This window comes from Uloborus diversus, chromosome 9 (genome assembly GCF_026930045.1).
Source record: "Uloborus diversus isolate 005 chromosome 9, Udiv.v.3.1, whole genome shotgun sequence".
Lineage (NCBI taxonomy): Eukaryota > Metazoa > Arthropoda > Arachnida > Araneae > Uloboridae > Uloborus > Uloborus diversus.
In genome coordinates this window covers 3,667,349-3,811,527 of record NC_072739.1, presented here as the reverse complement: position 1 = coordinate 3,811,527, position 144,179 = coordinate 3,667,349, and the positions used below count along the sequence as shown (strand labels likewise).

The 144,179-nt window shown below is 33.6% G+C and overlaps 3 protein-coding genes across 3 annotated transcripts; 2 read left to right on the top strand and 1 right to left on the bottom strand.

Annotated features, from left to right (window-relative positions):
- Positions 1–34,858: 34,858 nt before the first annotated feature.
- Positions 34,859–77,258, top strand: LOC129229240 (sulfate transporter-like). The gene is made up of 15 exons (XM_054863505.1): positions 34,859–34,973; positions 37,034–37,198; positions 39,948–40,103; positions 42,386–42,468; positions 43,834–43,981; positions 44,825–44,938; positions 50,808–50,885; positions 51,001–51,096; positions 53,934–54,040; positions 63,713–63,782; positions 65,017–65,126; positions 66,899–66,938; positions 70,641–70,781; positions 73,348–73,402; positions 76,215–77,258. The coding sequence occupies exons 2-15, from the start codon at positions 37,040–37,042 to the stop codon at positions 76,331–76,333; spliced, it is 1,476 nt and encodes a 491-aa protein (XP_054719480.1). The 5' UTR covers positions 34,859–34,973; positions 37,034–37,039; the 3' UTR covers positions 76,334–77,258.
- Positions 77,259–79,377: 2,119 nt separating this feature from the next.
- On the bottom strand, positions 79,378–122,736 carry LOC129229515 (protein arginine N-methyltransferase 6-like). Its single transcript, XM_054863832.1, has 15 exons — positions 122,710–122,736; positions 122,469–122,607; positions 121,898–122,100; positions 117,327–117,386; positions 113,808–113,941; positions 108,150–108,191; positions 105,312–105,412; positions 99,143–99,190; positions 94,731–94,799; positions 90,651–90,724; positions 88,555–88,637; positions 87,877–87,986; positions 85,252–85,361; positions 82,802–82,909; positions 79,378–79,502 (listed from the first exon to the last, which is right to left on the bottom strand). Exons 3-15 carry the CDS (start codon positions 122,086–122,088, stop codon positions 79,424–79,426), a joined length of 1,209 nt encoding a protein of 402 aa, XP_054719807.1. The 5' UTR covers positions 122,089–122,100; positions 122,469–122,607; positions 122,710–122,736; the 3' UTR covers positions 79,378–79,423.
- Positions 122,737–123,011: 275 nt separating this feature from the next.
- On the top strand, positions 123,012–136,271 carry LOC129229516 (glycolipid transfer protein-like). The gene is made up of 5 exons (XM_054863833.1): positions 123,012–123,203; positions 124,171–124,226; positions 126,694–126,815; positions 131,424–131,574; positions 135,722–136,271. Exons 1-5 carry the CDS (start codon positions 123,104–123,106, stop codon positions 135,905–135,907), a joined length of 615 nt encoding a protein of 204 aa, XP_054719808.1. The 5' UTR covers positions 123,012–123,103; the 3' UTR covers positions 135,908–136,271.
- Positions 136,272–144,179: the final 7,908 nt, after the last annotated feature.

Genomic DNA, 144,179 nt, shown 5'->3' with positions numbered 1-144,179 from the left:
AGGGAAATCCCTGAACCAATTTTTTCCCCTTACCTGAGCTGTCTAAACGCCTCCTCCTAAAACATCGCAAAAGATTCTATAACTGCCTTTTTGAAACTTCAATTCCGAAAAGTTTTCTGGGGGAGAGATTTGAATTCCATTCCTTTCCTTAATGTCATCAAAAATGGTCTACACTTGAGTTTTAGTACCGGTGCATGGTATATCAAGAGAGGGGCGATCGCCTCTCCCTTGTATTCGTCCTTGGCGTTAAAGGATGCTTAATAGCTTAATAATGTCTTTTGAACGTTCTTGTGATGCTTGTAAAATATTCGTGTTTAAAGAAGTTTCTACGTGAGATTTTAATTTTCTGAGATTACAAAATACTCCAAATGACTCTAAAACTAGTTTGCTAGGCCACTACCAAGGTTTCTTTCCGGCCTTGGTTTTGAAGCGTTTGACACTGCTTACAAGATTTGGAGAAAAAAAGAAAATCAGGCAGTGAACTGCCTGCCTTCCGAATAGAGATCTGGGTAAGATAGTAAAAAAAAAAATCATAGCTCAAAGAACGAGTTATTTTTGAAACAGTAGTGCATAAGTTCACAAACATTTGTTTTTATATAGCTTGCAACTCTTTTGGGGCGCCGAAGAGTATTTTTTCACACTTGAATATGAAGGTGTTATTTCAAAATCGCAGTTTTCATGCTACTATTATTGTAACCATGAAAATAAGTTTTGCAACAGAAAAGCTGATATATATCGTCGCCTCAAAGCAAGAATAGGATATCTTACTATTATTCCTCGGATTAAATGTCCTACTGTTAGTCTGAGGCGACGATAAGTAGTTTTTGGAAGTTTTGTTTTCAAAACAGTTTATGAATAATTAAACTTAAAAAAATAATAATAATAAGTTCTGCATCTTAAGCATAACTGCTTATTTCAGTGGTGGCCGCAAAGCTAATCCGTGTGGCACGTTGTTTTGTTCAAAGTTAAAAATCGAAACGCACGATTAATGACACTGTTACAAATTTAGAGCGAAATATTCTGAAATTGGCTTCTAAAAACATATGCATAAAAATGATAACAATATTGGCTTTTCGTTTTATTTCCTTTTTCATATTTTCCCATGCAATTAAGAAAAGTTTTGAAATTTGATATAGGAAGAATAATTTATCAAAAGAGAAACCTATCCACTTTTTATAAAAACTTATTTTATAACATTTTCTAATACTTTCAGACGACATTTATCAAATCACTTACTCTCCAGAAGTAAAAACGTGGAAAATCCTATTTTATTTCAGGGTAAAGTGTGGCTTTTTGATCAAAAGGTAACAAATCCCGTCGTCGACACAATTTTTATTTTGAACAAAAAGGGGCAGATCCTGAAAGAATCTGTAGAACGAAGACTTTTCGATTCAAAGGAACACATGTCCAAAGTCCTCAAATTTTAATCCACTACTTTTTTGTACTTCGATAAGAGTATGAGAAGGTGAAATATTAGGGTTTTGGTAAAATTGGAATTCTCAACATTTAGGTTTTCGTTCAAAAGGGCACATATCCAAAATTAGATGGCGATATCTCCTTGTTTTTTTTTTACACAAACATTTCTTACTCTAGGCCATGGTTTGATGCTGTGCTATCGGGCTCTATTCTGTACCCAGAGAAGTTGATAAAACTATTTTTCTCTTATCCTAATTCGTTTTTCTCACTTCCTGAACATTTTTTAAAAATGCATATGTTACCTTTTGATAAATTAGTCCTCATATGCGTTCTAGCCAGCGAGAATCAGTTTAATACGTGGTGCGGCCCTCGGGCAGCTACCACCAGGGTTTGAAAATATCGTGATATTTTCGAAAATATCAAAAGTATAAGATATTTTGATATATATCCGATATTTTCAATCAGCCAAACTCAAGTCTTCAAAATAGTAAATGCATCTTCAAAACACTCTTTATTTTCTTATACTGTTATTACAATATGTATAATTACAATTAATGTTTCTTTTATTATTTATATACAGGGTGTCTATAAATGATGGACCCGATTTTAAAAAATCATATTTTCAAAAGTTCTCGACGGAATAAAATAATTAATGCGTAAAATTAAGGAGAAAGGTACAAAGTTTCTTTAAGTACCAAATGTGAGAGTGTGGGGAAGTCAAAATCCTCATGAATTTCAACAGTTTATGAGAGATCCACCAAAAGTGAACGTTTTCTGTGCAATGTCACGTGAAAAAATTTATGAGCCGTTTTTCTTCGCAGAACAAACTGTAAAAGGTGACAATTATCTCGACATGCTGGAAATTTGGTTATTTCCTCAAATGCTTGAGGACAGTCCCGATCTTATCTTCCAACAAGATGGAGCATCTCCTCATTGGTCTTTGTCGGTTCGTAGTTACTTAAACAGTGTGCTTCCACTCAGATGGAGGATAGGCCGTGCGGGAGACGATGATTTAACGTTATTAACATGGCCAACAAGACCTCTAGACTTAACCCCATGCGATTTCTTTCTATGGAGTTACGTGAAAGACCGTGTTTTTGTACAATCAATGCCGAAAACGCTCCCAGAATTGAAACAACGCATTTCAGCAGCATTACAAACCATTAACAGAGACATGTTAGAAAATGTGTGTAATGAACTAGATTATCGAATGGACGTATGCCGGCCGTGTAACAAGAGGGTCCCATATCGAACATTTATAAGGTAAAAAAAAAAAAAAAACTTGGCACTTTTCTCCTTAATTTTACGCATTAATTATTTTATTCCGTCGAGAACTTTTGAAAATACGATTTTTTGAAATCCGGTCCATCATTTATAGACACCCTGTATAACATTTCACATTTTAATCAATTTCAACGGAATTAGTTTAGCATTAGCTGTTTTACTCATTTTTTTTTTCTGTCAGCTAGTTTTACACAGTTATATGAGTCAGAAATAAAATATACGTGTTAGTTGGTGCACAGTCAATAAGACATTTTTTTTTCTAACCAACGTTTAACATTAAATTAGGCACTTTTAATCTGAATTAAAACTGTCACATTACTAATAATTTCACGAATCTATACATATAATAAAATCAGATGTTTGTTTGTGTGTGTGTGTGTGTGGCGCGCATCCCGGGAAAACGGTAAGGCCTAGAAAGATGAAATTTGGTATGCAGGTACAGTTTTTGCTGAAGATGTGCACCTCGGGCTTAGATTTTTTATATTTTAATTAGAAAAAAAATATTTAATGTTTTATGTTATTTTTAGCACTTTTTAGTACTTTTAACCTCACAGACCCCGAACCAATCGCGCCAGACGGATATTTTTTGCACTATAGTGTAGGAAATTTAATTTTAAACATGATGAATGAAATAAAAAAAATTCAACGGGGTGTCAATGCCCCCCCCCCCAAACACACACACACCATGACTTTGAAAAAACAATGCTTTCACATAAAAGTGGAAGTGCTTTTTGTTATTTTTCGAAAACATTTGCATGAAGAGTACGCCGTTTGAATTTCCCCTCCCCTCCTTTAAAGTATTCCAAACGACGGAACTGGAGATAGGTCTAGAAAATATTTTATTCAAACTACTAATGATATAGATATATGTAGATTGATTGGTACCGATACGAAAGTATTTAAGCAGCCGCCGGAGGCGTCAGCATTGGCGTAAAAAGGCGAATGATAATATTGATACATAAAGAAAAACATTGATTAATACCGTCGCTAAATTGTCTAAGCAGCCGCCGAAGGCGGCAACTCTGGCACAAAAAGACGAATGGCGTAAAAAGGCGGAGCAGCTGGTCGCCGAAGGCGGCTAGTAAAAAATATAAAAGGAATGCTATATTACTTCGTTATATTAATACATCACAAATATACTACATCATTGTTTGGTTACTTTCAAAATAAATGAACACTATTACTATGATTAATATATTTTTTATATTGAAAATACCGTGGTTGAAAAAATAAGTTTTGAAAATATCAAAATATCATGATATTTTCAAAATAAATATCTGAAATATATCGTGACATACATCATGATATCTATCGACCGATATATATCGGCAAACCCTGATCACCACTGACCTTAAAATAGTATTGATATGTTTTTACTTTCTTCTATATCTAATATATAGAAGAAAGTATTGGATTCGTGCAAATTTTCGAATTTCGAATTTTGACGGATTCGAACGTTTTGAGGTGTGCTGAGTCCATTTCGACTATTTTTGGAAAATGTCTGTCTGTGTGTGTGTATGTATGTGTGTGTGTGTATGTGTGTGTGTCACGTCTGTGTGTGACCAGTTTTTTGTGGCCGCTCTACAGCAAAAACTACCGCATGAAATCGAACGAAATTTGGTACACATATGTGCCCCTATGTGAACTTGTGCCCATTGGTTTTTGGCGCGAATCCCTCCAAGGGGGGTGGAGCAATGGGACGTTTTTCGAGTTACGCGTGCTTGCTATTCCTCAGGAAGTAATTGGCGGAATCAAACAAAATTTGGTCCATATGTTGCCATTAACAGGAACAGGTGCTGATTCAATTTTGGTGTCAATAACTCAATCGGGGGTTGAGCTATAGAACGTTTTTTGTCGTCAATTGTGACTGCTGTATCTCAAGAAATAATGAACGGAATGAAAGAAAAATTTATCGGCAAGTAGTCCTTAGTGGGTATAAGAGCTGATTTTATTTTGGTGTCAACAGCTAAAAAGGGGGTAGCGCAATCGCCCGTTCTTTTTTTCCATTGTGAGTGCCCTATCTCAAGAAGTAATGCTACGTTCTGGTTGAAATTTGGAATATATGTGAATCTATATGTAAACAGGCTTTGGTTCAATTTTGACGCCGATCGCTCCAAGAGGTGTTGATTTTTTTTTTTTTTTTGCGAATAAAAATATTTTTATTAATGCAACAATAAGAAAGATAAATCGTAATAGATTGTCGTCTGCGTATTTCTCGTGATTTTAATTGTATGGAAATGATCGGAAATATTATCTCAATGATTTAAAATTTTTAACTGTTGCCATCTTATGTTTGTTAACAAATAAAATATTTGTAATTAATTCAAGCAAGGCTTTTAAAATAACTTTCAATTTTCGCTCTCTGCTTTGTTTTTTTTTTCCGTAAGATTCTTTACGTATTTAAGCAGCTACTTTGGCTACTGCTATAATCCCGGTTTTATGTTTTAGACACAATTTCTTACTGGTACTAATGTTTTTAGCGACAAATTTAGAAAAAATTTTACTTTCCCACAGAATAATAATTACTCAATTAAAGAATTAAGAAATTACTTCAGTCGTGACTGCAATATTTTATCACCAGATAAGTAAATGATAGCACCAGGATAAGATTTGGATTGCAAGCACATGTTAGGTCAGATATAGTCAACGATGAATGTATTTGGTATAATCAATTCTGAAAAATAGACCGATAAGAGTTTTAAGATCTGCTGCAAAGGGATGGGAGCGGTGGTAAACAGAGGAACGTGTGCTGCTAATCCGGAATTTTCTTGTTCTATCAGCTGATAGATTATCTTGCTGGATAACGCGTTATACTTAGAAAGATGGTAATTTGGTAACTGGCTTAAGATTATCTTTTTTTTCCACGTGGGTCTGTTACCTCCAAGTGCAACCTTTAGCCGACAGATTTCAATGAGCATGATGAAATGCACAAACACATTGGTTTAATTTAGTAAATTAATTAAATTTGTTAAACCTTGTATACTTCAGGGAATTTATTAATTTCGCCAGAGTTTAGCCTCAAAATTTATTTATTATCGCCTGCTCAACATTATCATTTATCGTCTGCAACGAGTGACAAATGACACCCCCAGAGATCCCTGCACCTAGAGTCGCTATATATACAGACCGGCGCATCAGCTTAAGTTTAACCATTTTGGATTGGAATTTTCATTGTTGAGGAACTAGGGTTACCAGAGCAAAGTTTCGGGCTTTGCCAAATTCGGAACTCGAATAAACTGGGAGCGCTGCAGCCACTGTCTAATGGCGGATGAAAAAGGTAAAACAAACAAATGGCGTAACTAATAACTTGCTTTGACGCTTAGTGAATGACAGTCATTTTTCATCGTATTTGTGGGAAGCTCTCTTTTCTATTCTTCTGAAATTACATTACACCATGAACTGTCAGACTCCTGTAATTTACACCAAAGAAAACACGTGGAATGGAATGTTTTACCCTTTTCTTTAGTATTATTAATCACTGCAAGGTAGTGTATTCGAGCTCTGGAGTTGCGAATTGGTCAAAAATAATATTTTATTCAATAAACAATTCACGCGCGCCATTAACAATTGCTCGCAGTGAAAAATCACCAAACGCGATTACTCGCCAGACAAGACAACCATTCAAACTCGCGCTCCGATCAAAAATGGCTAATCTTAAGCTGATGCGTCGGCTCGTATACATGGATGCTTCACTTGCCAAATTGATCAACTCCATAAAGCAAAAAGTCGAGAAAAGTGATGAAGCAGATAGCGTTATCCATAGGAGTGAATTAGAGCCGCTGTATAGACAGGCCGACGCATCTGCTTTAAGTTGAGCCATTTTGGATCGGATTTTTCATTGTTGCACTGCTAGGGTTACCACAGCAAAGTTTCGGATTTCGCCAAATTTGCCGAAAATAGTATTTTATTTAATAAACAATTCACGTGCCGCTAATAATCGCTCGCAGTGAACAGTCACCAAACGCGATTACTCGCCAGACAAGACAACCATTCAAACTCGCGCTCTGATCCAAAATGGCTAATCTTAAGCTGATGCGTCGGCTCGTATATATGGATGCTTCACTTGCCAAATCGACTAACTCCATAAAGCAAAAAGTCGAGAAAAGTGATGAAGCAGATAGCGTTATCCATAGGAGTGAATTAGAGCCGCTATATAGACAGGCCGACGCATCAGCTTAAGTTTAGCCATTTTGGATCGGATTTTTCATTGTTGCACTGCTAGGGTTACCACAGCAAAGTTTCGGGTTTCGCCAAATTTGCCGAAAATAGTATTTTATTTAATAAACAATTCACGTGCCGCTAATAATCGCTCGCAGTGAACAATCACCAAACGCGATTACTCGCCAGACAAGACAACCATTCAAACTCGCGCTCCGATCAAAAATGGCTAATCTTAAGCTGATGCGTCGGCTCGTATACATGGATGCTTCACTTGCCAAATTGATCAACTCCATAAAGCAAAAAGTCGAGAAAAGTGATGAAGCAGATAGCGTTATCCATAGGAGTGAATTAGAGCCGCTGTATAGACAGGCCGACGCATCAGCTTAAGTTTAGCCATTTTGGATCGGATTTTTCATTGTTGCACTGCTAGGGTTACCACAGCAAAGTTTCGGATTTCGCCAAATTTGCCGAAAATAGTATTTTATTTAATAAACAATTCACGTGCCGCTAATAATCGCTCGCAGTGAACAGTCACCAAACGCGATTACTCGCCAGACAAGACAACCATTCAAACTCGCGCTCTGATCCAAAATGGCTAATCTTAAGCTGATGCGTCGGCTCGTATATATGGATGCTTCACTTGCCAAATCGACTAACTCCATAAAGCAAAAAGTCGAGAAAAGTGATGAAGCAGATAGCGTTATCCATAGGAGTGAATTAGAGCCGCTATATAGACAGGCCGACGCATCAGCTTAAGTTTAGCCATTTTGGATCGGATTTTTCATTGTTGCACTGCTAGGGTTACCACAGCAAAGTTTCGGGTTTCGCCAAATTTGCCGAAAATAGTATTTTATTTAATAAACAATTCACGTGCCGCTAATAATCGCTCGCAGTGAACAATCACCAAACGCGATTACTCGCCAGACAAGACAACCATTCAAACTCGCGCTCCGATCAAAAATGGCTAATCTTAGGCTGATGCGTCGGCTCGTATACATGGATGCTTCACTTGCCAAATTGATCAACTCCATAAAGCAAAAAGTCGAGAAAAGTGATGAAGCAGATAGCGTTATCCATAGGAGTGAATTAGAGCCGCTATATAGACAGGCCGACGCATCAGCTTAAGTTTAGCCATTTTGGATCGGATTTTTCATTGTTGCACTGCTAAGGTTACCACAGCAAAGTTTCGGGTTTCGCCAAATTTGCCGAAAATAGTATTTTATTTAATAAACAATTCACGTGCCGCTAATAATCGCTCGCAGTGAACAATCACCAAACGCGATTACTCGCCAGACAAGACAACCATTCAAACTCGCGCTCCGATCCAAAAAGGCTGATCTTAAGCTGATGCGTCGGCTCGTATATATAGGGGCCTTAGAGTGAATGGGCTCTCGTGTTACATTTTCTGCCATCGCAGGATCAGAAGTGAACTGAACCAAAAATTCAATATAAATTCACATTCTAAGCGTTGATTAAGCACTATCAAAGCAGAAATAAGATTTTTTTTTAAAGTGGAGTTAATCGATTTGGCAACTGAGGCATCTATATAGGGGCCTCACCTGCACCTACAATATGCTTAGTTCATCGGTTTTAAGTGCGCAGAAAAATTTGAGGAAAAGACCCCGAGGAATTCTTTTTTATTTTATTCAAAAAAAAAAAAAAAATTACACGGTAAACAGAGAAAGCAACAAGAAATTATAAATTTTTGGTTTTCAACAACGGAAAATATAAACATTTTGGTAACCTCAATTATTTGTTTCAAGGCAAGGTTTAATTTGCATAGGAGCTCACAGGAGCTGAGCTCCTGTACTTCTTTCAATTTTACGCTAATTTTAACATTCAAGAGGAGAGTTTAGTTACTTAAAGTAGAGTATTACATAAGTTGTATGAATTATAGGGCTCCTGCGTTTCTTTTGGTAGAAATTAAGCTCTGTATCAAGGCATTCAATGAATTTTATTTTCAATCAAGATCCGTAGACATAACTAAATATGCAATCGTAAAAGTTGTTTTGGGAGAATTAAAAAATCAGAAACAAGTTAAAAGCAATATTTCGTTAAAGGCCAAAGTTAAAAATTATTTATCGTATATTATTGAAAAATAAGTGTACAGGTATTGAAATATAAATGCTTCAAATAAAATTTTCATTGGAATAATTTTTAACAATTGTCGCACAAACAGAACAATACCATTTTTTATTCAAAATTTTTCAATTACCTACAATTTAAATTCTACTTTAAAAAGATGGAAAAAGCAAGACTGAAACAAGAATATTAATGGGTAAGTTCTCAGACTTCGCGTTTTATGAATGGTTGCTAATGTTTTGGTGCTGCTGGAAGCTTTAGGAGAATTTAGCAGGATGTGCTAAATCTAGAATTACCGGTTTCAACTGACCAACTATCAAAAAGGGGGGGGGGGTGAAGGAGGGAGGTTAAAACGTTCTCTTTTTCTACGTGAGCTGCATTTTCGATAATTCGAACTAATTTCGGAACTATTCAAACTCACATAAATTAGTAATATCAAATAAATAAGAAAATTAAGTATATTTAACCTTTAAGTGTTCTTTTTCTCTATAGGAATCGTTGACGACTTATTATATTTGAGACCACTAAATCTATTTTTATAGTTGTTTTCACATTTTTTGTATTTTTGAAATGTAATTTTCAAAAATAGTTCAGTTACTTCGGTGGTTAAAGCTTCCGTACTGAACATATGTCTAAAAATCAAAAATTCGTATTTTGGTATTTTACTTCTAGTAATTGGTGGGTGAAATTTGAAATTTAATCTTTTCTACGTTTATTTTCTTTTAAATCTTTTTTTATTATTTTTCTACTTTTTTTAACTTTTTTTTCTTATTTAAATAAAATTAATTTAAAAGAGCTATAAAAATTTTAAATGTTACAGTAGAAGAAGATAAAATCTGGTGCTTTATTGCTAATTTATTTTTAAAAATGAAATTGATTAAAAAAAAGTTGAAATCATATTATTTTTAATAAATGGTAAGTGGTTTTCTATTTTTATTGGAACCCACTTCTCACTCTATCTCTCTATCTCAAAAAAAAAGAAAGAAAGAAAGAAAGAAATCTCACTATTTTTAAACTTTTACTTAGAGTTCAATGCGTGCACTGCATGTTGCTCGAACTACACGTAAATGGTATTCATCCCATGTGCACGGTCGGTACACACATTGAACTCTGGCAGGGCCTGATTACCGCACAGGCGTACTTGGCCTGGGCCTGGGGCCCCCTCTTCCTGAGGGGCCCCAAATTCCTTAAATAATTATACATAGCATTACAACTATGAAAAATACACACATTTTTAAAATAATAAAAAATTCTGCCAGTAGCGAATTTACCATGTCACAATTAAGAGAAGCCCTGAAGGAGATTCATAAATGCACATGATAAATGATTTACATAGTTCCAAAGGGGGGGGGGGGCTTCAAAAATGCATTCCAACGACCTCCAATCTGAAAATCAACCACTGCATTCCGTTATAGAGCCTCCAGGGGGGCTCTAAATTATTGTGGGCCTTAGGCATCACTTTCAGTTAGTCGGGCCCAGAACTCTGGTAATGAAAGATATTGCTTTATCTTTACTAATAATTAAGCTGAAAGTCTCGATCTCTGTCTCTCTGGATCTTTATCTGGATATCTGTTGCGCATAGCGACTAGACCGTTCCGCCCGATTTTCATGAAATTTGACACACAATTAGTTCGTTGCATAGGAGTGAGCACTTTAAAGCGATTTTTCGAAAATTCGATTTTGTTCTTTTTTTATTCCAATTTTAAGAACATTTTACCGAGAAAATTATCATGACGTGGACTAGCAAATCATCATAACGTAGGTGAGCAAACTACCATAACGTGGGCGAGCAAATGAACATAGCAAATTGGCGAGAAATTCCTCATCCATTATTTGTAAATATACAGGCGAACCAAATGACCTTTTAATTTTCTACTGCGGGCAAAGCCGTGCAGGTACCACTAGTGTTTAATAAAATGGTTAAATACTTTACATTACGTTTGTTTTTTTTTTACTGTGACGATACAGCCGTCAATGTAAATAACTTATAATTACTCTTTCTTTATTTATTTATTTTTTTTTTTTTTTTAGTTTTTTCCTTTTTCTTACGATACCATAAAAAACTCTTAAACCTGCGAAGTATTTCGGCACAAACTACATATTAATACAACAGTTGTTGCTTCCCGATGAATTTTTAAAATGTGTCAAGGACTTTTCGGAGACCCTGGACTTCTAAGCAAAGTAAAAAGAAAAATTGGTATAAAGTTATGAAATTTGATAAACGGTAGTTTCCTTTTTTATTCAAGGATTTCTGTAAACCAAGAAACATTTTTAATGGCTCTTTCATTTAAAACTTTTAAGCCTTAGTTTTATTCAATGATTTTAAAACAAACTCAACACCTTAAAAATATTTTAAGAATTTGCTATGAAGATCAAAACTATTATTTACGAAACGTTGCATTGGTCTTTGAAAAAGCTTTGTCTCACTCTTTTAACAACACAGGAAGTTTGCTTGCGAGCAATAAAAAGGCAGCTTAAATGATATAATTTGTTTGCTGAATCCTGTTTGTTTACTAAGTTCCGAGCAATATTTGCGATACTTATCGCTCGTTCCATTTAATGTTAAACTCACGGTGTGTACAGCTGCTTTTTTATGTACCGCGAAATTTATAAAATGTAAACAAAGCACAATTCTCGGTTTAATGTTTCTGTGTTATATAGTTAAAAGTTTTTTAGTTATATTATTTTTAAAATGTAACACAAAAAGTATTTTTAACGCTAACACGTCAAAGTATCCTAAACTCCAATGTATTAGTGCTTTTTATTAAAGTGAATACTTTTTAATGTCATGTTCTTTTTTTTAATGTTTTGGTTACTTTGTATTTGTTAGTTGTACTTTAAATTTCTTTTAAGTTAAAATAAGCTCAATCAATGATAATAATTTTCGAAATTTTCAGAGTAAAATCATCAGCTTTTTTTTATATCTAAGCTAGTCCTCAATATGTCAATGTGGCTCATAGCGCAGTCAGAAATTTCCTTCTGGGAGGGTTTTTTTTTTTTTTTCATGCGCAATCACGATTGTTTATTGCTTTCATTTGACCTTCCTTGATGTCTTGATGTCCGGTTCCTTTTTCAGAATGGACCAGGGGCCTCTGCAGCACCGCCGTCCACCGGAGGACGGAGCTGCTCCTCTAGTCCTAGCCTCCACTAGCAGCACTGTCCACCGGAATCCTCTCCTCCTAGGCGATGGCCTCCATATCCTGCATACACACACTCCTACTACACACACATCTACACACAAATAAGTCCTTACACACATACACACACGTAACAGCCCAGGAGTAGGGGCAGGCTTGGGAGGACATGAGCCGTTTCTAGAAACAATAGCCTCCAATGAGTAGGATCCTGTCCCAACTCGTGACTGTTTTAAAAGCAAATTCTTTATTGATTACATAACTATAGACACATTAACGAACAGTGAAATAATTATCTAATATTTAGTATGCATTCCCCTGTTCTTGATGAGCATTTTAAGTCTTTTGGCATACTTTTCACAAGGTTAATACCATTTCTTAACACTTTTTAAAAAAAGGAGGTAAAAAAATTGTTTATACTCACTATTATATATACTCACATACACATACTCACTAATTACCTAAAACAAACTTTAAATATAACAGAACACACTAATAAAAAGAACTAGTGAACTGTTTAAGCTGATTGAGGTTATGTTCCTGGTACGTAGATAAACAAAGAAACATAAACACAGCAGACAGGGTTGCCACCTGCAAACATTAAATTACGCTAATATAACGTAATAATCAGTGTACGGCATGTACTGTACTTTAACAGTAAAATAAATAGTATTTTAGAACAAATAGTGCACAAAAAACAAAAAAAAAAAAAAAACTCTTTAGTCTAATAATTTGGCCAGCACTGTATCTAAAATTCAAGAGACCGTAATTACACTTATCATGACAGCATATTTAGATATTCTAACACCTACAAAACTTTGTTATTTCTGTCATCTAAAGTTAACTAAAGTTCATCTTGAAATTTCAAACTCAATTGACTTTGTATTTTTGAATTTTCCGAGAATGTATGCCATGTTATCTCTGTAATCAGTAGATTGCAATAAATTATTTTCAACTGGAAGAAACTAGTGAAAATTGCCTCATTTATTTTCGAGCTAGTGTAGAGGGTTCAAAAGTTGAATTTAGGTTAAATTCAGATAATTGTGTTGATGGCAACATAATCTTGTTTAATGTTCTGATAATTACAGATAGGGCAAAAACTAAATAATCATTTCAACCACTACCTTTACCATATAAAGAAGAGAAATCTTACTATTCCAAAATACAAATACTGTTGCTATTATGATACGATAGCGGTGGTTGATAAAATACACAGAAAAACATATGTACAGTTTGTTACTGGGTATTTTAATAGGGTTATTTTAGACAGATTGAACACTACGAAATAGCATTTGTAGCAGATCAATAAAAACGAGCTGATTTGTGCATCACATGACTTCCATTTACTCCAATTTAATGTCATTTTCCAATTACTGGCAATTTTAATGTGATTCAATAGTTTACTCTCTAAATATAACCATCAGTGGCCAAATTAAAACCAGATTTAAAAAAAACCTAAGAAAAAAAATTAATTTGAATTTTGAAATTTTGAATTCAAATTATGTTTTTCGCAATCACGAGTGTGTGTGTTTGTGTGTGGAGGGTATGTGTGTGTGTAGGCATGTGTGTTTGTGTCTGTGTGCAGGCATGAGTGTGTGGGTAGTTGTGTGTATGTGTGTGTGGGGTATGTGTGTGTATAGGTATATGTGTTTGTGTCTGTGTGCAGGCATGAGTGTGTGGGTAGTTGTGTGTATGTGAATGTGTGTGTGTGTATGTGTTTGTGTATGTGTGTAGGTGTATATATGTATATGTGTGTAGGTGCGTGTATGGTATGCGTGTAAGTGTAGGATATTAACGAAACCTGGAGACGGTTTTCGCTAGAGGAGCAGCATCGTGAGGACCCGGTCGACGGTGATGCTGTGGAAGGTGGCGGTGGGAAAAATGATAGGACATCAAAAACAGTCAAATGAAAGCAATAAGCAATCGTGATTGCTCAAAAAAACGCCAAATTTGTCCCCCCCCCCCTAAAAAGGGGCAAAAGACCCTTTTAGAAGCAACTGAATGCAACAAAACAGGAGGTGCAAAACTAGACCCCATTAGGAGTCTACGTACCAAATTTCAACTTTCTAGGACATACCGTTCTTGAGTTATGTGACATACATACACACATACATACGTACATACAGACGTCACGAGAACTTGTAATTAACTCGGGAATCGTAAAAATTGATATTTCGCGTTTCTATACGCTCTTAGCCACCACACGTTTATCCACGTGTGGTCGAGTCGAAAAAAAAGAAAAAAAAACTCAACATTCATTCAGGGGTGAGTAAAATGGAAATGAAGGTCGATTTTTAAGTGAAAATTTGTTCGCGAATACAATACTTCCTTTTTACTTTCTTCTATATCTAATATATAGAAGAAAGTATTGGATTCGTGCAAATTTTCGAATTTCGAATTTTGACGGATTCGAACGTTTTGAGGTGTGCTGAGTTCATTTCGACTATTTTTGGAAAATGTCTGTCTGTCTGTGTGTGTGTGTGTATGTATGTATGTATGTGTGTGTGTATGTATGTGTGTCACGTCTGTGTGTGACCAGTTTTTTGTGACCGCTCTACAGCAAAAACTACCGCATGAAATCGAACGAAATTTGGTACACATATGTGCCCGTATGTGAACTTGTGCCCATTAGTTTTTGGCGCGAATTCCTCCAAGGGGGGTGGAGCAATGGGACGTTTTTTGAGTTACGCGTGCTTGCTATTCCTCAGGAAGTAACTGGCGGAATCAAACAAAATTTGGTCTATATGTTGCCATTAACAGGAGCAGGTGCTGATTCAATTTTGGTGTCAATAACTCAAAGGGGGGTTGAGCTATAGAACAATTTTTGTCGTCAATTGTGACTGCTGTATCTCAAGAAATAACGAACGGAATCAAACAAAAATTTTTTGACAAGTAGCCCTTAGTGGGTATAAGAGCTGATTTTATTTTGGTGTCAACAGCTAAAAAGGGGTTAGCGCAATCGCCCGTTCTTTTTTTCCATTGTGAGTGCCCTATCTCAAGAAGTAATGCTACGTTCTGGTTGAAATTTGGAATATATGTGAATCCATACGTAAACAGGCTTTGGTTCAATTTTGACTCCAATCGCTCCAAGAGGTGTTGATTTTTTTTTTTTTTTTTTTTTTTTTTTTTTTTTTTTTTTTTTGCGAATAAAAATAGTTTTATTAATGCAACAATAAGAAAGATAAATCGTAATAGATTGTCGTCTGCGTATTTCTCGTGATTTTAATTGAATGGAAATGATCGAAAATGTTATCTCAATGATTTAAAATTTTTAACTGTTGCCACTAATGTTTGTTAATAAATAAAATATTTGTAATTAATTCAAGTAAGGCTTTTAAAGTAACTTTCAATTTTCGCTCTTTGTTTTGTTTTTACAATAATTCAGACATTGGGATGGTCGTCAAGTTTTTGCATGTGTAATTTTGTTTCTGGTAGGAATATTGCTTCCTCGTCAAGCATGGGGAGGGATCAGAAAAAGGAAAAATATAGAAGAAAGTTTCGTGATGGCCACAACATACTAGTTTACTTTCTTCTATATCTAATATGTAGAAGAAAGTATTGGATTCGTGTAAATTTTCGAATTTCGAATTTTGACGGATTCGAACGTTTTGAGGTGTGCCGAGTCCATTCCGACTATTTTTGGAAAATGTCTGTCTGTCTGTCTGTGTGTGTGTATGTGTGTGTGTCACGTCTGTGTGTGACCAGTTTTTTGTGGCCGCTCTACAGCAAAAACTACCGCATGAAATCGAACAAAATTTGGTACACATATGTGCCCCTATGTGAACTTGTGCCCATTGGTTTTTGGCGCGAATTCCTGCAAGCGGGGTGGAGCAATGGGACGTTTTTTGAGTTACGCGTGCTTGCTATTCCTCAGGAAGTAACTGGCGGAATCAAACAAAATTTGGTCCATATGTTGCCATTAACAGGAACAGGTGCTGATTCAATTTTGGTGTCAATAACTCAAACGGGGGTTGAGCTATAGAACGTTTTTTGTCGTCAATTGTGACTGCTGTATTTCAAGAAATAATGAATGGAATGAAAGAAAAATTTATCGGTAAGTAGCCCTTAGTGGGTATAAGAGCTGATTTTATTTAGGCGTCAACAGCTAAAAAGGGGGTAGCGCAACCGCCCGTTCTTTTTTTCCATTGTGAGTGCCCTATCTCAAGAAGTAATGCTACGTTCTGGTTGAAATTTGGAATATATGTGAATCCATATGTAAACAGGTTTTGGTTCAATTTTGGCGCCAATCGCGCCAAGAGGTGCTGATTTATTTTTATTATCATTATTTTTTAGCGAATAAAAATAGCTTCATTAATGCAACAATAAGAAAGATAAATCGTAATAGATTGTCGTCTGCGTATTTCTCGTGATTTTAATTGTATGGAAATGATCGGAAATATTATCTCAATGATTTAAAATTTTTAACTGTTGCCATCTTATGTTTGTTAACAAATAAAATATTTGTAATTAATTCAAGCAAGGCTTTTAAAATAACTTTCAATTTTCACTCTTTGCTTTGCTTTTGCAATAGTTTTTGCATATGTAATTTTGTTTTTGTTGGGAATATTGCTTCCTCATCAAGCATGGGGAGGGATCAGAAAGAAAAAAAGAAAAATAATGAAGAAAGTTTCGTGATGGCCACAACATACTAGTTGTAAAAGGAAGTAAAAAGTAGTCAGCAAAAGTTAGCGCAATAAAGTCTTAAATTTCGATCGACGTATTTTTAATCAATTAAACTCAAGAAATAAAAATTTTTAATTTTTTAAAACGAAATATAAAATAACTGAGTGAAGTAATCTGGTAAAGGAGTTTTTCGCAATATATAAATAAATAAACTGCCTGATTTGAATGATCTCAAACAAACCTCATTTTAAAATAAATTATTTTTTATCTGATATCTTTACATACAAAAGCTCACTATTTCGCATTGAAAAAGGGGTTAACTGTAACCCCAAAACACTTGTCTGCAGTAATCTGCTAATTTTATACGTCAAAACGTTGTTGATTACCAATTAAACCTCATTTAATTCATTAGAAATGACTCTAATACGAATTTTTTGAATGGCGAAAGTTTGAAGTTTTTGAAATTCAATTGGTATTTAAAACACCGAAGCCATTTAATTATATTTTAGTTATTTTATGCGACTAAATTAGAATAAAGTTTCAAATTTGTGTCAAGTACTAGCCAGTTGCAAGAGCTCGTGAACGAAAATTGGTCAAGGTTGATACCGCGTAGTCTCAGTGAGAAATAGAACATTAGGCACAAAGTTCAACCGCTCCTCGTTACTGTTGCCTTAACGCTTTAAAAATGGATAAAGAAGATACGCAAATATTGTAACTTCCCAGAAATCTGCTTAATTTATGAAGTTATATTTTACACTAGCGGTACCCGCACGGCTTTGTCCGTAGTAGAAAATTAAAAGGTCATTTGGTTCGCTTGTATATTTACAAATAATGGATGACGAATTTCTCGCCAATTTGCTATGTACATCTGCTCGCCCACGTTTTGGTAATTTGCTCGTCCACGTTATAATAATTTGCTCGGTAAAATGTTCCTAAAATTGGAAGAAAAAAAAAGAAAAAAAATCGAATTTTCGAAAAATTGCTTCGAAGTGTTCACCTCTTTGCTACGAACTAATTCTGTGCCAAATTTCATGAAAATCGGACTAAAGGCCTAGGCGCTATATGCGTAATAGCTATCCAGAGACACAGTTTTCCAGCTCTATTATTACTAACTAGCAGTACCCGCACGGCTTTGCCCGTAGTAGAAAATTAAGAGGTCATTTGGTTTGCTCGTATGTTTACAAATAATGGATGATAAATTTCTCGCCAATTTGCTATGTTCATTTGCTCGCCCATGTCCCACGTTATGATAATTTTCTCGTCCATCACGTTATAGTAATTTGCTCTTCCACGTTATGGCAATTTGCTCAGTAAAATTTTCTTAAAATTCGAATAAAAAAAAGAAAAAAATGGATTTTTTAAAAAATCGCTTCGAGGTGCACACTCCCATGCTATGAACTAATTGTGTGCCAAATTTCATGAAAATCGGCCGAACGGTCTAGGCGCTATGCGCGTCAGAGACATCGAGACAGAGATCCAAACTTTCAGCTTTATTATTAGTAAAAAAAGAATTTTATTGTTGTATATTTGTTAACAAATAGAAGATGGCAACAGATAAAAATTTTGAATCATTGCGATTTTCCCGATAATATCCAACAATTAAATCGCTCTAAAGGCTTCCTCTAGCAGACGACATTTTAATATGATTTTTCTACATAGTTGTAATAATTAAGCTATTTTTATTCAGGCAACAAGCAATCTTATTTTTTGAATTGACTTTAATGAATAAAAAATTAGCTTATAAAAACAGAGGATTCTTTTTCTTTGATCATTTTTGCATAAACTTTTGTTTTAAAATCTTTCAATACCTGCTAAAGTTATTTAAAAGCTTTTACATAATTCATAATTTGTAAGTACCTCTCACATTAATGTTATCTTTACTAATAATAAAGCTAAAAGTTTCTCTGTCTGGATGTCTGTAGGATGTCTGGATCTCTGTAACGCGCATAGCACCTAGACCGTTCGGCCTATTTTCATTAAATTTGGCACAAAGTTAGTATGTAGCATGGGGGTGTGCACCTCGAAGCGATTTTTCGAAATTTCGATGTGGTTCTTTTTCTATTCCAATTTTAAGAACAAAATTATCATAAGCTGGACGAGTAAATTACGAAATAATCATAACGTGGAACCATAACAGGGGCACAAGCCAATGGGCGAGATACGAAATTATCATAACGTGGAACCGTAACATGGGTACAAGCCAATTGGCGAGAAAATTCAACATACATTATTTGTAAATATACAGGCTAACCAAAAGACCTTTTAATTTTTCGATTACGGGCAAAGCCGTGCGGGTACCACTAGTAAAAAATAAATACATGTGAAAGATATTTTCTCATCTACTATCTTCAAATATTTTTACAATTTAAAACTGCATTTAATTCCATTTGTTGTTTGTGAATTCCTTCTTATTCTGCTCTAACTATTTTTATCGTTTAAAGACCTATTTTCCGTTCCTAAAATACCTTCTAATATCTAGAAAAACAATCATTGAAAATTTTCAAAAACGAATATTTGCAACAACTAATAAAAAACGTGACCAAAGTTCAGGGTGAGATCGATAAAAGCTTTCGAGTACCGTTAGAGTGTCAAGTACGTTATGAAATTTCGATAACCACTTGTCAGAATGCCTGTACTTGTGCTTTTATTTACTTCTCTTTTAGAACTTATCGGGACGTCAAGTTTTGAAATGAATCTAAGATGAAAAAAAGGGGAAATAATGTGTTATTTTGTTTCTTGCGTAGTCTCGTGATGCTTCTAGTGTTTTCTTAACAAGTAGTTGTTTGAAGAATGATATTGGAAGTCAGTTGAAAGTTTATTGCTCTTCTATGGGCTAACATCTGTAGAAGACGCGCTTTTTACTTCCTTTTACAAAAAAGGAACTATTGTATTCGCAAAAAAAAATTTCACTCAAAAATCGACCTTAATTTCCATTTTTCTCGCCCCCGAATGAATGTTGAGTTTTTTTTCGACCCGACCACACGTGGATATTTGCCTAGGAACCTACAGATACCCGAAATATCCATTTTGACTACCCCCGAGTTAATTACAACGAATATTCTCGTGACGTCCGTATGTACGTATGTGTGTATGTATCTCGCATAACTCAAAAATGGTATGTCCTAGAAAGTTGAATTTAGTACGTAGATTCCTAGTGGGGCCTAGTTGTGCACCTTTCCTTTTGGTTGCATTCGGATGTTTCTAAGGGGGTCTTTTTCCCCTTTTTTGGGGGAAATCATTGTTAATTTCGATATAAACTCAAGTGGTGTTATAATTTGTCGAACACTTGGCGATATATCGCCAGTCTTTTGGTCGCCAAGTTTTGGCGATAAGTTTGTCGATTTTTAATTTTAAATTTGGTTTCAATTTGGCCACTGTTGGTGATATTTGGAGAGTAACCTATTGCATCACATTAAAATTGCCAGTAATAGGGAAATGACATTAAATTGGAGTAAAAGGAAGTCATGTGATGCACACATCAGCACGTTTCAGTAAAAATGAGATCATAAGCGACGTTTTCTTTACTTTTTTAAACATCTACGGTTGAGAAGAAATGACTCATAAACATTTCTTGGACAGCTAAGTTTTTTTTTTTTTATGCTGAAATAAATAAATGAAATAAAAAAAATAAAATTTTCTTGATGTTGAAGAAGTGTTATAAATATTTAAAAATTAAGAGGATTAATTATTGTAAAAAGTATATGGTTCATCCCCCATTTCGCCGACACTAAAATTTCCTTAACACTAAAAATACCTCAAAAGAGAAAATTGAAAGGGAAACACATTGGGAAAAAAATTTCGGGTCGGCAAAACGGCGGAGAGGCAAGTTTACATAATAAATAAACCTTTGAAAAAAAATATATCAAGTTATTTAACTGTGACAAAATTGACATAAAACTGTTGAATAAGATGTTTTTACTTCCTTTTACAAAAAAGGAAGTATTGTATTCGCGAAAAAAATTTCACTCAAAAATCGGCCTTAATTTCCATTTTGCTCACCCCCGAACGAATGTTAAGTTTATTTTTCAACCCGACCACACGTGGATATGTGCCTAGGAACGTACAGACACCCGAAATATCCATTTTGACGTTCCCGAAGTTAATTACAACGAGTTTTCTCATGACGTCTGTATGTACGTATGTATGTACGTATGTATGTCGCATAACTCAAGAACGGAATGTCCTAGAAAGTTGAAATTTGGTACTTAGACTCCTAGTGGGGTCTAGTTGTGCACCTTCCTTTTGGGTTGCATTCGGATGCTCCAAAGGGGGTCTTTTGCTCCTTTTTTGGGGGAAATCATCGTTAATTTCGATGTAAACTCGAGTGGTGTTATAATTTGGCGGACACTTGGCGATATATCGCCAGTCTTTTGGTCGCCAACTTGGCGACAAATTTTGCCATATATATTTTACTTATTTTATTTTTTTTAATCTGGTTTCAATTTGGGCACTGTTGGTGACATTTAGAGAGTAAACTATTGAATCACATTAAAACTGCCAGTAATGGGGAAATGACATTAAATTGGAGTAAAAGGAAGTCATGTGATGCACACATCAGCTCGTTTTTCTTCAGTATGGAAATGTTTTCCACGCGGAAGAATGTTTATGCATTCTTCTGCGTGGAAATGCCGGTCCGTCGGACCAACGGGTGAGAATATAGATGTAGTATTAACTAGACAAACAATGAGAAACAGGTTCCATGGGCAACCGAGCCCTTCTAGTAGATGGGCAAGCGTCCGAAAAGCGCATGCGCGCAAACAACTTTTTTTCCATATCCAGATGGGATGCAAACAACATTGCATTCTCGTATGCTTTGCTTTTGCCAGTTTGCTTTAGGTTTCATTCGTTCAACGGCGGCCAGTGGCTGTCGCTACGAGGTGTGCATCTAGTTACACTTCATCTATGGTTGAGAATCCCTGCCCATGGTCTTAAAAGTTTGCCAGCAACGAGTTGGGTTTCTAGAGTTTTAGACTTTTAGAAATGGAAAGAAGAAATTTAAAATACATTTAATATAATTTATCTCTCTGATTTTCACTGCAAAAGTAGAATGAATACCGAGTTAAATTTTATAACGTATGAGTTTTCTGTTTGACAAATTATTTTAACAAGTAAACTACTGTTCAGAGAGGTATTAAAACATCGTAAATATATTTAAAAAAAAAATTTTTAATGAAAAAAGAGCTTATAATGAAAGAAAATAAATAAATAAAGTAGTGGAACACATTCTATAAAACGTGAAAATAAAATGTAATAGCGATTTGAAAGGGTTAGTAAAAATTATTTTCAACAAAACGTCAGACTTTTCTGAATCAATATTCGACAGTATTTGATTCACAACAAACGAATACATTCTTCTTGAAGCCTTATGATACCACACACAACCTTTCATTTGTTTGCTGTTTTCTTTTGTTTGAATATTTCAGTTTTTTTTTTCTTCATTTAAATTAGACATCAAGCATTCATTTTTTCTAGGTTCAAAAGTTAAAACTTTTCTTCAAAATACAAATCGTTAATATTTGTTGTAAATCTTCAAGCTTCTGTCTTCCTTTTTTCTTTTTTGACGCTTTATACTTATTTTTTATCATCTGACTAGTCAACTTCTACTGTATCAGTAAAAAAACTGCTGTTTGAAGATATTTGTTGTTTTCAGTATTATTTCATGTCTTGTGTAATTATTTATAGCATTTTTTTATTTATTTATTTTAATATTTCAGTCGGGAACGGGTTCCCTGCCGCTTCGAAGTGGATCGAGATGCCATGACACAGGTCCTTTTGGACGAAGTATCGCCACCATTCAAAGATAATAATACATTAGAAAAGGTGAGCTTCTAATAAAACTCCTATTGTGCTTATTATCCGACTTCCAATTAATTGAACTTCCTGTTTATCCGAATTATTTTTATCTCTCGCTTTTTGTGATTTAACTTATGAAATTGATAACGTTGCTTCTAGCACTGTACGCTGAGAGAAGTAACAAAAAACTAGGGCTTGGATTGAAATTTGTACCTAGAAAAACCCTTAAAGGTTTGAAAGATTTCTTTTTTGAACTTTAAAATGCCCACAGTTACAGCTGCCAGTCTTAGCCACGAAAGAGTATCAGAGTATGAAGGAAAATTTTGCGCCAGCAATGGTTTAAAACCTTCCTACCTAATCTAAATTTGATTAAAACATCTATTTGTGGTCAAAATAATGTATTGCAACTGCGCCAGTGTATAGTCAGGAACACACCTTCACTCCCCTGTGACATTATCTGCTTGCTTATCCGGAATTCCGCTTCTGACAGATTTGGACAGCCGGCACTTTATTACAATATCTAGCGGTAGTAGTAGAAAATTAAAATATCATTTGGTTCGCCTGTATGTTTACAAATAATGGATGATGAATTTCTCGTCAATTTCCTATGTTAATTTGATCGCCCATATTGCGGTTCCTCGTTATAATAATTTGGTAATTTACTCGTCCATGTTATGATAATTTGCTCGGTAAAGTGTTTTTAAAATTGGAATAGAAAAAGAACAAAATCGAATTTTCGAAAAATCGCTTCGCTGTGCCCCCCCCCCCCCCTCCCATAACACGAACTAATTCTGTACCGAATTTCTTGAAAATTGGCCAAACGATCTAGGTGCTATGCGTGTAACAGACATACAGAGATCCAGACATACAGACTTTCAGCTTTATTATTAGTAAAGAAAAAAATATGCAATTACAAAGTGGAGTAAATGGTCTGTGGGACATGGGGACAACTACATCTTTTTCTGCAAACGAATCCTTCAGTTTCGCGATGGAAAGAAATGAATGGACTGTGCTGATGGATAAATAGCATTTTCGGAATCTCCGGATTATTAGATTTTAGGACAGCAAGGAACCCAAAATAAACCAAGAAAAGTAGCCAGGGACAGTTTTTAGCCTACTTTCCCAGTAAAAGTCAGAAAAAGAAGAAAAAAGCATGAAAGAAGACTTAATGCATCTTAAAAATATCGCAAAAAACAAAAAAAGTCAAAAATAAATAAAATATTTGAATAAATATCGAAAAATTAAAAATTGGAAAGTAGGGTATTGAGATGGGGGAAAATGTCTGTCGGTCCGTCTGTCTGTCGGTCTGTCTGTCGGTCTGTCCCCCCCCCCCCCCTAATAACTTTTGAATGAATAGCCCGATTCGAACAAACTTTTTTTTGTTCGAAAGATCTCGGCGAGGACATCTCATTCCTATATTTCACTTTTTGATTTGAACTATTTTTTGTTCAATTTTGAATAGATCAAAAAAACTTAACATTAGCGCCTACGGTTAAATTCAAGGCAATTCCGAATTGTGAGGCGAATTTGCTTCAAACAAACTTTGTAGGAAAAAGCTTTTGATGAAAAACTTGTATATAAAATATATTTTTTATTTGAACAATTTTCCGTTCAATTTTGAACAGTTCAAATCCCTTAACATTAGCGCCTATGGGGAAACTGAAAGTCAATGTAGATTCCGTACTTGAAGGCGGATTTACTTCAAACAAATTTTGTTGGAAATAGCTCTTGACGCCAAACTCCAGACATCGACTCCGAGAATTTAGGGGCACTTGACTCCGACTCCTGTGCCCGAAAATTAATCGGACTCCGACTCCCCGACTTCGACTCTGACTTCGTAGCTTTGGCAAAAATTTATACACGGAGGACAAATGACAGACTCCGATTCTTAGATATTCGACTCCGACTCCTTTACCCCAAAATGAGATTGACTCCGACTCCGCAGCTATGGTTTTGATTGTGAAATAATTATTATTGATTTGACTTGTTTTTATTTTTACGCTAAAATTTTAATATAGGTATTCAGTGTTCGGCGAATAAACTCGAAGTCATTTATGTTTCTACATAAAGATATGCGCAGACGGTTTTTTTTTTTTTTTTTTTTTTTTGACAATGAAAATTATTTCTTTAAGTTGACATTTTATTGTTTTAATTTATTTTGGTAAGTGCATTAATTCATTTAAAAAATTGTTTTTGGCAACAGGGGAAAAAAGAAACGATTTTTTTTTTTGATATGAATTTATTTTAATGAGCTTATTAATTTTAATTATTATTTTTTCGTTTTGAAAGCTGTTAAAGATTTTTTTAATGGCAAAAAGTGTATTAGCTGCTTTTTTTTTACGCATCTAATTTTTTTTAGATGAGTGAGGAATATTTTATTCCTAGAAATCAGCTTAAAGTATTTTAAAAATATGTTTGAAAAAATTTGCGATTTTAGCTATTTTTGAGAATATTGATCAGGTACTAGAAAGTAGTATGGGTATACGGGAAAGTAGGCTCGTCTAGTTCTAGACAGAACTTCTTGTTAATTTTAGCTGCAGTTAAGTTTGAAACGGTATTTTGTAAAATAAACCCGAGTATTGTTTTCTAAATGCAATAAAAAAGGCGACTATAATCATATTTTGCCAAAATTTTAAATGGACGAAAACGTAACCAGGTTACTAAAAAGAAATTTTAAGTCTCTAGTCAAGGCAAAAATGAGCCCAGTGGATTATGTTTCTGTTGTTTCTGCCGAATTTTACTTTTATCAATAATCTACGTGCTGGAGACTTGAGGACAAAAATGGTGGCCCTGATAGAACCTCTGACAAGTTTGGTGACTAAATCTTTACATTCGTTGAAAAGTTAGGAAAGCTTTGGAACTTAGTTAATCCAAGATAAGTAATGCTCTCTGGAATTTTCCAGGTTGCTTGGCGTTAATTTATAAAAACGAAATGCAAGAGTTCTGAAAAATCTGACGAGATTAAATAAGATTGAGATTTCAGTATCTTTCGTTTGACTAACTCATTGCGACAGTCTGGGCTAGCAGCCTGTGAAATGAAAGTACCAGAATAGCATTGTGCCTTTGTGTAAACTTAAACACTTTGTACACAGCTGAAGACAGAGCTGCTGAGTTTAAAAGAAAATGACCAATTCCAACTTCGGGGATTATAGAGCCATTGAATCAGATTCCACGTCATGTTAGATTGTAGACTCGAAGGGAAGACTTCAGACTCCGACTTTTAGAATTCTTAAGTCTTTGATTCAAGACTTCGACCCCGACTTTTTTTCCCTAAAATCTGTCCGATTCCGGCTCCGTAGCCCAGGTTAACGGACTTCATACCGTAAAATGGGGGAACATTGCTCCTCTAGAGATAACATTCCTCCAAAAAGTTTTTACTGATTTTCGAGGACTTCAGTGACCAAGTGGTTGTCAAAGCGGAATTTCTTTCAACTAGGTAGAAGATAACAGTAAACAGGTGGACAAGTTGCCAATTCGAGACCGAAAATCAGTAAAAAAAACTTTTACACTTTTTGAATCAATGTTATCTCTTGAGGAGCAATGTTCCCCGTTTTACGGTACTTTAAAATGCTTAGCATATTGTGACTGGCAATGAATCATCTAGCATCTTTAGTGAATCTAAACTGTCACTCAATCATGTAGTTTGAGGCAAACGTAACCTGACAGCGTTGTGGAGGCTACGCAGATCCTAATCACACCATTAAAACGCTGCCAGGTTAGGTGTTGCCCTAACTAAAGATTCACCGTCTTTCATCTTCAATTGGCTCAGAGAGAGAAAGAGAGAGAGAGAACTTCTAACAAAAGAATAAGCAATTTTTGCTTCTAATGTTGTAAGATTCCGGGCTGTTGCGCCGTGGTCTAAGTGTTGTTACTCCGAACGCATCTGCGGCGACCATCTTCAGCGTTAGCGTGGTCAAAGCTTCCAGGAAAGCGATTTCTTAGTAACTGATGAAGATATCAAAGTGTTGTCACTATTTAAGTGGGAAGAGCTATTTCTCCCTTCATTCTGGGTCAGGATTGGCTGATGAACGTTCGTCCTTGTTTCCGGTTGGCTGAAGCTTGAGCTCTCTTCATTCTGGTTGGGGATTGGTTTATTTGAATTTAATGTCATTAAATTCAAAGAACCCAAAATACTTCCAAGGACTTCCCACTACGCCAGATTAAACAGAGAAGCAATCGAAATTTTCAGACACCCCAACAATTTCAACAAAAAGGAAGAAGGAGTTAAGATCAACAAACTCTGGCATGCTACACTTAAACGGATTATCCCGAGAGATACTTCTAGCCAACCAGAAACAAGGACGAACATTCATCATCCAATCCTGGCCCAGAACGAAGGGAGAGCTAGCTCTTCCCACATAAATAGTGACAACACTTCGATATCTGCATCAGTTGCTAGGAAGTCGTTTCCTGGAAGCTTCGACTACGCTAACACTGAAAATCGCCGCCGCAGATGCAGCCGAAACGTTTGGAGTAACAGCACTCAGACCATGGCACAACAGCCCGGAATCATACAACATTATTGGCACCGACAGGGAAAGCCTTCATTCTTAAATTTTTGCTTTTCTTTCAGGTTACGAATGTTTTTAGGAATCATTTTTCCGTGTCTTGTTCCTGTGTGGGCAATTTCATGACACGAGCTTTTCCCGTCCTTGGATGGCTTCCCAAGTACAGCATCAAGAACAACCTGTTGCTCGATGTCCTGACCGGGTTCACACTCCTCATTTTACACGTGCCACAAGGTGAGTAGCGCTGCTTACGTAATACTATTGTACACGTCATATCTCTCGAAACAAAACAGCTCTTATGAATTTGAAATCGGCCGACAAGGAAACCAAACGTCAGCAGCCAACAAAAGCAAATCCACCGCCAAGAAAGACTGAAGAAAATGAACGCGACTAAGAACAGTTTATGTGCAGGGCCGGATATAGGGGAGGGCAGGTGGGGATACTGCCCCGGGGCCTCCACAACAAAGGGACCTCTACAAAAAAATTTTACAAAATATCCTAACTTTCACGGGTCAACAAATTTTACGTTTTTTTCTGCCATACTTTTTTTTTTGTATTTCTACAAAGAATGCTAGCACAAAAATAATATTCTTATCGATATATCAGAAAGCCTGATTGCAAGTATCCATTTCCTATCAATTTTTTATTTGATCGAGCATTTCAGTAGCAATATATCTATATTTTTTTATTCATTTAATTTGTACCTATGAGTTAAAGAGAAATAAAGTAAGTAAAAAAAATCCGAAAAATGGTTACCTTTGCAGGTCTGTCTTTAAAACTTCTTGCTTCTTCAGCTCAAAAATTTAAAAATTATTTGACGAAATGACTTGAATGGAAATTTTTTAACGAAAATATCTATTGAACACGTCGATTTTCTCCCACTTCCCCCTTTTTTATGACATTTTTTAATAATAACAAAGAATTCAGAATAAATTATTAAAAATCTGTTATAATTTTCTATTAGCAATAGATTGCATGGGGTTATTTAAGTGCTGATCATAAATATCGGATATATCTTATTACTATTATATATGCGAAAGTTTGTCTGGATGTATGGATGTTTGTTACTCTTTCACGCAAAAACTATTGAACGGATTTTGATGAAACTTGACAATAATATAGCTTATGCATCAGAATAACACATAGGGTAGTTTTCGTCACGTTATGAGGGGGGGGGGCAAACCCCCTTAGGGGTAATAAAATTCAATTTTCGTGTAAATTCTCTAGTATAGGGATGAAAAAATACTTGCACATATTTACATTATATGTTCATCGAAAACTCTGATTTTTCTGCTGAAGATGGCACCTGTTCGAAATTTCTAAGTAGAATAAAAAACGAGTTATGAACTTTTTAGTTCCATGTTCGAAAGCTTTCCTCAACTCAATACAGTATTTAGTGTATCATCTCAACTCCCTGTCGATAGCGACAGTTGTTGTATTGTTGACTTTCTTTGCTTTTCGTGATTGTTCAAGGCTTTTTCCAAGTCAAATCTTGAAGTAAGATTTTTGCACAAGATTGGCAAATAATACATGATTTAGCTGATGATTTTCCATTTAAACGGAACTTTAATGTAATTAATGGTTTTTATTATTATTTGTGCTGATTGAACACTTACTCATTATCCAATCAACCAGCAGATTGCCAAAATGTTTGCTGTTTTTGAAGCCGAAGACTACGTCATAATGTTTCTCAGTTTTCACCATGTAAACAAAATATCGCCAATCAAAGAATCTTTAAAAGACTTATTTTACTACTTATTTTGGAAAAATTTCGGAGGAAACTCTTTAGCGCCTTTTTATGGTGACCAAAAGTATCTCAGCATCTGGCGATAATATCTCTGTAACGAAAATTAATATCATATCGTTTTACAATGTAAGAAAAGAAGGGGGAAGCATCATCGAAGGTATCCCAAAACGATTCTTGCAAATTCGGTAAAATCGCACCAAGAACCCACAATGATTAAAAATTCCCAAAATAACTAAAGCAACAAAGTATAAGGGGATTACGAGCGCGGCTACATTTTTTTTTTAAACTTCGTACTTCAATAGCCATACAGAGAAGGTTTTAGACTCCATGTTAAAAAAAAAGTATCAAGAGATTAATCTTTTTAAACATAAGAAGATTAATTTCATGTTTTGGAAATTTATTTATGCTTAAATATAGTGCTTTCGTTTCTAAATGAATACTATTTTGCTCTTTATACTTATTGCTATTTTAGTTTTTTGGGAAAGGAAGAAACTCGATTTTTAATCACGTCAAAAAGATGTGATTTAAATTCTGTCACTTAAAACAGAAAACAAAAGCAAGTAATGATTTTTTCTCATAATTATTACTGACCCAGGCAACGCCGGGAATTTTTGCTAGTACATATATATATATCGAAATATTCGGACATGTATCGAAGTATCGGATATTTTCGAAAATATGATGATCTTTTCGAACCCTGATTAGGGACTACCACTCCTTCGTTGTCCCGGGGCCTCCACACTTCCAAATCCGGCCCTGTTTATGCGGCAGAACAACTTGAGGTTTTCTGGGTTTTACCCCCCTCTGTATCTCAGCTCCATGAAGACCCCCGTAGTTAATTTTTGGTATGCTGAATCTCTAGTGGCCCCTGACGACGTAAACCAAAATACACTATCCTGGACCATCAGGGGGAGGAGGAATTTTAAGTTAGAAAATCGCTGTTCGAAAAAGTTTTCGCTTTCTTTGACTGGGCTACAGCCCAGACGAAAAGAGAAATCAAGCTGAAATTTCGCACTCCCCCCCCCCCCCCAAAAAAAAAAAGATTTCTCTGAGAGTCCTGGATCAGGGGTTACTTGACTTTTGGTCAGTATCAAAAGACAGATAAGTCTTTATGACACTATTCAATTGATTAAACCAAGTATAGTGTTCGGTATTAGCGCCCTGTAGTAAACTGGTATTGGTGTAAGGACGATTTCTGAAATGGGGAGAAAAACACTAAGAATAATGCTAAAATTTATAATATACAAGCTGTGTATTGCTCGGTCTACGTTGAAAATAAAAATTGTGTCAAGTGACGGTATATTCAACAATCAGGCTTAAATAAAAGAAAAAAAATACACCATGCAAAATTACCCTTCCAAACAATGACGACAGATATTAAAATACTTTTAAGAAATTAAAATGAGAAATATGGATTTAAAAAAGGTAACCATGGAAACATAAAATAAGTTTAAGGAATTTAAATGCGAAAGATAGAAAGAAACAATGGATTCAAAAAGCGTAACCGTGGAAACGCGAAAAAAATTTTTTAACAACTTGAATGAAGGTGAGACTTTCCGAACTTGATTTAAAACGGCTTGTAACCTTTATTTCTCTTTTGAGATAAAAGCTTCGTTTTTCTACTGTAAGTCGAGCTAGATCTAGTGTAAAAAAGGCGCTCTTTCCAATGGTGTCAAAAAGAAAGCTGTGGGACAAATCCTTTACTTTTTATTCATAGATTTAATGAAGAAAGTAGTACCTAAATTTCAGCTAAGACTAAATAATATAGTTAAAAACACCGAATAACTCCCGCCGTAGTTGAAACAAATTGCATAGAACGCGGAAAATTCTACACTTTCCAACGGTACATAATATTAATATGTGCAAGTAATTTTTCACCCCAATATTAGGGGCAATATTATGTGAAAACTGGGCCTAAATTGGAATTAAAAAAAAGAAATATTCATCTATTTTATTCGAACTGGTCTGCAAACCTTTCCTCTGCTAAAAGAAAGATGCTGCGAAAATTTCAGCGAAATAGGCCAGGTAATTCTTGAGTTTTGCGCGTTCAAACAAGCAGACGCTTTTTATACTATGACATAATTTTATACTATGTAGAGATTTATGTTTCACTTTTTGATTATACAGTCGAACCCGCTTATTAGAATATCGGTTAAAAGAATATCCCGAACCAATGAAATGTGTTATTTTGATCCCGGTTAATAGAATATCCCGCTTATTAAAATATTTTTATTGGTAAAACGTCTATTATCCATTAAGCGCGTTCGACTGTGTGCTGAACTTTTGAAAATTGCATGATTTTGTCAACTTTTACGTCTGATGTATTTACAGGCATGGCTTACGCACAACTAGCATCTGTGGCGCCGGTGTATGGACTCTACACGTCATTTTATCCAGTATTAGTATATTTTCTACTTGGTACATCTCGGCATGTATCAATAGGTAAGTCATCATTTCTTTTGCAATGGGGTGGTTTCCTTCAGTCAAAAGTACTACTTTTAGTCATTGAAATGGATAAAATGAGCAAAAAAAAAAAAACATGGACCCAGAAAATACTTTCATTTTCCCAACAGTTTTTTTAAATTAATTTTTTAAATGTCCGATTTTGAAAACAAGGCGTGGTCTTGATGACATCACAAATGATGCACTTTGACGCATCTTTCTACTACGTTTCCACGTTATGATAATCAAGCAGCGAATTAAAATTGCTCTCTACGCTTGCTATCAACCATATCGTTGCCAATACACGTGAGTAAATATGCGAATTTAATATTTAGCTCTGTGAATGGCAACATTGAATGACATTTCATCATGTGTGATGTCACACGACAGAAGTGTAAACAATAAAAGCGCACCGATTTAAGTATTTTTTTTTTTTTAAATATTAAACTGAAATAAATTATTTAAAAAATGGTCAGATCCTGTGTTTTTTAGCTTGCTCTTTCAGAAAAAAAAAAGACTTTTAAAATTTTGGAAACGACCCCATTCAATTTATCAACTTAATAAAATTAGCTGCAATGATTAAAACTAACCCATAAATAGTAACACTACCCTCGACAGTGTCTTTCTTTTCTTTTTATGTTTCACAGTTTTGTAATGAATATAATAAGGGTTGCCCGAATGAAAAGTGGACAAGTTGAATAAAAATAATACTTTTAATGTAAATCAAAAGAAATCGATATGGGCATTAAAACACAGGTCCTAGCGTTGCGGCAGCAGGTCGATGTCTTTGCTGTAGAAAGAGCGGGGCTGGTTCCCCACGAAGTCTTGCACGGCTTCCTTCACTTTATCGTCGGAGTGGAAACGTTTCCCCTGTAATGTTCTCTTAAGTGGCTCAAAGATGTGGAAGTCACAGGGTGACAAGTCCGGACTACAGGAGGAGTTCTCCAAAACTTCCCAACGGAATCTGAGAAGCTTTTCATTCCCCAATTCCGTTCTCGGCAGATCCGATGTCGTTTGTCGCCCTTCTCGAAAACTTTTACACCACTTGTTAACAGCCGTACGACGTAAACAGTTGTTGCCATACACTACTACTATTCGCGCTAGATGTCCGCAATAAGGGCAGTTCACAGTACGACCGTCCGTTTTTTGACGTGACGGACTGCCAACGAAAGCAGGGTAGCATTCACATGCGATCACCTTACACCAATCACGTGGCTGAACTCACCTATCAGAGAGAAGAGCGCGCTGCTTGGCGGAAACCAATGAAATGTAGTTCTACTTTTGACGGCCGTAACATATCAAGGTTCTTTTGATCGAAACCGGTCATGGGCTTGGTGTCATGGCAACCAGCAACGAAAACCTGTTTCGGGTGGGAAAACTCGGTGCAGACGTGATGGACGACCGCTGTGTGAACATCCCCTAAGGGGCTGTTCACACTTCTGAAACCGTACTACCGCGCGTGGTTCCGATCTGGACGCATCCATGGATAGCACGTGTTTCCTTTTGTACAATTTCCTCTACTGCAAACAAGTTTCACCGCTGAACGGCATCTGAGATGCATGCCTCATACCACCCTTTATATACTTGTGCAGTGGCGCTGTAATCGAATCATTCATTCTGACGTTATCGCACCTGTCCACTTTTCATTTAGGCAAACCTTATACTTTCAGCCAGTGTTGCCAGATTGGGGGAAATTTCCCCATTTTGGGGAAATCTGATGCTCTCTATGGAAATTGTGGGGAAAAGGGTTTTGAGGGGAATTCTTTGGGGAAAAAATTTTTTCTTGGGGAAAACCAGGGGAAAACAAAACCTCAAGGAAAAAAGAATTTTTTTCGTATTTAGATTCGCGTCAAGAAGTGGTAGTTACATTGTTTGTTTCAATCAGCGTTGGTTTAGCTTTGCTCAACTTTATGGAATTCGCATTTCGCATTATGTGGAATATTATGCTACGGAATTCGCATTAATGTTCTGCGTGAGTAACTAGTTGATACGTGAAACAGGTAAAAATAAGTGTGATGAAGAATGTTCTTGGATAAATATATGCAAAAATCATAGTTTAAATGTACAGACAGAAGCAGAGTAGTAAATGAAAGTAGAAAAAAAAATATTTAGCTATTTCTTATCTCTCGGTCAGGCACTTGTATTTATGACTAGTGGCAGCCGCATGGCTTTGTCCGTAGTAGAAAATTAAAAGGTCTTTTGGTTCCCCTGTATATTTAAATAATGCATGATGAATTTCTCGCCAATTGGCTGGCCCACGTTACGGTTCCACGTTATGATAGCTTGGTAATTTATTCGTCCATCTTATGATAATTTTGCTCAGAAAGTGTTCTTAAAATTGGAATAGAAAAAGAACAAAATGGAATTTTCGAAAAATTGCTTAAAGGTGCACACCCTCATGCTACAAACAGCAGCAGCTACATGCAACAGAGAGATATTCAGACAGAGAGACTTTCAACTTTATTATTAGTACAGATAAAGAAAGAGAAAGAAGACAAAAAAAAAGCGAAAATGGAAAGAAAAAAAAGGTGGAATTTTATAAGAAAATTTGGCTTTTTGGGGGAAAATTTTTTTTTTCAAGAGATAAAAATATTAGAGGAAGTCGATTCATTTTAAGAAAATATTAGTGGAAAAATAATTTTTGAATTTGGGGAATTTCGGTAGAAAATATTGCTTTTTGGGGAAAAATTGGAAGGGAATTGGGGAAATCTGGATTTGACCATCTGGCAACACTGCTTTCAGCTTCATTTTTCAAACATTGCTTATTTGTTTTTCGCAGAAAATAAAGCTCTCTGATATAAAATCAAGTTTTAATGTTTTATTTATGTTTGACAGGAACCAAAACCACGTTTCTAGGGATATTACTAACCGGGATTCGCCGATATAACCAGTCGATATGTATCATGATATATATCACGATATCCGATATTTATTTTGAAAATGTCATAATATTTACGATAATAATTTTTTCAACTATGGTATTTTCAATATAAAAATTATATTAATCATAGTAATATTGTTCATTTATTATTGAAAATAACTAAAAAGGTATGTATTACATTTTTATGATGTATTAATATATCATTAATTTAATAAAGTTATGTAATATTCCTTTTTTATTTTACATTCACATAAAATTTTTAGTAATATTACAATTTAAATTCATATTAAAAGTGCTTAGTTAAATATTAAACGTTGGTCTGAAAAAAAACTTACTGACTAATGCATATTTTTATGTCTGAATAGCCAACAGAAGAGAAATGAGTATAAAACAGCTTATGCTAAATTAACTCCATTAAAATTTATAAAAAAGTTTTAAAAAAAATGAAAGTAACCTTAATTTTAAGTCTACATATTGTAATAACAATATAAGAAAATAAAGAGCAATTTGAGGATGCATTTACTATTTTGAAGACTTTAGTTTGTGCTGAGTGAAAATATCGGATATACATCAAAATATCTGATATATATCAAAATATCGGATATTTTGAAAAGATCATGATATTTTCGAGCCCTGTCACTAACTCATAACTATCTTTCTTCGTCCTTGCATCCAGGTACTTTTGCCATTTCTAGTCTTCTGGCTGGAACAGCAGTGGATGAAATTTACAGGATGGAGCATGTCAACTACAAGATCGCAATGGATCACATGCACGCCGCTGCGAACGCAACAGCCCATAATTCTACGACCCCGCTCTATCCCACGGACGCACCTCCCCTGATCCATGATAAGATCCATATTGCCATGGTTATCACATTTCTTGTCGGTATCCTGCAGGTCAGGTATTTATTCAGAGTCGCTTTTCTTTTGCCCTAGTTCAATTTCTCTTCATTTCCGTAATTTAATTTTCTTACGGCCGTGTACACATAGAGATGCAAACAGTAATAATAATAGCAATAATATTAATAATAATATTATTATTTAATAACAGATATAATATAAATAATAATAATTAATACTAATGATATTATAAATATTAATAATAATAATGTAAATAATGATTATGTAAATATTAATAAAAATAATGATAATATGAATAATAATAATCTGAATTATAATATAAATAATAATAATATAAAAATGAGTATTATTAGTTTGGTAAAATAAATTAAACAAGAATCAGGATTTTATTAGATTCAATAATAATAATAATATTAAAATTAATAAATAATGTAATAATAATATCAGGATTTATTACATTTAATATTAATAATAACATAAATAAATAAAATAATAATAATATCAAGATTTTATTGGTATTTTAACAATCTTAAGGATTACTGAATAAAACTTACTTAGCTGGTGTGTCCGTCCAGACATTTCGTTCGATCTATAGATCTTTTATACACAGAGATCTGACATAGGCGGTTATATTGTGCCCTAAGTGTTTACTCCCCGTGCATTTCTGTTCTAGCAATTTCTTCATCAAAGCTTCGAGGGCCTATATGTTCCACAGAAGAGCTTGAAAGTCATACAGCTCTACAATAAGAATTGGGCCTAGTAAAGGATCCGTGTTTCCGCCTGATTTCAATACACAATTATAATCAGTCTTTTGTTGTACTGTTTCTTAACAGGATCCAATATCAAACCGGAATTTTTATTTCCAGAAACTTCTCTTGTATATAACAATCGGTATATTGACGGAGATAAAGTAATCAAATCTTTAAGATTGCTCGGTACAATTAGCTTAGATGGTGTGTCCTGACGTATTACTAGATTCATCTAGTTTTAAAGAAAACTTTAACCCTTCTTTTAGACCTTTTGTTGTATTTTTACTTCCTTTTACAAAAAAGGAAGTATTGTATTCGCGAAAAAATTTTCACTCAAAAATCGCCCTTAATTTCCATTTTGCTCACCCCCAAATGAATGTTGAGTTTTTTTTTCGATTCGACCACATGCGGAAAAGTGCCTAAGAATGTATAGACACGCGAAATATCCATTTTGACCATCACCGAGGTAATTACAACGACTTTTCTCGTGACGTCTGTATGTATGTGCGTATGTGCGTATGTATCTCGCATAACTCAAAAATGGTATGTCCTAGAAAGTTGAAATTTGGTACATAGACTCGTAGTGGGGTCTAGTTGTGCACCTCCCCTTTTGGTTGCTTTCGGATGTTCCTAAGGGGGTCTTTTGCACCTTTTTGGGGGGAAATCATTGTTAATTTCGATGTAAACTCAAGTGGCGTTATAATTTGTCGGACACTTGGCGATATATCGCCAGTCTTTTGGTCGCCAAGTTTTGTCGCCAACTTGGCGACAAATTTGGCGGAGTTTTTTTTTTTTTTTTTGGTTTTAATTTGGCCATTGTTGGTGATATTTAGAGAATAAATATTGAATCACATTAAAATAGCGAATAATGGGGAAATGACATTAAATTGGAGTAAAAGGAAGTCATGTGATGCACACATCAGCTCGTTTATTTTTCTTTTGAAAAAATTATTTTAAAATAACTTTTTATTTTTTACTTTTCTCAAAAACATTAATTTCAAAATTTTTCCCTATTGATCCAGAACACCATTGACCACAACATTCTATGAAATAGAGAGCTTCCACTTTTTTGTTTAACAGGTTTTAGAGGTATTTGAAAAAGGGAGGATTTTTCAGGAACTCTATATATAACGGTAGATTTGAAAATTCAAAAATTTTATTCAGTAGCAAGTAGCCAGGAGACACTTTCAATTCAGTTATGTATCCACATTTTCATTTTTAGTAGCCAGGATTTTTTTTTTTTTGTGAAAACAATAAGGCGTTACCCAAACGAATCTTTTGTCACTTCATTCTTTTGTTGTGCCGTTCTCTAAAAGGATCGTTCTTTTTGTTTCCGAAATTATCTCTTGTAGACAGCGATGGGTCTCTGCCGAATGGGGTACTTGACATCCTTCATGTCAGACGAGATGATCAGCGCCTTCATCACCGGAACTGTGATTCACATCCTGACCAGTCAGCTCAAACCTCTCACCGGAGCCAACATCACCAAATACTCTGGACCATTCAATGTCATTCTCGTGAGTACCCGCTTTCTTTTATTTTTTGCACGATTGAAATACGGTGGGATCCGCTTAATTGGACCACCAGTTAATCGGATCAGCCGATTATTCGGAATCAACAAATCTTAATTCGGAAAGAACAAATCTTAAAGAGTCAAAACAAATCCCATTACACAAGTTAACATTACCCTTTACACACCCATGTACACCCAGTGCACATTAACCATTACTAATATTATTCGCTTATTGGGATCAAAAATCTGTTTAATTCAGCCATAGAACATGAGAAAAAATTTGAAAAAATTCAAAATCGCCCACTTGAAGCGAGTTTCAAGTGGGTCAGCGAACTTAATAGTTAGTGCAATAAAAATAATAATAATTATGGTTCCTTTTAACCTTTCAATTTAACAGAGGAATATTTACTGGAAAAAATAGTTGACAAAACTCCCATTGCATGGCGGTACTGTTCCAGCAAAGGTCAAAATTTCAGTGAAATTTCAAATTTCTTCAGTTCAGTTACCACGTTCAAGACTGTACATTTTTAGAAAAAAAAATAGCTGTAAAAAATACATTTTATGGGAATTTTAAATAACCGTTTAGCACTTTTTAGAACTTATTTTTCACTCTCACTTTTAGTTCCTTCTGGTTATTGAATTGAATCGAATCGCTACTGACTGGAAGGAATAACTAAAACCGTATCGATTTGAAACACGTTGTTGAACGAGTGTAGAAAGATAATTCGCTTTATTTTAACTTATTTTGTAATGGAAAAATTTTGTAAACAGCAATTTTTCTTCTTTGTATACTCACCACACATATGGGGCTCACAATAATAATAAGGGAATTTAAATGTGTTGTGTATTATAGCATGTTTGGTCAATTGCACAGGACTTGTTCGCTTAATCGGACCAGCCGGTTATTAGGATCAAAATGCTCCTGTCTCAATGTGGTTCTATTAACCGGAATCGAAAGTATTTCAGAAAAATCATTTTTTAATTGATGAAAACAAAATTTGGGCCGTTTGGATAGTATTTATAAAATTTGTGAGTACTTTCAAGATGGGTACTACAAACTATTACTATTTAATCTATCTTTAGCGATGTGAAAAGACGGTATTCCAGAAATTAGAAAGAGGAAAATAACTGGGACTATAAAAAATGTAGAGTTTGAAGTATTAAACAAATGTAATAATTTCAGAAAAGAGAAGGAGGGATGTGTGTCTTAAAGACACACCATAGAAGTAAAAGTTTTTTTTAGCATTCTGGATTGAGGCACTGAGAAGCAAGAGATGAATGTGCCAAAATTAAAAATTTGGAGATAATTAGTGCAAATGGTCAGAGAACCTCCCCTCTTTAGGCCGTTTGGATATTATTTGTATACATTTGTGAGACCTTTCAAGATGGGTACTACAAACTATTACTATTTAATCTATCTTTAGCAATGTGAAAAGGGGGTGTTCCAGAAATTAGAAAGAGTAAAATAACTAGGACTAAAAAATGTAGAGTTTGAAGCATTAAACAAATGAAATAATGGGAGAAAAAGAGGAGGGGGGGGGGTGTGTAGATGTGTGTGTACCATAGAAGTAAAAGTTTTTTTACATTCAGGATTGAGGCACTGAGAAGTAAGGGCTGAATGTGCCAAAATTAAAAATTTGGAGATAATTAGTGCAAATGGTCAGAGAACCTCCCCTCTTTAGGCCGTTTGGATATTATTTGTATACATTTGTGAGACCTTTCAAGATGGGTACTACAAACTATTACTATTTAATCAATCTTTAGCGATGTGAAAAGAGGGTGTTCCAGAAATTAGAAAGAGTAAAATAACTAGGACTGTAAAAAATGTAGAGTTTGAAGCATTAAACAAATGAAATAATGGGAGAAAAAGAGGAGGGGGGATGTCTGTAGATGTGTGTGTACCATAGAAGTAAAAGTTTTTTTACATTCTGGATTGAGGCACTGAGAAGCAAGGGCTGAATGTGTCAAAATTAAAAATTTGGAGATAATCAGTGCAAATGGTAGAAGAACCTCTCCTCTTTTTACGGCAAAAGATGGTACTAGTAACCCTGGTAGATGCTGTTATACAGCATGATTTCGAAAAGAAAAAAATACAAAATTTGTAACATTACAGTGCTGGTAAAAAAAAAAAAAAAAAAAATTGCATTACCCTCGCATTTTTGCAACAATGTGACGGTGTGAGAAGTTTTGGTCGATCGATTAACGATGAATGCATGTGAAATTCTGCAAAACTTAGAAATAAACATTTAACAGCAGGAATCCTATAATTGTTTACGTAGATCGGGGCTGTTTCGGGGCCAAGGCAAACTGCTGACCCCATGCTCATTATTCCATTTTTGAACCTGCGTGTGAGTTTAGAGAAAAAAATTACTTAACCCCATGTCAATTTAAGTCTAATGGCAGGATAAAGGTTTTTAAATTGTTACTTACCAGTTTTGCCCTACGGCATGGAGCAGAATCATCCTGGAAAATGATGTTTGGAACTGAAGTAAAGCAATTTCTCCTCCAAAATGCCGATATACACCTGAGCGTTTACTGTTCCTTGCACAAAGTGAAGCCCACCAACTCCTTGATCAGAAATACATCCCCAAATTATATGGGATACGGGATGCTTGACTGTGTGTTGAAGGCAGTCGAGATAATCTTCCTCCCCTTTGCGGCGCAGGTGATGAAATTTTTTTTACCACCACTGCATGGTGTGTCTTTATTTGCAAGCGACAAAAATTTAAGAAGTTTCTGTTCGTTTATTTCAGACGTGGGTATCATTTTTTGAAAGAATAGGGTCCGTAAACTACATTGTACTCATCATGTCTGTGTGTAGTCTACTTTTCCTCATCATAGTTAAAGAGCTTATCAATGGAATTGTGCTGAAAAAGTCCAAACTGCCAGTGCCAGCCGAGTTGATTCTGGTAAGATAACTTTACATTTTCAATATATTAATCAACTAGTGGTACCGCACGGCTTTGCCCGTAATAGAAAATTAAAAGGTCTTTTGGTTTGTCTGTATATTTACAAATAATGTATAGTGAATTTTCTCGCCAATTGGTTTGTACCCATGTTACGGTTCCTCGTTATGATTATTTCGTAATTTACTCGTCCATCTTTTGATAATTTTGCTCAAGAAAATGTTCCTAAAATTGGAATAGAAAAAGAACCACATCGAATTTTCGAAAATTGCTTCGAGGTGCAGACCCCCATGCTACAAACTAACTTTGTGCCAAATTTCATGAAAATAGGCTGAACGGTCTAGGCGCTATGTGCGTCACAGAGATCCCGACAGACAGAGATCCGGACATAGGGACATTCAGCTTTATTATTAGTAAAAATTACTTTAAAAAAATAATAAAAGACGTGGCTATAGAAGTTTTTAAATAAATTAGGAATTAAATTTTAAAATGTGATAAGTATCGATCGAAAAAAGTGAAATAATTAACCAAGTTTTAAAAGTGAAAACTTTACTGAACTGGGGGAAAATCCCTTTACAATAAATATTGATACTGCAAAGTTTATTTTCATGTATAAAACGATTTTTTTAACCAAAAATAAAACACATCATGAAGTTAAAATTCATGAAATTATTTGAATTTTTTGTGTACACATCCTCATATCCTCATATACATAGTAGCCGATGATCGAGTAACCCGGTGTTTCAACAATGAAACTCGCGCTACGGTATGATAATTTGATAATATATTTTGACAATGTTTAACATGCAGGGAAAGGCTTTATTGTGACAAGGCTGAACTCGATCCGGTCACTTAACTGTTTTAGTGGTAAAACTGTGTCATTTCAGGGGAATGAAGTAACGAAAAAGCGGTCAACAATGAACGCTATCTACTGGAGTTGAGGGATCATCCACTGGAGTGAGGGTTACAATTTCAACGATCAGAATATCACCAAACAGTCAATGGCTTCGTTCAAATCTAGAAGCAATTTTCACCCGTCATACCTTGACGGGCGACTTTCTAGTACATATATGGATGCCTCAGTTGCCAAATCGATTAACTCCTTGTTTTGAAAAAATCCTCATTTCTGCTTTAATAGTGCTTAATCAATGCTTAGAATGTGAATATATATTAAACATTTGGTTCAGTACATTTCTGATCCTGCGATGGCAGAAAATGTAACACGAGGGCCCATTCACTCTTATGGATAACACTATCTGCTTCATCTCTTTTCTCGACTTTTTGTTTCATGGAGTTAATCGATTTGGTAAGTGAAGCATGCATATAATAGCCAAAATCACTGATCGAGTGCCGCTGACGTCACCAACAATGAAACTCGCCCCATAGCATGTGTGACGGCATTACTTCATTGTTGAAGCACCTCAAACATTCTTATAATTTGATAATATTTTTTGGCAATTTTTGACATGTAATGCTTTATTTTGACAAGGCTGAACTGGATCCGGTAACTTAGCTGTTTTACTGGTGAGACAAACTTTAGGAAAATAAAGAAGCGAAAAAGTGGTCAACAATGAACGCTATCGACTGGAGTTTAGTGTTAATCCACTGGAGTTAGGGTTAAAAGTTCAAGTATCAGTATCAAAATAGCACCAAACAGGCAATTGCTTCGTTCAAGTGTAGAAGCAATTTTGACCCGTCATACTTTGATGGATAATTTTCTAGTACTTTCTAAAAAATTGTAATTTATTTTATTTTACATAGAAAGATTGAATTTTTGTCACTTTAATTGATTTCGGGTGGCATAGAAAACATAAAAAGTGATTCGTGTGATGTAATGGAATTTAGAATTTTTAAAAAAGACTGCTAATTATTTGCATTTACACTGAACGAAAGACTAGTTATTGGATCAACTAACGAGCCAAAAGTGATCTCTTCGTCAAAACTAACATGAAACAAATAAGGTATAGTGCCCTAAAGCTGACACCCTAAAGCAGTTCTTAAATCTGATATAGTTAAATATGCAAATATATAAAGCATTGTCGATGTTCTCAAATACTATTTTAGAATGAGTTTTTCTTTCTTCTTAAAAAAGAAAAACTCATTCTAAGTACATTGTTTTAAAAAATTCGTAATTCTTTAATGTTAGTTTATTTAAAGATATCAGCTGTAGGAATGGTTTTTTGGTTGTCAGCTTTATGGAACTTTACCCTTATATGCTCGTAAAACTTTACTTATAATGTTAAAAAAATAAATAAATAAATAAATGCTTTTTCTCCTTTTTTTAGGTAATTGGGGGTACGATGGTATCGAAGTACATCTGCCTGCACACGAAATATGACATAGATGTTGTCGGCTTGACGCCTACAGGGTAAGTGACAAAATATTAATCATTAAAAATGTTTAATGTAAAGGAATTTCTAAGTAGGGTAAAACCCCCAGTAATTGGCAGGCCACCAGTGATTGGCACTTCCAACAAAAATGTCCTAAAATAAGATTCGTATGAAATCTTTTAAAAGCAGATGGCTATATACCAACTGAATGTACATTTACTTTAAAGATTATAGCTTCAATTCATGTTGCTTAATGGTAGCAGTCCATAGGAAAGAGAAACAATTGTTGCTTGCGTCAAATCAGCCATTTTTATTGAAAAAGCTTCTTTTCTGGCATAACAGAAGCAAGCGCATCAATCCATTAAAATCTGATTTAAAATATATTTTAAATTTTCGTTATCAAAGTTTTGTTTAGTTGAAAGGTGTTACTTTGAGTGGGTAGAAATATATTTTTGCCCCTTTTATGATTTTTGAAATAATGATAGATGTGCCATGTAGTGGTGCTTCAGTTTTGCTCGTCTCCAGTAATTGGCACATGTGCCTATAATCACTAATGTGTCAGGCAATATGTCACTAAATTGATTTCTAATACTTTTGCAGCAACTATATTGTATGGGTTCTACTATTGATTTGAAACCTACAGAATATACTGTCAATTTTTTAAGAGAAAAAAAACATGCTTGGCCATCAGTCAGATATTATGACTGTAGAGAATCGGTTCATTTTTTATGGTCCCTTAGAATCACCGGGTCAATGTTCCTTTTTCTGTGAAAATAGCTATAATTCGTGAAATCGAAACTGCATACGAACTAATGAAACAGCAATAAACTCGATATTTTTCCCGTGCAACACTCCAAATTTATTTTTATTTCTCTAAAATACTGTTACAAATTCTGTAAGTAGTAATTATTTTTGTGATTAATTTGTCGTAATCTAGCTAAATTTGGCGTTTATTAAATTATCTTTCATCTAAAATTATTGTAATAACGTAGCCTGTAAATAATTTCTTGTAATGAATATACAGCCCCCGTACATTCGACTGAAGTATACGGCCCCCCTATTTTTCATTGATAAGGTTTGTGAATGAGTAAAAAGAAAATAGATGGAAACTTCGGAGTACTTCGGAGAACTGTAATGGAGATTATTTCCCTAAATATAATTAAGGGGTCCTGGGGCCCGTATAAAAAGTTATATTTTGCATTTTTTGATTCATTTTTATTTTTACTTCAAACTTTCAATATCTTAACTCTGCATCTGATTTTGAACATTTTTGCGATTGAATGTATGTATCTATAGGACTAACGGTTGCGAAAATAGAGGTCTTGCAGGTTAAAACAGAACACCCTGTATATTAACCAGCCGTCTTAGCCAACTCTTAGAATATTCTGATTCTCGCTTTTCAGTTTCCTGCCTCCTGAAGCCCCACCGTTCGAACTTCTTCCCAAGGTTCTGACTTCCAGTATGATTTTGTCGATCATTTGCGCTGCCACAACCCTCTCGATGGTGCTAATATATGCCAAAAAGCACGAATATGAAGTCGACACCAACCAGGTAAGCATTATGGAATCGCATAGAGATGTAAAGTAGGCAATAACAACGTCAAAAAGCACAAATTGCAGATTACTGCAGACGAGTGTTTCGGCGTTACGAGGTACGCCTTTTTCAATACAAAATAAATGAGCTTATAGCTGGAGAGACATCCGACAAAATCTTCTGTCGGAGCATCCATAAGCTCCTTTATTTTGCATCGAAAAAGGAGTACCTTGTAACGCGGAAACACGTGTCTGCAGTAATCTTCAAGTTGCGCTTTTTGACGTTGTTATTGCCTACTCTACTTTTCAGCACAAAGGTATTTATTCATCTTAGTATAGAGATGCTTTATGCATATTCTTTATGCGTGATTCATTTCAAATGAAGCAATTCACGGACGGCATTATGAAAGATAGGGGCAAAATATTAAACCAACGTTACTTAATCACTAGAACCTTTTTAATCCGAATAAATTGAGATCGTGTGGCATATAAACTACTTTTACTTTACTAGAAACCATGTAGAAATTTAGAGACTGCTAATTGGCTATCCTAGCTGAATAAAGGTTGTTTATATGCGACCGAGGAAGTTCGGATTATCAAATTGCTCGCATAACAGAACATATGCTTTTCACATGTCCTGTACATAACAACAGCTAGAACGTAGCTGAAAACTTTTTTTTTTAGTTTTTGGGACATGCGACTTTGTTGCCGATGAGCAATATATTTTCCTTCAAATTAATTTCCAATTATGATTAGATGTTCACATCAGCATTAATTTATTTATAACCTTGCTAATACTATTCACGTGTTATTACAAACGAAGGTTTGATTTTGAACCTAAAATGGAGGGGTTTCATTTTAGGAACTAGTGGCGTATGGTGTCGGTGGCATTGTGTCTTCTTTTTTCTTCTGTTTTCCGAGCTGTGGATCACTTTCGAGGAGCGCTATGCAAGAAAGCACTGGGGCAAAGACTCAGGTATGTTCATGAGGGTCTGGGTCGGTGATTTTGTTGCAACATAAAGGAAAGTGTGATGTATGAAATCATAACGTTATATTATTGTTAAATCTTAAATAATGGCGAGGTAAAATAGTAAAAGCGTCAAATCTATATTGATTCAATGATTTGATTTTCGATACGTGATCGATTATGTGTAACAGAATGAACATCTCCCAGTTTCCAGCTTTTCACGTTTGCACCCGTTTTTATTAGTCCCTCCCCCTTTCCCCCAAAAAATCGTAAAGAAAAAACAAAAGTTTTTGAATTTTTTTTTTTTTTAATCAATCACCAAAACGATTCACTTTCTGTTCAACAGTTGGCGCTCGTTTATTTAGGTCAACAGCGGGAATTCAAAAAGCCTTTTTTTTAATGGCAATTTTTTGAAAAATAACCAATACTGGAATTTTTTGCACCAATAGCAGTGAAAATATATTTTTTTTTTAAACTGACTAACTAATGAAGTTCGAAGAAATATTTAAAAAGTTATGGCGTATTGACAAAAAAAAACTTTGAGAAATATATGTATATTGTCGCCTTAGAGCAAAAGTAAGATATCTTAGTGTTATTTCTGAGATTAGATATCTTAATGTTGCTCTGAGGCGATGATTATGATAAATTAGATATGGTTCAAATAGCAAATATCCATCAGTTCAATATATTTAAAAAACTATAAATAGTAAGAAAAAATGTATGGGGGATCACGCGGCTGTAGCAAAAAGTTTGTTTATAGGAGGATATTTTTATTTATTTATTTTTATTTATTTATTTTTTGAAAATTCTTTTCACCCCACAATTTTTTTCCCTATTTAACCTTTTTTATTATGAAAGTTATTCATTTTAAGGATTTCGCAAGATTTCCACCTTTTTGGCGATATTCATAGTTATACCATTTTGAACTACATGAAATTTTACAACTGCGAGGCATATAAAAAAGGAAAGATGCAATATATTAATAAGCAAAGAGTTACCGTCCCATAGCCGGAGATTAGGCAGAACTAAAAGCTAATACACGAAACAGATTATTACGGTAGAGAATGCAATTTCACTCCTACTTGGAATCATCATTCTAAAATGGCCATAACAAACAGGATCTTAGAATAGCTGAGATTACCTGCACACTGAAAAGTTAGATTACCCTTCACACTGGTAAGTTAAATTGCCTTCACGCTGTTGGGTTATATTACTTTCACGCTGTCAAGTTAGATTACCTTCACACTGGTAAGTTAAATTGCCTTCACGCTGTTGGGTTATATTACTTTCACGTTGTCAAGTTAGATTACCTTCACACTGGTAAGTTAAATTGCCTTCACGCTGTTGGGTTATATTACTTTCACGTTGTCAAGTTAGATTACCTTCACACTGGTAAGTTAAATTGCCTTCACGCTGTTGGGTTATATTACTTTCACGCTGTCAAGTTAGATTACCTTCACACTGGTAAGTTAAATTGCCTTCACGCTGTTGGGTTATATTACTTTCACGTTGTCAAGTTAGATTACCTTCACACTGGTAAGTTAAATTACCTTCACAGTGGTTAGATATAGTTTTTTTTAAAGCTATGGTAATGTACTACCCTGCACTGTAAACAAATTCCGAAACGTTGAGTATTTCCGTGTAACGTTTCGGGATTTTAAGGCTTTTTATCTACTTCCTGGAAATATCAAGTATTATTGTCAAAAAATTTCCTGAATTGCTACAAGTTGCACGAATACAGACTTCTCTCTGTTGTGAAAAATATTTTTAGCTCCCAGTTTGAAGATTAACTGAGAGTATTTATACAGTGTATCGGCTTCAGTCTTAGGCATAGACTAATAATAAGAGTAGACCAAGCTTTCTCATTCTTACTGATAAAGAAAATTGGTTCATTGATGTATCATGTGACTAGTGGAAGGGCTTGGCGAAACTTTGGCAGCATGGTTGCTAGATGGCAGCATTATCTATAGTTTGGCACTCGACATGTATTTTAAGACAATGTATTTTCATTAAAAAAAACTTCCAGGTGCAGAGATTGAACTGTTTTTCTTTTAGTTATGCATTATTTTGACATTAGTAATAGTTTTTGATCAGTTTTCGGTAACTTTTATTTCATTTGGAGCTGTCAGCGTTGGCGTGAACGAAATGGCGTAAACGTTTTGCGTTAACGCAAAAATGTACTAATCGGTATCTTAAATTGAAACTGTAGGTAAAAATCTTACCGTTTGCTGATTCTTCTGGGTCGCTTGCATCTTTTATTGCTTTGAGAGTTATTGAAATTGACTAAAGAGAATGCACAATGCTATCTAAACGAAAAACTCACTATATTAACAAAATATTTACAACTTAGAATAACAAATTTACAAATCGGACTCCATAAAAGATCATTCTTCCGTGTTCCATCAATTCTATTTATTTTATTTCGCGCTGGCGTTGATCGTCTGCTACGATCAACGCTAGTCACATGGTTTGGTTTATGAGCAGCAAAAGGGTTGCCATAGCTCGGTCTACTCTTATTATTAGTCTATGGTCTTAGGACTACGTAGCTTTGCAAGAATTGTAGTCAAGTGAAACGCTTAATATACTTACTTGCAATTCTGGCTTAGCTTGGCTATGTTCGCAATACCGCTTTTGGAACTGTCTTTATAAATGAGGAAAGTACCAAGCTGTTATATTATCGAAACCTAAGCTTACTCTGAAGTTCCAAAGACACGACTGGCTTTGAAAGGGAAGATTTCTGGATTTTTCAGGATAATTTCATGAAGGTTACTGAATTTTAGCGGAAAACGGTTCCTGGTTTTTGCAAGATATGTTACTGGCAGAAATTGAGCAGATCGGCTGCCTATTATTTTCCAGGAACGTTTCTGAACGTTTTTACAGTGTGGCGTTTACCTTCACTTTATGAGGCGAAGTCGAACTACGTTTATGGACCCCTCACGGGTATGGTAAATTTTAATTTAGCTTACAAGTACTGTCTGACCACGGATTGTATGGAAATGTAAGCATCCGGTTTAAAGGCGGAAATGGACGTATCTATTAGTTTTTAGGGATGTCAGCTTTTTCAGATATATGTTAGCCTCTAAATTAAGCAGAGTGTCATTCAAATGAGCAGAACACGCGCATCAGATTTTTATTTTTCTCCCTCATTCAGATGGACTCTTCTTAACTGGACGTTTGCCAATTCCATACAATCCGTGGTTGGACAGTATGGAGGTAATCCTAGCTTCTGTGAGAGTTTTACTACCTCCAGCTCCTTATGCCTACTCCACACTGATGATTCCTAACAAATTTAAAACTGCTGCCTCATGATGCAATACACTGTAAAAAGAATTCAGAGATGTTCCTGGAAAACAATGGACAGCTAATGTGCCTAAATTCTGTCAGTAACATATCTGGTAAAAACAAGAAAGTTTCCCTCTGAAAATCAGTAATCTCATTAAAGAATTCCCACAGTAAAAAGTTCACATTTCTGGAATAAATTAGAAACCTCCCATGAAGCCTTATCTATGTTTATAGTAATTTCTTGGTACAATCCTGATTTACCAAGAAAGCTCCTGAAGCAAATACGGACAAAGCTTATGCAGAATCGTAAGCTCACCTTTATCATTATTTGCTGCAATTATTTGCAAAGTACAGTGTCCACGCGGACAGCATTTTGCCCACATTTGGGATACAGTCAGTCTGGACTGACTGTAATTGAACTGAGTGCAAAATGCTCGCTAAAAATGCTACGTATATTTTGACACTGGTAGCTTAACTCATTTTTTACAACAGTGAGAAGTCCGCATTCATGCAACTTGTAGCAATTCAGGAACTTTTTCACAAATATACTTGATTTTCACAGGAAATTGGTGAAAACCCTGGAAATCCTGGAACGGTTTCCTGGAAATTCTGATTTTTTTTTTTTTAGTGTAATGAGTTGTTTCGTATTTGTTTGTAATCTAATATTAATAAAATTTGCTTGTTTATATATCTATCCATCTATGTATCTATATATCTGACTATCTATGTCATTGCTGCTCCTGGTGAACGACAGAAAATTGAGCATCGAACCAGGTATCGATAGATTCGTAATTTTTTCGGCTACTTGTTAGACTTGGTTGCATAATTATACGACTTTAATTGGCGGATATATTAATTAAAAACGATTTCCGTTCTCCCTCGGAAATGCTTCTCCGTTTTTCCTTTCGACATCTTCGTTTCGCCCTTTCTTTCTTCCTTTTCAAGGTCATATTTCTGACACATTTCTAGTGGAAATGGAAAAATTAATAAGGCGCGTTTTTTGATTGATTTTGAATTAACTCATCCTTTCCGTTAGAGGAAAATAAAAGGCGCGCTGACCTTGGAATGGCTCCATTGAAAGTGGGTCAGGTTAGAGGCATGCCACACCGAAAATTGATCTTCTGTCGGTTAGTTATTCTACCGTCGCAGACGGCAAGGAGGGGGCGAAGCTCCCAAAGTACACCGCCTTCGGTGATGTAAACCAACATGCCGCAGGCGTGTTGCATGATCCGCTGTAGGCGGCTAATCTAGCCGTCCTTGTGGCTAGTATGAGCATAAATGTAGGTAGAGGAACATGGGGCGAAGTGAAATAGCGGGGCAAAGTGAAATGATGAAATATTTCCTCTGCTTTTCGCTCCACCTATCTGGTATTATTTTACCTATGTAGTGCCATATGTAGTCTATAACAGTCAGGGGAAAAAATACCGCCGAAGATTAAAGCATTTGTTATTACAGGAAATTTTTTTAAATTGATAACTTATATTGTAATATTTTGTTGTAAGTCAAAAATTATTTTTGTTACTATAAAATGACAAAATTTTTGTTATTAACATTTAAAATATTAATTGAGACTTCCTGATATTCAATGCATTAAAAATTTAGTTAATATTATATAACGGGGCAAAGTGAAATAGTTTGTTTCATTTACTCATTCAATTATTTAATATAAATCACTTACGTTTTCATTTATTAATTCATTTACATTCCTTCATTTATTAACTCACTTATTTATTCATTCATTCACTTATTTTCTTATTCATTCATTCTTTTACTCGCTCATTTATTTTTCTACATACATTAATTGATTTATTCATTTAATTATTCGTTTATTGTTTCATTATCTTATCATTTATTTATTCGACCTTTTATTTACTGATTCTTTTGATCAAAAATATGTTTTACAATCGATTAGGAAAATATTTCATTTTTCACTTTTCCCCACAAAAAGAAGTTAAATTTTTCCACCTTTGTTTTTTTAAGACTCAAATTTATTGCCAAAAACAACAAATACTGTTTCAACGCAATTTTTTTTATAAAATACGGTGATCTTTCTTTATGTACTGTAATTTTCAAAATAAATTTCCAATTTACGTGAAATACACCGCCAACTCAGTCATTTCCAGCCGAGGACTGCAGTTTCGTGCTTATTAGCACTCATCAGCCCGGCATAGGAAAGTGACTGAGCTGGAGATGGAAAACCTCTTAAGGAAGCCAAGAGTGCAGAAACAAACTGGTAGCTAATATAGAATTAGCAGACCAGACGAGTAACCGAAGCAATGGTTCGGTTCAACTCGAAGATTGAACGCGAGGCAAGGTATATTCAGTAAATTACCTGATGTACCCTGAGTACCCTAAGTACCCTGATGAGTGCTAATAAGCACGAAACTGCAGTCCTCGGCTGGAAATGACTGAGCTGGCGGTGTATTTCTGCTTTAGCCCTGGCTAATGGGCGGTAATTTACTGAATAAATTTCTAATTCGTTCATTTTGAAAAAATTTAGTCATCTTAACCATTTCACTTTGCCCCACATTCCCCTACATAAACTTTGATGGCTAAGATCGACGTGTTTCTTATTTGTGGGCAATTTCTATTTTAGATAGCGAGTCTGGTGTCCTGTGTTTTGATGTTAGTCGTCCTTTTTGTTTTGGGTCCACAGTTTGAACCTTTGCCAAATGTAAGTACCAATTAAATGGTAAGCAAACTTGACCCAATAAGTAAATAGTGACCATTAATTGCCAGTGGTATTAACATCTCCTTTTTGTTTTCGTTTTTCTTTTCATTTAACACAGTGTGTTCTGTCCGCTGTAATTGTGATGTCATTAAAATCGATGTTGATGTACTTCGGAGACTTGAGAAGAGCATGGAATGCATCCAAGCTGGACGCGGTAAGAATTTTAAATTATTTTTTTAATATTTGCCTGTTATTTTTGCTTAAGGATTAGCATATTTAACCAGCAACCTATATTTTCTTACTGCTTTTCGTTTAATTCAGAATAAGATAAATTTTGACATCAGCTTTTGTCATCATTTAATACATTGCTAGCTGCGTGCCCGGCGTTGCACGGGCTACCTAAAAAATGTAAGAGCAGTCCAGTTGATGCTTTTGTAGTACACTGACACTAGTTTCTAACGCGTTAAGGAATAAATAAATGCGCGTAAAGCAAGGTTTGCAAAACGCCAGTAAAACATATTTTTGCCAAAACACCTCATCAACGTTAATAATCGTTATCAATGATACAAGTTATGAGTACATTTTCAGTCAGCACAAAAGGGGAAAATATATGCATTATCAACTATAATCTTTACTCACGTTAAACTGAATTACATCTGATAGACTATATCGGAAATATTTATGCACAATAACAATCCGCTTTTTACATAAAATAGTCTACTACCCGGCGTTGCCCGGGTGTTTATTAATGCAACATACCACTCAGATAAATATTTGGATGGATTCTATCCACATGGTCGTACAAGAATTACATCAATCCGTTTTCCAGGTACAAACCCTCAAAGAACTCAAATAACTTGTAAATCACTCATTTACTTTACGACGTGCACGGTCCTCCTCGAAAATGAAAGTTATGTCATGTGACGCGTATTTAACAATCAGGCTTGAACAAAAAAAAAACAGCAAAATTTTGCTGCAGATTACGGCAAAATAATCGAAAAGTAAACAACTTAAACACCCTGATTACAGGAAAAGCCTTAAAACAAAAGCCTAATTTTATTTCTTTATATTCGGGAAAAAAAATTGCAACAGATGTTTCTTTTCAATGATTTTCTTCACGCTGTAAATTTTAATAAAAGCGTTCATCCGGAAAGTTGAGTTGAAGCACTGAATAATAATTTGAATGGAGGAAAGCCTTCGAAAAATATGGATTTTATTTTGAAATCTAAGAGTCATAATTAATAGTTTTTAATTGATATCTCCGCTAATTATTATCGGAGAATTATGTTAAATAGCCAAACATGAAGACGGGAGGATTACGAATCCATCGATACCTGGTTCGATGGTCAGTTCACTGTCGTTCGGGAGAAGAAGCTTGGACATAGATAGATAGATAGATACTCAGATTTTATATGTATAAGATGGATGAGCAATAACCAATATTCTTTTCCAATACATTGAGAAATTGTGTCTTTTTATTTATTAACACGCTTTTATTAGCTTCACCTGTATGTCTGTATGTATGTATCTTGAAACGGAATCTTGCAGCTCAAATTTCGCCCACTTCCTGCGATCGGATTCTTTTGAAATTTGGCACCCGACCTCAGACCCGATGACAATGCAATATTCTATAATCTAATTAATTAATTAACTCTTTTAATTGTTAGTTTCCTCCAATTTTAATCAATATTTTGGCATAAATCCAACAAATGTGAAAAAGGAAAAATTTAAAAAAAATACATTAAAAAATGCTCGCAAAAATTATTTAAAAATATCTACAAAAACCTTTAATTTTTCTGCATCAGACAAAATCTGTTCCAATGTTCCAAGGTAATTAGAACATGAAATATAATTGTTTTTAACTAATTGCATGCCAAAATTTAGGTGAGCCTTCAATTGGAAATTCATTGCTGATCAGACCATTGTTGAACAAAATTTTTATTCAAATGCATCTCAAATTTTCAAAGTAATATGAATATGATTTCCGCAATCATGCATCGATGACTCACAGTAGCTTCCCATCGGGGTGCCCTTGTCTTAACTTTAAGATATTACCTCGCACTCGTTTTATAAATAATTTCGTCGCCTGATAATTCTCCAACATAAGACTAAAAAACAGAAAAATAAAATAATAGTTTAAAAAACTAAAAAAAAACACGCTTTCGTAGCAAAATGAACTAAAAAGTGAAAAATAATCTTTGGATGATAGTAGTTGACCATTCACTTAATTTTAATGTAATACAAAAAAAGCGTGGGGGCTTCTTATCAGTTGTCTTGAATTTCTTCTATTTGTTGTCCAAGCAAAAATGAAAATAGACAGCATCCCACGTTTTTTTGTATTACATTAAAATTAAGTGATTGGTCAACTACTATCATCCAAAGATTATTTTTCACTTTTTAGTTCATTTTGCTACGAAAGCGTGTTTTTTGTAGTTTTTTAAACTATTATTTTATTTTAAATCAGTTTTAAAGTTATTGTAGACTTGTTCAAGTGTCAAATATTTTGCCTACCGTTTTTGAAGTTGATTTTCTGCCAGTAAAATTTCAAAACAAGATGACTATGTGCCGAACTGAAAAATTTTGCGCTCATTGCAGGGAAAAACTTTTCCAAGCAAAATTTTAGGATTTATGTAAACGTGATGACACAAAATGCAATTGTTAGTGAGTCATAAATCAAATAATTTTGTAAAAATGCAGCAATTTAAGAAAGTAATATTTTTTAAAAGTTAAGAAAATGCAGAAAATTATTTTTAAACTTTTAAGATTTATACAAACGTGATGACACAAAAGGAAATTGTTAGTGAGTCATAGATCATTTAATTGTAAACTGATAAAAATTTTGTCAAAATGCAGCAATACGAGTATAAGAAAACTAATAAATTTTTAAAAGGTAAGAAGAGACACAAAACTATTTAAAAACTGTCTTAAAATAACGACAAAAAGCGCTAAGACTGTTAAATTCGATTCTTTTTAAGCTTATTGTTTTAAGTTATGTTGAAAATAAAAAATGTTTCGTGAAAGAATTAATTTCATTCTTTTGTTGTTTTTCAGTCTGTATGGGTGGTTACCTTTCTATCTGTGATTATTCTGGACATGGACTACGGATTGATCATTGGAATTCTATTCTCATTAATAACGATTTTGTTCCGTTCACAGTAGTAAGTATTATTTAAATAATACTTTTCAAGAAAATCTTCATCGCAAAATGCTTTTGATACGTTTATTTATTTATTTATTTATTTTTTCAATTTCAAGATAAAAGTATTTTAAAAGATGTCAAAAATATATCCACCAATCCTTATATATATATATATATATATATATATATATATATATATATATATATATATATATATATATATATATATATATATATATATATATATATATATATATATATATATATACTACTACTACTACTACTACTACTAATACACACCTTGTAATCTAACTGTTTTCAGAAAAGAATCAATTATTTCTTATAAATAAATGTTTTTGGAAAATTTTCAAAAAGGAAAATGATAGTCGACAATCGCGGAATAGGTTGTAATCCACAATGGAAGATGAACAATTTTATCTCCTAGTAAATTGAAATGTCCACAGGTAAACAAATGTACGGGCTTTATTTTCTATGTAAAATATTTAATACTCTTCCTTTACACAATAGGACTTCTACTACCTAACTATAATGATTAATTTCTGAAAAAGAAAATTGCAGTATTCAACTACGAAAATTTTCAATAAAGAGGTCAGAAATTTTTGTTCGTCTTAGCCGAGACTTTCAATTTAATGTACGTATTATACGTGAAATTTTTTTATGTAATTAGACAGCAAACCAAAATTAACGAACAAAATGTTCCTTTTAGCCGTGATTTCATATTATACGTGATCGTATTATGAGAGTTCAATCGTATATAATAGCCAATGATTGAGTAACGCTGACGTCATCCCCAATGATGCTCGCTCCACGTGATAATAATTTGATAATATTTTTTGGTAATGTTTGACCTGCATGGAAAGGCTTTCTTGTGACAAGGCTGTACTCCATCCGGTCACTTAACTGTTTTACTGGTAATACTGTCATTTTAGGAGAATGAAGAAACGAAAAAATGGTCAACAATGAAAGCCCTTTACAATAAATATTGATATTGCAAAGTTCATTTTCATTTATAAAATAATTTTTTTATCAAAAATAAAACACATCATGAAGTTAAAATTCATGAAATTATTTGAATTTTTTGCATACATATCCTCATATAAATAATAGCCAATGATCGAGTAACCCGCCTGTTTCAACAATGAAACTCGCGCCACGGTATGATAACTTGATAATATATTTTGGTAATGTTTAACATGCAGGGAAAGGCTTTAATGTGACAAGGCTGAACTCGATCCGGTAACTTAACTGTTTTACTGGTGTCACTTCAGGGGAATGAAGAAATGAAAAAATGGTCAACAATGAACGCTACGTACTGGAGTTGAGGGATAATCCGCTGGAGTTAGGGTTACCATTTCAACTATCAAAATATCACCAAACAGGCAATGGGTTCGTTCAAACGTAAACGCGACGGGCGATTTTCTTGTTAATTTTCAAGGTTAGCCTTCCAAACATTGACTAATACAGATATTAACGAGCTGTCATGATAACTTATTGATTTCGTTTTTCCATGGCTTGGCGTTAGTTTTAATCGCATTGTTATTGGTAGACAGTAAGTCACGTGATGCTCTGTGATTAAGATGTGCCTAGTAGAATTTGTGTGCTCTAAAATGTCGCCTGTTTTCCTCGGATGTAAAAATAGTCAATATTTTTACTTATTTCTTTTTTGGCTCTTTCTTTTGGATTGAATAGCAATTGTATTTATATTTGTATTTGGTGTATTATTTAACTTTAATATATGGAAGCTAATTACCTTAGTTATTTATACCTTAGATACAGAAATTATGAACGATTTATATATATAGATTATCATGTAAATGATTTCTAATTTAATAATTTATTGCTAGAGGGCTCTGCCCCCCGCTCGCTTCGATCGCCAACCCTCGTTCGCCACCGGCCGGCGACAATCGATGGTTTTAACGCTTTACCCCTGGAGTACCTTAAGCTCTCCTCAGACGTACCTTTTATTACAGCAAAAACAATGTTTTGTAACAAAATTATATAGGATTGTTTCGTGCAATCCTATGTAATTTTTACTTTAGCATTTGTATTATTCAGTAAAACACTTTATCACTTACAGTTAAGCTGGCTTTGATGTCGGACTGACAAACCAAGTACGTTAGTACCAAGTTTGTTAGACTGAAAAAAATTTTGCACTATCTATCCAGAAGTTTCACATTTAACCAAAATGAAAAGAAAATACTTGGTGCTCTTAAAGTTAAGCTTTCACATTTTTTTTAAACTTTTTTTTATTTCTGTGAACATAAAACTTTTTTTAAACTCTACTAATTTTATCCGGAAAAATCGGAGATCCAAGTAAACGGAGATCGGATAGACGAGGTTCTACTGTGGTTAAAATCTCTTGTAAGCACTAAGTAAGGAAAAGCTGACATTTGCCCTCAACTTGAAGGTTTTTACAGAATTGGTTGTAACTTTACTGTTTTTTTTTTAACTGCTCAAAATTTCCATTGATTGAGTCAAAAATTTAAAACCATGATGAAGCCATGATTCAAGGACATTTATTTAGTTGTTGTTTGAAGCACTTTCATAAGAAAATGGACTCCACTTTATTTTGGAGAAGTTTCAAAACTGGCACGTGATCGTCGGGTAGAACGGGATATAACTTTATTTTGACCGACCACGTTTGCTGCATTGTAGATTCTGAACAAAAATCTTCAACGATTTATGTTAAGATGGTGAGTCGTAAGCAAACAGTTTCTAAAATAATGACAGAAAAATACAATAGAAATTGTGAAGCTGACTTTATTACCGTAAAACTGCTTTTTTTGTCGTATGATTAACACTGTAACGAAAACACATTTACAGCAGTTTTAAAATTTTTAAGTTGATTTCTTTGTAATATGCATAATACTGTAACAAAGTAACTTTCTATGTCTCATAAACGTAATACACTGGCCTCAAAAAGTTAAGGTACTACCAGTTTTTTTGCAACTAATTTGCAAATGAATGAATGTAGAAAGAAAAAAATTTGGAGGATATGTGCATTTGATGGTTTTTTGTTGAATGCATCATAGAAATTTGTATAAATGTATTGCAACAACGATTTATAACAAAAAATGCAATCTTCGCGGAAAAGTCCGTTCTTGAAGAAAACAGAACATCACAGTATAATGTTGTAAAATGTCAGAGAAACAATACAAAAATGGGTTCTAATAAGGAGTGTGTTCCCTCTAACTTTAATTCATTGGCGGCATCGATTTTCCATTCTGTGTATTAAGTTGTCGGACAACCGGATAGGAAGCGAAGACCAGACACAGAGTAAGCCCTGTTCATGTAACGACCTTGTAGGAAGATTTAAAGCATCAACCTGTCTGCCAAGATAGTCCCAAAGATGTTCTGTCGGATTCACGTCTGGAGATCGAGCTGGCCATTCCATTCGTCCCAAACCGTGATCTTCAAGATACTCCTCAACGATCCGAGCTCGGTGAGGTTGTGCATTACCATCCTTTAGAATGGAGTCATTACCAACAGCACCAGCATATGGGCGGACATATGGATCAGAGATCTCATCCCGATATCTCAGATCAGTCATAGTTCCTCCTTGGAACACATGGAGGTCAGTGTGACCACCGAGCGAGATCCCTGCCCAAACCATTATTCCACCACCTCTATATATAACTGTGGTCTTTCGACAGTTTTGGTTTGATGGTATCTAGTGCGCTGTTCCCTCCAGATTAGTAGACGCCTTGAATCACTCTCCAAAGTAAATCTGGACTCGTCTGTGAACAGCACAGAAGCCCATTGCTGCTGGGTCCAGGAAAAATGTTCTCACGTCCAGAATAAGCGGATCCTTCTCTGCGATCCGTTGAGGGGAACACCCACAACTGATCGTCTTGCATAGAGACCTGCATTGTGATGACGATTTTGCTCCGTAGTAGCTGAGATTCTTCTTCCTGATGCTACAAAACGGTCTGCAACGAGCTGCGGCACAGTAGTGATTCTTCTCCTTCGGGCCGAAAGAACTAGAAGACGGACACGAGCTACAGGTGTTGTAGCACGTGGTCGGGCTGGAACAGTTCTTCTACACACAGAATCTTCTAATTGCTATTGATCTCAAAGTCGCTGAACAACACTACGAGACACATTGAGATGTCTAGCATCATCAGCCTGCGACAACCCCATTTCCATTCATCCAACTGCCCGCCACCTTAACAAATTGGGCAAACGACGTCTCTGAGACATTTTCTAAACTCTTTTGACTATTGTCACCGAAACTGCCAACAACTATTAAAAATCAACACAACTTACACACAAAAGCTTGATATTTGCATCTTTTTTTTTCATTCATAAAGATATGTTCTTTTCTATGAAACAAAAGTGCCAGCTATCGGTTTTTCATAAATTGTTTTAAAGTTCGTTTCCATCATTCACGCACACTATGCATTTTATTGTTACTGCCATTTTTTTTAATGATGAGCTTCGAAAAACATGTTGTACCTTAACTTTTTGAGGCCAGTGTATTAAAACACACAGAGTCGATTTTAATCGTGTAACGTAACATCAAAAAAAGCTTCAAATTTAGAGCAATAGTTTGAAGATTGATTAGAAATCAGCTGTTTAGAAATTAGTGTGTAAAAAGAGGGGAAATTGCCCCCTTTTAAGTAGGTTTTTTTAATGACATTCGAAAAGATACGGTTTAAACCATTTCTTTTACAGACAGCGTTATATTATTACATTAGCGTCTAAAACTATACTACCACCTTTTTTTTTATTTTTTATTTTGTCAATAACAAAAGGAGAAAGAAACTGATATCAACCGAATGGGGTTGTTTCCTTCAGTCAAAGGTACTACTTTTAGTCCCTGAAATTGATAGAATAAGCAGAAAAATAACATGGAGCTGGAAAAAACTTTTATTTTCCTAACAGTAATTTTTTATTTAATTTTTTAAACGTCCGATTTTGGAAATAAGGCGTGGTCTTTATGACGTCACAAATGATGTACTTTGGCACGCTAACTCCATCGCCGGGTAAATGTTTACGCTTTGCCGTTAACTCTTGTTACAGGTTATGATAATTGTGAGCTAATGACATCAGTGAATGGCATTTCTTCACTTGTGGTTTCATGTGCAGAAGCGCAAAAAATGAATCTCAATCTGCGCATCAATTGAAATAATTGTTAAAAAATATTAAACTTTGTCAAATAATTTTTAAAAAATGTTTAAATTCTATATTTTTAAGCATGCTCTTTGAGAAAAAAATACTTTTAAGATTTCGGAAACGAGCCCATTCTAAAACTGATCCGGATCTTCCAGAGATCTGGTTAAACGAAGGCCGGATAAACGAGGTTCTACTGTAGTTAAAATCTCTTGTAAGCTGTAAGTAAACAAAAGCTGGCATTTGCCTTTAATTTGAAAGTGTTATAGGGTCGTAACTTTACAGTGGTTTTTGGAAACTGCTCATTTTCATTCAAAGTGAGTGGAAAATAAAATTTAAAGCTATGTTTTATGTATAGTCTTCAAGTTATGTTTATTTAGCTGTTGTTTAAAGCACTTTTGTAAAAATTAAAAAAAAAATGGATTCCACTCTATTTTGTGAAAGTGTCAGAACCAGCCACGTGATCGTCGGGTAGAACGGGCTATAATTCCATTCCGACCTACCATTTTTGTTGCATTATAGATTCTCAACAAATATCTTTAATGATTTCATATCGTGAGTAGTAAACAAATAATTTGTAAAATAGAGAGAGATATATACAATAGGAATTGTGAAGCGATTTTAACACCGTTAAACTGCTTTTTTTGTCCCATGATGAACGTTGTAACGAAAACACATTTACAGCAATTTCAAAAACTTTAAATCGGCTTTTCTTGTAATGTGCATAATACTGTAACAAAAACATATTTACAGTAACTTTCCAGGCGTTTCATAACAAATGGTGATATTAAAACAGAGTCGATTTTTTTCATCCAACATAGCTTCGAAAAAAGCTTCACATTTAGAGCAATAATTTGGAAATTAATTGAAAACCAGCTGTTAGGCAATTGGTGCGTAAAAATACTGGAAATTGCACCATTTTAGGTTGTTTTTCTACAATGACATTCGAGAAGACACGGTTCGAAATATTTCTTTCTGACAACGTTGTATAATTTCGTCAACATTGAGAACTGTATCCTCGCCATTTTTTTTCTTTCAATAACAATAGGGTCGTTTCCGAAATTTTAAAAGGTATTTTTTTTTCTGAAAGAGCATACTTAAAAACATAGGATTTAACCATTTTTAAAATAATTTGACAAAGTTTAATATTTTTAACTATTTTAAACGGTGCAATAGGGTCGTTTCCGAAATTTTAAAAGTATTTTTTTTTTTCTGAAAGAGCATGCTTAAAAACATGGGATCTGACCATTTTTTTTAAATAATTTGTTTAAGTTTAATATTTAAAAAAAAAATTACTTAAATCGGTGAGCTTTCGTTGTTTACGCTTCTGCCGATGACATCACAAATGATGAAATGCCATTCAGTGTTGCCATTCACAGAGCAAAATATTTAATTCGCATCTTTACTCATGTGTATTGGCAACGATGTGGTTGATAGCAAGCGTAGACCGCAGTATTTATTTCGCTTCTTGATTATCATAACGTGGAAAGGCGGTACAAAGATGCTGCAAATTGCATCATTTGTGATGTCATCAAGACCACGTCTTGTTTGAAAAATCGGAAATTTTAAAAATTAATTTAAAAATAACAGTTGGGAAAATTAAAGTATTTTCTATGTCCTTCTTTTTTTCTTTTTTATTTCTTGCTTATTCTATCAATTTCAGTGACAAAAAGTAGCACTTTTGACTGAAGGAAGCAACCCCATTTCATTGTATAAGCTTCTGCACATGACATTACAAATGATGAAATGCCGTTCACTGATGCCATTCACAGAGCATAATATTTAATTCGCTTCTTTACTCACATGTGTTGCTAACAATATGGTTGATATCAAGCGCAGAGCGCAATATTTATTTCGCTTCTTGATTATCATATCGTGGAATCGCGGTAGACAGATGCGCCAAAGTACATCATTTGTGACGTCATAAAGACCACGCCTTATTTTCAAAGTCAGACATTTTAAAAATTATGCGTTGGGAAAATGAAAGTTTTTAATCGCTCCATGATTTTTTTTTGCATAGTTTATCAATTTCAGTGACTGAAAGTAATACTTTTAACTGAAGGAAACAACCTCATTACACTGTTAAAAATTTTCCGGAAAATTTACGGTAATTGTTACTGGCATCCATGTTGCCAGTAACTATTACCGTAAAAATCAAATGTTACTGTAAAATTTTACGGTTTCCTCGGTAGGCCACAGCAACCAGTTGGCGCTGGGATCGCTTATTTCTCCGGTATAAATTACCGTAAAAATCAGCGATGCGTCGGCGATGCAATTTTACAGTAACAATTACCAGAAAATCTTCCTGAATTTTTAACAGTGTACAAGAGGAGATAAACGAATTTGATCCGGAGATATCCGATCTGCGGTACCAATCAAATCCACACATTCCAGTTTCAACAAAATTGAGTAAGGGCCATTCCACCGTCACGTGCGGGACAAAAATACGCTTAAATTTCATTAACATTTCGTCATATCTCTTAATATTTTAATGAAACAGGGGTAAACATTTTTTTTTTATCTCCACATTTGATGCAAAGATACTTCTGACACAATTATATTTTTATTAAACAATTCTGTTATTTAAAATGAAATTTATTTACATGCGTCACGTGCGGGACATCCAAAGTCAACCTCTGGTAACTTGCTTATGAATAAGCTAAACTTTTCGCTCTACTAATACAGCAATGACGAAACAAATTGTAAATTTTGAAAGCTATGGTTAAAACGTAAAGGAAACATATCTCATTAGTTTAGAAATAATTATTAAAACCACTGAAAAAAAAATGTATACGCCTATTCCACTGAAAATGGTCATTTTGTCCCGCACGTGACGGTTCCTATACTTCATAAAAAAGAAATAATTTTTGAAGAAAATTTTTTCTTAAGAAGTCACACATGCGTTTGTGATTTCTAAAGCAACAAAGTTTTGTTCATTATCCTTTTAAGTTATTATTTTTTACTAGTGGCACCCGCACGGCTTCGCCCGTAATAGAAAAATTAAAGGTCTTTTGGTTCGCTTGTATATTTACAAATGATGTATGGTGAATTTTCTCGCCAATTGGCTTGTACCGACGTTACAGTTCCACGTTATGATAATTTCGTATCTCGCCAATTCGCTTGTGCCCATGTTACGATTCCACGTTATGATAATTTCGTAATTTATGATAGTTTTTTTTTCTTAAAATTTGAATAAAAAAAGAACCACATCGAATTTTCGAAAAATCGCTTCGAGGTGCACACCCCCATGCTACATACTAACTTTGTGCCAAATTTCATGAAAATCGGCCGAACGGTTTAAGCGCTATGCGCGTCACAGACATCCTACGGACATCCTACAGACATCCTACAGACATCCTACAGACATCCTCCGGACAGAGAGACTTACTGCTTTATTATTAGTAAAGAAGATGAAATATATGAAGCACCACGTGCGGGACAAAATTACCGTTTTGAGTAGAATGGCACGTTAGCAGCTGATAAAAATATTACACTATGATTCTTCCAAACACTGTATTGTTAGTTTCAGTCAAGGGAAGTCTTGCCCCATTTAAATTCTGTTTTAAAACTTAGGAGTCCTAAATCAAACATGAACATGTCTATAGAATTGTTTCAATCAAAAAACCATCTCTATCGGGGTAACAGGAGCTCCCTATTTCGACCATGTGACCTGGAACTGTTCTACACTGTCAAGTTTTGTGCTTACTTGCTGTTGAGGTTATGGCAGACGTCTGGGAATGTTTTTAGATTCTTAATTCGCTTAAACAAACATATTCACTACGATTTAAATCAAAGAAATGCATGTCAGATTCAATCAAATGAAGACCTACCCTGATTAAAAAAATTGGTCTACAGATTTATTACTTTTCCTAGATTCGAAAGATTTTTCTTAAGAATATAAATGAGACTAAATCAAGCTATATAAATATATAAATACATTTCCTCATAAAAGTTTATTTAGAAACACGTTTTTCGTGAATTTAACAAAATCGTTTGAATGGACACGTGTAATTTTGATTGGTTCCTTCTCATATGGAAAGATTTAAAAAAGAATAAGTAATTATCATGTCAAATCATTTATCTTTACTAATAATAAAGCTGAAAGTCGCTCTGTCTGGATCTCTGTGGACGCGCATAGCGCCTAGACCGTTCAGCAGATTTTCATGAAATTTGGCACAAAGTTAGTTTGTATCACAGAGATGTATACCTCGAAGCGATTTTTCGAAAATTCGATTTTATTCTCTTTCTATTCCAATTTTAAGAACATTTCCGGAGAAATTATCATAAGATGGACGAGTAAATTACCAAGTTATTATAACGTGGAACCGTAACATGGGCAAGCCGATTGGCGAGAAATTCACCATACATTTTTTTATAAATATACAGGCGAACCAAAAGACCTTTTAATTTTCTACTACGGGCAAAGCCGTGCGGGTACCACTAGTGAAAAATAATTTAGTATGAGAATTATTTAGAAAAATTGTGTGACTTACTTACTGACTTTCCACCCGTGCTTTTAAATACTATTTCCAAATTTTGATCTCAATTTTTCTCTTAGCCCAGAGACGTGCTTACTGGGTAATCTCCCCGGCACAGAAATATACAGGAGCGTCGAGAAATATCCAAATGTAAGTAATTAGCTAAATATGTTTTTTAATTTTGCAATAAGTTACCGCCCTATGCCATGGCTAAGGCAGAAATGCATGAAATACACCGCCAGCTGAGTCATTCCTTCCGAGGACTGCAGTTTCGTGCTTTTTAGCACTCATGAGCCCGGAATATTAAGTAACTGAGCTGGCGGCGGAAAGCCTCTTAAAGGTGCCAAGAGAGCCAAACAAACTGGTAGCTAATGTAGAATTAGCACACCAAATGAGTGACCAACAGCAATTGTGCGATTCAACTCAAAAATTGATGGCGAAGCATGGTATTTGGAGTAAGTTACCGCCCTAAGCCAGGGCTAAGGCAGAAATACTTAAAATACACCACCAGCTCAGTTATTCCATCCGAGGACTGCAGTTTCGTGCTTTTTAGCACGCATCAGCCCGGAAGAGGAATCACAAGAGCACACCAGATGAGTGACCGCAGCAATGGTGCGGTTCAACTCAAAGATTGAAGGCAAAGCTAGGTATTTAACTTACGGTGGTCTCTTACTGCAAAATACCTAGCTTTGCCTTCAATCTTTGAGTTGAACTGCACCATTGCTGCGGTCACTCGTCTGGTGTGCTAATTCTACATTAGCTACCAGTTTATTCAGTAAATTACTGCCCATTAGACAGGGCTAAAGCAGAAATACACCACCAGCTCAGTCATTTCCAGCCGAGGACTGCAGTTTCGTGCATATTAGCACTCATCAGCCCGGCATAGGAAAGTGACCGAGCCGGAGATGGAAAACCTCTTAAGGAAGCCAAGAGTGCCAAACAAACTGGTAGCTAATATAGAATTAGCACAGACCAGATGATGGTTCAGTTCGAATTGCTTCGGTCATTCGTCTGGTCTGTGCTAATTCTATATTAGCTACCAGTTTGTTTGGCACTCTTGGCTTCCTTAAGAGGTTTTCCATCTCCGGCTCGGTCACTTTCCTATGCCGGGCTGATGAGTGCTAATAAGCACGAAACTGCAGTCCTCGGCTGAAAATGACTGAGCTTGGCTGTGTATTTTATGTAGCTACCAGTTTGCTTGGCTCTCTTGGCTTCTTTAAGAAGTTTTCCGCCTCCAGCTCAGTTGCTTCCTATTCCGGGTTGATGAGTGCTAAAAAGCACGAAACTGCAGTGCTCGGATGGAATGACTGAGCTGGCGGTGTATTTTATGCATGTTTTCTAATTACTAAAAGATTAGAAATCTGAGTAAATTGTGTTTTTCCAGGTGACAGAAATTCCTGGGGTAAAGATTTTCCATTTTGGAGCATCTATTTATTTTGGAAACAGGGACTACTTTAGATCCCAAATATTTCATCACATTAGTTTTCAACAAAGGTAAGCGAGATTTCTAAAACGTCTGATTTCTTTCTCAAACGAATGTTATGTGTAAAGTGAGAAATAACAACGTCAAAAAGCACAAATTGCAGATTAATACAGACACGTGTTTCGGCGTTTCAGGGAACGCCTTTTTCAATGCCAAAGAAATGAGCTTATGGATGAAAAGACATCCGACAAAAGTTTCATCCATAAAAGCTCATTTATTTGGCATTGAAAAAGGCGTTCCTTGAAACGCCGAAACACGTGTCTGTATTAATCTGCAATTTGTGCTTTTTGACGTTATTTCTTACTTTACTTTTCAGCACAAAGGTAAATATTTATCAAATCTTATGGGGTTATTATTGGATGAATTAAACATTTTCGTTTTTTTCCAATATGCATTTGAAAAAGTGAGAAGCAAAGGGATGTACGACATTTTCAAGTTTTTAGTAAAACGTGTTTAAAGATAACATCCTAGGTAGGCTTTCACTGAATTTTTTTCTAAATCATGCTGTATAGTAGCAACTACCAGGGCTATTAGTACCATCTCTTACACCAAGACAGACGAGGGGTTCACCTACTATTTGTACTGGTTATCTCCAACTTTTTAATTTTGCCACAACTTAGAATAATAAACATAGAACAAGCGACAGTATTTTTCGCTAATGCATAGAATATTCTTAAAAAAAAACCCTTGATGACTGTTTTATTTCATCTCTCATACTAACTTGTGTTAGTTGTTACTGATGAAATGAAAATGGGAAAAACTTTAACAAAACAACTAATATTTTTGATGACTAATGAAAGCCTCTTTATTACAATAATTTCTCTTTTAGTGTCGCTACAAACATCTTGGTCTTGCACTGACTTTAATGTTCGTTATTTTCTAAAATTTTATTTTGAGTTAATTTATTTTTAAGATAATTATTAGTCTCAAAAAACGTTTCTCGTGATCAAACTGCGCAATCAAATTTCTCATGCTATGTTCTAGTCTCTAGTGTGACTTTGGTGAAAAGACGTTGGACCTTAACTACTTCATTTCGACTTGGAAAGATAGAAGCGGCACAAAGCAAATAACTCTCGTAGTACGTTATTGCCGAGCTAAGCCAGCTTCCCTCACCTCTTTTTCAATAAATGGAAAAGTTTAATCCATTGTACATTGTAGTTCAAGTTATAGGAACCAAACTACACGTTGGTCTTTTAGTTTTTGTTTGGGGAGTATTTGGTATGAGGCACCAGAAGCAAAGCGATGTAAGTGGTCATTTTCAAGTTTTGAGTAAAACGCGTTTGAAGATCAGATCCTAGGAAGTTTTTTATTGATTTTTTTCTAAATCATGCTGTAGTGCAGCACCTACCAGGGCTACTAGTACTATCTCCTGCCCCAAAACCGAGGAGATGTTCACCTACCATGTGTACTGGTCATCTCCAAATTTTTAATTTTGTCACTGACATCCCTTTGCTTCTCACTGCCTCATATGATAAAGAAAAAGAAAGAAACTCATAAGGGATGCCACTAAATGTCCGGGAATTTCTTTCTTTCTTTTCCAATTGTAATCTTTACACAAAAATACCCCCGCCAAAGAGGTATCTTTCTGTTTTGCAATAAATACCCTCCCCCCTTCCCAAGATTACACATGCTCAGTTTTGGCACTGATTTTTGTATTTAAACGGACAACTTTTACGAGTATATTCCACTCATACCATATTATTGTGTAATACCTTTGTTTAACAGTAAATACTTTCATTTTTTCACGGTTTTCTAGTTAATAAATGCATTTTTTTTTTAATAGCTCGAGTCCAGAGGCAGAAGTAAAATATCAAAATGAACAAGTAAGTACATTTTAGTTTTATCAGAGTTGAATGAAATATCATATGTTATGTTAGCTGGAATTACAGTTTCAGTTGTTTTTTTGAAAAAAAATTCCGACTTTGGGAAAAGCTAAATTTTCGGAAATACTGTATACTTGTGTTAAAACAGCACATTCCGGGACTGTAAAATATATCATCGTACGGTATTCTCGATAGTAAAATTAAGTTTTATTTATTATTATAATTTTTATTTTTTTTAATGTCTGCACTTGATTTACGTGATGTCACTAAAATGCATTAAAAAATATGTAGTAGTCCACAAGTAGCGGCGGATTAAAAAAAAAAAAAAATCCACTTTCTCTACCACTCTTTCGTAACTCATAAACTCCTCTTTTTGTTCACAGGAGTCTTTTGAAAAAAAATGTTCTAATCTAAACAAAGGATGAAATGCTTATTTGCACGAAATTCTTCCTTTGTTTAACTGTATATTCCAGATTTCGGAATAGTGCTTCATCGGAAAATCTTATAAATCCTGTTTTCTCTTCATTTTTCCCTTTTCTCAGCTCTTCTTACGTAACTGTAAAGAAGGCAGAAAGCCTTCCCCTTTTCAAATGTATATATATTCCAGCGATTATTAAATAAAAAGCTTTTTTTACTTCCTTTTACAAAAAAAGGAAGTGTATTCGCGAAAAAATTTTCACTCAAAAATCGGCCTTAATTTCCATTTTTCTCACCCCCGAATGAATGTTGAGTTTTTTCTTCGACCCGCCCACGCGTGGATATATGTCTAGGAACCTACAGACACCCGAAGTATCCATTTTGACGAACCCCGAGTTAATTACAACGAATTTTCTCGTGACGTCCGTATGTATGTATGTGTGTATGTATCTCGCATAACTCAAAAACGGTATGTCCAAGAAAGTTGAAATTTGGTACGTAGACTCCTAGTGGGACCTAGTTGTGCATCTTCCCTTTTGGTTTCATTCGGATGTTCCCAAGGGGGGATCTTTTGCCCCTTTTTGGGGCGAAATTATTGTTATTTCGATATAAACTCAAGTGGTGTTATAATTTGGCGGACACTTGGCGATAGATCGCCAGTCTTTTGGTCGCCAAGTTTTGTCGCCAACTTGGCGGCAAATTTGGCGATTTTTTTTTTTTTTAATTTTAACTTTGGTTTCAATTTGGCCACTGTTGGTAATATTTAGAGAGTAAACAACTGAATCACATTAAAATTTCCAATAATGGGGAAATGACATTAAAATGGAGTAAAAGGAAGTCACGTGGTTCATTTTTAAATGCAATCAAACAATCAGTTAGCTCTCCCTGAGGAATTTAAATACCTGCAGTTGAAAAACCAAATGAACAGTTGACACACCATCGGTTAGGCAGATTTTCAATTCAAATAAACGATAGGAGGCGCTGTAGTCTCTGACTAATGACTACTGAAAGAGGTAAAACCGTGACCGAGCCCCTGAGCGAATTGTCCAATACCGATCTGCCTCGTCTGTGCAACCACTGAATATTTTACCTTTTTGACTAATTTCTTAAATCACCGAAAGGTGGCGTACTCAAACTCTGGAAAGACGACTTCCGGGCTTCCTTTTATTTTATTTATTTGTTTATTTTTTGCACATTTCACTGTCTGCTGAAACAAATCTCTGAGTTGTCACTCCAGTTTTCAATCTATACTAATCTTTACTAATAATAAAGCTGAAAGTCCCTCTGTCTGTCAGGATCTCTGTCTGTCAGGATCTCTGTGACGCGCATAGCGCCTAGACCGTTCCGCGGATTTTCATGAAATTTGGCACAAAGTTAGTTTGTAGCATGGGGGTGTGCACCTCGAAGCGATTTTTCGAAAATTCGATTTTGTTTTTTTTCTATTCCAATTTTAAGCTCATTTTTCACAGAAATTTAATAAAATGGGAAAGAATCTTTATCTTCTTTACTAATAAAGATGTTACTAATAAAGCTGAAAGTCTCTCTGTCCGGAGGATCTGGATGTCTGAATGTCTGTAGGATGTCTGTGACGCGCATAGCGCCAAGACCGTTCTGCGGATTTTCATGAAATTTGGCACAAAGTTAGTTTGTAGCATGGGGGTGTGCACCTCGAAGCGATTTTTCGAAAATTCGATGTGGTTCTTTTTCTATTCCAATTTTCAGAACAAAATTATCATAAGATGGACGAGTAAATTACGAAATTATCATAACGTGGAACCGTAACATGGGCACAAGCCAATTGGCGAGAAAATTCACCATACATTATTTGTAAATATGCAGGCGAACCAAAAGACCTTTTAATTTTCTATTACGGGCAAAGCCGTGCGGGTACCACTAGTACTAATATAAAGCTGAAGAGTTAGTTTGTTTGCAGGAACTACTGGTTCGAATTGAAAGATTCTTTTTGTGTTGAATAGTCCATTTATTGAGGAAGGTTATAGGCTATAATTGACATTTTAATTAGAAAAAAAGTTATTCAATGTTTTACGTGATTTTTAGCAGTTTTTAGTCTGTTTTACACTACATACAGATCCCGAACCAATTGCACCAGAAAAATATTTTTTGTACTAAAATGTAGAAAATTTAATTTTAAGCAAGACGAAAAAAAAGTTTTTGCAAATAGAGCAAATTTTCTATGTTTTATAATTAAAAAAAACCCCTTTATTTTGCATTTTTTCCTGAGTTTAATTTTTTTTCTTAACTCATCCCACAAAAAGTATAAAGGCCTCTTTTCTAAAATTAAACTATGTAATAGTAAAAACATTTCACCTTCTTTAGGAAAAAAGTTTTCAAAAATACGCAAAAAAAATTTTTTTTTTTTTTTACAATTTTTTTAATGCGGAGCACAGCACGACTTCTCCAAGCGTAGCAGAAGTTTTTAGCAATCTTCAATTTACGATGGTCATTACGTCATGACCACATGATCCAACTACAGCGCTTGCTTTTGCTTTTTTTTTATGTAGGAATTTTATTCATTCCCCCCCCCCTCTCATCTGTTATTGCTGTTATTTAACATTACATATTTGTGTGTATTTGATTCATTAAAAGCAGTAAGGTTTTCCTTTTATCTTTTGCACACAATGGTTTTTTTTTTTTTTTTGGTGCTATTTTAATTAAATAAATAAAGCGCGCGGTTTTTGCATGATCTTTGTTTTATATACATTGAAAAAGATTGTTAATTACCATCAGAGGTAGATATGCATAGATCGTATAGATAGGTCGATAGATAAATATAGAGGTCGAAATTTGTAGATGGTCAGTAAGAGATAGATAGGCTTATTTAAGGAACTTCAACGGGTGATCAATGCCCCCCCCCCCCCCCGCTCGACTTTGAAAAACAAAAATCACCTAAAAATGTACGTGCTTTTTGTTATTTTCCGATAAAGGGGGCAATGAGAGTACACCCCCCCCCCCTTTGAAGCTGCTTGCATAAAAGGCGAACCAGCTGGTTGCTGCAGGCGGCTATCTTTGTATGTGTTTTGGCGAATAGTTTTAAATTCCAAAGAGACTTGAATAAGTTTTTTGAAAAGGTCTGTATGCATTTCAGTTGAAGAAAAATGATTATTTCACATCAAAAGAGGGGGGGGGGGGGGCGTGGGTTTTTTTTTTATTCAACGTACTTCTATTAAATTTTTAGCACGGGCATCGCGGTGGGGGTACTGCTAGTAACAAAACAGATTTTTCTTGTACTTGTTTAAATTGCTCATCGAGTTTCTATTGTTTCAGAACGAGAAAAAAAAGATGTTGGAAGAAGAGGATCAACTGACCTTCCAGAACACTTATAAGTACGACTTTCTAAGAGTGATTATAGTAGAGCTGTCTGCGGTGGCATACATGGATTCGGGAGGCGTGGCAATGCTCCTACAAGTAAGTTCCATTAAAGGGAATTTATGGATTTTTACCATGCTTATTGTAAGTTATTAATAAGTTACTAACATTATAAAATAAAAAAAATACAATTAACTATAACAGTTGTTCCCAAACGGAGGGTGATCGCACCACAAAGGTGCGATTTTTCTCCTGTAAGGCCCTATAAATTTGTAAGGGGCGATGAGTATTTAAAAGATAAAATAATAATAATAGAAAACCAGCAAGTATTGAAATTGAAAACGTACAACGTAAAAAGTAACTAATTTTACTTCAGGAGCTTCCTCCCCACACCTCGGTTGAACCTTTAAGTATTTCAAAAATTTGTAAATTTTTGTTTTCATTTGGGGGGGGGGGTTAGTGTTTTGGATTTCCCCCGATTCTAGTTTGAAAAAGAAAATAATCTCCAAAAAAATTTACTGTTTTCAACAGTAACGATAAATTAAATTAATGATTAATGAATTAAATGTCAACAATGAATTAAATATAAAATGATAAATAGTAAAAAAAAGGCTTTAAAAGAAATACAAATACAAAAGTGATGACCAGCAACACGCTCTGGTCCCAGCTAGACTGGTCCTAGTCAATTTACAATCCCCAGTGAAGATCAATGGCCCTCTTAAAACTGTCTACTCCTTTGCTCATTACCACCTCTTCCGGTAAGCTGTTCCAAGGTTCCACTACCCTGCTAAAATAATAATTTTTCCTAATATCCATGTTAGCCTGAGATTTAAATAGCTTAAAACAATGACCCCTTGTCCTGTTTTCAGTGCTAAACTTTAGCCCCGTAACATCTTTCGTTTTAATAAATTTAAACAGCTGAATCATGTCCCCTCGGTCTCTTCTTTGCTCAAGACTGTACATTTTAAGCCTTCTGAGCCTGGAATCATAATCTGAGTGGGAAAGTCCACTTATTAGCCTTGTAGCCCGCCTTTGAACCCTTTCCAATACATTAATGTCTTTCTTACGATAAGGAGACCAAAACTGAACAGCATACTCCAAATGGGGTCTTACCAAACTTCTATATAAGGGCAGAAGAACTTCTTTAGATTTGTTTGAAATAGATATATTGATAAACCCAAGCATCTTATTGGCTTTGTTGCTAGCAATGCTGCACTGTTGGCTAAACTTTAAATCCTGACTTATTAGGACCCCCAGATCAGTAACTTTGTCTGCCTGACTAATGACTGAACCTTACAAATAATAACTTGTACACTTATTTCCATGTCCTAAATGTAGCACTTGACATTTCCCAACATTAACAGCCATACCCCATTTATCAGCCCACTCCGTAATATGATCTAGATATGGATAAATGGTATAGAGATTTAGGAAATAGGTAACAAGAGTAACATACTGCACATTTGGACAATTCATAATTTATACACTTGATAAGAAATAAATTTGGTGCCCACTTCGCTTAGGATTTTCAAAGACTTATCTAATTATTTTCAAGAACTCTAAAACAATTAAAATTATTTAAGGCACTTCATTTGTACTTTCCAGTCTCTGATATTTTAGTACTTGATCGTAAATTTTTACAGTTGTTCTAACTTTGTAAGAAATGGTTATTTTTAGTTTAAAAGAAAAAATAATCTTTTGATTTCTCATGACAACAACTTTTTTTCAATAGCAAGTGGAACAAAAAACAAAAAGGAATAGATGTAGTGTAATATTTTTTTTTCATGCTAAACAGATTGATAATATGCAATAGAAGTAAGATAAAAGCAAGCAACATTAAAAGAATTTCAAAAATACTGCATTTGGAATAAAATAAATTGCAAGATATGAAATATGTGAGTCGCAAAAAATTAATATGTTTCAGAAACATGGGAACTATGTTCAGTAAATTACCGCCCATTAGCCAGGGCTAAAGCAGAAATACGTGAAATACACCGCTAGCTCAGTCATTTCCAGCCGATGCCGGGCTGATGAGTGCTAATAAGCACGAAACTGTAGTCCTCGGCTGGAAATGACTGAGCTGGCGGTGTATTTCACGTATGGGAACTATGATTTTTTACATTTTTGATGCAGGATGTAGCAAGGAGCTGAATTTGACACATATTAACATTTCTTCCCTCTACCCCCCTCCCATTTGTAGTTTGTAGCCACACTTTTCCAAATTTTCAAGCACTAGAAAATGAAATTTATTTTTCAAGTATTTCTTTTTTTGGAAGGAATCATGCAGTTTTCCGGGAGTTGGGGGGGCCCTAAGCAATAGCTTGCTTAGCTTATACATAAATCCAGCACTGCACGAATCATCTTATATGTATGTAACAAAATAACCATTTTGTTACAGTTCAGTTCGTTTCATACATTAATTTTAAAATAAAATGCTTAATTTTAATAATAGAATTACGATATTTCAAAGATATTTCTAATAAAAAGTAGTTAGCGATGGTATCTAATATACAATACTTTTAAATTGAAGATACTGCTTTATCTTCATGGCAAATTTTTTGAAATTTCAAGATTAAGCATATTCTTAGCTTGGATAAGTAAGAATTTACTGTATGTCCGTTCATTCCTCTTCTTCTGGAACTAATAGAATAAATTTGTTTTCTAGGTCATGAGAGAATTTGCTGTAAATAATATTGTGATATATATTGCTTGTGTTCAAGGTAAGATTTATTAGTTAAAGTACTTAAGGCACTAAAATAGCTGCAGAATTCGATATTGTTCTTGTTATTGAGGTTGAGATTGTACGTTAAATGTTAAAAGATGTCACACCTAGTGCTATAGTTGGGAGGGGCACCATTTCCCTGAATTATTTTTCCTTCTATTCTAAAAAAAATGTAAGGGAAATAATAATGTAAATTGGTTTTAGACCACCTTTTCTTTTGATGAGTTCCCCCACTCATTTTCTTTCCCATCCACGGTACTGGTCTCTAGTGATACATCATTAATGTCTGAGAGCTGGTGATTTTTCTTTTGTTGATGCTTTGCGTTCCATGTTTTTTTTTAAATATCTATGTTTTATGCTTCAATCAAAAACATCCGTAAAAAATGTGAATATGTTTTGTATCACAAGTTACTAATAAAAAAATTTTGAAAAAAAAAAAAATAGAACCGACTTCAAAATTGCTCTAAAAAGTGAAAAATAATTTTATCCTTTAAACACCAACGATAATACTTTTAAACGTAATTTCTGAAGTTGGCGCAAAAACAAAAAACAAAATCCAGTGTAACCATGCTTCGTTTATATTTTCTTCGGAAAATCGTCCAAAGTTAGGAACGAAACATTTATATCGTTACTCAAATATGCTGTTATCAATGCATAATGTATGTGGTATTGAAGAAACTGGGCCTGGTTAAATTTATAATTGTAGTTAAGTTATGGCTGTGAATGATTTTATCTATCGTTTTTGCGCCAACTTCAAAAATTACGTTTAAAAGTATTATCGTTGGTGTTTAAAGGATAAAATTATTTTTCACTTTTTAGAGCAATTTTGAAGTCGGTTCTGTTTTTTTTTTTTTTCAAAATTTTTTTATTTCATTCTTTTTAATGTAAATGTATTTCAGAAATATTAAGAAGTTACTATAACGAAACTTCACCTTATTTTTTCATAAAAATGCTCCATACTAAAAAAAACTAAAAATACGCCTAAAACTTTAAGCGATTGACACTAAAAATTTATCTTTGTCCCTGGAATTCATTTGTGTGTTAATTTAATTATAACCATTTAATATTACGTTTTCCCTAACTAATTTACATTTCACAGCATACAAGTTGCTTTTTATGCAATCCTGTATCTCCTTACTTAGCCTCAATCATCTGTTATTGGCATAGATGATAACGATAAAAATACTACTATATATATATAGTTGAGGCGAAACTAACCTAGTAGCATTGTGAAGGCTAAGCAGATCCTAATCACTGCGTTACCTCGCTTCCAGGTTAGATTTACCCCCACGATAGAGCAATGACACTGAAAATACTTAATGCTTGCTTCAGAGAAGCCTTCATTCAAAATTATCACCACAATTACTATTAATGTTACTGTTGTATGGCACCAAACTTTGCTAACAATGGGTTTTATATTTAATCATTTAATAGGGAAATTGCATGAAATTTACTGTCTTTTGACCATAACTTTTTTTCTAAAGAACAAATATGGCCAAACAAAGTAATTGGACCTAAGTTGAGCCATCCCCTATCTATTAAAAAAAGAATCATCAAAATCGGTCCACTAGGTGAGACGCTGTGAGTGGACAAAAAAAAAAAAAAAAACATACATACGGTATGAACTGATAACCGCCTCCTTTTTGAAGTCGGTTAAAAAATCGTGACAAGATTGAAAACAAATTGAAGCTAAATAAAAATTTATACAACAAGGGAAACCGTGCTGGAAAAAAAGGGTGAAGTTGAATCTGCTTTGAAACTGTGATTTGCGGATGTCAGGGACGGGAGTAAACGGTCCGTTAATGCAGAGAAAAACAGAAGATCTTGCTTTTTAAATGGGCAACAAGCAACGATAAAATAAAAAAATATAAAAAAACCCTGACTGAGTAGAATCAAGAGGGAAAATTGAAAATTCTTTTAAAAGCCTTATATTATTAAAAATCAATGTCAAATAGAAACTGGCAACAGATAAAAATTTTACATCATTGCGTTTTATTTCCTTGTCGGTCAACAATGAATTCGGTAATCAATCGCGTGAATAAAGGCTTAGCTGTTATTAAAATCTGCTTTAAAAAAAATGTTATAATTCGAATTCTATGAAACATGGATGTTCCAAACACATTCTATCTGACACATTAAAAAAAATTCTCTTTATTTTGGTATTAAATTTTAAAATTTTCAACTATGTCTTCACTGCAAAAATCGTGAAAAACGTTTTAGAGGTTTTTAATTAATATCTTCATTAATAAATGCCATCTAAAAATGCAACCTAACTAAGAACACTTTCGATCAACCCTTCTTTCGAAAAAAAAAATCGAAATCGGTCCATCCGTTTAGGCGCTAGTGCCACAGACAAATACACACATATGTCGAACTTATAACCACCTTCCTTTGTGTGTCAGGGGTTAAGAAGACTCGGTAGTAACGGACGGATAGTTTAACTGATGGAAAAAGAGCTGTTCTATTTTACTAATTTAGTTCATTTAAAATTTAAAGTTGCGTCCAGTTGAGTCATTGTTATTTTAATTTTCAGTTGTAAAAATCAACGCTTCTTAATTGGAAAATTTTTTTTCCCTGGATTCTTATTCAGTTATTGTTATCAAACTATATTTGTCCCGAAGTGATCACATTAAGAGGCATCTACTGTATTTTCCTATCAATGTCGCACTGGTCAAACCTGATCAGTTAATTTTACACATTTAAAAGTTTTATCAAATGTGAGTGAAATTGTGTTGAAGAAATTGATTTTCCAGAAATTATGTCGTACTGTAAACATGATTTTAAAGCCACCTGTATTTGTGTCTTTTCAGAGCCAGTGTTAGAGAGTTTAGAAAGCCAAGGATTCTTTAATACAGTCAGTAGAGAATTCCTGTTTCCGACCGTCCACGACGCAGTATTATATGCACAAAGTGAATGCTTTAGTTCCTAGCACTAACAAATGTTAAATTAAATATGTATATTGTAAAAAAAAAAAGAGGAATCTATATTAGGTTGCTATTTATTATTTCAACTCCATTAGCAAGCAGAAGTTTTTGGTAAACCTCAGTAATTGATCACTAACTACAAAACGGACGATCTATCTAAAATTTGAACTGAAGTAGGTATGTATGTGTAAAATGTTTTACATAAGCTCAATACGAAGCAGTGTATATGTTAAAACTGATAAAGGCAAGCGGGTAACTTTTGTTTTAGTATTTTTTTAAAGATAAAACAATAGTTTTGTAGCTGTATTAAATAGATTGGCTGTTTTTAAAATTTACACACAACAATAGGTAGGCTGTTTTTGAAATTTAATGTGATGATACATAATTGCTTACCCGCGAAAATTAATTTGGTATTCCTACTTCAATTTTACCAGTTATTTAACTAATTATTATTACCGTTATGATTGGATAAATAATTTAGTTACAAAACTAATTTTAATCTTTTTCTGTTTTAACATTTGTTATCATGACCATTATTATTTCTTATAGAAGCTGTTTGTGGCTCTAAAATGGTTGGCCAATCTTTAAATTTATGTTTTTGTGTTCAGGTGTATAGTGTGTTGAATTATAGAGATTTAATATGATTGAGAAGCAAATGAACAAAATGAAAAGTTTTAAAAAGGAAATTCAAACATCAAAACATATGAAAATTCTTAAGCATTCTACTTAAGATTACTTTAAGATTAACTTAAGATAAACTTAGAGCGTTTGCCAAAGCCTGCAATTATCAGAATGATTATCAAAGCGTGCTGCAATGAAAAGTTGACTTTGTTGTACAGAAAATAGCTATAATGTGAAACTCGAGCAATGAAGAACTTATTGAAAAAGTGTTTTTTGTCACCATCTGTTTGATATGTAAATAAAGTGTTTACTGTAAATTGAATTTTGCACAACTAAAATAGAGTCGGTGAGAAGCAAAGGGCTGATAGTGGAAAATTAAAAATTTGAAGATAATCTGTACAAATAGTAGGTGAACCCCTCCTATATCTTGGGGCAGGAGATAGTACTAGTAGGTGCTGTTGTATTGATTTCGGGAAACTTTTCCATGAAAGTCAACCTAGGACATTATCTTTAAACGCATTTTAATCAAAACTTGAAAATGTCCACTTACATCCCTTTGCTTCTCACTGCCTCATTTGTGATACTAACAATCTTCCATCCTAAATTGGTTGCTCTATTTAATTACTTTTGTACTGATTATCAATACTGATAATATTATGATTTTGTTTTAATCATTTTTTAGATTTCAGGGTGCTGCATTTATTTACCAATCATTCCCTTCAAAATTAGTATCAAATTAGTTTTGAAAATCCAGGGTTTGCACTCTTAAGCGACGTCCCATATTGTAAAGGAATCTATCGCCAGTATACCAGTTCAGTTTGATTTCTAGAGGATAGATTTATTATGCAGTTACTGGTGGTGGAGTTCTCACAAAACGGGGTGTGGCATACGAGTAAGCACCCCCAGGATTTTTGATAAATATTTAGTACTAATTACACTGTGCGGCAAAAAAAAAAAAAAAAAAACTTCAGAGTGCTTCTAACATATTTCTCGCTGAATCTTACGTGAAATGACCCCCTGAATCCAAATATGACCACTGTTTTCCCTCCATCAGGTCCCCCTTTTTAGAAATGGCACCTAATTTTTTTCAGTTTTGGACTACTTCATATTCATTATTTTAATTTGGAGAGAAAAGGAGCCTCATATTAGCCGTTAACACTCTTCTGAGGGCTAGAGAGGTGCAAAGTTCATAAGTATGCACATTTAGATCAAGTTGGGAGACTCATGGTCGTATTCCCCCCTAAAATATTTCAAAAGTCATCAAAACCAATCTTTTTTTTTTTCTAGGGGTTTGTTTTACAATTTTTGCACTTATTTTTCAGCATAAAACCCAAAGTACAGGACTTGCTCGTACAAGCTCCATGTCTAAAAAAGCTTCATATTGTAAAATAAGTAAAATTTTTTGGAAGTATTGCATGTTGGAGTCACATGGTAGATCTTCGGTAAAGAACCTTCCCATGTTATTCAACTTATGTTCCCAGAAGTAATTAATTTTTAAAAAGAAATGAACGTAAGTATGCTTATGGTGTAGCATTAGTTTTTATATTTCAGGAGAGGCACTGGCTCCATTTTTTATCACTTCTTGAGATAGTGAAAATAACGGAAGAGTGTTATTAGAAATATAAATATACATTAATTCTACTGTATAAGCAAATTTACGATCATTTTAATCATATCTTTTAATGTAATTTTAATAATGCAGGAGGTTCTTTATTGAAGATCTGTGATGCGACTCTGACAATGCAATATGTGATGCTTTCAATGTTTTTTATTTATTTTTACAATGAAAAAATTTTTCAGACTTAGGGCGCATAGGAGTGAGTCCTACACCATGGTTTTATGCCTAAAAATAAGTTAAAAAAAATGCTTTTAAAAAAATCTTTAAAAAAAAACAGATCAGTTTTGATGATTTAAAAAACAATTTGGAGGGCAATACCTCCCATGAGCCCCCCAACTTGCTCCAAATGTTCATGCTTTTGAACTTTGCACCTCTCTAGCGTCTCAAAAGAGTGTTAATGGCTAATATGATGCACCCTTCCCCTCCAAATAAAAATAATGGCTATGAAACTGTCAAAAACTGGAAAAAAAATGGGAGGTTTTACTCCCAAAAAATGGGATTTGTAGGGGGGGAAAACGGTGGCCATATTTGGATTCAGGTGGTCATTTTACATGAGAATCGGCAAGAAATATGTTAGAAGCACTGGGAAGGGTTTTTTGGCCACACAGTGTTGTGACAGGAGAGTATGCTTGGTAGGTAAAGGCTAATTGATAGCATGAAAACTTTCTCAATTGATAGCAGGACTGCATGAAAGCTAATATTTTCCAAAAAATCATCAGGATCCAATTAATCAGTAACAAAAGTATTCAAATGTGGCAACAAATTTGGAATGGAAAGAGTGAAACAGTTCAAGCAATCAACAACAAATAAGGGAAAAAACAATTTTTATTAAAATTGAAGGTATAAATTAATTACATTAATCTTTCATTTTAAACTTCATTTTTCTCTTTTCTCCAGTGCTAGAAACAGCATATTCAAGTTCTATGTCTAAAAACCTACATGGAAAAATCATTGAAAATAAGTTCATACTGAGGTCTAGTGGGCATATCCCCCCTTTCATTTTCAACATTGTTTGAATGTTTGTTATACAACTGCTAAAGCTTGACCATGGAGAGATGATGCCTGAACTGGAAGTGAAAATGGACACTGTATTTTGTAATAGGTAGAATCACCGGTAACGCTCTAGGTAGTAAAGTTGCGTGTTCTCGCTGATCTTACACATTTCAAAATGAAGTGATCCATTTCTGTTTCGAGTTCAACCGAAACAGAATGGTCAAGCTACACCTTGAAGTCGCAAGAGTCAAACTAGATTACCACACATGTCATAACACAGATGAATTCTGTGCCATGTTCTCTCAGATGTTTTGTGGCAAAACATCTCTAAATCCCAAAAACTCTGCAAGACATGTGCGAGAACATGGCACAGATTCACCTGTGTTATGACATGTGTGGTAATCTAGTTTGACTCGAGACTTTAAGGTGTAGCTTGACCATGATAAATTGCGGTTGAACTCGAAACAGAAATGGATCACTTCATTATGAAATGTGTAAGATCAGCGAGAACATGCAACTTTACTGCTTGAGCGTTCCTGGTGATTCTACCTTTTACAAAATGCAGTGTCCGTTTTCACTTCCATTTCAGGCACCATCTCTCCATGGTCAAGCTTTAGCAGTTGTATAACAAACATTCAAACAAACATAACTATAGCTTGACCACGAAAAGAAGGCGGATGACCCTGAAGCAAAACCATCATTTGTAATAGGTTGTTATTATTTTGGAATAGATAGGATTAGCGAAACCATGCCTCTTACTATTCGGTGCTTTTTGGCAGATTCTACCTATTACCAATGATACAAATGGTGTTTTGCTTCAAGGTCATCTGCCTTCTTTTCCTAGTCAAGCTTTAACATAGGGTTGAAAATAAAAGGGGGATACGCCCACTTCTGAGCCATTCTAACATTTCACAGATAATTCAATACACTGCTATGAATAACCGAGCAAACGTTGTTCTTTGACCATGTTACAGCCAACGGTCACTAAACTTCACTTCAAGCAGTAAATGTTCAATAAAATTACTATCACATACACATATTTAAAATTTTAGTTTTCAGAGAAACAAATATAATATGCATAGTGAAATTCACAAACAAAAATGTAGTTAAGTAACAATTTTTAAACTGCTGAGCTTTGTGTAACACAGGTACCTTCACATAACCTTTCAAAAAAATTATAGAAGTAAAACTTTTAATAAGCTTTAGCAAGTTCTAGCACAATTCATTAATGCAAAATTTATTCATATACTTTGTGACCAAAAGGTATTAGGACACTTTCAATGTATTCATATTTTTATGAATTTTCTCGAAAAATAAGAGACCAAATTGTTATCTTACTTTTGTCACATAAAAAATATGATCCAGCTATCATTTTCCAATAAAGATTAAATCAAACTCGCATTTAGGGGACCAGCAACAAATTCAGGAAAACAAAAACTTTTTTTTAATCATTCTCCTTTGTGAGTGGCTGTAAAGTTCAGATATTAGTTTACTTACTGTGTACAATACTTGAACACATTTTTGTGAAAGTATTGCTTATATTCACGAAGATATAAGCATTTCATTCAAAAATATCAAATTTGCTCACATGTTTTCGACTCATAACGAGCAGAGTTTTCTGTCAAACTTTATTAAACTTTTAGAAATACAGCATCCAAGAGAAATATAATACTTGAGTTTGAAATAAAAATATTGAAAATTTGATGAAACATGAACATTTAAAGGAACTAGTTTTTCACTGTGCATGCGTGAAATATGTAATTTATAACCTTCATAGCTTAAAACCTAAAATCTATGGGGCAGCTCATAAAAAAAAAGGTTCCAGTTGAATGCCTTAAAAACTTACAAAGATATCAGGTATCTAACGAGACAAATTTCAATCATTTTCGGATAAGAGACAAATCATAAGGGATTGTTGGAAAATTGGCAACACTTGTTTGCAATAATTCAGCATGGTGTGATTTGTGGTACAAACAGACTATTTGCGAACAATTCCTTATGATTCATCACGTTTTTTGGGAATCAGAAAAATATCAGTGATCTAATGAGCTAAGTTTTAATAAGTTTTAAGATATTCAACTGGTGTTTTTAATGGGTTGCTATATTTATTTCTGTTTTAAATTATGAAAGTTATAAATTGCCATCAAATTGCTTTAAACAATCAAATTTTCTTTTCTTTTTTTTTTAAATTCAAGTATTATATTTCAATTGTATGCTGTTACATTTTCTGAAAGTTTGGTAAAGTTTGACAGAAAACTCTGCATGTTTTAAGTCGAAAACATGCAAGCAAAATTAATATTTTCGAAAGAAATGCTTATATCTTGGTGAATATGAGTGCTTTTTTTTTTTTTTTTTTATTGTCAAATAATTGTACATAGTAAGAAAACTAATTTCTGAAACCTAAATTTTATGTAACAAAAGTTACAGAACAGTTGATTACAACTCTTATTTCCAGGGAAATCCATAAAATTGGATAAACACTTTTGGTTGTGTAGTATACGTAATTGGTTGCAAGTCGAGACCCATTTTCAAACTATCATGACCTAATATTCAGTCATGTCCCAAAGATTCTGATACACTAGTCTGAAGCATAATGTACATTATAAATGTGTGAAGAAAGAAAAAATGAGATATATCCAGGGATCTGATCAGGAGTTTTCACTGGGACCCATTTTGTGAATTATTACTATTATGTTTTAAATCAAAATATTTTGTGAAACTTCAGAATTTCAACCAAAATGAATGTTGCAATAATATATTACATTTCTGATTCGACTACCCTTTTGTTTCAACTTTTTGTGGTCGTACATCAAAGTCGGTTTTACATTAAAAAAATTTCATTGAGATCCTGCTCGATCCGACACTTATTTCAACTGCAATAAGATTTTCACTTAAAATGCCGTCTCTAAACACACCAGTTACATTTTATAATCCGTTTGGATTTACCAGGAGGGAAAAACTACCGTTGCAAAATGGACCACAAAAGGTTTATAAATAAGTTTATGAAAGGTCCAATTTGGTTCAATCTGAATTTTATAAAAGGTTCATTGTGGTTAATCAAGATTTTATGGAGGAACCATTTTAATTGATTGGAATTTTGAGAAGGGTTCTTGATTGGACCCACATTTCCTCTCATCAGACCCTTGATATCTGATGATAGGACCTAGCACCTTTAAAAAAACCTTTGAACTAAAATTGTGAATTTAAAGAGAATCTTGGTGGAAAGCAAAACCATGCTTACCTATGATACACTTCTCCTTTACGTATCCACAACTTCCCAGATACCATAGTATCTTGTTCAACGGCTACAGGAGGGACATACAACACAGACTGTTCCCAATGAGTCTCTCTGAAACATTAAATATACATTAACATACGCTCACATGTCATTTTATTAATTTATCAATTTAAAAAAAAAATTGATTGGTTGAGATATTTTTTTTTCATTCATAATAACTTGCATAATTTTGATGTTAATACTTAAGGTTTTTTGGATGAATTTACTGAAAAAAAAATCAAATATATTTTCAATATGTGATCATTTATGATTGAAATGCTTAGGGGCGGCAATAATTGCCTTTAGTTGGCAAAAAACTAAAAATTACAAGCTTTAGTTTTTATATTACATTACAGTAGACCCTCGTTTCAAGCGGGTTTATTTTATGCGGTTTAAGATTCGACACCTTTATTTTATTTTACGTGGATGCGGCAATGCAAACAGATAACATTTGCCCCTCTTTCAAATTCTTCACTCCTAAAGATTTCAGATTACACGTAATAAACTGCATTTTGGCGTGCTAATAATCGAGCTTGATTCATTGGAGACATTTTATGCGATTGGTTACGGAGCTCTTTCCAGAAGTAAAGTTATTAAACTCGCTCAGTTCAGAACTCACTGGAAGAAGAGCTTTTAGGAATGACAAAGGAGGCCAAAGCCAATGAGGATACCGACTTCGGTGACGCACAACCAAAAACATTCGCCTTGAAAATTTTGAGCCATTCCTAGACAATAGAAATGATCTTTCTGATTTGTTAGTGAAGGAAGATTCTATCATGGAAATGACGCTGGATGCGTTAATGCTCTGCAAAGAATCACAGAGAAAAATTCTTAATGACTGCCAAAAGACTATTACAGCCAGCTCCTCTTTATAAACACGAAATTAATTTACGTTCTCTTTATACGTGTTGTATGTAAAAGTCGATGTAAGTACACATTAAACTTATTATACAATTAGTCATCACTAGAATGAAGTATTTTGTTATCTGCGGAACCAAACCCCTATTTTCACACTAGTATTAGGTCTCAATTTATGCGGTTTCGATTTATGCAGCATTTCTGTGGAACGAGGGTCTAATGTATATTTGGAATTTTTACATAAAGGGAAGTGAAGATTAAATATTGGTAAACAATAAATAACCAAACTGCTGCAATGGAATAACACAATTTAACTCTGACAGTCTTTCTTAAAATAAAATCACTTCCTAACATCAATGTTTTTTTGTGAGAAAAGCAGTATAAAATATTACAGCAGTTTTAAATTTTTGGGACTCATTTTCATAGCAATGCTATTGCTAGATGGTCAATGGATAGTGTTGTTACTTACATCTTTTTGAGGAAAATTCAATAGGCATTTAGTATCATGGCTGCAGTGGCTGTATCGCATGACAACAGCCCTGCGCAAGAAAGTTCTGTACGGTGGTTCAAAAATACATGTAAAAAAAAAGTTCCTCCTAGATAACAGGACACCCCTCAATATTTTTAGACTTGTGAATAGCAATATACTGGAAGAATTTTAGCTTCCTATTTCAACTGAAAGAGAGTGCTAACCCCCCCCCCTCCCCAAACTTCATCAGTATGGGGATGGGGGTTAAAAAAATACATTGAACTGAAAAAACAACGCTACATATTATAATATAAATTAGTGTAACATGCATCTACATTGCAATAAAATAATTATTTACAAAAAAACAGCTGGGTAAATGAAATTTCTAAATTTGCAGCCAGACTTAGATAAAATGAAAAGCTTTCTGCGAACACAAATCCTTACTGGAAAATTTTCTGCAAATAATTATTTTGCCTAACTCACCCTTGAATAAAAAATTAAATTTATATTCAAATATGAAAGACACAAAAAAAAAGTGCTCTAAATCATTTAATTTTTTTTTTAACAATAACATATAGTTTGCTTATTTTTCACCAACTGAAGAAAACTGCCAAAACCATTATTTTTTTTTTACACATGTGCTTTAAAAGGCTTTTGGAGAAAGGCTTTAACAGAAATAAACTCTGGGATTTTCTCTAAAAATTCCCTTTAAAAAAAATGAAAAAAAATATTTTTTTTTTTTAAGTCAACAATTAGCAGTTTGAAAATAAAATTTCTGCAGAGCCAAAAATTTTCTGTGAACGCCGTTCGCGCGTTCGTCTATATTATGCAAGACTGTTTGCAGCATTTTCTATGCTGCGGATAATGTTAAATGAAGGGGTCATTGAGCACCCTCTTAAAATTTGAGTAAGAAGCTAAAACTTTTGCAGACTAATACTATTAGTAAGTCTAAAAAAGTTAGAGGGTGTCCTGGATTCTAGCTAAAAAAAAGTTTTTTTTGAACCAACCCTACAGTTCAGCTGTACTTTACACAAACAGACAGTAAATAGTTACACATGGAAAAGATAAGGCAAAAAAGTGAATTTACTTTTCATAGGGCGAAGTGGACAAAACAACATTGCTTGGAAAATGCACAGTGAACCAAATAACAAAACCATGAATAATGGCGTGCCCAAAGCAATTGCATTCGAATGTCCCCTGAAATAAAATATTTATCATATAACTATTTGGTACACTTCAAGAACTTTAAAAATGCTTTAAAAAACAGAAGCTCAAACATGTAAACTAGAAATCTTCCAAAATGCTACGGTCTGTTTTTTTTTTTTTTTTTTTTTTTTTGAGTACTTTTGGATTACTAAAATTGATATATGTCAGATTCAGAGTTTCTAAATCTATGATTTTTTATGATTTTGTATATCTGCTTGTAACGTCCCATGACTCACCGGATGCAATGTTTTTAGAAAAAACATATTTTCACAAGAAAGATCTAATTAGTTTTTCGCAACCATCTTTGCACATACATATCAGGAAATTCAAATGAAAGCAAAATGTAATGACCTGAGTTACTATTCAAACTAAAAAATGAGGCATGATGTAATTTTCCTATCCTATTACCATTCTAAACATCCTTAAGCAATTTTCAAGACAAATTTTATTTTCTAAAATCTTTTTATAAATGTAAGATAAACACAGGTGAAAATTACTGATAGTTTTCAAGTGGGCGTGGCAAAATGATAAGTGTGCGATTCCTCAATTACACAATTAAAATACATGAAGGGTTAAAAATAACAGTAAGCACAAAATTATTAATGTCCATGTGGTAGAATCACATAGTAAGAGAAAGTGAGCAAGTTTTGTAGAAGTGGATGAAACTGGATTTTGAATAGGTAAAATATTGAAACTTAACTAATGCATTACAACATGAAAACAGCTAAAATGCATAACTTTTGCACCTTGGTGAAATTTGTTACTTATTTATGTTATAAAATTCAAAATTTATGACGTATAGTCAGTTTCTCTGACTTTTGAGTGTGTTTTGATGAAAATCATGACTTTCCAAAATTGATAACATTTGATCATGATGGAAATCCATCACTTTTTAGGCATACGAATGCCCTGTATAAATTTTGTGTTACAAAAAAGAACAGCAGATAGCACTGAAATTCAAGAGCTACATAGCCTTGACCAATATTTTCTATTTCCCCAATTTTAAACGACTTCTATTTTTAATTATATTTTACTCATTTTTTAAGTAATAAAAATTCATTAATGAAATTACACTGAAAATTATATATAATTAGGACAATGATTGGGATACATAATTTTTAAGTTAAAAAAAATAACAAATTATTAATAATCAAATTCAACATGTGTCTGGGTTGTGAACAACTCTTATTTTCTTTTGTTCGACTATTTCAATGTCATACACAAGTTTCATTGTTTCAATAGTATTACACACATGCAGGTGGCTGAACAATTCTTCTAAGATCTTACTATTGATGACACTGTGGTTACTAGTTTCATCCTTGCTGTTAAAAGCTGGTACATTAAATGCTTTTGAATGTCAAAAGCATTTCAATATATCTTCACTGAAAATGCCATCCCTTCAAATCAGAAGAATTAAAATCAACATGACCCACTCTTCGCACACAATTAGGTGGAAGGTCCGAACATGAGACAGGCAGATCAAGCAGTTTTTTGAGCATGAGCATTAAAAACGCAATCAAAAATAATACACTTAATAAAAGAAAATATATAATGTATACTCTCGATATCACAAAGTCGAAGGGACGGTAAAAAACATTCGAGAAATCGAGCAAATTCATAATTATAATAGAATAATATTTTAAAAATTAGTCGCAATGGTTAAAAATAAGTGGAAACATGTAATGAAAGTTGAAAAAAATCTTAATATAATAATAAAATTTTTAATTTTTAAATGAGCCAAAAATAATAGAGAATAAAGAATTAAAGAGAATGCTCAAGTGAAGTAGCAAAATAAAGAGACTAACCATGACTAAACTTATCAAAGATCTGGATTATCGGGGAGGGCGGGGGTTGCAAAACTGTTTCAAACGAGTTTCAGGAGCACTGGAACAAAAGAAGTTAGACAAAGGATTCCACCATTCCTTGTGTCTCTAAAGAGGTTTACAGTTCATCTCCCCTTTTTACAAAAAAAAAAAAAAAATAGTGGAAATAGAGTTAAAAGGTCCAACGAAATGGCGTAAGAAGGGTGCGAAAAGTTTTAGGAAGGTGTTTTGGGCTTCTCAGGACTTATCTATTCTGACACCCCTGGGCTCTAGAATGAAAGTGACAGTAGATAAGCTTCTCCGCATCATTCCTAAACTCTGAGAGAAATAATGAAGGGCGTGAGAAATTTTTGGAAACATTCCTCGAGTTGCTTCGAAACAATAATCTGCCGTTTTACCAGAAAAAACTATATTTGAGTGTGAAAAATATTCCACATGACAAGGTTTTGATTAAAAACTCTTTGACGTGAAAAATAACGTTAAATAAATACCCTAAATCAAAGGGAAAAATAATTTTTCGTCATATCAAGGTATGGAAGTTCGAGATATTGAGGGTATACTGTATTTATAATAATTTTTGCAAATGAAACTTTTAAATGTTTTATTTGGAGACATGCCAATAAAGCATGAGATTGTTTCATTGCTACTTAAATTATAGATCTAATACAATCAAAACATTTTACTTGAGCACAGTCGGAGTCGTTTTGACCAACAGTTGCAAGTTTCATGGTAGTGACACAGCTTGCATGAGATTGGATAGATGCTGGATCAACAGACATGACATGGACAGTTGCTACAATGAAGAAAGTAAAAACAGAGTCAAGTTGGAATACCACTGATGTTGTTTTTATTCATTTATTACATAATACCTATGGATTTTTTTAAAAAAGGATTTATTAAAATTATTTTTAAATCAAGTTTAGGTGCATTAGGTAATCTATTTCACAGCAGTCAACTTTGCAATTGAAACAATGAAGATGTTATACAAATTTTTCATTTGCTTTGATCTACTGCATTGAATTTTCAATTGAGTAAGCATGATATCAGGAAACTATGGTACAACAGTATAAACACTCATTCCAGAAAAAGAAGAAAGAAAGAAAATATAAGGGAAAACCAGCAAACATATGTGCATTTAAAACATGAATGATCTCTTTCAACAAAAAAAGTTCTTATGACTTAATAAAAAAAGGTAATCAAATGGATACTTTTTTTTAACACAATTTTATAATGAACTTATTTTTATGACTATGTATAATCAGATAAAATTTATTTACATTGAAAAAAGGTAGTTTTCCTAACTAGAGCAAACATTCTGAAACAAATCTAACAAAAATGAAATTCAACCCAAAAAATAATACCTTGCATCTGTTCAGCAGCAGTTTTAGCTAACGCACTCATATCAACTTTGTAAGCGTCTTCAACTTTTCTCCAAAATTCTACACTGCAAAGAAACTTGATTACTATTATGCAGACACTATACAATCATTAATGTTACCATGACAAAATTGTACCTTTAGGTGATGTTTTTGACTTAATGAAAAGGGTAAAAAATAAAAAGTGCTTGAAATTCATGTAAAAAATTTCTGCTTCACATTTTGCATTTGAAGTTGCGTATAGTAAATTACTTGTTTTAATACTTTCTTGATTCAATTTAGAATGTACGAGTAATATATACCTTTTAAAAGAAGCCTAGCTGAAGTGAATGAAAAAAATTTCATCTGTAAAAGTAATTTCTCTCACTGTCTAAATTATAAATATCTAAACCAAGGGCGGATCCAGTTCCTGGCATTGTTGGGGGCCATTATAGGAAGGAAAGGAATCAAATTGCAATACTGGTGCAAATAGGAGTTCTGGGAGATTTTTTCTAAAATGCAGTTTTACTTTACATTCTGCCGCTTAATGAAGGGGGGGTCATGACAACTTCTGGATTTGCACCTGGTCTAAACTTGGAGCAACTAATTTGCAAAGAATGTTAATCATTAATAACATTGAAATGGGGAACACTTTGAGCCCTTTACACTTGCATATTGTCTAGGAGTCTAACCAATCTTCTTGAAATCTGATACGAAATTGATTCAGAACACAGCACCTTGCATCTCTAAGCAATTGTACAAAATGTTAATTTCAATAACCTTATTGAAAATGAAGCAGTGGATTTGTAACAGCAAATGCTCAGGTGAGGAACCTACATTTTTCATAATTCATTTCAATAGTTTTTCCAATTTGAATAATCCGAAAAATTGTTTGGATTTAAAAAAAATAACAAAATTTTATTATGGCTCTTGAATTATTTAATGGAAAAAATATCAATATAAACATCTATAAAAATTTATTTGTCAAATAAGTGACCAACCAGTGAATCACAGTTTAATTTTTAATCAGTGTATGATATTGAATAACTAACTTACTGATTACAATACATATTCTTTAGCATCTCCCCCCCCCCCCAATGCGGCTGTGTAAGAAGCTATTTGGCCTTTACCAGACCTAGTGCACTCCCTGACAAGGCATCGGTCTTTCACGTGACACCATTAAGGCACTGATACATGACAAAAGTAATTTTTGACACCCAGTTCCCACCAGATAGAGGCACCTAGGCTCTCTTTGATGTGAAACTACATTAGGAATTTAATTTTGAAGAGGGAATTAAAGCCTAACAAATATCCACACACAATCATACAACATAGGCGCTGATGGTTTTCTGTATCTCAAAACTCCATCGACTGGAAACCTTGGGTCAGAACCTGGGTCTCAGGCGTTAGAAGGACAGCGGCTTACTATCATGCCACCAGCGGCAGGCAAAAACATGAAACATTGTTTTTTGAGATTTCTAAAATCAGGAATCTTTAAGATTATCTTCCTCAACATATATTTAGTGTCACGACCTCCTGCATGAAAAAGACTCAACCCTTTTTGCTTGATCTTTTTGAATACATGTGAATAAATATAATGTTTTCCGTTCATACTGCAAAACCAATATTTTTTACTATTTTATTTCATCTCATTTTATCAGCAAATGCAAAGTTTTAAAACATTGAAAAATGTCCAACACGTTGTTATTAAGCAATGAGTTACTGCCCTTAAGCCTGAACTAAGGCAGAATTACATGCATCATATCAATAGCCCCGTTATCACATCCAGAAAACTACATTAACAATCTCAGCTTCAATGAGAAGACATCTGCCACAAGCTCAGTTTTAACTATTCCAGACTGATGAGTTCACGACAAGGACGAAACTGCAGTTCTGGAAAGGATAACCAGGCTATCGGTATGGTACATTGTTCATATACAAAATTAATTTTAATGTCATTCAAGTAGGCCAGCCTAATGGGAAAATTCATCATTTGCAGCTAAAACAATTAAACACTACGAAAATTTTCTATTTAACTATGTTTTGTGAAAAATAATTTTATATCAAAACTGTACAGAAAAAATTCACACAAAGCTTTGTACCTGTATTCATACTCTTGATGATCACAGATTGGAGCAATGTATATTCTAACTTCTTCAGGAAATAAATGGCCATCCTACAATTTCGAAAAAAAATTACTGTCCACAAGTCAATACAGAACAATATTATTTAAAAATTAATGCATATTCAGTTCATCAAATCAAACTCTTTTCATGAAAATTACTTTAACGAATATCTTGCCATCCCAATCTAAACCTTAGCAGAACTGAATCAAATACTAACATCAACTAAATTATAATAACTGCTAAAAATCAATGCTTTTATTTTAAAACATTTTCAGGATAATTTAAATTTTGAATATACACAAGGTGGAAATAAATGAAATACACCGCAAGCTCAGTCAATTCCAGCCGAGGACTGTACACTTCCAAAATGGTTAGTCTATATGCAGTAAAACCATGTTTATCCATATTTCTGGAATTAATTTTGTAGCCTTTTAAAAAACTTACATTCACATACATAATTTTAAGTTAAGCAATAATGTAACTATAAATACCATGAAAGTTTGCTTTTTATTTTGATTAAATGTACATCTTGCATACATTGTACAATAAATTACGGTAATACAACAGACACCACTGCAGCTAAATTATAACATTAAAATGTTTCAATTATTGTGCTTTATTCTAACAACACACCTGTATGAACCAGAAGATAGTAGACCTATTTTCTTGGTTAACAAACTACGTGAAAAGTTGTTTTCATTTAAAATTATTTTTTAGTTTTAAATGTCTTGCCTGCAATTATAATTAATTTTCTCACAAAATATGTTTTTTTGTAGTAGCGAACAGCAAACCTGCTTATTTAAGGATTTGCCTTGCTTATTTCCATACTACATTTGAATACTGTATTATTGATACTGATAATTTTATAATTCTATCTGAGCATTTTTTAAAGAGATTTGAGGGCATTAAGATACCAACAAACAACATTTACATGCCAAGCATACCTGGCTTAAATCAGTACCAAATCTATATACATAAATGGCTACTTTTGTATGTATGTATGTCCGGAGTAAGCTTCAAGCTTACTGGACCGATTTTAACCATTTTTTCAAAACAGATAGCAACATAGGCTATATTTTATTCCTAAAAAACATAGTTTAAAAAAAATATGATGGAAAACAATAAATGTCATTTAATTTCCCCATTAAATGATTAAAAATAAAACGCACTTTTACAAAAATTTGTTGCCTAAAATCAGCGATATTAAAAGTAATCATAATGGAGATTTTGAATCAAGGCTTCTCTGGAGCAAACATGAGTTTAAAGTCATTTAAATATTTGGAGATTATACTTTTTGCACACTTAGGGAAACATAGTAGAGAGCTTTTTTTTTTCCTAATGTGTGAGTGTGTACTATTTAATTAAATAAATAAAGTGCACGGTTTTTCTTAGTGATCTTTGTTTTTGTTAGTTCACACTTTGGAAATTCTTCAAATTTTTATATGCTTAAATGTCGTGCTTTCATTTCTAACTAAATACTTTTTCGTTCTTTATACTTACTGTTATTTTACTTTTATGGGTACAGAAGAAGTTTCATTTTTAATCACGTCAAAGGGGTGTGTTTTGAGTTCATTCAGCTAAAACAGAAAACAAATGAAAGTAGAGATTGTTACTCAAAATTATTACTGACCCACGCAATGACAGGTATTTTTGCTAGTTAGTGCTGTAAATCTAGAGTTCACCCACTTAAGCCATACCCCATTTCACAGGGGTCAACCCAGGATTTTTTTCTCACTACCTATTTTTGTGAAAGTACTGTATCAATATTTCATTTTTGCGAAAGTTTTTTTTTTTATCAGCATTGATTTTGTGATTTTTTAAAGGCATATTCTAAATTTTGTTAAAGAAAATTAGAGCAACTTTTTAATGTTATTTTACAGTAACTTACCGCCCCTAAGGCAGAAAGAACTACATGCGATATACCAGACAGGCGACATACCAGGTTATCAAATCCTGAGACGGCAGTTTGGCTCTTATTAGAACTCCTCAAGAGGTAGGAAATATTCCATTGTATCTCAGGCTTTGTACTTTGTACAATTCAGGAAATCATCAGAAAAACAGTTCCCGAAAACTGATGTTAAAACATTGCATAAATGCAATATGGCGAAAAAGTTAAAAATGAGTTAAAATACTACAAAAAAGTTGTTTCCAAATGCAGTGTTCATATAAATCTTAGCATTTTATTTTATGAGTAAACTGTGTTTTGAATAGAAAAACAAGTTTTCCATTTTAAAATGCAGATTTCTGAGAAGGTTTTTTGATTTTTTAATATTGTGTTGTGACTATGCTGATTTTCAAAGTTAGTTTTGTGAAGCTGCTGATTTTATTACTTGATTTTTGTAAAGGTACCAAATTTAAAAAAGATTTTTGTGAAGGTACCGAAAAACTAGTAAAATCGGGCCCTATTTCGTATGGACTTAAACACTAGCATATGAGAAAGATCAGTTTGCTTTCAAACAAATTCACAGTTCATTAACTGGAAAACAGTTTTAATGGAATTACTGGTGAAAAAGTCTTCACAAAATGAGGCATGGCTTAAAAGTGTATGAATCTTGGGTTTTCGAAAGTATTTTGACATACGAGTTTAAGGAGAGAATGCTTGATATGAGTAAACGTTGTTCATCAAATCTCTGAAATATATTTAAATAAAATCACCTGTTTCAATATTTAGTACAAAAGAATTCAAATGCAGCAATTTGGGACAAAATTCTTGAACTAAATGTAACTAGTTTTTTTAATTAAGAAAGCATTTATAGAGACGGCGATTGGGACTGAAAAATAGGGGGGGGGGGTAAAAAAAAGACAACTTAAAACCGCAGGACTTTTAGTGGCAGCAAGAAAATGAAAAAAAAAAGAGAGACAAAATTTTGCTAGAGCTGGTTTTGACTTAACTCACTCACTTAACTCATGTTTTTCTTAAGATTTTGATGAATTATGTCCAACAATTACTTCCTCCCAAAACCCCACTTAGACATAAATTAGATTTACACTATTTACCCCAAAGTGGTTTGAGATGCCACAAACACTTGGTAATAATTTTATTAAACAAGTATGACTTGTTCAAATAAAATAATTGATTTACTAATATCTAAACAATGAATATAAACTAAAAGTGCTAAATGATGATTTTGTAAACAGATGAACAGTAAAACCCCTCCTAACCAAACCTCTTATGCAGACAATTTTTAATTCCCTGAATCCAAGGCATATAACACTATTAAACCCCTGTACTGTGGACATCCCTGTATTATGGACAAAAAAATTTGTCCCGTTAGTGTCTGCATTAAATGGGTTTTACTGCACCAAGTAAAAATGAGCCGATGTGTGCATCACATGACTTCCTTTTACTCCAATTTGATGTCATTTTCTCATTATTGGCAGTTTTAATATGATTCAATAGTTTACTCTCTACATACCAGATCAAAAGACTGGCGATATATCGTCAAGTGTCCGCCAAATTATAACATCACTTGAGTTTGCATTGATATTATTAAAGATTTCCCCCCAAAAAGGTGCAAAAGACCCCTTTAGAAACACCCGAATGCAACCAAAACAGGAGGTGCACAACTAGACCCCAATAGAAGTCTACGTACCAAATTTCAACTTTCTAGGACATATCATTCTTGAGTTTTGCGACACACATTCGCACATACCTACATACAGGCATCACGAGAAAACTCGGAATTAACTCGGGAATCGTCAAAATGGATATTTTGGATGTCTATACGTTCTTAGGCACTTATCCACGTGTGGTCAAAATGGAAAAAAACCTCAACATTCATTCAGGTGTGAGCAAAACGGAAATTAAGGCCGATTTTTGAGTGAAAATTTTTTGGTGAATATAACAGTTTTTTGTAAAAGAAAGTAACAAATAATTATGTTAAGAAAAATATCACATTTCTGCTTCTGTATAATAAAATAAATGTATGAACCATAAAAAGTGGGGGTTCATTTATTTATTTGAATTGCCACCACTGATTTAAAGAACTGATCAGGGCAAGTATTTTACCGAGGCAATATACATTATCATATAAATAAATAGTTGAACTTTCTTACCTCTTTTAGCCATTTATCTCTTGCATAGAGTAAAGATGGGAGCATCGATTCATACATCAACATATAACCCTGTGTAGAGAAATAGAAACATAAAACATTTGTAAGGCAAAATATTATTGAAGCCAAAAATGACATGAGATACAATAAAACCTCGATTATGCCCCCTTTGTTTAACTAGAGATCTGTGTTAGCTGATGTAGGTTTCCTGACCTTTTTTGTTTTTCAGTTCCCACTATCCAAAACTCTTTTAAAAGGTATTTTCTGTTAATAAAAATTCATCTTTTGATGCTAATTTTTTCTGTACGTTAGACAGAGTAGGAGAAAACTTAGGCCCAATATTTTTAACTAGCACAGATGAAAATGGTAGACATACGGAATGATAAGAGCTGCTGAATTGTCAAACCATTATAGCCTGATGTCTGAAAATAAGGTGTTAGCTTGAAAAGCTATGCACAGTATTTGCGGTGAATCATTTTGTTAAACAAGTAAAAGGCATGAACTTTTTTTGGAGTCAAGAAGTGACTGCAATTTTATTTTAACAAAAATATATTATAAAAGGAAATCAACATAAAATTAAATAAAGTGTAAAAAAGTGTTCCCACTCTTTGGCTACATTACAGATTGAAATTAAATCAGGATGGAGCTGTAAAAAAAATTACAGATTGGTTAATTTGTGACACAAAAGATGCAGGTTTGAGTTGTTTGATGATAAGGAAATGGTTATAGAAGTTCAAAAGTGCTCTAAGATCAAGAAAAAGATGACGATGAATACAAGACTGAGTCCCGGAGTACAGATTAGAAACAAAGCTTTTAACTGTTTTTCAAAAGCCTTAGTAAGTTGGAACAAGGATTCCTTAAAACTTTTTTTTTTCAAAATTTATGACAGAAATGATTGACAGAAGAGGACTAATTTACACCAAACGAATTTTCTATTTAAATCATTATAAACTTATTGTATCAAAAATCAAAATTAACCATCATGCCTAGTTTGAAGTTGCATATTTGTTTAACAGTTTAATTTGCCACAGAGTTTGCTCTCAGCTATTAGTAATCTGGAATCCAGGGACCCGTTACTGAAATGAATTTCAGTCCTTCAGTGAAAAAAATTTCTTAAAATTTAAACAGAAAATCTAATTAATTTAAATAACTAATTTAATGGATGCAATATTTGTACACCTGAAAAAAGCAAAATCACCCCATAGTGATAAAAAGTTATGAAATAAACTAAATCAGTTACTTTTTACCCTTACATTCTTTGATTATCATTCTAAAATTATTTAAAAATAATACTCTTAAAAAAATGGCAATTTTAAAAACTATTTCATCAGCTACAATAAGATTATAATACCTAAAAGTTACTTTTAAGTACGATTCAGCCTTAAAATACCAAAGAAGTGCTTCTGAGCTTACGTTTGATGACCTCAACCGGTAGCGACCGATTGGTTGATCACGTGACAGCTAATGACGTCACAGTTACTAACCGGTTGTTCACCAACCAATGCTTCATCAAACGCTTTCGGTTGATCACCGGTTACTTGCACAGACGAATAACACGCAGGTGAAAAATACTTATAATTGGTCGAAAATGTCATGTGGTTCAATCAACCAGCTTAACTTGCAGTCGACCGGTAGATCAACCAGTGAGGCTTATAGAACAGCATCGGTAGCAGCCAGTTAACCGATAGATCTCATAGAACGCTGCGGTTAGTTACCGGTCGACTGGTTGAGGTCATCGAATCCAACCTGATTGATTAAGGTTGGGTTCGATGTTCTCTTCCTTTGTTTTCCTGAAATTCTTTTCAGGTGAAAGCAGGGAACAGCCTCTCTCCCTTCTCTCATTGTGAAATATCATTGGCAATTACAAAGAAACAGAAGAAAAAATATGCACAGCTGAAACAAACCCATCACAAAAACAAACCACTTTTACAATCTTAAATTGGTTCATTAGATTTTATTTCGGCTTTTTTTTTTTTCAAACTCTCAATCAATTTTGGCTTTCACACTGATGCTATTTCTAAAACAAACTACTTTCGAAATGGCGTGATAAATTGCTGCCTGATTTTTACAAGTTTAAATGAAAATAATTGATCAGAAAGGAATAAATTACGAGAAAGAAAACATGGTTAAAAGTGTCTTTGTATCAAATTCAAGTATTCACATGCAATATTTCATGCTATGTACACAGAAACCAGAGTTATCAATTTCACATGCAGAAAATCCGGTGATTTTAATCAAAATTTGGAGAAAAAAAAACTTAAGACCAAAAATTCCAACTTTTCCTGAATAAATTTGAGTTTTTGCCAGGTTTAAAAGCAAATTGAAGTTAAGGCATTTTATCTGTTCAAAAAATGAGATTGTTAATTCGTTACTTGTTCAGATAAACATAATTTTTTGGTCTTTCAATGCTGGTTAAGGTTAGCACAAAATGCTTTAAATAAGTTTCAAAACCTGTTACTTAATAATTTCATAAATTACTTCTGCTACATAATTAGGTGCAAACGTAGGTGCCCATATAGGGAGCAAGTGGAGGCTCAAGCCCCCCTCCCCTTAGAAATTAGAACTTTCTTGCTTTTAGTACTTTTTTCTTTGCTGAAATGTAAAAACATTTCTTCTCCAGCCATTAATGAATAAGTTATTAAAAATGTCCAATTTTAACAAATCTAATCAGTACTGAAACCGGTTTCCATGGGGAAAATATCCTGCTAAACCATGGGGGAAATGTCTAAGCCTCCTCTTACAATTTTGCATAAGGGCGCCTATGGGTGCAAATGAAATTATGTCAGTTAAGAAATAAAGCTGTTCATTTTATAACATTGTACATTACTAATAATAATTCGACCAGAAAAAATATTACAATGAGCTACAATTAAAGAAATTTTTAAAAAAAAAGCACTTTTCCAAATTTATAAGCATTTTACAGTTGTATTCAGTAAGTTACTGCCCTATATCCAGGGCTAAGGCATAAATACACCGCCAGCTCAGTCATTCCAGCCGAGGACTGCAGTTTCGTACACATTAGCACTCATTAGCCTGGCATAGGAAGTGACTGAGCTGGAGGTGGAAAACCTCTTAAGGAAGCCTAGAGTGCCAAACAAACTGGTAGCTAAGGTAGAATTACCACTGACCAGATGAGTGACCGAAACAATGGTTCAACTTGAAGATGGCCAGGCTGATGAGTGCTAATGAGTACGAAACTGCAGTCTTCCACTGGAATGACTGAGCTGACGGTGTATATCTGTCTTAGCCCTGGCTATAGGGTGATAACTTACTGAATATACCATGCCTTGCCTTCAATCTTTGAGTTGAACAGAACCATTGCTTCGGCCATTCGTCTGGCCAGTGCTAATTCTACATTAGCTACTAGTTTGTTTGGCACTCTTGGCTTCCTTAAGATGTTTGCCATCTCCAGCTCAGTCACTTTCCTATGCCGGGCTGATGAATGCTAATAAGCAGGAAACTGCAGTCCTCGGCTGGAATGACTGAGCTGGCGGTGTATTTCATGCATTTTTTTACAGTTGCTGCATATTTATATGCACTACAGTGGATGCCGGTTGATTGAATCAGTGGTTAATTGAATGAACAGCTTTAATGAAACCAAATCGTTGAAAACAACAAAATTCAGTTTTATTGAATTAGCCACTTTATTGAATCAGCCTCTTTAAGGAATCAAAACTTTAGAACAAACGTGATTCATATAAGCGGCGGCCACTGTAGAAATGCTTTTGCTTTTTTTCCTTTTTTTTTTCAAAAATGTAGGTTTAAGCTTCTGCTCTTAGATAGCAACTGCAATTTTCACATTAGTTGTGTTTTTAGATTTTAGAGGTTTCTGCAATTACTAACTGCCTTCTTTAAACATTCATGAATCGAAAAATGGTCTTCTTGAAAAGTTTTAATCTTTAAAAGTGTGTTGTGTGTATGGGAAGGTGTGTGTGAGTGCAGGGTTTTGTGTGTGAGTGTTTTCATTTGTTTTTTCTTAATGTTTTGAGTATCATGTAGTTCCTCTTGTTTTAATCTTAGGAGACATCAGAATGAAGTTAAAATAGGAGTAATAATATTAATAATAATTTTCCTATTTTGCTTCGAAAACAAATGAAAAGTTTAAGTGAAAGCTATTTTTTTTTTTTTTCAAAAAATTAACATTAGCACAAAGGTGCTATAATAAATTAAAAATACCTGAAGTGAAGAAAAGATAACAGATAGTTATAAATACAAGGAAAATTATTACAACCCATAGGAAGATTTCATAAACAATTATTTGCACTTAAAAATGATTTGATGTGTACAAAGCAAACACAAACACCATAAATTTAAAAATAATTTTAAAATACCAAAATATATCATTTTAAAATAATAAATAAAAATATTAAGTAGAAATTGAAATACAAAAAAAGTAAACTATTTAAGAAACATACCATCCATTCGCTAACAATAATGTCTACTTTTTCTGGTAAGTCAACATCCTACAGAGAGTTGGAAAAGAAAAAGCATTTTATTTTTGTCTTAATATTTCAATAAATTTAAATACATATAAACACTGCTCTTCGATAGAAATTAATCTTTTATATTGATACATAGACAGAGTGTCAAACAGTTTTCAAGGATGGGATTGGTTTCTAATGAAAATATAAATAATCACTAATATTTTTTGAAGATTTCTTTTCAAAATACGCTTCTTCAGTTTCAATACATCTGCTGTGGTAGCTTAACAATGACTCAAGTTTTTCTTTGAGTTCCCTTTTTCAAATCCTCTCCAAGACTGCCTTGAAACTGCTTGTATGGTCACAAGGTTATCAAAATAAAGCTTTAAAACTTCATATTAAGTTTTTTATAATAAAAAGAAGTCACAGGGTTCTAATTCAGGTGAAGCTTATGGACGATTAACCATACATATATTATTGTATGCAAAACAATATGATTACTTTTAGTGAGTTTTGATTGGGAAATTATAATAAGACAAACAGCAACTATTTCCACAATGCTAGAGAAATGTGACCAGTTTTTGGCCATTAAATGCTTCAAAACATTTAAATAAAAGTCACCAATTCATAATACAAATGGGACCACTATAGGCTATTATCCAAAACTTAAGAGTTATTTTGTTTACTGTTTACTTTCATACAAGACACACACAGTTACAAGGAAACTTCACTCATAAACATGCATATTATATTATTAAGTCAGATGATTTGAATTTATTTTACTGGTCACATTTCCTACTTGATAAACCTAATTCTTGTTTTTAAATTTTCACTTTCTATTCCTAGTGCACTTAGGGGGAGGAGGTGGGGGACAACAGAAATGAGCAGTGGCCGGGGGGAGGAGTAAAAACACTCCCCAGAAGCATTGGTTTCAACATAAATGTGAATTCTAATACAGTAGTTTATACATATAAAAGGACTGTTTTGGTCAAAAAAAAAAAAAAAAAAAAATGGAAATGAGAAACTAAGAACTCATACATAAAACAGAAAAATAAAATTAAAAGAGAAAATGTCAAAGCATTCATCAATTTGAAATTTAAAAAAAAAATCTTTTTGCAGATTAAAACTTGCATAACACAAATTTTGTTTTATAAAGCCATTGCAAAGAAATAAACGTATGTAATAAGGCATAAATTGCAAACGAAACTGCTTGCATAAACTTAAGAGCTTTAAGAAACTCCTTTGTCAGAGAGAACAAAACAAGATTTTGTGCACTGGAAAAGGAAGTATTTGAACCTACTGAAATATTGATATCATGTAATTGTTTCTTTCTTATTACAATGTTTGTCATCATGCGAAAAAAGAAAAAAAAATCACTTTAAGCTAATATGAAACTTAATGAAATAGCTAAACAGCAGTTTAAACTTAATTATAATTTGAAAATCTTATTATACAAAAACAATCACTTCAATAATTACAGTGAAACCTCTCCAAGCAATCATCCCTCCGTTCTGCGAAAATGTGGCCGCTCTTAAAGTTTTTCATTATTGAACTTCAACTATACTGCTGATGATATAATTCAACAATTTTCAATATTTTTTACAGAAAATAAAGAAACAAAATGTTTCATTCCACAATTTCTCCTTTTCAGAAAAAATAATTCAATTTGTATTCCTGTACAATTTTACAGAAACTACTTTTTCTTCTGAAATTGATTTTTAACTTGTTAAAGCAAATACCGAATCGAATCATCAGCAATAGCTTTCGAATTAGCGATGATATCACAAATTTTGAAAACTAACTGTCTAACTTCAAAATACTGTCAAAAAGTCTTTTTTTTTTATAATCATCAATCAATGAGTAAAAATTTCATTTTTCCCCAAAAGCTAAAAATTGTTTCGCTTCTGGGGAAAAAATATCAGTCCTCATGGATTACTAAAGTAGCCAATTGGCGAGGCAATAGTTTACACCTACAGGTGTCTATATCTCAAAAATTCCCCCCTCCCCCCACCACAAACACACCAAAACCGAGCACCACAAAAAGATACAGAGAATTCCTAGCAGTCTGCTTAACGAAAGCATTCAGGTCCAAAAAAAAAAAGAAACGAAAAAGTAGTCGCCAGTCTATTTCGAAGCTCAGACTGGCGACTACCCTGGCGCTCAGAGGGGTTTTAGTGGCCGCTCTAAAGGGTTGATTTAACATTATGCGGATCGGCCAAAAATTCCGTGCGGTGGAAAACTGGCTGCTAAACAAGGGTGGCCGCTTCGAGAGGTTTCAATTACTTGAAAATTAAAAATACAGTAGGCGCCGCTTAATATGATCACTTTGGGACAAATACAATTTGTTGAGAACAACCGACTGATAACAATAACCGAAAAGAATTCAGGAGACACAAAATAATGATTTTATTCCACTTAATGGGCATTTATTTTTACAACCTCAAATTAAAATCACAGTGACTCAACTAAACGCAGTCTTAAATTATAAATTACTAAATTAACAGAATGGAAATACCTGAATCATGAAAGTTAAAGCTAAATTCTGCAATTTTTTTTACATAGTAATAGGTGAAATAAAATATGACCGTTTTCCCTGACATTCGAAAACCAGTTTCAAAGCAGATTCAGCTTTTCTATCTTTCCCAGCATGGTTTCGCTTGTTAAAATTTTCATTTAGCTTCTTTTGTTTTCAATCTCGTCACAATTCTTTAGCAGTTTGCAAAATAATGGCTGAAATTTTTTTAGCTGTGCTGCAGCATTTCTTTGACTCATTATAGGTAAATCGTCTAAGCGTTTTAAAATGTAAATTTTTTCCTTGACAGAGATCATTGCGCTTTTCCACCATGGATTAAAAGTTTGACAGTCTAGAGCAGGCTTGGAGTAATCGCCGATTACGTAATCGTAATCTGCGTAATTGATTACATTTTTGTGTAATTGTAATCATAATCATAATCTGTCAATGGGACACTCCTAATCTTGTAATCGTAATTTTAATCAAGTGTTTCTTGCATAATAGTAATTGTAATCTAAGTTTAGATAATCGTAATTTTGTACCATAATCGTGTAATCTCGACTTGCTGAAAGTGAAAACTTTCAAGTTGCGTTTCTACAATGCTATGCAGACGATGGGATCTGGACTGAGGAAAAAATAAGACTTCAATAGAAACGTACAAAGGACTAGACAGCAGAGCCTTTAGGCCCTGCTGTTAAAAGGGCTCGTTCGTGAAGGGTCATAAACATGCCGCATCTTAGTGGGTTTTGTACCCTGTAGGTGTCATTGACAGGAACGCGTCCCCAAGTTGGATTGGTCATCAATTTTCCTTTTCATCTGTGAATGACAGACAAACAAGCCCTCCTTGGAAAGAGAACAATATCAACAGTGCTGTACGAACACATGTTTTCGTTCCGACAAAGTTCTATAAAAACAGTTTTATGCCTTTGGTGTTTTTTTTTTTTTACTTTCATTGGCGGAAGAGGAGGAATTTTGTCAAAAGAAGAGCGAATTTGGATTTGCACTTCAGTGCTCATTCACACGCACTATCTTAGCGGTTCTTTGATTTTTGTGATGACATCACTCTGGTAAGTGATTTTTCAAAATATTTTCACATCTAATTTAATCTTAAATTTATGCTTTATATTTCAATGCTGATACTTTTTAATAGGTATATAAGAGAAAAAGTTTGCATTTAAAGATTTTAAAAACATTTGTTTTAACCTTTGTAAAAACATTTGTTTTTGAAACTGAGATATAAAATATCATTATAAAATGCTTATGCATGTGGGGGAAAAATAATGCCTGGAAATCATAGCAAAACTTATTATACTCATTTTTACTTTTTAAAGTGCTTTCCAATTATATTGCTTTAAGAGTTTTCAAGCACCATCTTGAGGACCTCCTGACCAAAAATTTGCAATGCTCTAATACGACAGTAAAAAAGCTGTTGTCAGCACTAACTTCTAGAATGAGTCACTATGAAGAATCGGAAGCATTTCAAGTGGCTTCATTTTTAGACCCAAGGCTCAAATGCAACTGGTACGATTCAAGCACAAAAAATAAAATAAAAGAAATTATCAAGGAAGAAATAATGTCTAACAAAGACTCATAACATTTGCACTGAATCAGAAGATAAGGACACAAAAGATGTGTCACCAAAACAGCCTGAAAAAAAAGGAAATTGTTTGCATTTTTAAAAAAAACAGCCAGCACTTACAAAAATAATAATTCCTTAATACAGGAGAAAATCGAAAGCGAAATAAATGCGTGTGAAACTAGCGTACCAAATGGGCATAATATTGATCCTCTAGCAGTGGCGTAGCTAGACCCGACTTTCGGGGGGGGGGGTTACTTCTTATATATATATATATATATAAATATATATATATATATATATATATATATAATATATATATATATATATATATATATATATATATAAATATATATATATATATATATATAACATATATATATAATATATATATATTATATACATATATATACATATATATATATATATATATATATATATATATATATATATATATATATATATATATATGTGTGTGTGTGTGTGTGTGTGTGTGTGTGTGTATAATCGCTTGGAATTTTTTCCTTTTCTTCTTTTTTTTTCTTTCTCTTCTCTCTTCTTTTTCTCTTTTTTTTGAGACTAACTTTTCAGGGGGAGGGGTTTGTCCCCAAACCCCCCCCCCCCCCTTAGCTACGCCCCTGTCCCCTAGAATACTAGGGATCCAATATTCATGTATACCCATTACTGAGCAAAATTGCTCCCAAGTACTTGTCAATTTGTGCATCATCTGCACCTGTTGAGAGGTTATTCAGTATTGCCTGAAAGTTTTATACCTCACAGAGAATGAGGATGAAACATGATACATTTAAAGCATTGGTATTTTTAAAATGCAATAAAAAAGTCTTGATTGCAGTATTTATTTTAAACATTTATTTTCCTATCATTTATTTATACTATTTGAATATATTTTAATACTATGCATGTTTTGCAAAATTAAATACATAGGGGTTTTTTTTTTTTTTTCAAAAAATAGGTTGAATTAAATAATATTATAGCAAATTGTAGAGAGTAGAATGTAGAAATATAGTACATAAATTTTAGAAACTGTATTGGTTGTATGAAAAATAATAATGAAAATTTAAATCATGTACAAAATGCATTATAATGTGGCAAGTCATTTGGATATGGGACACCTAATTACCTGTTCAGGATATATGGTCAAAATAGTTATGTAGCATTTAAAAGCACAATCAAAAATCATAATTTTTTAACTATGACATTGTTGCCGCAAAATAATAATGAGAATAATACAGTATATGTGTGCATGTATTTTCCTCTCACGAGTCTGTAATCGTAATCAAAATCGTAATCGGCCCATCGTAATTGTAATCGATTACATTTTTGACATAATCTAATCATTGCTGTAATCGTAATTACGTTTTGGCAGATGATTATAATCGTAATCATAATTGTAATCTCCTATTTTTCGAACTGGTAATCATAATCGTAATCGATTACATTTTCTCGTAATCAACTCCAAGCCTGGTCTAGAGCGAAGTTTTTAAGGTAACTGGACACAGAGAAAATGCTTTGCTTTACTAATAAGAAGGAAACTTGTTTTCCCGGAAGTTACATTAATTCTCCAAAAGCGGGAAGAGATCACTACCTGCAACAATGGAGGTCCTACAACCATGCCTGCAACATGTCCAGGAACTGAAATTTTTTATGTACAAACAAAAGGCATCTTAGAGGGGGAGACTGAGAACGAACTAATTGTTGTTACATTATTAGAAAAAGTTGGCATTACTATTGAAAACCACAAAAAGCCACACAGAAAGTTAGTCTTGTCAGGATTTTTTTTTTTTTTTTGATTGAGAAACAAAAGCGATGAAAATTTTTAAAATTTATGAAAAGGTGATAACATCAAACAAAGACACTGATTACAATATCTGACTTTTTTAACGCATGTTAATATACAGGTGTTCCGGGACTTTGCAATTACGATAAGACATCGAGCGAATGATAACATTAACTGTGATCACATTAAGGGGCGCCTACTGTACATTCTCCTTTATACTTCAGACTTAATTAAATCCTTCATCAATATCAAACCATATACATAAATAAGGACTAACTTCAACTTTTTCTTGCATAACTATGATTCTGTCTGAGTACCCATTTGTGGTAACAACTTTTTGAGCTTCTGTTGCAATTGAGCTGGCTTCAATGGCATAAACTAAAAACATTTGAACATGTCTTTCAATTTTGTGCATGATACATTAGCTTTACACTCACTATTAATATGAAGCACTTTCTTGTAATTATTATTAAACACATAAACACAATCAACTACACAGAAGGTAAAAATGTTCAACTAAGAAGCAAATTTACTCTGGGGAGAAGTCTGAACTGCAAAATAAAAACTCATGTGACAAGTGCAGTGTACTCATCTGCCAAGAAATCATGCCAAACCATGGCCCCACTTAATTCTTATAGGCCATGACAATCGCTGAAACTCATGGCAACAAAGAGGGCACTGCAGAAAACCCCCGTTTCCATTAGGTTGCTATTGATTGGTGGATGCAGGGGTTCTGTTCAGTGCCTCTTGTGGTCAAAATGGGCAACGTCCAATCAAAAAAAAAAAACTTTTAAACGTTTTATTGATTGGTGGATGCATGAGCTGCATTGGTTTAACACAGATAAATTGTCAAGGCCCATTAAGCGTCAGCACCATCTAGTGGGGCCCATGGCCAAACAGAAGCACAACAATGTTCCAATTAATTAAAAAATGTTACTTTGTATGATTCAGTAAATTGCCTATTATAAAAAAAGTGTGACTCCCTATTTCTTTGCTCCTATAAGTTTTGCTCCTATTGGTCTATACTCAAAACATATTTTACAACATAACAAGCATATTTCAGACAAATATACAGGGTAATCTACAAAACTCAGTTAATCACTGCTACTGATCAGACCAATAACAATTGGAATTTAAAACTTTGCTTGAAATTTTCATGGCTTACATTTGCAGACAAGATCATTCCTGACACATCAATAGAGATCTCTAACGAAGATCAATAGAGATCTTCAATAGAGATCATCAATAGAGATCTTTAAGCTGGTCCCAAGGCCAAAGCTGCCTAGAGGACCAGTGTGCCAAGAGCAATGCAGCCACGGGACCAAAAATTCCGAATTGGAACGTCGCCACTGGCCAGAGCATTTTCAGCAGTTTTGCCCAACTTTACAAAAAAATTCATTTAAAATCAGCAGCTCAAAGTAATGACTCTAAATTTTTAAGTTGTGTAAACAATATCTTACTGATTTCTAGTTGTTAATGTAAAGAATATGACATTATTAGAAGCGAGTGGAATAAACAAAATACTAAAATTTTAAATACACATGCAAAAACAAATGATGTATGCACGAAAACAAAGTTGCAGACATCATTAGGGTAGAATTAAAATAAAAAAAAATAAAAAAAATTAGTGATAACAATCTGTGCATAATGTAATTTTAATGAAAAGAACTAATGTCAACAAATTTAAACTAATCATTATTCCATGCTGCAAGTCTCAAAAGTGCTTCATAATGCACTCCCCCCCCCCCCCCCCAGAAACATTTACCCTCTCTCCCTCTTCGAAACATTCACCTTCTCTCCCTTTGCTTTTACAATTCTTATTGCAGTTTTCCAGTCTCCAAATGAGAAAGAATAAATAAAAAAGAATGAAAACAGAAAGGAATTTAACCTTCTTCCTCTCTCTCTGATAATTTATTAGTCAGCTAGATGTATCTCTTTCAATTATTCATAACAAAAAAAAAGAAAGAAAGAAAAAGCAAAGATATACAGTAGAGCAAAAGAGACCTTTTAAGGATCATCTCACGCTAATTTAGACATTAATGTAGAGTCCTTAACATGACCTTTTTTTGCCATAACTTTTTAATTTGCTGATTGATTAGCATATTATTTTATTTTGAATTTTTCCTACCAACACATCAATCAAGATTTAAATAATTTGCAAATCAAACAGTAAATTAAAAAGTTTTGGCAAAAAAAGGTCACGTTACAGACTTTACATAAATGACAAAAATAACCGTGAAATGACCCTTAAATAATATGCGCAGAGCAGTGATTCACTATTTTTTACATTAATAAATCTATCCTATTGAGAAGCCTAAAGTTGAAATTGATGCATGTACATGAAGGTCAAATACCATGAGATTCGAAAATATGATGAAAGCTTTTGCTATTTAGCGTCATCTATTATGGTTAAAAAATTCAATTAAATCATGTTTCCTTGTGCCAGTGAGAGGACTTTGGGTGCAAACGGGTTAAAAATAAATTAAATAATATAAAGATACAAATTACCAGTATCATAGCCAAAGCTAAAATAGAACAACTGAAGATAAACACTAAACAGCTCAACTACAGCATCCAGGAACTGCAGTTTTGCCCTTGTTTTGGGCTAATCAGTCTGGAATAGTCAAAACTGAGCTGCAAGTAAATAACCTCATATAGAAGCAGAGTATATCATCACACTGGGAGCTAAAAATAGTTTAGCACATGCAAGAGTACGATAAGCAAATGGGGTTTGGCAAAAAAGAAAAAGAAGGCTGAACCATATTTGCAAACCTCTTGCTGGTGTGTTGAAAAAAAATTTAGCAACCAAAGTAAAAATATACCTCGCTCAGTTTCGGTTCTTCCATATTGATGAATCCCAAATGAAAATAAAACTGTTATAACTGAGATGTAAGGTATTTGTTTGCAATTAGATAATACTTTGAAATGCCTAATTATTTCAGTTAGAAAGTATAGTATATTTCCAAAATATTTAACAGAAAAAATAAGAATGCTAGATACGTGTTGAATTTGCATTATGTTATCTACATATTTTTAAGCACAGAAAATTTTACAATGCACGTTTGTGTAGAACAAATAAAGGAATAAATAAATAATAAAATGAGAAAAACAATACCTTTCTTGGCTCCAGCTTGAGCACAAAATAAGCTGAGAATACCTACAACAAAGCTAAGAATTAGAAAACTATCGTAGCAAACAAATTAACGTTTCTTAAAAGTCAGTACAAAATGGTAATTATAAGGAAAGACTTATTGCAATGTCAATTACTTTGTAGTACTATAGCTCAATATTTTTTCTTCAAAGATAATTAAGTGTTATTGAATAATAGACATTTAATTCAGAACAGATGTGCAATTAGTCAATTTATCATTTCAGCAGCAAAATGCTTCTATTTTTCAATTATTGACAGAAAATGTTTTCAAGAAAAAATGCTTTTGATGCAAAACAGCTTTCAAAATTTACAAAGCTTTTTTTCTTTCCTTTTTTTTTGTAGTTACTATGCTTAATTTAGACTAAGAAGACTAAGGAGAATTGTTGAAAATTCAGCATTTTTTTCAAGTCATTAAGTTGTGAACACATGATTATTCAAAAAAAAAAAAGAAAAAAAGAGAGAAAGATTGCATTCAATTAAATATAATGATAGCCATATTTATTTCAATAACAACGTTTTTCTAGGATTATTTAAATTTTGCTTAAAGGATGGTTCACACCTATGTTTTATTCAATTTGGATCTAGCTTTATTTACTTGATTTTCAACTATTTAGTGCAAGGGCAGCATTAATTAATGCTTTTTATCATTGGTCAGCATGACAACCATTTACTCATTTATAGCTCTTCCCTTAGTTCTGAGGATATTAGCAAATAGGGTCTATTACTGCATAACCCGCATCAGCGAGTAAGCTAAGCTGCAAATAAGTCAGGTTGACCAACCTGCCAGGAAGTTTTAATTATCCAGCATGGATAAATCATAAGAATTAAGCCAATGTAAATTAACTAAAAAGTGTAAAATAAAAAACTATTAAATAAAAACAAAAAACCCTGACTGCATAAAAACCAAAAAAACTAAAAAGAAAAATGTATAAGCCCAGTATTTTAGAACGTTATGCTTAAAAAGATCTGGATTGCTAAGGAGCAATGAACTACATCTGTCAAATAAGCCATAAATTAACTAGCAACGAAGTAATATGGTATTTGAGAATTAACATTTATTGGGAAATCCGGGATTGTTATTGAACGTGACCTTCGAGCGGTTTCACATATGCAGAAAAAAATACATAGGAGACAAATATAGCATATTAATGAGAAAAAAAAAGCATTCAATATATGAATAAGTGAAGGTAAATTTCATGAACCGCAGGGGAAGAAAAAAAAGCAAATTTTCTGTTGCCAGCAGATTTCTAGTTTGGATTATATGTTTTCCCTTTTATTGTATTTTCTGTTTTCGAATGCTTGCTGGAAGTGAGAGGTGCCAGGTATTCCCATAAATAGCTTGAGGGGCGCTCGAGCATAGATGCAACACCCTAGAGTCGGCACCCCTGAATTATTTACAAATATAAATTTTAAGCAAAATAAAAAAGTTCAAAAAAATTCAGAAAAAAACCGCAGAAAAATTTGTAAAAGTGTAAAATTTGACATTTTTGCTGTAAAAAATCACTTTTTCTGTAAAATCACTAAAAATCAACTTCCATGGCCTCTAAGCCAACATGAAAGGTTGCATCTATTTTTTTAGATACCCTACTGTAAAATATGTATGGATAAATATAAAAATTATATTGTAATTAGCTATAAGTTTAAAGTACAATTCATCACAAAAATTCCATTTAATAACACAGAAACAATCTGGCAGTAAACATAAAAACAATGAAATTCGACCAAAGAATTATTAGAACTTTTATGAAAATAAAGAAAATTGTCTATATTCTGAGTAAACTGTTGACATTTGAAACATAAAAGCTAAAGGTGATCTGAAAGTTTTTTAAAAATAAATTTAAGTTGAAAAAAAAAAAGCAAAAATAGCAAATTAAATTAAACAGCCAGGTACATTTCAGATATAAATAACAGATAAATGCAGACTGTTACTGACGCTAGAAAAATTCCAATCTTGACTGAAAGTAGGTCCAAGGGAAGGGGGTAAATTGCTAAGTCTATCGTTCATAGTACTATCTGGCATAAAATATCTCTCGGATTGTGTGCCCATCGGAAGGATAATTAATTGTATTAGAATTAGATAATTTTAAAGGAAAAGTTGCTTTCTAAGAACACAATTTTATCTCTTTCCTGTACATTTTGAAGGCATACATTCTACATAATTTAGGACAGAACATCCATTTTCAGAGTTTGAAATAAGACTCAAATTTTAGAGGTAATGTCCCTTTTTAGCTCAGATTTTAGGGAGGATTTTCTAAACTTGAGGAGAGAGTTTCATATTCATTAAAAACTTTGTTGTACTACTTTTGCTTTTTTTACATTATGTTTTTTGATTTTGATGCAAAACATGATTTTGAACAGTAAGTAAAAAAAGTGTCAAATATGGGCCCAGTAAATAATGAGGTCATTTAATGAAAGCATTAGTTACTAATGAGTTATATTAGCAGAACGGTTTTTAAACGAAAACGTAGCGTGGAGTGCTGATCAAAAATGGCAAAAAATGTTGCAGCTACACTAAAAGCTTCGCAATCCGGAAACCAGGGGAAAAGCCTATTTCCAGATAAATTTACCCGTAACTTAAACACATAAAAATGCATCCTATATTGAATGTAACAACCAATGTTATAACAAATGAAAAATCAAAAGTTTAGTGCAAATAAATGTATTTTGAAGAAGTAATACAAGATTATAAGTTTCTTTTTTGTAGTAAACTAGTTGAATCGTTGTTCCGTAAAAAAAATTATAAAAATCATTATCTCTAATTCCAACTCTTTGCAAGAAACTCACTCACTGTCGAATGCAATGCTTTACAAAGCTTGCGATCGCATAAACGGAAAAATCCCCTATAAAAAGAAGTTAATAATACATTTCTGATCTTTGAAGTTGTTCATTTACGTTATGTTCACTTTCTTTCCTTTTTAATTATAGCTTTCACACTATTTCTAAACCAAACCGATTTTGAAATGGCGTCACTTTGGACCCCCTTTACCCCTTTGCAGATTGATAAATTTTACTTCAAATGAAAATATCCGCTCTAAAACAAACTGCAAAGAAGTACTCCCATATTTTAAGTTCCTTTTCTAAACACAAATAAACAAAAGGGGAAAAAACAGCGCCATTATATCAAAAAGTGCCTAGCCTAGGTGGCATTTATAAAACTGGAAGTGATATTTGAGATGTATCTTGCATTTTTCTCCCCCTTTTTTGTATTTAAATAATTGAACCTTCCTTTATAAAAGAAACACATGTTTTAGGAGATATGTTCAATGTGCTAAAGCTAAAGGAAGAACATATTCTAAAGCTCCGTCTCCAACATTAGCAATGTCCAAAAATATTTCTTCATTTTTTTTTTTCATCTTTTTTTTAGGGAGTGGCAAATTAAAATAACAGGAAGAAATTCCCACCACTGCAATGCTGGTATCACTGCACAATGTCGCCATTAAAACTTTATGTAACCACCAGGGGAGGATCTAGAAATTTTGTAAGGGGGGGGGGTCAAGTTTCAGTGGCCAGTAAAGTGGAAGAAAAACAAAGTATAACTAGAACTTTCTGCAAAATAATATGCAAAACCTATATATGCATTATAAATTGTTATCTCAAAAAAATAATTATATTGGGTGAGTGCAAAAGTTCGTGCGGAGTTGCAATAGATGGCGTTAGAACGGGCGTAACGTGTTGTCATTAATGTCACTATCTACGTAAGTCAGATCGTTGGAAAGGTGACGTGTGCAGCTTTCATTCCAATCAAAATAATTTGTGCAGATACAAACTGCTTCGAGAAAGATTACTTTTAAAATGAGTGTTGATAAAGTGCATTTACTGCATGTTATGCTTTACGAGTTTCGGAATGGAATAAACGTTGCAGCAGCCGTAAAAAACATTCAAGACGTTTATCAAGATCAAGCACAAGCTAAATGAACTGTGGAAAAATGGTTTGCAAAAATTCGTTGCGGAGACTTTAAGCTGGAAGACGAGCCACACTCAGGTCGACCCTCCGGCATTGATGACGACGTTTTGCGTTCTTTAATTCAGATTACTCCACGAATTTCAACAGAGAAAGTTGCTACAGCACTTAACGTTGACCGATCAACCGCTTTACAGCATTTAAAAAAAATCGGATTCGATTTAAAGCTCGATATATGGGTGCTCCATTTGTTGACCGAGAGCAACAAAATCCAGCGAATTTTTGCTGCTGTATCTTTACTCGGGCGGCTCAAAAACGAGCCGTTTTTGAATCGATTAGTGATGGGCGATGAAAAATGGTTCCTGTACATCAACGTTCAGCACAAACGCACATGGAAACAGGCAGGTGAACATGGTGACGCAATGGCAAAGGCCAGTTTACACCCGATGAAGGTGATGCTCTGTGTTTGGTGGGATTGCAAGGGTATAATTTATTTTGAGTTTCTCCCCGCCGGCCAAACGATTGATTCAAACAAGTACTGTCGTCAATCAACTAATCTGAACCGAGAAATCAAACAGAAACGTCCGAGTTTGTCAAATCGCAAAGGCATAGTCTTTCATGAAGATAACGCTAGACCACACGTTTCAAGACAGACGCTACGCAAACTGAACAGCCTGAAATGGGATGTCCTAACTCATCCACCGTATTCTCCTGATATCACACCATCGGATTATCACTTATTCTGGTCATTGCAAAATCATTTTAATGAAAAAAAACTTGACTCTTTGAATGCCTTACAAAACGTTGTGTCTTCATTCTTCGAATCTAAACCACGCAGTTTTTATGATCGAGGCATTTGTATGCTGCCAGAACGTTGGAAGAAGATTATAGACAACGATGGAGAATATATCATTGATTGAATAAAGAGTTTTGCTTGCCTAATCACTGTATGACTTTCTTTCACAGACTCCGCACGAACTTTTGCACTCACCCAATAAAATTGTTTGAATAAATGAAAATCACACATCTTTTATGTTTATGTGTTGAGAAAATTTTCGTTTCAATGAAAACAAGAAAAACACAACGTTGTTGCATTAAAGTTTTATGCAACAAAGTTGAAAGAAGTACAGCATTGCAGACATAAGTTTCAAAGTTTGTATTGCAAACGTGCCTCGACTAAATCATGGGCCTACTGCGCCTAGACTCCGAGGGTTAGGACTCTGAGTTTAGGACCCTTATCTTTTTCAAAGTTACATTATATGGAATAGAATTCGCATTGATTAGACTTCAAAAGACAAGTCTAACAAGAATAAGTAAAAAGGGATTAACATTGATTATCTACACTAAATTACCCAGGACTAAAACTTGATGTTCAACAATAATGGGTAAAGGGAAAATAAAATAATAATAATAAAGAAAATTTTTCTCATCACAGGGGGGTCATCTGACCCTTTGAACCTCCCCTGAATCCGCCCTTGCTAACCACCTTATCTCAGGGTAACCATTGCCATACTGAAATGTTATCACTTTTTCAGTGATCTCTGCAGTAATTGCATATCAAAAGTTTCTGAGGGAGGGGGATTCTTGCACTGCATTCTAAACTGTGTGGGATTTCCCAACGTTGTGGGCAATTTGCGTGATCCCGTGACCGATTTCAAACCCTGCATTAAAGCAAAAGTAAAACATAACTTCAAAAACTAAAGTAATCAAGCATTAAATACCAGTTCCAGCACCCACATCCAGGACAACTTTTTGATGAAACAACCTATAGTTTGTAAGGATTGCTCGTCTGTAAGTTTGTGTTCTTGAATAATCACCAATCATCACTCGATGAATAGAAAGATCAGCATAACACCTGTAATATTTATAATAAGAAAAATATTATACCAGTAATAATTTTGCGCACTACTAGCAAGAAAAAAGAAGTTTCTAGAATCAGTTCAAAATAAATTGATCTTTAGGTTTATCATTTTTTATGAAAAATTCAACTTCAAATTTAAGCATATATTATATACAAATATGCATGTACACGCAAAAATGTATACTGTCCGCCCCGCTTAATCGAATATTGTTGGTTCCAAGAAATATTATTTGATTCAGCGGGGTATTTGATTAAGAGGTGAAATTTTCTTTACCTTTTTATAATGCTGGGTTCATACTCTATTTGGATGAAAAAATTCCATGACTTTTTCATGACTTCAATAAAAATTTTCATGACCTTGTTCACGAAGAAAATAGCAGTATTTAATCTCAAAATTGCTAATTTTTGGAAATGAGCTTTAGCAAAACGTCTACATGAATGCCACAGCCTCACTGAAGCACTTACCCGTAATGTAAAAAATATAAGTGTACACTTAAAAAGCTAAACTATTCTTATTTGTCTTCGTCATTTAAATTTAAGTAAAGTAAAAATGCAGTGAAACAAAAATTATGATGCTTAAATGTCTAATTTTTTTTATAAATAGGCAGAATGATAATGAATGGGACAAAGGTTGAATGAGTCATCACTAAGTTTCAATAAATTTGCTTCAAAAGTTGCCTTTCAGTGTCAACAGTGCATTTAATCATCCATCTAACTTGACAGTATTTTGGTTCTTTAAAGTAAAGACACATAGTTTAGTTCTTTACGTTTCTAAACCAGACATTTTTTTGAAAAAACCATACAGTAATGAATCAATCTTTTGATTCAAAAGTACTTGTTTTTTTTTACTTATTTGCACATTTTCAAATGCATATAAATTAATAGAATCAGAAATTTCAGAATGTGTGTGATTTCTAACATTGAACATAGTAGTGGGTCGCATGGATTAGTTTTGTTGGACTTATGTTGGGCACTACTGTTTTAGAGTATTAGAATTTCCCTTTTTCTGTATTCTATCGCCTGAGTAAAGATCTAAAATCTTCAACAAATTAAGATAAAAAGTGATAAATTTAATAACAAAGTTCTTATGAGTGATGGAATCAAACTCGAATGTAACTGAAATGCTTTTTTTTGAGTGGGCGTGGCAAAACCAAGAATGTGCAAGTTTGCTACTACAGAATATAAAACATAAGAAATGTTGAAAATAACAGTAATTCAAAATAGGAGCTGTCCAGATAGCAAAATCACATCGCAAAAAAAGGCAAGCGGCTGTGACAGAAGTGGATACAATGATTTTTCAAAATTCAGATTTGATTTTGAGATCTTTCAATTTGCCACTTTAAATAGCTTTTATGTGCTATACTGTTAAATCACTCAAGATTTCTAATGCTCTTTTAGTTACTGTTACTTTACCTCTGTCCAGGACATTTTTCCATGACCTGAAATAAATTTCCATGATTTTCAATGGAAATTTCAATTTTCCATGACTTTTCCAGGTCTGAAATTTGCTAATTTTTTTTGCATGACTTTCCAGGATTTCCATGACCCGTATGAACCCTGATAATGACAACATTTGTCTTAAAATGTAATAATAATAAATTAATAGTTATATAAATGAATTAATTAATGTTATTGGCAAAAAGTCTTTGAAATAAGCTAAGTTAACAACAAAATAGTTTAATAATTAGAATATATATTACAAGTACATATAAAAATTATAATAAGTAACTTACAACTTGAGTTATGAAATCTTTGTTTCAGCACCTTTTTTCAGTACATTACTTTTTGAAAAATTCCAAAACAGTGGGTTGCTTGCTCAAGGTCTTTTGAAAATATACAGTCGATTCTCGATAACTCGAAGCTCATAATTCGAACATTCCTTTATCTCAAAGTTTTTATCGGGCCCCAAACTCTTAAGACCGTTGTGGAAACCGTCTATAATTCGAACTACCAATAACTTGAACATATTAGCAGTCCCTTGGGACTTCGAGTTATTTGAGTTGACTGTATTTCTTACCCCCCCCCCCCCCTGCTGAGTTTTTCAATTGATTCTCGTCTAAAATTTGTATATTTCTTTGTGTTATTTAATTCATTTATTGACTGTGCTATCTTTTTTTTTTTTTTTTGTAATGGCAAAGATAAAAGAAACTATAAAACAGTGGAAATGTTTTGATGGAAAAGAAATGTTGTTTTTCTTGCCCGTTGTCAGCGAAAAATATTAGCTTATATTTTTACCTCAATAATTGTCCTTTCTTCATTGTTCTAAAAAAATGTCAATTCAAAAATATTTGCGAATGATGATCAGTATAATTCGATTATCCAGGAAAATGATTCGATAAAGCAGGGATCTTGAACATTGGGTTTATGCGGAAATATTTGGTTCTGGGAGGTTTTTTTTGTATAAGGGGGGTTTTCGTTTATCCGTTACTCTATTAAGCAGGGCTGACAGTGTATATACGTTTTCAGTAGAGTTTCTCTTGGATCAGTCTTTTCGAACAATAGATCCGGGAAAATGACAAACTCAGGTCAACATAAAAAATCATTACATGAAGAAAAAAGCAAGACAGTAGTAAAGTCTTTAATGATAAAAATTGGAATGGAAAAACACATCAAGCATAAAAGTAACCGTCCCATAGTTAAAGCAGAATCGTAAACAAATACCAAACAGATTGTTAGGCATCCAAAGACTGCTGTTTGTCCTTGTTTTCGCTCACCAGCCTCGAATAGATAGGTTTCGCAAAGCTGAAGGGAAAAAAACTCATAAGAAGCCCAACTTTATCTTCACACTGGCAGGTAAAAATATTTAAGCCTACCAGTCAAGGGAGTAACCAGTTGAAAATAGAAAGTGGGGCAGGCCTTTAATTTGGCCGATCAGTGGACTCAACTGCCCTTGAATCATGCACACAATATAATTACGGATATTTTGTAGCTTCTTCCTAGATTAATGTAGTTTCTCCCTATAGCATTATTGAGTGTACCCTTTACATGCATCTGAATTTTTAAATTTAGAATATTTGACAGTTTTTTCTTAAGAAAGTAACAAAATTTTTAAATAAAATATGTTGAAATTTTTCATTTTTTTCCTCCACAATGCCAAATTATAAGTGAATTTGCTAAGAGTGAAAGTACTCAACTAAATTTTTCAAGCATATTTCCAATGTGTGAAATATACTTGTTGAGGTGCTACAGATTCTTCTGGTTCAACTCATTTTACAATAAAGATTTTTACACAAAATATTTCGAAAAACCATAAAAGTATTTATAACAAAAAATTTTGTCAAATTCTAGCAATATTAAAAACTTGTTTAGACAGCATAAAAACTAAATTTTTAAGCAAAAAATTGCATTTTATTAACAATTATAGTGTTGAAAAACCTACCTAAAATAATTAGAATCATTATTTTCTAGTTCATTCTCAACATCATCAACTGATTTTTTCCTATAAAGAAAATAGAATGAATATTAATGTAAATAGAGAGAATGCATTAACATATTATCACATTTAATGTATCCAAAAATGCATTTTTTCTAATGTAGAATTCTTCAGAGATTCTTTTTAGAAAACACACACAAGTTTTAAGACATGCAAATTTGATAGGTATTTGATTCTATGCTGAAATTGAAATTTTACCACACCATAGCATCATATTATTTCAATAGCGCCTGCTCCAAGATGTGGTAGAAACTTATACCAGGGCGAAGTACAACATGTTTTAGAAGGCACAAAATTTTGCTATGTTCAAAATAAAACAAAAAGGAAACAGGTCACGAGTTGGGCATATGTATTGGGAGGCTCTTCCATGCACAGATCCACAAGGGGGGGGGGGGGGTCAATACACCCACACCTCTCTATCTTAAGCTACCAGCTTAAAATTACATTTTGGGGATGTAAATTTTGAAAAACTCCCCCAAGCCAGGGTTTGTCAAACTGAACCTGACCCAAAAAAATCCGCCTGGATTTTTTTGGGTGGACCCACTTGAAAAAACCCTCTTATCCCGGTAAAGTGGGTTTTTTTTCAGAATTTACTGCATAGTGAAAACATTTACTACACATTTAAAAAAAATGTAAATATTTTTCACTATATTGATCAATACCAAGTCCAGAAATTACCTCTTCCTTTCTTGACAGTTTATTAAGTATTAAAAATTAAATCTGCATTTGGACTTAACCTGTTTTTTCTTTCTTTTTTGATACCAAGAGACCAAAATGAACAATAATTATTTTAATCAATTTCAATTTTTTTTTTTTTTTTTTGCATTGTTGGAAAAAATGGTTTGTTAAACCAGTTTAATAAGGGGGGGAGGGGGCAGTTGGTAATATATTTGACTGAAATTAACTTTTTTCCTTCCACCCTTCCCCCCTCCCCCCCCAAAAAAAAAAATGAGCATATTTCACTCCATGAATATTTCTGTCTACACCACTGGCCTTCCATGAGTTTTGGATATGCAGTCTAGTTGTATGTCAAGTCAACAGCGCCCATATATAGTACAGTAAAATTAGACCAAAAAATGGCCAAACCCAAACATCCAAAAAAAAAAGGTGAAACCTGTTGCAAATTACTTCTTACCCTTCCAGCAAGAAGGGGTAAAAAGTCCCAGCACTTTGCGCGTCGGGTTTTGGGGGGAAGGGGGGGCGAAATAATCCTCTATTTAAATAAAAATAATTTCTATTACTTAAAAAAAATTCTCAAACCTCGCAAAAACCACTCTATAATAGTAAAACAATAAACTCTCACAGAAAAAAAAATCTAATTAACAGGGGTGCACAGGCGGGGGGGGGGGGAATGGGGAGTGGTCCATAAAGCAGCTTTGCGTCATTGGAATTTTTAAGGCAGTTTTTTCAAGGGGTATTTCTTTCTTTTTTGAGGACTTTTATTCTGGATGGGTACTCCGTCACACTTAAGGGGTGCGCCATCGCTTTGAGGGGGGGGGGTAACCCTGAATTTACATTCTAAAATCAACTATTGCACTGAAGTTTACGAAAAAATTTCCCTGACTTAAACTTTTCTGAAGTACAAAATGCCTCACAATGATATGGTAATGTCAGAATGATAATTCTAAAAGATCTAAGCGAGCTCAGTAACCAAATTATTTGTGACTGGAGTTATTAAACTGTTTAGAGCGCTGGAAAACAAAATTCCTGTGCAGCATAAAAAAAGTCTAAATTGACCAAAGTTTCCCTACTTCTTCTTGATTAACTTACTTCAACTTTTCTACAATCTTTTGCCATCACCGTAAGGGTGGGACAAACCGGAATTGCCAATAGTGAGACGGGCAATGCTGCAATTCCGCGCCCTCTAAGTCGGTGGGGGTTCTCATTTGCAAACACCAAGCTACCTCTCTTTTACGCACCTGGTTATGTGAATTATGCTAAATGTGCGGACATATACTTGCAACACTATCTGAAACCTTTCAGTTCATTATGCGATAAAAAAAAATTTGATCACATCAAACATCAGCTATACAACGATCTAACTCAGTGACAAATTCAGGTGGTCTAGAACCTGTAGTGATTCAACGATAGAACAAGTCTTGATGAGAGCAATGAGCAATACAACAATAGAATGCTAAATATTTACACCTTTTTAGCTCCCAGATTGGAAATCACAATCCGTTTCTAAAGCCCCAGAAGTTTCTTCCCTCTCAAGTTGGTATGGGTATTGCTCGCTGATGATAAGGTGAGTTGCGATGAGACCTTTAACGTTCGGGTAGAAACATCAAAGGAAATTGAAAGCAAACAATTTTGTAGCATTTCTTTGTAAAGGAGGTAAGCAGTTATGTCTTTAGTTTCTGTTACGAGAGTAGTTACTATCTGTAAAGATGTGTAAGTCCAAACTATCTTTTACACCGAATGGTATGAACAGTAAAGATGGAATAACAAATTGCTAAAAACTTCTGGTACGAGTTATGCGCTGATCCTCCATCAGTATTCGATGAATCCGGTTTCAGAAGGAAAGAAATCCTGTATCGTTAAAGTGCTATTATCTGAAGCAAATCATCCAACATCACAGAACAAACAACTGGTGTCATATATGAGGCAGTAAGGCAAAGGGATGTATGTGGACATTTTCAAGTTTTGAATAAAACGCGTTTAAATATAAGATTCTAGGTAGGCTTTCATTGATTTTCTTTTCTAAATCATGTTGTACAGAAGCAACTACCAGGTCTACTAGTACCATTTCTTGCCCCAAGATAGAGGAGAGGTTCACCAACCATTTGCACTGGTTATCTCCAAATATTTAATTTTGCCACTTACATCCCTTTGCTTCTCACTGCCTCATATGTAATAGATGGAAGATACCTGCTTAATCATATTTTTGGTAATGATATGTAAGCTTCAAGGAAATGTGCCAGCAATGCAGTGTATAGGTCACTTGTAAGTGTGGGAAAGCTAGTGTCATTTTTGATGGGTGCAAAGAAAGCACCACAGAAATATAATCTGCGTCTTATTACAACAGCCAAGCCTCCTGCTCTAGAAGACTTTAGCGTCTCAAATCTTGTGCTTGCTCTGAGGGGTTCATTGGATATAGTGAATGTTGGAAATGTCTGAAAGTGGACTGAAGTGCTCAATTATATGCACAAACTGTGTTAGACATAGCTGCAACAATAACGATTTTGCTGAGGATCTAGATTCCAAAAACCATCTTGATAACGAAGACTTTTTGTTACATGCTTAGGAGAAATCATTTGAAAGCAAAAAACAGCTCAGCGTATTTTTTCTGGCCATTTAATCAAATGTGCACCATCAGAGGAAGTGGGGGGGGGGGGATGGATAATATTTTAGTATATAATTTCATTTTGGGAGGTGAGCTACTGTTCTTATGGGGTGGACAGAACTGATTTAATGCGTTTTAGATTTGCATGAAATAATACTTCTACTTGAAATAAAGGGGGGGGGGGGGTGAGTATTTATTTTATTCGGCGGAGGGGGGTGTGCTGTATCTTTGAGAGGAGGTGCACCATCGCTCTTGGAGGATGGACACACTTGATTTCTAACTTTAACTTAGCATAAAATAATGCTTCCGTATGAAATGTATGGAGGGGGGTTCGGGGGTGCTGCTTCGTTTTACGGGGATAGGGGGACTCTGTAGCATTGGTGGGTTATGTCATCCCTTTTGGGGGGTCAAACACCTTTAATTTCATGCATTTAAATTTAGTATAACATAATAATCTCACTTTAAATTTACTCTAAAAATTCTGGAAAAATACCCAAAACAGCAATTTTTAAATGCTCCCCATTCCAAAACCCGAAGCACAATGGGGTGGGACTTTTTACCTGTTCTTATTGGGAGGGTAATAAACAATTTGCACCAGGTTTAGCTTTTTTTTTTTTGGATGTTTGGGTCCGACCCCTATTTTTACTGTACTAATAGTGGGGCAAGTGGGGCTCAAGCAATTCCTTGAATTTGAACTTCCTTACTTTTAGTACGTTTTTCTTTGCAAAAATGTAAAAACATTTTTTCTCCAGTAGTTAATGAATAAGTTATTAAACATGTCAAATTTTAATAACTCTAATCTGTACTGAAATCGGTTTCTATGGGGAAAATATCCTGCTAAACCATGGGGAAAATATTTGAGCCCCCCCCCCCCACCTAAAATTTTGCATATAGGTGTCCTTATGTCAATTAGCATCACTTGACACTATTTTGGAAAACATTCACATGAAGTAATCAACATTACTTGGATTATTTAGGTGCCAATACAGGCAGAAGGCAAGTGGGTCAATTTTTTTTTTCCAGATCTCAAAATGAAAAAAAAAAAGAAAACTAATTGCACGTCATATGAAGTTCAAATAAGATTACTTAACAATAAATAATAAAGCTAGTAGAAACACACACACAAGTAAATTATAAAGCATTATTCTGATCCATAAAAATTAGATAATCTTTGTTCACTACAATTACAAGCTTAAAAGTCACTTAGTGAAGAATTGATAGAAAAAAGTCACACCTGTTGTCTGAACTGCAATTATTTTGCTTTTGATCAGATTCTGAGCTGTTCGGTGTAGATGCTTTCTTGGGAATCAGTTCTTTGCATGGATTATTACTGCCATCTTCAACTGAATTTGAGCAAGAAGGATTATCATCCAATTTTATCTTTTTGCTTGAAGGCATCAACAGTTCAGTTGCAGTTGATTCCATAGTGTAAATATTCTGAATGAAGTGAAGTTAGAATATGAAAAATCAAGATGAATCAAAACTTAAAAACATACATTAATAAAGGATGGAAAAGTCTTAACTTAAAAAACATAGCAAATTAATATAAATTATTCTTTCCGGAAACCTTATCTCGAACAAGAACCACGTTATAAGAATACATCCAGTTACATTTACGATCAATAACAAATCTTAATAATAAACAAAATCAAAACTTATATTTACCTAAAATACTTTTCTTAACTTCAGAAAAACACAAAGGTCAAAAAGTCAAACTTAAAAAACACACTTTAGAGTTACTTTCAAAGCGGAGTTATCAAAGCGATTTGCATTTTAGAAAAAAATAAATCGCAACTCTCAATTACCGAAGAAAAAGAAATACACTTCTCAAGCTACAATGCAGAAATGTCACAGAAGCGATTCACATGTTTATTATTAGCTCCAGGGGACTTGTCACTTCGCCGGTTGCGGTAAAAAGACAAAATTGTTTGTCAAAAGTGAACCCTAAAAAAACACGCGAGAGAATGCAAATAAGTACACGACATTCAAATTATTTCCCTGAGATACATAAAACAAAGAAAAAATTAAAATTTACAGGACACTGACATTTAAACAATACAAACACGAAACGTTATTGCCATTTAGAGAATTATAATTGTTAAATAATATAAGACTTTTCCCTAAAGAATGTAAAAATTCTAATTTACAGTCATTCCACATTAATTATCCTCAAAATGTTTTACTGATACAAATAATGAAAGTTTAAGATTAAAATTAGTATTGTAAAAAAAAAATGAATATTATCTACAGTGAACTTAACAGTTAATAATAGAAACCGACTCGTCTGCTATGCCTCATATCACCCAGGTTTTCCCGGTTTTCGTAAACATTGAAATGTTGCTGAGTTTCTCATTCATTAAAATGTTTTCATAGAATATAAACCGTGTTAAATTCAATCCAATTTTAACCTAAAATTTCCCTAAATTTTTATTAGAGCAATATGTTTTTCTCTGATGTTACTCACTTTCCTGAAATTGAAGATGGGCGTATTGAAATACTTACATTTTTGGATGCATGTCGTGGTATAGTTCGTTTCATAGGTAAGTTTTCCATTTAAAGAGAAATAAATTCGTTGGAAATTGTTCTTCATTTAAAATTTTGATGCATGTTTGGAATGTATTTCTTCCCTTGTCGTCCAGTATTCTCTAAAAATTTGCGTTCTCATGCATCTTATAACAATGTAATGCCTAATAACTGCACAAATGTGTGGATTCAACATCTTTTTAGTAAAGAAAATTTTGAACATGCAAAAATAAATCCATGAAAATGCTTAATTTGTTTTCTTCTTTGAAGCAACTTTTTCGGTAAATAATTGTTTTCTGGCCTTATTTATGGTATGTAAATAGCAGAGTAAATGATTTTTAAATGCTTGCATTTTATTTCAAAAATTTAGGTTTGTTTGTTAAAATTTCAGGTTGTTTTACTGTCAGTATTTCACTTTTTTTTATTGTGTTTTGTTAATTAAAATACAAATTAGTTATGTGTTTAAACTCCATTATTGCAATTTTGAATTGTGTTTTCATTGATCTAAGAAGCAAAGAATACAAATACAAATACAAAAGTGACGACCAGCAACAGGCTCTGGGCCCAGCTAGACTGGTCCTAGTCATTTACAATCCCCAGTGAAGATCAATGGCCCTCTTAAAACTATCTACTCCCTTGCTCATTACCACCTCTTCCGGTAAACTGTTCCAAGGTTCCACTACCCTGCTAAAATAATAATTTTTCCTAATATCCATGTTAGCCTGAGATTTAAATAGCTTAAAACAATGACCCCTTGTCCTGTTTTCAGTGCTAAACTTCAGCCCCGTAACATCTTTCATTTTAATAAATTTAAACAACTGAATCATGTCCCCTCGGTCTCTTCTTAGCTCAAGACTGTACATTTTTAACCTTCTAAGCCTGGAATCATAGTCTAAGTGAGAATCTTTAATCAGTAAAGTGAATATTGTGTGAAAGGAGTTTTTTTTTTTTTTTCAAATGTTATGTTATATTTTTTATTTTTAGAACTTCTAGGAACTGTTTTCTCTCCTGTGAAAAATGATATTTTGGGTAACATTGAGGTAAGTGTTCATGATAATAATTTCTTCTTTGAAACAGTTAGGAATCAATCTTGCAACTAGTACTCGTAGAGCAAAGCAGTTGTTAATTATTCAGATAAATGCAAGCCTGTCATTTGGGTGACTAGGGAGGGGATATTTTCACCTATAATATGGGGGTAGTTTTTGCAGTTTTTCAATATCATATTCATTAAGCATATTAAAAACCTTCAACCCCCACCCAGGAAAATTTTGAAATGATGGGCTTGGATAAATGTTTTTACTTACCTTGTTTTTACTAAACAAGTGAAAGATTAAAAAAATAACAGATTAAACCAGTGGTTCTCAACCTTTTCACCACTGAGGACCACTTGTACCTTTCAGAATCCTTGGCAGACCACATAGATATTATTAATATAAAAAACAAAATAAAAAGACATAGATAGCGCCAAATTAACACGTTAATGACTCCCTTGGTCTTGTTTCCGATATGTTTTCCGGCAAAATCTTTATGCTTTGTTTCCAAAGTATCTAGTTAATTTTGCCAGCTTCATTGCCTCATTACTTAAAACCTCCGCACAAATTACACATTGAGAAAACTGGACACCAAATTCTTCAATGAATGTAAATCCAAATGCTATATAGTCGGGACTGTACTTACGGTTAGCAGCCTTTCTTTTAGGATCACTTTGAGTTAATATTGTGCTATCACTGGCAATATTACTGGTAGAACATCCTGCTTTAGCGTTCTCACTATCCGTCTTCTTTAAAAAAAAACCCCAAAAGTTTCATCTGTTTGCTCATTTTAGTGAACTACAATCACCAAGCAAAAAACATGCACGCTCGTCACTTGAGTCGTCACTGAGCAGTGGCGCGATCAGTTGGCGCCAAGGCGCCAGGTTGAGGTGTGTTTGGTCAACACAATACTGCAAACGTTTTGAGTTTAAAAAAAATTCGGCCGACGCATTAATTTACGTCTAAAGAGCCAAGATTTAAATTGATTATTTTATGACTGTTCACTTCGCGGACCACATGAAAACAGTCCGCGGACCATCTGTGGTCCGCGGACCACAGGTTGAGAATCACTGGATTAAACTGTTGAAAACCTGACCAATGTAGACCAGAAACTGACCAAGTTAGGGAAAATGTGAGGTTCTTAAGAATGCGTGCGCAACCTGTTTTCTCCTCTGGCAAGAATATCCCAGAGTTTTCTGGAATTGCCCAGAGTACGGAGTCTTGAACTCTCAAGGCTCTAATGTACTAAAAGAACGAAAAAGAAACCTTCAAAAGAAAATGTAAAATAAGTATTAAGTGTTACACAGATTATATCATGATTGGAAACTTAAAACAAGTATAAAAAGTAAAACTTTACTTAGAGCCCTAGTTCAGGCAGAGCAGTCGTGTGAGCAAAACACTAGGGGTGTATAGGGGAGAGGAGTTCAGTGGCCCTTTTAAATTTTTTTAAGATGCATATATAACTACAGAGCAATAGAGAATGAATTCAGCTTCTGGTTTAGGAGAGAGAAGATAGTCTTTACAAGATCTAGATCTCAGTCTTCCCATAGGAACCAAATAGTAAGCTAAATTCAGAATAGTAAGTCATTCAGAAATCGGGGAGTCCAGGGTTTCCTTAAGAGGTAACATTTTGAAAATGCAGTTTTAATTTATCTATGGCAAAATAAAAAGTAACAATGTTTAATTGCACTAAAATTGCAGATTACTGCAATTCGGGATTACAAGGACCCTCTTATTCATTGCAAAATAAAAGAGCTTATGGATGAAAAGACATCCGAAAAAAGCCAAAAGGCAGCTAGCAGCTTAAAAAGTAAAAATATAGGATTTACCATATGCCAATAAGAAATTTATAAACCAATAAAAAAAAACAATAGGAAGGCAAATACTGGGCGAGAGCTTTCTCGCAGGTGCCCCACCTAGGCAAGAAAGGCAATCAGAGCACTAAAGCCGAAACAAATAAAAAAAAGTTTTAACATCAATGAACCGCAAGAAAAGAAAAAGCAGAACGACAGAAAAATACCAAGAAATGAAATAAAACAAAAAAAATTCAGAAAAATAAAGATAAATAGAAAAAAGGGAAAAATGTCAATCACATATTGACAGCCACCCCTGCCTGCCACTTGGTACTTGGTACGCCACTGTTTGGATGCCATCCTCTTTTAGCGGCATTAGCATCCGGATTAAGTAAAATAATTAAATAGTTAAGCAAATGGTGATTTTTTTTTAAATCAAATTACAGAAAATCATTTGAAATTATTGTTTAGTATGTTGTCATTTTTTACTGCTTGTATGGATTTTCACTGGAGTTGTTGTAGTGTAGGTACATTGAAATGTAGGTTTTATGAACTCATATCAAATAGGTTGTTATTTAATTTACCACAACTTTTTACTTCAAAAAGCAATATTTTATGTGTCTTAACTTAGTAAATCCATGCTTAAATAATTGTTTTTTTTTTTTTTTTTTGTTTTTTTTTAGAAACTAAACACTATACGAATGGGTAATAAAGAGAAGTTTCTGACCTTGAATGATATAGTTGAATATGAGTTAGAAAATTCAAAAGAAAATGTTGGAATTGATGCTCTTTTATGGCTTAAAAGGTATAAGCATTTTTTAAATTATTATATTTTGATTGTTTTCCATTTATTTATGCACTTCTTTTTTAAATTAACTATTAATAGTCATTTTTTTACTTGACATGTTGGCTGAAAAACATGAAATTTCATCCACACTGTCTATTTCAAAAATCTTTAAAAACGGAGGTATTTATCTTTAAAACTTTGCAAATGGGGATTAATCAACTACACATAAATATTTCAATATCATTTTAATTTACATATTTAAAAGGAAGCACTAAATGTCAATGCTGAACACTCTTGGTTCAAAAAATTAGCAGTACTTATGATAATTCCATTCTCCAAGGTCTATTTCTGTTTGCAACTGCCCCAGGCAGTTGAAATTAACCTCCTCTTCAGCTACAGAATCAAGAACAGTTATACTTATAAATGATAAGATATCAAGTTACAAAACAAAACTTATTAAAAAATATAATATTTCATTATATTTTTTAATAGTTTTTGACTTAACTTGATTAACTTGAACAAAAATTTATTACTAAAATTATAGTTTGAAGTACAGTATAACTCCAACAAACCAATTCGATTGGAACTGTCCTCCATTTGGATAGTCGAAAATTCAACAGGTTTTTTCCAAAAAAAAAGTGTCTATTTTAATTAGATACTGTACATGTGTTGAAAATGAGAGAAAAAAGCTATTTTGAAGAAAACACAAAAAAAAAAATAATTTGCTGAAAGGACAACTATTTTACATCTTTTGCAACTGTTGTACATCAGTACAGTTACTGTGCACAGTACTTTAAATGAAAGTCATTGCTCGCTCGATATCTCAGTCAAAGTTAACAGTTTTGCTAGCTTCCTGGGGGGAATTACAAGTGGACAGAATCATTATTTTGCAATTCACAGTATGTTTCTGCTGTATTTTTTTTTCCTGAAAATTGGAAAAGGATCCGCAGATTCAGTGATTCTCATAGTAGGGAGTTTGGATGATTGGTATATATGCTACTATATAAATATAATTTAGTTAAACCTGTAAAGTAGTCCACCCTTCTAAGATGAACACTGGCTAAATTGACCACTTTTGCCAGGTACAGAATTAGATCGATATCCTATACTGCACTTCTATCAGTTGATCATAAGTATTTTGATGCAAGACTTGATTTTTTTTCATGTCTGTTAAATTGAATTCTAAGAATTTTTTTTTAAATCTCTCTCAATTTTTGAAAATCTCACTCTAATTTCAACATAGAATGAGTATTCTCACCGAGATGTTTTCCTGTAATGGGAACCTTGAGGAAAAGTTAACCCTCTACTAACTACTGTGACCCTGAATTCTCATCAAATTTCATCACCATATTTTCCATTGGGAATACTATTCGGAACAAATCTGATATACCCCCCTCTTGGCGACTTTTTCCTGTTGGCGCCAAAAAAGCGTCGCCAAGAAAACTATGTATGACGTCATATGTCATACATCGTTCTTAGCGATGCTTTTTTAGCGCCAACAGGAAAAATTCAAATTATGTCATTAATTATTTAATGAAATTAATGCATCAATTTTTTTCCGTTGTTTCTCCGGGATACGAGCCCTCGGTCTCATAGTACTTTCGTAATGAGACCCCTGCCTCGGTTTCATTACGAAAGTACTATGAGACCTCGGGCTCGCCAGTTATCCCTCCGACTTTTAATATACATCACAGTCGGATATAAGTCACAGATCTCCTCCGTTCAGTATACAATAAAGTCACAGATTTTATGTGAAATTAACACCATTTTTGTGCTACAAAAATGCCAACCAGACCAAAATACAAACTACCAGAAACACACTAAAAACACAATAATTCAAAATATGTTCACTTACCTAACCTCTTTATTTTCAATTAGTTTAAATATAAAAAATCTATTTAGGACTCCGGTACGTCCAAACGTTGGACGACCTGACGAAAAAGAAAAAGAAGATTCATTCAAAAATTTCAATTGATACATTTGGACAACATCACAAACCGAACTCATAATTAAAATAGAAAATTCAACTAAATTAACATTAAAAAACAACAAGAAAAAGAATACTCTAAAATAAAGTTTGAATTGAAACTTTATTTTAGAGTATTCAACTTAAAATCTCCCTAAGAGCGAAACATATGAGCACCTACCTCCTAAAACACATACACGTGCAAAAACAGACTTAGAGAAACTACTTTCCAGCGTTCAAGTTGCAAAACCAGGGTTGCCAAGTTATCGCCTTATTTGGCGATTTTCGTATCGAGCAAAAAATTAAAATCTCGCCAAGAGGGGGGCATATCAGAGGAGAGCCTACTATTCTTTGTTGGCCAGTGTAACTCGAGTGGTGCAATATTAAAGTTCTTAAAGCCATAAATTTAAGTTCTTTGTGCTGATACAGTTAATATTTCAGGCTCAGAGTAACAAATTGATTCAGAAAAAAAAATTAAGAACAAAGAGCCACCTTCTTTGCATTACATTGTTTCATAGGCACCCATATGGGGGGGGCAAGTGAGTGCTCAAGCCCCCCTTCCTTAGAAATTAGAACTTCCTTGCTTTTGGTGCTTTTTCTTTGCAAAAATGTAAAAACATTTCTCCTCCAGCCACTAATGAATAAGTTATTACAAATGTCAAATTTTTAATAAATTTTTGTCTAATCTGTACTGTAATCGGTTTTCATGGGCAAATATCTGCCCCCCCCCCCTTAAAATTTTGCATATGGGCACCCGTGCATTGTTCTTTAATGTTTTGTACATATGAATATTTTTTTCTATCAGAAATAGTAATTTGGGCAATAAAGCGCTTCTCTAAAATTGTTATCATTGTAATATTTTATTTTGTAAGATTTCAAAGAAATGAGAAATATTTGTGAAAGTGATGAATTACACTGAGTAATAATAATAAAAACTAATGCGTAAAAACAAACACAAAAAAATGACAATAACTTTTTCCTGCTAAAATTATGTATACAGTAGACCCTCCTTTAACGCGGGGATAACATTCCACGGAAAAGCAGCATAAATTAAGACTTTATATTAGTGTAAAAATAGGGGTTAGGTGCCATAGATAAAAAATACTTCATTTTAGTGATGACTAATTGCATAATAAGATTATTGAATACTTATATAGATTTCTATGGTTCTATCGGTTTATAAAAGGATGCTGGCTATGATAGTCTTTTGACAGTCATTAAGAATTAGTCTGTAGTTCTTAGAAGAGCATTAACGGATCCATGATCACTTGTGCCATTTCCATGATAAAATCTTCCTTCACTAGCAAATCAGAAAAATCATTTCTGTTGTCTAGGAATGGCTTTCAATGTGAACGGTTTTGATTGTACGTCCCTGATGTCGGTATCCTCGTTGGTTTTGTTCTCATTTGTCACTCCTAAAATCTCTTCTTCCAATGAGTTCTAAACTGTGTGAGTTTAATAACTATACTTCTAGGAAAAGCTCTGTATTCAATTGCATAAAATGTCTCCAGTGGCCAAAGCTTGATTATTAGCATGCCAAAATGCAGTTTATTACGTGTAATCTGCAATCTGTAGGAGTTTGGATTTTGAAAGAGGGGTAATTTTATATGTTTGCATAGCCGCATCCGCGTAAAACCAAAACTCATCCATGTGAAATAAAATGAAGGTGTCAAATCTTAAACCTCGTATAATGGAAACCGCATAAAATAAGCCCGCATAAAACGAGCATCTTGTATTTATCTGTAAAATCAATTATTTTAGTGCGTGTTGTAACTTAAAAAACGTGCAATGACCACATTGATCTGTATTTCTTCTTCAACTTTGTTATTGTTTGTTAATGTATCAATATTTTTGAATTATTATAAATGTTTTATTTATATATTTTAACAAAGGCATTAACATTACAAATGTAATGAAATTATTATACTTAAAACAAAATAGTTTTATCATGTATGTACTTTGTTATTTACTTTTGTTTGTGTTCAATCCCACTAAAAATGCTTTCTTTAAAATTGCAACTTTTCTTCCAAGAGAAAATTTTCGGAATGCAAAATATATTCATAGAATGAAATAATTTCATCAATTATTTGTTTTGCCGTTGACTCATATTTGAGTTGAACTCCTCTAAATGCGCCCTTCCTTACAGGAGTGCATCCAGAGAGTTTTGTGGAATCATACCTCCCCCCCCCCCTATTTATGTGACCGAAGATAGAATAAATCTGTTTTTAGGACATATATTTCAAAAAATTAGGAACAGTCCCCTTCTTTACGCCAAAAAATTATAATTAATAATTATGAAACCCTTTCTAGAAATGAACCCCTCAAAAACCAGAAGCTAAATCCGCCCTTGGTTCTTAAGATTGTCACTTATTCATAAAGTAGCTGTCAAAAGGGAAATTTTGAAAAATTTATTTTATGGACAAATATTGAAAATTTAAATATTTGATCGTTTATTCTGTAACAATAAGTTTAGAAGTAAAAATTGCAGCAAAAAGTACAACAAGTAGAAGAGGACACTTCAAAAAAATGGCTGCATATCTACTCTATATGCATGAAACTTCACTAGAAATTCAGAATTTTAATGCACTTTAAATCATATTCTAAAGAGAAATAAATTTTTTAAAATCAAATAATGATGTTAATTTTTTTCTTGTACTCAGAGCCTTAGAATACATGAATGTTTTCCTTACTTGCCTAGTAAATGATAGTAAAGAAAATATCTGTACAGACAATCTAGTTCCTTACTTCAATAAAGCATATGAAGAAAAATTGAAGCCTTATCATGGGTGGCTGGTTCAAAAACTTTTTGGGGTAAGTAAAATCATGCTTTAAATATTTGCAAACATGTAGAATGAAAGATAGAGCTTATTTTGGATTTCCTTTGATGTTTCAACTGTACCTTTGCGCTCAAACGTATTTATTGTGCTTGATATTTTATCTGCTGTTTCACTGACTCTTTACTGATTTATGTTCTGAGTAGACAAGTGGAGGGCTTAGTTAGGGAAATACTTTTTTGACAAAAAAAAAACTTTAGACAATCTTTAGAAAGTTGTTGTAAATTTTGCAATGACTGAACCAAAGGAAACATTATACAAAGTTAAATGATGATACTAGTTACAAATTTCATTAAAAAAAGGAGGTTGTCATTGAAGATTTTAAAAGTTGATGCTCATTTTAATGTGAAGACCAGCCTTTAAAAGTGTTTAATGGAATTTCATAGAGTACTTTATTTAAAAAAAAAAAAAAAGTATATTTTTTGTGTCTCTACTATAAATAGGCTTCAACTACTAAAAAGTGTTTTGGTTTTATTCCCCTATGACTGCCCGTGTTAGCTTCCTTTTTTATTTGAATGCAAAGAGAGTGAGAAAAATAATTTCCTTGTCTTGTGTTTTAAATGTCAGGTGCTCGACAAAAAGTTCAGTTTAGTTGCTAATGAATATTCAAATAAATCTAAATCCAAAAGTATTCATGTCCCCCAAAAAAAGCAGTTTCCAACTTTATCTTACATTATCCTTCTTTAAAAAAATTCATTTGTAACTCATTTATTTTTTATGTTAATCAATTAAATGTATTTTAAATGGTTCAAATTGTTTGACAGAAATTTTTAGTAAAATTTAGTAATTTTGAATGGAAAGGCTATAATGTCTCTCTGCATCTAGATTCTTTATTTTTAAAACAGATGATTAATATATTATTGTTATTATTATTTATTCGTTTATTAAGTGTTTAAAATTTGTATTGGAAATCTTAGTACCCCATATTATCAATGTGAATTAATGTTGTTGTGCTGCACTATTTCTTCTATTTTTGCATTTCATGATTTCAAACTACTAGCCTAAATTTTTCTCTAACAACTGCATAAGTCTGCAATTTCTCTACAATCGAGCAAATATTTTTGCATAGAAACGGTTGTAAGATCATCATGAAATATTTGTGAACAAGTTGCTGTTTATCATAATTTAAGATTATTATTATTTCTTTTCTTTTTTTTTAATTTCCAATGGCTGGCAGCAAGAAAAGGTTACAAAGAACAAAATAGCAAACACAATACACAGAACAAGGAACAATACAGGAACAATAGAGTGAAATATTTAGCTGCTGATACGCTCTCTTGCTTCCCAATAACGGTCACACAGGCTACGTCTGGAAAGCTGGGTGCAAGTGTGCAGGTGACGAATGTCCATTTCTTCGTTTGAATTGCAAAGGGGACAATTGGGACTTTTGACAATCCTCAAGCGGTGAAGGTGTTTTGGTAAACAGCCATGGCCAGTTAAAAGTCGAAACAAGGCTACTGACTCTGCTCTTGGTGCTGAAGGGACAAATTCACGGTTTATAAACCAACCTTTGTGGTTGATTCTAGCTTTTAGGTCTTGCCAAAAAAAAAACTCTTCGATTTTTTCCTCAATTATAATTTTATTGCATTGAATGAGACTGGCTCAATGATGAAAGTCTTGATGTCTTTTTCAAACAAGTTGTTAATTTTATTCAATCACCGAAAAATATTGCTGTTTTATTAGTAGCCACCAGACTCTCCCTCGAACCGCTCTCAAGAACCACCTTAGCCCGTGGACCACCGGTTGGTAACCACTGTTCTTAAGAAATGATAAACAATTCATTTAGTGCAAAATACTTTCTTTTAAATAAATATTTTCTTGAATAAAGCCTTATTAGCTCCTTGTCAGAAAATCAGTGAGAACTCGTATTCTTTTTCTTTTTATCCCTTTTCTCAGCATTTTACTCTCAATCTTATGTCTGTTTACACTCACCCATAAAACCTCTACTCATGTTCATCATCCATATAAAGTCTAGTGATTATTAAATAAAACTAGTTTTCCTAGCATTACTAACACTGAATATTTAATCAAAGTACCTGCAGAGGAAAGGTTAAATCCCAGTAAGCAAAATATCTTGCCTCCATATTGCATAAAGGTTGACATGCAAGAAAAATCATCTTGCATTAATGCTGCCTCAGTATTGTTACGTTACTCCATTTATGCTGTCATGAGATTGCCACAATATTGACTGACAAGGTGTATGCAGCATAATATCAGGAAAATATCAAGGTAGGCTGCTTTTGTAATCCTGCATACGTATTGATATGACAGGATAATATCAAGATGTTGTCATGACAGCATGAATTCAAGATCTACGCAAGATGATCTTGCTTTTGTAATCTTGCATATGTATTGATATAACAGGAAAATGTCAGGATACATTGACATGACAGTATGAAATCAGTATGTTTGCAAGGTGTTTTATCTGCTTAATTATTTGTATTATTTTCACTTCAAAGTCGAGAATTAAATTTCATATTATTTCTGTTATGCTTCAAGCCTGATTAGTTTTCTAGCCTAAGAATATTTTTTTAAAGCTGACATCTGATCGGAAAAATTCATATAAAGATATTAATAGTACTCGCAATTTAATTTAAAAAATGAAAAGTTCTTCGTTTTGCGTAATACTTGACTTATTTTTTTTAAATCATACTTCTAATTGTATTATAAAGACATAAAGTACTTAGTAAGGAATATTTGCGGAAGTTTTTATAGCACATTAAAGAGTAAAGATAGCAATAAATAAATAGAAACAATAAAGTACATTTCCGAATGGATGTCAGCATTGAAAATATCCCCTGGACACAACATGGGAATTTATCTTAAAGAACAACATAAATAATCATTGAATAAAAATAATCTTACTCGTGAGATTGAAGTGATAATACGAAATCCTCGGCTGGGACGGTCTTGGCCATTTCTATTATTGATCGCACATTGTCTGTGATATGTCTTGTCTAGTACTATATTAATAAACAAATGCAGTTATCAGTCATTCATAAGTTATTCCTAAAACAATACTATTCCACACTAATAACTAAGCAACCAACTTAGCGAAGCCTAAAGAATGCAACGCCACGTGCAGCGTGGAGCTCTATCGAAGGTCGAAGGAGGAAGTTAACATGCAAGCAATACAAGGGACACTTGGTATAAAGAACTGTGCGCATGCGCATGTTCTATTGTGTACTAAACCTTGACAGCGACAGCATAAAATCAATATCATCTTCACGGCGTCAACATGTATGCAATGCTGATATTGTAAGGTAATATCAATCTTGATATTTTAAGGTGAATGCAATGTTGCATACGTGTTGTTATTGCAATATTGCTTTTTAATCTTTATGCAGTATGAAACACGTCAATATTGACACCGTCAGTATTGATCTGTCAAGGTTGTTGCAAGAAATTTTACTAGTAGGGATGGACGGTTGCCACACTCCGGGTAAGGTCCATTTATTTAAGTGTAACATTTTCACACACAAGTTGAGCCATTTAGTGGCTGTTTGTAGAGGTATTAAATGTATGTAGTTGTATTCTATAAACTAAATACCATGATTGAAAGTATTATGAACAAAGTAACTTAATTTTCAGTAACTTACTGGCCTATAGCCAGGGCTAAGGCAGAAATACATGAAATACACAGCCAGCTCAGTCATTCCATCTGAGGACTGCAGTTTTGTGCTCATTTAGCACTCATCTGCTCGGAATAGGAAGTGATTGAGCTGGAGGTGGAAAGCGTCTTAAGAGTGCCAAATGCATGTATTTCATGCATTTCTGCCTTAGGATGGTATCTTACTTTCATGTAAAGTAACTTAATGTTAAATTTCTTGAAACTAAGAACCTGTCCTATTTCCTCTCGCTCCTTCAAGCATAGCGATGTTTTTATTTGAATAGTAGTTGAGGTTTTGAAACGTGAAGTCATTTTTATATTGATACCACAAGTCCATCAAAATATGACATCATAGTATTTTCAGAGTTATAAATTGTAAAAGTTTTATGTTGATAAAGATGATTAATAATGTTAAATAAGGATGGTGTTGCTGGGCCATTTTTAAGTTATTGTGGCATATGGATACATACATTTTAAATATGAGTAATATTATATAATTTTATCCAAATTGCAGATAATGGTGCATGCAGCACCTTCAAGGAAATCCCTTCTGCAGTTATTGGCCGGAGAGATTGAATTTGCAGTAGAAGATGAAATACTTGCAGATATTGAGAATTTTATTCAAGGACTTGGTTCTAATCTGGAAGTTATAAACAGCATTTATAAAAGATATGATATTGATTCCAATGCAAAAGTGTAGAATGTACGTATGTTATTGGTGGCAGAGTTATGATTTGTGAATTTTTTGAAAAAGAAAAGAGAAATTTTAGAAAACTTGCCTTCAACTAGCCAACTGCTTCAAATTCAACAGCATGGTAGAGAAAAAGAATACCAATTTAATCTATGCAACTGATCTGTTTTAATCGATAAATCACTTCCTCTTGCTTTTTTACTTTTTTCTGCTTGAAGGAACACACTCGGAATTTTCAGAACACATTTCATGTACAGTGAAACCTGTGTATAACAATGCTGTTTATAACAATAAACCTGTCTATAACAATATTTTCCTTGGTCACAGCAAAATGTCAACATAAATAATGAAACTGTCTATAACAATATTGTTTTAGGTCCCAACAGTATCGTTGTAGACAGGTTTTACTGTATTGTCTTGTTAGAGATATCTTCTTTTTGCATGTTCTATAAATATGTATATTCTTAAGCTAAGGAGAGTCGGGGGGGGGGGGGCATGATCCGATTATTTAAATTTAATAAAATTGAGGATGTTGTTCTTGATGGACTAAATTTCTGCACTCATGAAAAGTCCAGGATCAATTTAATCACGAGTCATATTAATAAAATTTGATGACTTTTGTTTGTACACTAATTTTATGAATTCTTTTTGGTTGTATTTTTCACTCATTTCTAATCATGCAAATATTTTGATGACACTTGCTTCAAAGGCAACAATATGAATATTTTAATTGTTTTGTTTCTTAAATAATTTATAATCATGTAAATATTTTGATGAATTTTGCTTGAATACCAACAGCATATCTTTTTAGTTGTTTTATCACTAACCTATAATATGAAACAGATTTGTTATTTCAAAAATCTCCAAAGGAGTCAAGGGTGCATTACTTAATGCTTATCCCATATAAAACAACAAAACTAAGCCCACATATATGTAAATACCTTGATTTTTCAAAGTTAGGAGGAGATCAATTACCCCTCCTAAACCCGGTAAAGGACAGGCCTAGTATGAAATCTTTTTTGGTTGTTTTTTTTACTGATTTCAAAGCATGTTAATTTTTTAATGAAAGCAAAGTTATTTGCTTTTAAGACTTGAAATATCTATAATCATTGAATAATTATCAAAGAATTACAAATACATACTGTATCCTGATTGCAAACTCAAGCTTGCAAGTTATGCTGCTGTGAAAAGCTAAATTGCGGTATGTGCAGAAATGTGTTTCTAAGATGTTTGAAGATATATGTTTTGGGTTCTAACTAAGGATTGGAAAATGTTGGAATTTGTCAATATTTTCATGCTTAATTTCAGCCAAAACTAAACAGCAAGGTGGTACAGTAAAGCTAAGTACAATAGTTGACAAAATGGCAAAAACATGAATCATTTGTAGATGCGGCGGTATACTGCTGTTGATTTTGAAACGTGATAAAGTAAACTCCCGATTATCCGCAGAATAAGGGGACACAAGTACTGTGGATAATAAAAATCTTAGATTAACTGCAAAAGGCTAAAATGAGGGACAAATAAGGTAAAAATTTTCCTTCCTCAAAAGCTTAACTATAGTTATTGATGCATAATACTTTCTTCAAAGAGTGTAAATATACACAGTGTGTAAAAATATTTTCCACAACAGAACTTAAGATCAATAAAGAACAAGTGTATGTATGATGAAGAAAGCACAAAAAATAAAACAAAAATAACCGAGTTTAAATTGACATTTTTTTGACAAAAAAAAAACAGCCATAGGTATTTCTTTTTACTGCGAAAATGCATGTTCCTGATTGTTGATTGACTGGCGGATAATAGGAAGTTTACTGTATTTGAATAAAATATTTATTTTTCAATTAATAACATGAACTTCTATTTTTCTGCGTGTAGCATCAATTTTTCATGCACTTTTAATGTAAGGGCATTACACGAAGCTTTTCATATCAAAACCACCTCAATCCGTTTCAAAAGGATTTTACAGGAGACACAAACATTTCAGGATCAGTTTTTCTAAAAGATTTTTCTTCTTTTGATAAAAAATTTAGTGTATGTCATCATTTTTGTTTTCTTTTTTAAATTTGCTTTATTGTCTAATTTCACTGTGCAGCAAAAAAATATCTTTAAATTGCATCTGACATAATTCTCCCTGATCCTTATGTAAAGTGATCCCTTGAATCCAAACATGACCACCATTTATTTATTTTATGTATTTCTTTTCAGCACAAAGGGATTTATTTGCGTATGACTAAACAAGGTTATTTTTATTTGTTTATTTCTTCAATTGTTGTTATTATTATTGTATATTGTTAAATTTGTTTGTGTATAAGTTTTACTCATTTTTAAACAATCTGAATTGATCTGGAAAGCTATAGTTCAAAAATATAAATTCCATGAAAATGTTGTACATACAATCGTTACTGACCCGTAAAATGCAAAAAAAAAAAATAATAATAATAAATTAATTAATTCCATTTTATGTATGATGTTTCAATCATTGGCATGTCTGCTGACTCGACTGGTTTTTCTTGGAAATTCCTGGATTTTGAGCATTACTTTTTATTGTGTATATCAGCAGTTCCAACTGGAAGGGAAGGCCCCCAGGGCTACTGAGAGCTAAGGTGGACCCCTCGTTAGTTTGGTCACTTGGCCCCCTTCTCCTGGAAATTTATCAAATTTTCTCTACTCTGATTCAGATCTGGGTCCCCTCATAAGTGCCAGACCCTAATTTCCAACTAGGCTAACATGGCCTCTTGTTGACTCTAGTGTGCCCCCTGCGGGGGAGGGTGAAAGAATTTCAAGGGGGGAGGAGGGAATGTATAAAAAATGAAGTATTCAAGTTGAGTATAATTTACTCATTTTTGTGTTTACATGATCAAGCTGGACATTGATAGTGACCATATTGATGATATGAAAGTGATGTACCATCCTCACTAATATATCTCAAATTAATTTGCATTTAGTTTTTTGATTCTTTGATTTCATTTCGTGTGTTCTACGAGAGTCGTTCAATATCTGAAGAGCCATATTGGTGTGGGAAACTGCCTGTTGATAATAGAAGTTTGACACATTTGGGATCTTAAGTTAGCCTCACCGCGATGAGTTCTAATCAGCAGATTGATCAACATAGCTCTGTTTATACCCCAAAATTAAGTTAAAGGATGTAGGATCTTCTTGAAAATTCAACATTGGTTGAACAACATTCTGTGATTTGTTTTTTGATTGCTGAAGGTGGAAACAAGCTAATGTATACTGTAGAATGATTATCACATGCTTCATGTGTTCCAATAATGTTCAAAGTAAATTAAGTGTAATAATAAATTTTGTTCACCAAGTTATCAATATTTTCACTTCATAACTAATTTCAGTTATCTTAATTATATTCAGTTTCAAATTCTCAATTGCACAACTTGTTTTGACCACAGACAGGTAGTTATCAAAATAATGGAAACACTTGGGGAGAAAAAATTCGGAATCGCTACTCTGCTGTAAATGTTCTGTTTATAAAGGAGCCCTTCTAATAACTCTAATCACTCAAACTGGTGAATCCAGATCGTGATTGAGTTCTGTGGTCACTTTTGCTGCGGTTGTTCACTTTTTAGACACGAATACAATCCGCTTCAACACCAGACGGTTTCTTTTGCTGGGCTTCTCTTTCCTTCTACCGTTTTGCTTTGTCAAGCTTGTCTTAAAGCAATGAGTGTATGCTATCATGACTTTAGATACTGTATCTCTAGAAATGCAAAAAGGTTAAGATGTTTCAGTTACATTTGCTCCAGCTAGATGCGCTGCAACAAGTTGGCTTCTTTAAAAATTTGAGAGGTCCGACATTTCACAAACTTGAAAAAAACCCACGACTTCCAGAATTTTGGTTAAACTACCATATACTACCAGATCATATACATTGCTATTTATACATAAAGAAATGATATCTAGTTTTATTCTTTATACCTTACGAAGCGCATTCAAAAATGTCTCTTTTATTCACAAGTGTTTCCATTATTTTGATAACTACCTGTACATGCTGTGGACGGGACATGGCTACACATTAGTATTCAAAGGAGGGTGCAAAGATTTGATTGGACTTTGAAGGATAGTAAGCAATCCCTGTAGAATTCTTCCCTAAAGAACAATGAAAAATGTTATTGCTGTGTGTTGCAATTATGCTCCCAGTATATTTTAGCAGGTATTCATTAGTATTTTAGGTAATTTTAATCAGGAAATCAGGGGGGGGGGGGGGAATTGCTATTAGTTGTCCATGTGTCATAAGAATGATGTGTATCTCGATGAGTTTTCAACATTTGTATTTGAGCTAATCCAGTAAAATAGTTATATTTGTGCTTGTTATAGACTTTTATTTAATGTACATTTTGCACCCCATCAAGAAAAGTAATACAACTCAAAAAAAAAAAAAAAACAGCATTGGAAAAAAATTAAGGGTTTTCACAATGGTAGTTTTAACTGACCTAGCCTAAAATATTACAATATGTGAAAAAGAATTATGCTGTAAAGTGTAGTTTTTGTTGTCTAAGACAATAAAAGTGCATATTTAAAATTCAAAAATTTAAAGGATGTTTCACTAGCGTTTAACGCCACCAAGCACCAGTTATGAAACGAGCTTTGTGACAAGAAAGAGGACATTAAATTTAGAATTTGAATCATTACTAGTGCGTTTTTCCAAAAAATTTAGTTGTTCCTTGGTGGGTGCAATATTTTTAGCAGCAGTGTATGGTGCGTATCCTGTGGAATGTGGCTTGTCATGACAGGCACTTTAGAAAATTCATTGTTTCATTCATTGCAGGCAAAACATATTCTTGAAATGCAATTCTGCAAGTTAAGTGACTCTATTATAAATTCATAGGTTCCATTTAGATCTTTAATTAGTAAATCTTTACTAATATTATAAAGAGAGAGGGCGGATTTTTGTGTGTTTATATGTTCGAGGTAATCTCCGGACCCACTGCACCTATTTGAAAAATTCTTTCACTATATGAAAGGTGCTTTCTTACTGAGTAACATAGGCTATAATTCGAAAAAATCCAATAAATAGTTCTTTTTTTAATTCAAATTTCGGCCCAAATTTTACGTAAATTGCCTATTATTGGCTATTAAAGGGGTGAAAATTACTTGCACATATTAATATTATATATCGTTAAAAAGGGTAGAATTTTCTGCGTTTTAAACAATTTATTTCAATGCTCTAACTTAATTACGGCGGGAGTAATTTGCGTTTTTAGCTCGAACTTTTTTAGGCTTAGCTGAAATTTAGGCAATACTTTCTTCATTAAATTTATCAATAAAAAGTGAAGGAATTGTCCCACAGTTTTCTTCTTGACATCGTTGGAAAATGCGACATTTTTTACTCCAGAAATATCTCGACCTATGGTCGTAAAAATAACCTTCTATCTCCAAAGGAAAAAAAGTTACAAGCGTTTTTAAATCAATTTCGAAATATGTCATTTTGATTCAGGTTGTCAACTATTTTATTTTCACGTTTCCACGGTTACGCTTTTTGAATCCATTGTTTATTTATTTCAGGTTTTATTTCATGTTTCCATGGTTACGCTTTCAAAATTCATCTTTCGCATTTTAATTTCTTAAAAGTATTTTAATATCTGTCGTCAATGTTTGGAAGGGTAATTTTGCATGGTGGTTTTTTTTTTCCCTTTTATTTAAGCCTGATTGTTAAATATATGTCACTCGACACAATTTTTATTCTCAAGGTAGACCGGGCAAAGCCGGGAAACGCAGCACTTAAAGATGTGAAAGCTACTGTTAATGTGATCATATACCTTTTTGTGCATTTGGCGAAACATTTATTATTGCCAAAGAAAAAACATCCGCTTCACTCGCAAAAGGACTGGCTTCCGGTTGCGTGGTCGCTTGGTGCGTTAGGCCCTGAGCAGTTCAATCTAGGATTATTGTTTTAAGGCAACCGTTAATGAAATTCATTGTTTTGGCGAATTGTTTTGAAATAAAAGAAACTTTTGATTTGTTTATATCCGAGTGAAATGTACGACATTTTCGTTTTTTCTGACGATGATTTTTGAATGGTCCACGGCATGTTTTTTTTTTTTTTTTTCGTTAGACGGATGGATTATGATAGCGTAGTTGCTGGGCAAGTTTGGCGATAAACAATAGAGTTATGGAATTATTTTTACATTTGAAAGATATTATTTGATGTTTTTTTTTTTTTTTTGTTTATTTGGCGAAATATTTTATATTGCAGTAAAAAGCGCTTCACTCGCTAAATAGAGTTTTAAAGCAAATGTAAATCTAATTTAATCATTTGACAAAGAGTTTTAAATTCCAAAGAAACTTAAATAGTTTTTTTTTTTTTTTTGAAAAGGTGAGTACGCATTTTATACAAAGAAAAACGATCATTTCACATCAGAGGGGGAGGGGCGTCAAATTTTTTTTATTCAACGGACCTCCATTAAATTTTTAGCACGGGCATCGCTGTGCGGGTACTGCTAGTAAAGTATAAGACAAGACCTTTTTTTTATAATCAGTGAAGGAAAAGATGAATGCTTGAAAGATTTGTTTGATTTGGACTCCATCATGTTCAAAAAATTTAAATATAACATGGCTCATAGACAAGGGCAGATACAAGGGAGGGGCGATGGGGTAATCGCCCCTCCCTTGATGTACTCTCCATTGGTAAAGTTTCGAAATTGAAGTTCAAAAAACGCAATTTTAGGCAATCTTTGATTATGTTAAAGTAAGGGTAAGAGAAGTTTGGGGGCTCTCCCCAGGAAAGGTTTTTGAATTGAATTCCAAAAACTTTTGTGATGAATATTTACAAACGAGGATATGTAGTAAAGGACATTTTTTTAAAAATCGATTGCCCTTCCCTTGAAAATTTCTGGATCCGCCCTTGCTCTCAGATCTCACCCTCCAATAAATAACAAGTAACTAAAATTAAAAACCTCCGACTGAGCTGCAACTGTGGAATCAAGAGGGAAAATTGAAAATCTTTTTACATTATTCAAAGTCAATTTCAAGTATTTTATTTACTAACAAATAGAAACTGGCAACAGATAAAAATTTTAAATCATTGCATTTAATTTCCTTTTTGGCCAACAATGAATTCCGTTATCAATCTCGTGAATAAAGGCTTAGCCGTGCTTTAAAAAATGTTATAATTCGAATTCTATGTAACATGGAAGCCCCAAACACATTCTATCAGACGCGGAAAAAAATTCTCTTGATTTTGGTGTTAAATTTAAAAATTTTTAAATATATTTTCACTGCAAAAATCGCGAAAAACTTTTTAGAGGTTTTTAATTAATATCTTCGTTAGTTAATGTCATCCAAAGACGCAACCTAGCTATGAACACTCTCGATCAACTCTCCTTTCGAACAAAATTTTTTTCAACATCGTTCCCCCCATTTAGACGCTAGAGTGCCACAGACAAATACACACACACAGACATGTCAAACTTATAACCCTCCTCCTTTGTGTGTCAGGGGTTAAAAATGATGACTCACTGCAGTGGTTTTATGCATTTTTCGGAGCAATACGATTTGCACTGTTATGCCTTGAAAATTGATCAAATATTTTGCAAGTGCACTGTTGTTTGTTACTTGAATGAATTATAGTTTAATACACTAAATAAAGTATTTTATTACAAGTGTGTTGTGGAATCTCATTACTTTTTGGTTTATGATTATTATGTTTGATGCCTTAAAGCTGTACTTGTACTTTCCCTTTACAATCTTTATAATGCTGCTAAGCAACTTGCTAACTTTCTAAATTAACAAAAACCGAAAATATTGTTCCATAGACTAATAATAAGAGTAGACCGAGCTATGGCAACCCTTTTGCTGCTCATAAACCAAACCATGTGACTGGTGGATATCCTAGCAACAGCGGGCGTTGATCGTAGCAGACGATCCACGCCAGCGAGAAATAAAATAAATAGAATTGATAGAAACACGGAAGAATGATCTTTTATGGAGTCCGATTTGTAAATTTGTTATTCTAAGTTGTAAATATTTTGTTAATATAGTGAGTTTTTCGTTTAGATAGTATTGTGCATTTTCTTTAGTCAATTTTCAATAACTCTAAGCAATTAAAGATGCAAGCGCCTAAAAAGAATCGGCAAACGGTAAGATTTTTACCTACAATTTCAATTTAAGATACCGATTAGTACATTTTTGCGTTAACGCAAAACGTTTACGCGATTACGTTCACGCCAACGCTGACGTAGCAGTTCCAAATGAAATAAATGTTACTGAAAACTGTGATCAAAAACTAATTACTAATGTCAAAATAATGCATAACTAAAAGAAAAAC

Bases quoted from the DNA above. Each gene is read 5' to 3' on its own strand.
- LOC129229515 (XM_054863832.1), bottom strand. From the start codon at position 122,088: ATGGAATCAACTGCAACTGAACTGTTGATGCCTTCAAGCAAAAAGATA. The intron at 85,362-87,876 runs GTAAAATGTTTT...ATTTTATTTCAG, and splicing joins ACGACTCCGACTGTGCTCAA to GGGACATTCGAATGCAATTG. The intron at 82,910-85,251 runs GTAAATTCACTT...TTAATGTTTCAG, and splicing joins TCCACTTCGCCCTATGAAAA to AGAGACTCATTGGGAACAGT.
- LOC129229516 (XM_054863833.1), top strand. From the start codon at position 123,104: ATGTTTTTCTCTGATGTTACTCACTTTCCTGAAATTGAAGATGGGCGT. The intron at 123,204-124,170 runs GTAAGTTTTCCA...TTTTATTTTTAG, and splicing joins TGGTATAGTTCGTTTCATAG to AACTTCTAGGAACTGTTTTC. The intron at 126,816-131,423 runs GTATAAGCATTT...TCTTGTACTCAG, and splicing joins GCTCTTTTATGGCTTAAAAG to AGCCTTAGAATACATGAATG.
- LOC129229240 (XM_054863505.1), top strand. From the start codon at position 37,040: ATGGGTCTCTGCCGAATGGGGTACTTGACATCCTTCATGTCAGACGAG. The intron at 42,469-43,833 runs GTAAGTGACAAA...CTCGCTTTTCAG, and splicing joins GTCGGCTTGACGCCTACAGG to TTTCCTGCCTCCTGAAGCCC. The intron at 70,782-73,347 runs GTAAGTTCCATT...TTTGTTTTCTAG, and splicing joins GCGTGGCAATGCTCCTACAA to GTCATGAGAGAATTTGCTGT.